Below are 133,038 nucleotides of genomic sequence, written 5' to 3' on the forward strand. Positions count from 1 at the left end.
AGCTGGCAAATACAGGGTCTCCCTTTCATACTTCCTGTTGCATAATTTTCCTGTTACATTAATCAAGTCATACTCTTACTACAGTGACATTTCACTAATTACAGAAAGATTCTAAATATGGATTTAAAACAATATAAGATACTGACAGACACAGATTGCATAAACAACCATCATACTGGTCCTTTTCTACATGGCACTGTCACCTCAGAGTCAGAACTCTTGTCACATTCTGTACACTGAGTGACAGCTTGCCTTCTGGATGTTCAAATCTCTGAATGTTAGTGAATTTTAGGTTAAATTCTCTAAAAATGGTTAATGATTACTCCAAGCAAAAACAATGTCTGCAATGTACAGATCTAGGTGGATTTAACAAAGCATATTACTGAGAGAACCTTATAATGACATTTTCTGATCATCAGTAGAGTTTTTTTTCTCTCTCTCTCTCTGAAAAGGGAAAAACTTATTTGATAGTTCCCTTCCATATTTCTCTTATTATGCAGGTGAATAAAGATTTAAATCACTTCAAGATCTCAGCTATTCAAAAGATCAAAACATAAGTATTTTCAGCACAAAATTTAAAGATAAACAATACTGCTTTCCATGGATTAGTAACACTTTACAACCAACTTCCATGGTGAATGCCTGACTTGGCAAGGAATTTGCTACACAACCTGAAACTCTTAACTGGATGAGAGAGAAAGCACCAGAATATTTTTTTTTTAAGTAAATATATTACCAAGGTTGAGAAAGTTGCCCACAGGACATCAAGTATGAAATTCCTATAATAGTGGAAAGCTAAATCACTATCATTATAATAAAATGAACCAAGTTTTAAAAATTCTTACAGAAAAAAATAATTTTAATGCATGCCCTTCAAGGTATGTGCTATATAACACCGCACCTGTGATTTTGCTACGACATGTTTTCCCTCTCTCCTTTCTGACAAGACTGGAGATGGAGGCTCTTCAACAGACATGAGCAGACAGAAACAAAGCATAAGGTCCCTGATATACAAACACCCCAAGAAACAATGGGCAAGCATCTTTGAAGTTAACACAGGAACAAGGTTTCCTTCCCTAAGATGGGAGATCTCACACACTGGATGAACTTTCTTATCTTTGTTTCAGGCTAATTATGGGAGAAATGTCCACAACACACCAAGAAAGCATTCCCATGAGGATCTCATCCCAGGAATCCTTGCGGCACGTGCTGCCCTCCTGGACCCTGAGAAGAACGCTACACAAAACACACGGTCATCACCCGGAGCTGTCAACAAGACTTCAGGTAAGGTCCAGAAACAACAGTCGGGGCACCCATGATGCTTAACCAAGGCGCATGAAAGCTTTCCTTTTTCTTCTTGAGTTTCACACACAGCTTGATTTTAACAAGAAAAACTGTCTTTTGAGTAACATTGAGATTTTCTTAGCAAGTCCATTTGCTTTTCATATACACACAGACAGGTTCTCACAGCAAAGCACCAAGGTTCTTAACTGAAAAAATACAAACACAGAAGCTGAGCCTCCAAGTCTTAAGGAAACACTGTTGTACTTTAAAGCATGTTATTTGAAAAAAAAAATAATAAGATGATCACCAATCCTGCCAATCACTCAATTTCTGCTATGTTAAATCATCAGAGAATCCAAAGGAAGGTCATTATTCCTCTCCTTCCCTGGCCTTCTCCAGCTCTGGTTGCTACTAGTGACGAGGGACTGGGATGGGAACAAAGGATGCCTCAGAGAAGGACCTGGTGCTATCAGCCCAGAAGCAACAACAAATGCAAAGCCAATGAAAAAGCATGTACTTCCAGACCCGAACCTAAAACCTTGAAGAGCACTGAAAAAATCTAAACTCCATAGCTGTCCCATATCAAAAAGATGAAAACAGATTTGTACACAACTGAATCAACCAAGTGATGAATACCTGATTTATACTTTGACGTGAACGGGTTAATACGAACTGTAGTGATACTAGCCCTGCAGAGGGCCCTTTCGAAGCATGGGGTACCTTTGGAGAGCAGTGTATCAACAGAAACGGTAAACATACACTGATTGTCCACTAGCTTTCTTAAATAGAATTTCTGAAGAATTTCTGTAGGAAATTATATATAAGAGTGTAATTGATCAGATAATTTCTATTACAACATATAAATTCTGTTGTGTGTGCAAAAATGTGGTAGAAATAGAAGCTACTATAGATGGTTTATATTTTTAAAGTAAGTGCTACATTGCAATCCATTAACAGTCCTTTAATCTTTTCGTGAAACTTCTCTCTATATAGGTTGAAATACATAATGCTTTCTGGTTCTTCTTCAAACCAAAACTTGTCAAATTCATAGACAAGATAACCTGCAATAAAAGAAAAAAAAAAACATATCACCCTTACTAACAAAATGATAAACCATCTCATTTTTAAAAGTAACCTACCCCTTAAATTCTATATTGGGATGCAATGATAAAAAAAATAATGTTGTGTTTTTCAATGACTTCCCTCGGCTAAAATGCAGGTGAAAGGGGAAGGGGGTGTCAGGTGGGGGGTGGGGGGGTGGTGACTTTACAAAACTGCAACTACGTAGTATCAGAAAAGAAAATAATAAAGGGAATTCCATTTCAGTAAGAAACAATGGTTAGAAACTAGCCCATTTCAAGACCATATGCTGCTTCACAAATTCAGTTTGAGAAAGACTTCAGATTAATCTTTTGGTATATACTAAACCAGGTTTTTTGACAACTAGGAAAAATAAGAAAAGCAAAGAATTCCATTTGCTTCTCGGGTCCTAAAGATAGGAGTAAATATAGTAATCCTGTTGTTTTTAAATACTGTTTTCTATGTTGGATGAAAAATGCATTTGGGGCATGGCTGGGCACTGGTAGCTCACACCTGTAATCCTAGCTACTCAGAAGGCTGACACCTGATGATCACAGTTCAAAGTCAGCTCAGGCAATAAGTCCATGAGACTCTTATTTCCTATTAACCACCAGAAGACTGGAAGTGGTGCTGTGGCTCAAAGGGGTAGTGCACTAGCCTTCAGCAAAAGAAGCTCAGGGACATTGCCCAGGCCCAGAGTCTAGTCCCAAGACTGGCAAAAACAAAACAAAACAACAACAACAACAAAAAAAACTAAAACCAAAAACCAAAACTTCCAATGTCTATACCTTTGGTTCCAGAGCATTTATTAACTAGGTTTAAAAAGGAAAAATTCATTTTGTAGCTAACAAGGAAATGAATGTCTACAGAAAATCCAAATGACTGCTCAATCTGTACTCACGGTACTTTCCTTATCCATTTTCTTTTTGTGAGAAAATATAGAAAGTGAAGTAAAATACTCTTAGAGACTCATGTGTTATGATTTTCTTAGCTTGCAAAGACCTTAAATATAGTACATGTAAGTATCAGCTTTCTCTGCTGTTAGAGATAGTAGAAGAAAGCCATTATACCCTTCCTATAGTTTGACAATTCTCTTAGTGAGATCTAGTCTTAGTTTGTGGTAATACTCACAGTAAAACTGATGGAAGTGCTCCATTGTTGGCATACCAGGAACAAAGTTGTAGAGATGAAACTTCAACGCTTCACTCTTCAGTAAGCTATAAGCCATTTCTGTAAGATTGATTCCAACTATTGCATAAGAATACCTATGTCAGAAACATTACCAGTTATACCAGCTAGCCAAATAGCTCACAAAATAAAGTTCAATCTAGACAAGGAATTCGGGGAAAAGTAAAAGGAGTTTAACGTGCACTTTACAATAACCTCTACATAGTTTGAAAAAATAAAGGATGGATCCAAAACATTTTTCCCTAATGCTGTTGATTTTTGGATAGAAACTAAGAAAAAAATGAATCTCTGCTTATATGACACATGAAAAAACAGCTACACTCACCAAATCTCAATGATATACTGGCATTTTTTTCCTCCACTGCCAAGATATTTATTGCTAATATCTAACATTATTGTGATTTTTCAAGGATTATACATCATCAACGCATACACATAAAATAATGACAAAGCTAATAATTTGACTTCAATTTTCATTTCACTTTATAATTCTGAAAGCTATTTCCTATTTTGCTGTTTCAAAACTATTTTTCGATTCCAATTATCAAGTGTATTCCTGAAAAAAAAAACTATTTTATTATCTCTTATGACAAAGGTATATATAAATGAACATGAAATTTACTTGTGACCATGTTTTACTTTAAAAATATGTCACACAACGATTAAAAGCATATCAATTAAAATAATCCACTTTAAGAAATATCCTGAAAGACTGTCTTAAATGCCAGGGATGAATTTCTTCAGTGCATGCGCAGCTTACCCTAATCTGGGGTGGTTTGCGCGGGAAAGAATCTGATGAGCCTCATTGGTGTACTTCTCGCTGAAATACCTACAAGTGTTCAGAGAAAACCATGAGCGGGGGCGCCCCCAGCTTCAGACACACAGCTCCTTATCTAAGGGAGAACTCCTCAGCAGGAAAACTCCTCTAAGTAGTCGCTCTGTGCTAGGTATGGGGGTGCACTCAGGAGATGGAGGCCAGCCTGAGCTACAGGAACCAAAGAAGAGATCAAGTCCATGAGGGTTCTGCAAGCTCGGGGTTTAGATTACTCATTATCACAGGTGGAGGAAAATAAAAAAAGAGACTTCCTCAGCGTAGCTGGTCAGATTTCTCCAAATGGAATCAGAGTCTAGAGAGAAGAGGACACAAAATTCTTTACACGGAGGCCAGAAAGAAAAGGAAACCTCTGTTTCTGTCTCTCTCATGCACACACCTATTTCCCATCTTCTCACATTGTGGTCCGCATGCCAGCCAACACTAGCCCTGCCGACAGTGTAACAGTGCTTTGGAGAACTTCTCTGGTCAGGAGGTGGCACAAGAAGAGAGTCTATTCCACTTACACCAGGTTGATCAAGCCCAGGATGCCCATGCCTCTGAAGTCAGTTTTGGGATCGTCACCCTGGAAACCAATGTCAGCCCACTGCTTGGAGATTCTTGACTTCAACTTACTCTTGGGCATCAGAAGATTCCAGAGCTGTAAGAATATGCTTGCCCATTACAAACAACAGTGGTGGTCTTAAATTGCCAAGATAATTTTCTTCTCATAACTCAGACCATTAACATACATCACTTTCAACTGAATGACTTTTGTAAATTCAACAAAGAATATAGCTTAAGAACCTTTCAATAATCCTAAGTACTGTAGCAGATTTATTCCAACTAAAATGGCTTATGGATTTAATTAGTCATAACGAATACCCGTACAGCAGAATTGCTAAGTTGTCTGCTTAAGAACACAGCACTTCATTGTAATGGTGGGTGACTAATCTCTAGACAAAAACAGAATACAGGTCTCAGGGAGAGGGCCATAAAGAAATGATACTGACAAACGTCCTAATTTATATAATCCCTGTTTTAGAAATGTTCAATTTTAAACAAATATGACTTGCTTTAAGTAAATACAACCAACTTCTCAACACTAAGGATTTAAAAACAGCTATGGAATATTAAACACCAACAACGTAATCCATGAAAAATAAGGTTTAAATTACTTAGTCATTTTCAAAATTCAGAGTTAAGTCAACGAACACAAGACACTGAGAAAAGTTACTAAAAAGTGAAAGTTTTCACAATGGAAGTACTGGTACATCTCCCTATCTACCCCCATTTCAGGCTGGTAAAGGACCCCTCATGGAAGAGCATCCTGTTACCAAGAACAAAATGTGAAGACTATGACCTTTTAAATCAGGGTCACTATGACTGACACTCTAGAGCCAAATCCAACCACTGACTGGGTTTTGTCTTGTTCCTACTGTTAATACTGAACCACATGATTTGCCCACGTCATGTCTCCTTGAATTCAGTGATGTGGCAGTTAATAAATGGATGGCAGAGGAAGTGCCGTCTTGTGCAACTATAAGGACTCAGAACTTAATGTGCACAAATCTGACTTTGGAAGAGGGCTTTCACGAGGGCAAGTAGAGGACCAGAATCTGCGATCACACAGCGATTATGTCTGGAGCTGACAGTCTGCAGACATGGCTCCCACCGCTCTTCTCTAAGGAAGGCAGCTGAGCAAGCGGCTAGGTGAGTCACTGCCAGAACCTGGCCGTCTGCTTATATAGATGAATTTCACATGAACCCCTAGAAAAATTCCCTGCTCTAGAAGTTTATGCGCCCTCCAACTGGACAAGTATTATATACAAATGGTCTGAAAGAAAGCAACAAGGAAGACAGAAATAATAACCAATCCTAAGTATCATCCTCTATTTAGAACACTTCAAATAACTCAAGTTATACACAGCTCTTTCAGATTTGTTTTCATTATTCTAATTTTATAAAAATCAAGATATATTTAAATTTTATAGTGAGGTGAAGTATACGTTTTATACTTTTTTTTAGGGGGAAAGGTTTTGTTGGTTTTAGACATGTATTTCTTTTACTTACATTGTATCAATGTTTCTTTCCATAATATTTGGTTAAAGCAATTTCTACCTTCAGGTACAATAATCTATTTAACCATTAAGACACTATTCAAATAGATGAAGGAAATGAGTAGGAAACGCAGACTTCACCAAAGCCTAACCATTCTAGTATGTGATCTTCATCCCCAGAATGAAGGGTCTACTGGGTAAAGTTTATGTAGATCTGTCTAATGTTGGTATCTCACTGGCCTTATCGATTATAATTTATGAATACAAAGTAAGAAAAAGTTCTGAGTGTTTCATTTATCACAGCATTGTTTGGCAAGGAGCATTCCATAAAACCCAAAAGATTTGAGAGCAGCAAGAAACAGCAAGCTCATAGTATAATTTATATAAAAACAGAAAAATCTGAGGCTTGCAGACTCATGTATTTTGTGGGAAAGAACTTTCTTTATGAATTTATAATTTACTTTAGGATTAAAAGATTTAAAGTGAAATTTATTTGAATATGCTCTAATGATATTTATCAATAAGTTATAAAAACTGGCTTAAAATTGTTCATATCCATGAACCCAAATACAACAAAAGTATCCAAGAAGTAAAAACCCATTGGAATGTTCAGACCACAAGGTGAGGTCAAAGGTAGGTTCTCCAGAGGTCAACCACTCACACACAGAGAACAGAAATTTACCTTGAGGAGCAGCTTTTCATGTTGTGCATTATCAGAGTCATACGGCCTTTTCCTCACATTTTCTACATCCAAATAGAGCTGTTTATACCCTGTTATCTGTAGCAAGCATGTTCTCATGCAGATTCTGAAGCTGAAACAGTGAAATTACGATTGTTATTTTAAAAATCATAACTTCTTATCATCGTCATGTCTTGCAGTTTGTGGTTCTTTTGTCTATTCAGAAAACATTTCCTGGCTTTTAGTTACTCAGGCATCAAGAGCCTTCTTAAACGGCAAATACTGTGCAACATAGTCCACAGAACATAAGATGGTCTACAAAGACGTCAAGATATGGCAGGAATGGCTTTGTCCTCTCCTCACCTCTCCTCTGGCAGTCCAAGCATTCTCAGACCTTTAGTGCCAGGTGATACCAACACATTTCACTTTCTGTGAATATATATAGGTCCATAGTTCTTTGCCTAACATCCTCTCCCTTCTGAGAAACTACGTTCTAAAGTGAGCCTCTAAATCTATTAACGACATCACAAGCCATTAGTTCCACAAGCCAGAGCACTCCCAATCAACGTAGACATATCAAAAGGTCCCTAAGCCACTCTCCAATCCCTAAATGTCCCTGAATGCAATTCTCAAGTCACTAATCACCTGCTTTATTCATGAGTTTGTCATTTCTTGCTTGAATGATTCACTTTTCCTCTATCAGTTTCCCTCTAATCTTCCTTATCTGATAATGGAGAAGACAGAAGACAACACCTAAGTCTATGAGAACAGCACACAGCTGGACAGTGCACCAACCTACAGTGCTCTTTGTCATCTCCTGTGGTTGGCTACGGACGCTTGCAGCACAGTGGGCTAAGGTAGGATCGAGAACTCAGAGAGGACTTAGCAAGGTCCACACTGGAGGAAGACATGAAAACTCAATTCTGAAAGCCAAAATCATTTAACCCTGGGAGAGAAACGGCCTGCTACCCTGAACACAAGGCAGAAAGCAAATTAGCAACAGTGACTTCAGCCCCGCTCACTGCTCCAACCTCACTCCCTGCAGCCAGGCCTTGATTGTTCACCTCCTGCAGTGAGAGGGTGAATGAACCACAGCAGCTCCTCACCCCTGAATGACAGCCCTGGAGTTCACACCTGTGTGTGAGCCCAGACCCTACAGGCTGCAAATGCTCAACCAAGAAGAAAAACAAGGGAGCAACACACCTTGTGTCCTTCTCAGGGTTAATATTCTTCTCCCTCATTATATCTTCAACACATCTGTCCACTTCACTCTCAACAACCTGAGTTGCTTTCTGTAAAACCTGTTTATATAGGAGAAAGCTGAGTGAGAAAAATCCTAGGATCTGGAAATAAAATAAGTGCATTTTACTTTTTAATTTTATACAATTTTATTTTCTGTAGTGGGCCTGAACTCAGGGCTTCTCACTCTTGCTTAGATAGCCTATCACTTGAGCCACACCTCCAATTATTCAAGTATCTTTGTGTATGAAACACACACAAGAACACATATACATTCACACATTGAGACCCACATGCACACACATTTAGAGAATTATTTCTAGAGAGGGAAAATTTCACTTAGTTTTCTTTAAGTCACTATCAGGACACTAAAAATAATTTTAAAATCAATTTTAATTTAAAACTTTAAGTTATGGAGAATTACTACCTTAATAAGGCCTTACCTTATTCTTAGAGTATGTCAAGGAATTTTCTGAAATAATAAAAAAAGAAAAAATGTTCCCGCTCATGTGCATTTTCCAAATCATTCCATGAACAGATAATAAAAACAGCAAAACATTACTAATAGATACAATTTCTACATGAATCACATGGCAAACAGTTTTAAATTTTATCTTATATAATATACAGAAGTGTATATTATTCACAACATCTCAAACATAACCCGCGGAACAGGTGACATCTACCTACTTTCCCCATAATCCTGTTTCGGTGCAGTCCCCAAAGTACCAAGAATAGCTCAGGTCCCAGATATTCCTTTGAAGACTGCAGTGAGTGCTGTTAGCTTTCAGTAGCGTTTAAATTTAAGGTACCAGCCATACACAAGAACAAAGGGACAAAGACTAGATTAACTCACTAACTATCCTCAAACCAAATAGGATAGCTTCTCCACTCTTGGCTCCCCTCCTTTCAAGAACAAGCACATTTTTGCTGGCCTATTAAGAATTTTGTCTGGCACCCATAATAATAAGCTCCTTTTTGCAGGCAATTTGAACAGTCCAAGAAGAATGCTATTGTACAAAGTAAAGCTTTAACATATGTTCTTTCCCCATATCACAATACACCAATTAAAGTGGCCTGAAGAGATTTCTTATCAAAAAGTACTTTGTTCTGAGCAGTTGAAAGGGCAAGTCGAAGAGTAGGGTGTAATTTAAGTCAGCCCTTGGTTGTAAGAATGACAGAGGTAAGGCATAGCCCAAGGCAGTCCTGTCATTCCACTAGTCTCACAGAATACCATCCCCTGTTTCTCATCTGAAGCACCTGATAAACACAATTCATAATTTCTACTTAACATAGTATGATGAGTTGTGGGAGTGGCTTCCAGGTTTTCTTTATCTGCCCCCACCCCAAAAAAAGATGCCCAACACATTTCTCACGCATCTGTGTTCTAATTTACAGAATAAGTTTTGAAAAATTGGCATATTTTAGAAGAGAGTAGCACTGTTGAACAAAACTAGAATGAAGGCCAAAATGTAAGCTACATCTATATTATAAACTCTACTGCTGCATTAAAAAGAAACACAAAAATTAATCTTAATAAACTTAACTCAATAGGTCCAAATATCATAATTTACTATTAGTAAGAACATGCAATGCACATAAACAACACTTTTTTTGGTGTATCAGGTTTTGAACTCAGGGCCCTAAATTTTCAGTTTTCTTTTCTGCTTATGGCTGAGGCTCTACAACTTGGGCTATATCTCCAACCCAACATTTTGCTGGTTAATTGGACAAGATAGGTTCTGAGATTTTTCTGTCTATGGTGCTTTGAACCTTAATCCTCAGATTATCAGTTTCTTGAGAAGCTAGGATTGCACGTGTGAACCATGGGAGCCAAGCTCATTTTTACATTCTCTTCTTATGGAAAGGCTCTGAACCTCAGTGTGTACCTTACAGGTACAGCACATCTCAGGCTAGTCACATTTCAAGACAGCAAAAGCCACACATGGCTACTGCAATGGGACTGAATGCAGACTTAGACTCTAAATCTTCACATGGGGCCCTAATCCCTTACTGACTATCCTTTAAGAAATGGGTATGAAAATAAAGGGTGAATGAATAATGCCAAATACAAAACTGAATCCTGACCATGGCACTCACGCCTTCCAGCATTTATTCGTATAAACTTTTCAAAGGAATACTGTAGTCTAAATTTTATTCTCTAGAAGTTTCATCTATTATCTAAAGAATTATTGATAAATTGAAGGACCCTGGCTAGATTCTCCTTTGCACAGATATGGACTTTGTAGTCAATTTTTTGTTCTTTTCTTATCTATCAAGAAATCCAGTTGGAGCTGCAAAGATTCAAAGGTTACAAAATTTATGAAATTCAGTTTAAGTGACATGACTAGAATATGAGTCCACAATGCCTATAGGAAGGGAGAAAAGATACTCATTCAGAACTAAATTTTCAGTCGTTTTAGGGATTTTCTATTGTAACATTACCTATCCTGTGTGTCCTTTGTGCACCTACACAGGTGTCAAGAATGCGCTGTAATTCACACTTTCCAGTCATCTGTCGTAAAAGCCATTTCATCCAAAATCGAAAAAAGTGGCCATAGAAGAACTCCCACAAAGAAATTAACATTCTTTCCTGGAAAAGGAAATATGTAAGATAAGCTTAAATATATATATGTATAAAAAGTTGGTTCAACTCACCAAATCTCAAATTATGTTCACCACCCACGGATTCCTTGTGGGTGGTGTGTGACTCAGACATCTAAGAAAACTGGGAAGCAAGGATGGGTGGCCCAAACGATCAATTCTTCACTTTAAACAAAAAAGGAGCGTAAAAGACAAACCAACAAACGAGACTTAGCCAAGTCACTTCAGGGCTTAAAAACAGGCTGCAGCGTTGGGGTCGTTCCAGGTCTGGCCCTCAGCGCCCTCCTCCGAGTTTTCGCTCTGAGAGGTGACACGGCACAGACGCCCGGGGAAGACACGCGGGACCTGAGCGCTGCTTCCGCGCGGGGCAGGCTCTTCTCGAGGAGCAGGGGCCGCCGGGGCCGCCCAGCAGGCCAGGCGGACGGCGCACAAAAGGGAGCGCGGCTGCCGGGCGAGCGCGCCGGGGAGCGCGGGCTGAGCACGCGGATCGCGTCGTGGAGAGCTGGGGTCTGCCATTCCATCGGCGAACGGCTTTTATAAATAATAAATCCCCGAAGAAGTGGAGACCCCGCCCCCCGCTCCCGGACCCCCGCGGGGGCCGGCCGCGCGCCGGGCCGGCTTCGCTCCGGGGAGCGCCAGGCCCCGGCTCCCGCCCCGCGGCCCGGCCCGGCCCGGCCCCCGCGGGGGCCCCGGGGCCTCACGCGCCCCGCCCCGCCCGCGCCCCGCCCCGCCCCGCGGCGGCGGCCCCGCCCGGCGGCGCCCCGGGCCTGGAGCGCGGGGTCCCGCACGAGCCCCGCGCGCGACCCGAGGGAACGGCTGGCACAAAGCCCCGCCGACCGCCGCCGCGCCCCGCGCAAGCAGCCGAGGGTGTGGGGAGAGAAACAGCAGCCACCTCACAGGCGCCGGAGGACTCGAGGGAAGCGGCAGCTGCCTCAGTTTCCCCAACTGCAAACAGCCGGCAACGGAAAGGACGCCGTTCGCCGACCGCTCCTCGGCGCGCACCGCGACCCGGAAGTGAGGGCGGGAGACCCCGGGACCGCCTTCCCCGGGCCCGGAGCCACGCCCCTTCAGCCTCTCCTGATTGGTCCTCGCTCTGCCTATTGCCGGCGGTGGAGGCGGGGCGCGCGCAGTACGCGTGCGCATTGCGCGTGTTCCTCGGACGCCTCCACGGTTTCCCTGGCGACGGGGGCGGGGCGCCACGCCCAGCGCCAGCGTGGACTGGGGACGCGCTCCGCAGGCCGGCGCTTCGCGGCGGCTTGAGACCCCCGGGCTGCTCTCGCTGGTGACCGGGGAGGCTGCGGTGGAGGTCTCCGGAGGGGAGGAGGCCCCGGCCCGAGCCCTGGGCGCCGCGTTCGTGAGGCTGCGGCGGAAAGGAAGCGCAGGAGGCGTGGAGTCCGGGTCATTAGCGGACCAAAACAAAGGGGCCGGGAGGCCGGCGCGGGCCGCTGGGCCGCTGGGGCGCCGGCGCGCGGGCGTTCGCGGCGACCCCGTGGGCGGGGGGCGCAGCGTCACCTTGGGCACATTTAAGCACCGTGTCAGTCGTCGGGACCGGAGATGTGAAGGCTGACCTGCCGTTGAACGCGAGCCGCCAAGACCCCAGGTGAGTGTGTGCAGTGCTTGTCTCTTCCTTCCGCAGTGTTTCCTCGCGGTGCCCTCTCAGATCCCAGAGGACACAGGCAGGGGCCGCCCGAGAGAACTACTGAGCTCCTAAGAAAAAATTAAATGCTGTGGCTTGTGTGTTCTTAACCAAGCTCGTCCTCACTCTGTGTCTGAACTCGTGCCTGCTGTCCCCCAGGCCTCATTTCCCCCATGGTTCCCAAGCCCAGAAGCAACTGTACTTTTGGACATTTCTTACTGTACCACGAAGGCTACAAAAGCGCTGTCACCTACATGCGACCTTTACTTTGTGCAGCAGTTATTAACCGCCACACTTTATGGATGACCAAAAAAAAAAAAAAAAAAAAAAAAAAAACAGCTTAGGACAGCCTCCATGTCCACGGCCAGCACATGTTGACAAAAGTTTGTACTTGTCCCCTGTCCCCGTAATAGTAAACCATTTATCAAACATTTCTTAAACTGTTCACTTGTTACTGAAAAGTAGTTTGTGCACATGGTTGTTCTTGAGAGAAACCTTAAAACCTACATAAGTACTTGATTGCCTGTTGTGCCTCTCCAAAAGGGAGTCCTGTATTATTAAACCAACAGCCCAATATTTAACATGCCAGCTGGGGCTAGCTATTTAAGTTATCTTTAAGGGTAACAGGTAAAATGGGTATTAGGGAGTGTGTCTGGTATTAATCAGCAAGATCTCAGTAATAATGTGACATGTGCATTAATGACTGAAGTAAGAAAGGCATCCCGAGGGCACCTGGAGGAAGAGGGTTGTGGGCATAGGACAGGCAGGTGCAAAGGCCTTGAATTGGGAGGCACAGGAAGAAAACGAGTGTAACTGGAAAAGAGAGCAAGGTGGAGAGAAGACAGTAAGGTGTTAAGGTGTGCACCTGTTTTCTCAGATACAGCCGGAAGCATAAATAAAAGGATTAATGTCCAAGCTGGGTAGATAAAAAGCAAGATCTTATCTTAAAAATAACTAAAGCAGCACCTGGGACTGGTGAAAAGGTGAAGACGACTTTCCTCAATTTAAACAAGTTTCTGTTGTGCTTGGCATTGTATAAGAAGTCGAACAAACTAATTGTGACTATTTTTGTGATAGATTTGGATAATATTACCTCCTTGGTCTCCCTCAGCAGCATATTCTGGGCAGGAGAAGACATATAATGCATGCTCTAGTGGCCTTTCATTACATACATCTGATTGCAGCTTCCTGCCACAAATTGGAGAGACTGGAATTAGATATAATCACTGTAAAGATCAAATTAATTATAAAGATGATGGCATCGTGACAGTTCCCCCTATTCAAGGAGAAGCTCAAATTTCAGGGTGGTAGAGGCAAATCTAGCTAAGCAAAGAGTGGATCACTCCAGCTAAGATTAAAACTACCCCAATCCAAAAAACTATCTGAAAATAATTTTAGATGTTCTGCAAAATAATTTGTTGCACTCCCTTATAACACTGGCAATAAAAGGAGGCACCCACTGAAGGGCTGTGTGCCAAGCAGCGAGAAATAATGTGTTGGTTAGTGACCCATGTATCAGGGGAGCCAGGATTCCAGCCCTACTCAAAGGTCTTAGAAATTCGACTAGAATCATGCAAATTATAGGCTTCGTGGGAGGCCTGCTACTGCCACCATGTGGCGTCCGCTGGGACTCCTCCCAGGACTGAAGTTTCTGCCAGCAGGCTGTTGGTCTCTCACTAAAAGAGTCCCCTTCGCTTGCCACATAAGACGGCGCTGGACACACAACGGACGTAAAACTCACTTTTTGATTTTACTCCGAATAACACTGGGGAACGGAGAGTCAAAGACAGTGAGTGGCGGCCTATGCGGTCAGGAGGCTGAGTGGCCGAGGAATCCCGGGGCGGGGGTGGGTGGGGAGGCACAGCGCGCCTGCAGCGAGGATGCCAAGCTCCTCTCTGGAGACCCTGTCCAAGTGGCGTACGAACATCAGCCTACTCTGTGCCTTCAACCGCGGAGGAGGGGAACCCAAGTCTTCCTAACAGTGCAATGGAATACCAGCCAGGGACCGGGAGGTAGGCCGTGGTCCAGAGCCGGGCAGTGAGCGGGCGCGTGCCCAGGCCTGAGGTTGAAAGCCGAGGAGAAGGGGATCACTGCATCTTGAGAAAGCCCCGGGGGGGGGGCGAAGGGGGGTAGGGAAGGGGCGGCCCCCACCCCCCCACCCCGCCCGGGCGCGCGCCCCCTCCAGCCCCGCGCCCCGCCGCCTCCCCACCGCCACGCTGGCCTCCCCCCGCCGCGGGAAGGGCGACATGAGGACCAAGCAGGTGAACCTGCTCATCGCGCTGGCCGCCTTCATGCTCTTCGGCTTCTCCTGCTTCTGCATCTCCAGGATGACGCAGACCAGTGAGTAGGCGGGGTTGGGCCGGGGGTCCAGCCGGGGTCCAGCCAGCCGGGGTCCACCTGGGATCCAGCCGGGGTCCAGCCAGCCGGGGTCCACCCGGGATCCAGCCGGGGTCCAGCCAGCCGGGGTCCACCCGGGATCCAGCCGGGGCCCAGCCAGCCGGGGTCCACCCGGGATCCAGCCGGGGCCCAGCCAGCCGGGGCCCAGCCAGCCGGGGTCCACCTGGGATCCAGCCGGGGCCCAGCCAGCCGGGGCCCAGCCAGCCGGGATCCAGCCGGGGATCCAGTTGGGGTCCAGCCGGGGTCCAGATCCAGCGGGGATCCAGCCGGGGCCCAGCCGGGGCTGCGGGCCGAATGGCCGGTGGGCCTGCGGCCGCGGGCCAGCCTCGAGTGGGCCCTCTGGGGGCTCCGGCACCCCGGGGCACCGCCGGCGGTTAGGGAGGCCGGTGCCCCTGCGCGTGCCAACCGACGACGCGCGGCCTGGTCTGGGGCCATCCTGAGCCCACCTTCCTCCCGCCTGTCGGTCCTTCCTCCCCAGCCTTCCCAGAAAGGTGACTTCCAGAGCCGGCCAGCAGGCGCCCCCCCCCCTCCCGGCCCCCTTCTCCCGGCCCCTGTCAAACGCTCCAAAGTGAAGTGGAAAATCACCCCAACCTGAGCTCAGAGAAAGCTGGTGCAACTGTGATAACACGGGAAAGCAAACTCCAAAATCTAGCACACACATTGAATGCAGAAGACATGTCATTAGCAAATAAGGAAATGCTACCATTTCCTGTCTTTGTCTTGTACCTCCAAAATCTAAATTCCAAGAAACTAGGAGTACATGCTCTAGCTACTGAGCCTCACTGTCGTTCTCACCTCCCACATAAGGAAACAGGGCTTCTGGTGTGGATGTAGTTTTAGGAATTCACACAATCTTTTCTGAAGCACCTGAATATTATACATCTTAATAATTCAAATTGCCAGTCAGGGGAGTAAGGCCAGCTTTTGTTCTCATTTACCTGGATATCCGGGTTGATAACTATTTTAAATACCATCCCTATCAACAAATATACCCACTCCCAAGTGAACTCTTGAATATGTTTATCAGGAGAATGTGTCCTCTTCCTCCTCCACCTTTCTCCATACTGGAATTTTGAACTCAGGGCCTCCATTTACTGTTGTTAAGTCACATCTCTAGCCCTGAAGTGCTAGTTAGTTTTGCCATTGAGCCTTGCATGGGTGGGACTTTAATCCACTTCTTTCAATCATCTTTACCCCTCTGTACTTGTGGCAGTTTGGAGCTAATTTCATTTTAACCATTATAATGAGCTGTTTGTTTAAATTCAGGCTCTTTCCCACAACCCTTACAGCCTGATGCTTGGTGAGTTACTCCAGCACCTGGCTTTATCCACTCTTCTTCCTGTGACATGACTCAGGGAAGGGCAAAGGGACTGGCACCATCTGCCTGTTCTTCTCAGCTGCACCTCCAGTCCTTCTCAGATCATCGTCTCTTGGAGTGCATTGAATGTTAGGCACAAGGCCCTGAGTTCAGACCAGTACTGCACCAGGATGCTCGGCTGACGCAAGGTGTCCAGTGATGATTTATCTCAAACCTTAGCTGGATGGTTTGAAATCAAGTTATCCTCAATCATGCATGCAATATAACTTATATATTTAGCTGATCACACAACAGTGCGTAAGAAGCAGAGCTGACAAATGAGAGGGTGTGGGGAAGAAAGCTGTCCTATTGTGCAATGTATATCCAATGAAACCGGGAACGTCGAGGGCCAGGAAGGATCAACGTGCAGTGTACTGCCAAGCAGGCATTTAGACTGATTACCTTGTACAACTACTTAAAGATAGATAGTTTTTTTTTAAAAAAGATCTAAGATTAGAAATGATGCCTTTTAACCTTTCTGTGAGTCTGTTTCTGTAAATATTGCCTCCTCTAGAGGCAGCTCTTTCTCAGCATACTCTACCTAAATTGATCTTCAGGGACCAACCTGCACGGTGGAAATGTAGTCGGGTTGCGTCACCCATGACCTATCACTGCAAACACCTGCATGGTGCTGCAAAGAGAACATTGCCCGGGAAACCTGGTCACAGAGGGCTTTCCTACAGAGGCCACACTGCACCCACAGTTAGCAGCCTGAGTTTCCACTATGTGAACAGGCCAGGGTGCTCCGGCTCTGTCCAGTCCTTTTGGGTAAACACGCTTCTGCTTAGGAACTGAAATGGGCTCTAGCGCTTGGCGAGTCCCAACACGTCACTTATCCAGCACCTGCTTGTGGAAGAGCCAGAGACGGCCCGGTGCCAGTGCAAGCATGGAGGATTCCATAGCTACCAAGTACAGGTCTTGCTTTCCTCCAGTTTACATCGTAGAGAACTCTGAGACAGACATTCGTGTAAGGGAAATCCTTGAGGGTTCAGAAGCAAGGAGCTAAACTTTATTCTTTTTTGCCACAGAAGTAGTCAATAATCAGTAATAATAAAAAAAGAAAAAGAAGATAAAGATGAGCCACTAACAATGATTGGCAGATTGTGCTTGTGTGGGGTCTTCAACTCAGGGCCTTCCATTCATTTGGCTTTTTCACTCAAGGCTTCTGCCATAGACTTTTTCACCTCATGAATTGGAAGGAAGAGGCCCATAAACTTTCCTGCCTGGGTTGGCTTCAAACCACAATCAGACTTCAGCCTTCTGAATAGCCGGACTGGTGAGAGTCACCTGCACCCACTCGGGATTTTGTGAGGACAGCTTCTTTTCAACCCATTTTGCTAAGGTTTGAGATAAACCATCGCCGGAAGCTTGAGCATCCTGATCCAGTACAGTTCACAACTCAGGGCCTTGTGCCCACATCCAGTGCACATCCAGATAGGATATCTGAGGAGGGGTGGAAATTTTAGAAAACATCCAAGTGCCGATTTACTAAGGCAAAAAGAAAAAGATAACCACACTTCCCATGTGTTACTATTTTTAATATTTAGTTCTTTCTAATCTATCTGTATACCATGTATGTATTTATATGTACATATACCATACACCACATAGTTTCATATGTGCAATCCTCATATATAGTACTATAAATACTAATGCTGAAGCATGTTATATTTTTATTACAGAAAAGCATGTGATACAAACGTGAATAAGTATGCATATATATATATTTTTTTTCTTCCCTACAGACAGTCAACTCATTAATTGTAGGAACCATGTTTTGGAGTTTAAGGAAAGTCTAATGCGTTTAAAAAACTCAAGTGAACATAATCGCAAAGATCTGATGAAAGCCCTGAGCCAGCTGAAGCGTGGAGTCACGCAGGGAGAAGGCTCCTCTCGAACCACAGGTGTGCTGGCTTCATGTGTGTGTGGTCATTCAGTCATTCGTTTCCTTTATGCTTTGTTTCTGACCACAGAGATTTAATGACTTCTCCTTTTAAGGCATTCCCCTTCAGTGAAGGTAAGCTGACCAGTGCCTCTTCTATTACGAAACATGCAGAAACGAGGTAACAGGAGCAGACACCACCCCTTCACTTGTGCATTTGTGCCTTCACAGGGTCCCCTGTGTTTTTCTGAGCTGCATCCCCTCCCCACAAGCCGTCTGCCAAACACCCAGAGACCAAGCTTCACCCAACCCTTCTTCTCCTGCCACCACACCTCTAAGCTAATCTAATCCCCTTAGCCATCTTGTAGCTTTCCCAGTGTACCCCTATCCAGCATTCTCATCTCTACGCTGCAGGCCACCTTCAGCTCTCATCAGAATGACTCCTTACACACCCCGGTCTTTTCCTCTGGGCTCTGCAGTTTTGCTTTCACTTAATTCACTTCAGCCCATCTTGAATATAAGCTTTCAATGGCTCCACATTTCAGGATTAAAAAAAATGCCTACTTTATTATCAAATCTTTCCCCCAACTTTGAACTCGTAGGAGCCATTGACCAGTTAGTCCCCTCTCCTTGTAAACTTGCTCCCTCCCCCACCAGGGTTCCGAACAAATGCAGTCATGAATGCAGTGCACACTCCTTGGAGACCGGTGCCTTGTTTACCGCTGAGTAGCTTCCCATCATGTGGCGGTACCAGGCATACAAGTTTATTGTTTCAGCCATTGAGGGACAGCTGGGTTGTTTGGAGTTTTTGTCAATGACAAGTTAATTTTTCTGTGGCATTCATGTGTATGTTTTTAGTATGAATAGTTTCAAACTATTTCAAAATATTTTTGGCTCATTTTCTTTCTGGCATTCTTCAGAGCACATATTTTAATGTTGGATGGAGTCTATCAACTTTCCTTTTATATGTTTTAATGTCTTGTTGTATATGTGACTATAGCTCAGGATTATGAAGACTTTGTTTTCAAGCTTTCATAGTCCTGCATCTTACAGTAGGGCTATGATTTTTTAGGCCCTGATTATTTTTGTTCCTTTATTTAAAAAAAAAAAGATTCCCCCAGATAGGCAAAAATGTACTTTTGCCTTCTCTGGTCTGAGCCAGTAGTGCATGGAGTGATTTCCAGGTAACACTACACGGTTCTGTATTATGTACTGAAAGTTTAAAGTGGGTGGTGTGAGCCCTGTGAGTTGATTTTTTGAAGGTAAGGAATGGCACAGATAGAGTTTACACAGAAGGTGCTGTACAGCAGCACTGTGAAGATAGAAGACGTCCTAATTGGTACTGCTCAGAGCAGCAGATGAAACAGCAGTGGCCTATCCTGCCGGACTTCCTCCCTCAGCCATGGCCTGTCCTCTGGGCTTCTGGCATGGACCACAGTGCTAAGCATAAATTGAACATGGCTTTCATTGCTGCGACATACATTAGTAGTTGCTAATCAGTCATCTTTGAGCTATATTTTGTAGGTCTAGAATCATGACAGTTCACATTTCCCATTACAGGTGTGGAAACCCCTTCAGACAGCCAATGTGTGCTAATAGGAGAGTACATTTCCCTTGAATAGCATCCTAATCTGTATCTAATTTGTTAAACTTCACTTTAAAAATTGTATCAGAGAGAAACTATCCCAGTCTTTCAGCTGAGGAGGAAGGAGACACATTGGGTGAGAATGTCACCACCATAGCTGATAGATTTGAAGACATGAAGTTCTTTCTCCCTCATCTCCGGAAATTTGGAAGACTGTACCCTAATGTCATCATTGGCAAAGGGAAAAAAGGAGGTAAGAATATTTCAAGTTTGGAAATCAAGTACAAGTATGTCTTTGGGGATATACTTTTATGTTGGAAAGTATCAGCTATTATTATCATACTCAGATAAGTGGACCACCAGCCTGTCTCCCATTGAATTACCAGAAATCAGAATATTGTCTGTAAGATAATAGCGTCCTCCTTTTTTAGTGAAGAACTCAAATTCAGTTTTATTCCAGTTGCTCTGAAAATAAGTCAAATATATACAAAGCATCTTCAAAGTGTGTGACAAATCCCTTCTCCTTGGGCTTGGAAAGAATTGTTCATCTTTTTTTTTTTTTTTTGTTAGTCCTGTGGCTTGAACTTAGGGCCTGAGCACTCCCCAAGATTGAGCCCTATATGTTCTTTTATTTCAAATAATCCCAGTACAGTGGGGCACAGTTCCATGTCTGTATCACCTGAGAAAGGTAAGCCTTAGAGAGACCAAGTCAAGGGACCTTTTGATCTCACACTTGAGGAGCCTCTGAGACACAACAGAAAAAGCACGTGGAAATGGTACGATTCTAGACAGCAAGAATAACAGTAGCCTTGAATAAGCTGATAGCTGCAGAGGCCCCAGAAGTGGAGGGAGAGAAAGGCAGGTGGGAGGTGATGGTGTTGGGGAGTTATCAGAGCTGTGATCTCTGGGTTCTCTGGGTATGTGCACCCATATCTTTCCCCTGAGGCCCTGTTGGTGACTTTTCTCAATCAGCAAAGACAACTGAAAGTCCAAGATCAATCCTGTGTAAGAATGTGGGTCTCCATCTGAAAAATAACTAACGGACATAGCTAAAGTGCTAGAACACCTGCTTTGCACAACACAAGGCCCTTCTTTCAAGCCCCAGGCCTGCCCCTGAGCAGGGGATCCGGGTTAGCGGGTGGCATCACCCATGCCTGCACCCCTCTCTCCCGCGCCACAGCTTCCTTTGCCCTGGGCATCCCCACGGTCAGCCGCGGAAACCATAGCTACCTGACCAGCACGCTGAACTACGTGATCTCCAGGATGACCAGCGAGGAGGCGGCCGAGGCTGTGGTCATTGTCGCCGTCCCAGAGGTAGGTATCCAGACTCCGCTCCCCCTCCTCTTCCCCCTCCTGTCTCCCCCACCCTATCCCCGGTCCTGAAGATGTTTTCTGAAAGGATGCTTCTTTGAAGTAGTTCATTCTCAGGTAACACTTTTTGGAGCAGAACACTTTCCCACAGGTAAGATTTTTGTTTAGTAGTTTTAAATATAATTGATACAAAGCAATATTTCATGCCATAGTAAGGTAACAGGTGTTCTACATTTAATGTCTGTATTTTAAATGCACATTTTAAATGCTCTCAAAGAAAGTGAAAATGATAAAAAGGTTAAGATGTAATGTCCCATACCTAAATATGTTGCAAAAATGTTTTAACAAAACTAGGAGACTTGCTCAGTTTCAACTTTTTTTCTCCTTTTTAGAATAATGAAGATTATTTAAATTCTGTTGTGAAAATGATTAAGAAAAAGTAAGTACCAAATGGTAAATTAAAAACCAGCCATCTGGGCCCGGAGTTTGGCCTAGTAGTAGAGTGCTTGCCTAGCATGCATGAAGACCTGGGTTCGATTCTTCAGTACCACATACAGAGAAAAAAGCTGGAAGTGGTGCTGTGACTCAAATGGTAGAGCTCTAGCCTTGAGAAAAGTCCAGGACAGTGCTCAGGCCCTGAGTTCAAGCCAGGACTGGCAAAAAAAACACCCCTCAAAACTAGCCATTCTTTCATTTCTCTCCTGCTTTCTAAAAACTAATTATGCTACAATTCATGACTGATCTCTTAATGAATATAGAGATGGAGAAGGAACATGTGTATCTTTCCAATCTCAATCCATCCCTTAGCAAACTTAAAAACCTGTCCATAAACTCTGGCAGGCATTATCACACAAGGCTAGAATCTTTCTTTTCATCAGTTATGGGAAGAAAAAATTGTCAATTAACATTTGTATCTTGAGGACCATGTTGGATGACTGCATGCCTGTAATTGATGATATTTTCATTTGCCTCTTCTGTTTTCAATTGCTGTACAATTCATATGGCTTAGATTTCCATTATTTCACATGCAATTGGGGCATATTTTGAACATTTCTTACCCTGAAAGGTGCATAATCACTTGAGTTTTTAAAAAACAAACTTTTTAATCCTTTTCATTGGCAGGTATTAATTTATACAAATTCAGAGGTTTTATCATGACATTTCCCCAATGCATACTAACATTCTTTGATCATATTCACCCTCAATTGCTATTTCTTTTCCTGCCTGTCTCTCCTCCTTCCTCTCCCTTTCCTCCTCCCTGTTGTCTCCCTTGTCCTTCCATGACCTTATTGTCTTTGTTGCCCCTTCGCCCAGCTTCCACAAATGAGAAGAAATGTGATATTTGTCTCTGTGGGACTTACTAAAAATGGTTATCTCTTGTTCCACCCATTTTCCAGAAAATAACAGAATTCTAATTCTTCTTAATGGGTGAAAACCCCATTTGTGTGTGTGTGTGTGTGTGTGTGTGTGTGTGTGTGTGTGTGTGTGTGTGTGTAGGCACATGTGATATTTTCTTTATATAGTCATCTCTTTAGGGGCAGCTAGACTGATTCTGTAATCTGGCTGTTGTGAATGGTACTATAAGAAATACAGATCTACAGGGGTCTCATCCTCTGCTGACCCCCCATCTTTGGAGTATGTATCAGAAGTTGTAAAGTCAATCAGAACAATACAATAAGAAGAGCGATTAGAGGAAGAGAAAGGAAGAAGACTAAGAAATGAAATGGAGGAAGGAAGGAAAGATAGGAAGCAATACTAGCAATCAAGGAGGGAAGTGTCATAATTCTTTTATACCTTTGAACATTGATCAGAATATCATTTTCTGTGAACTACAAATGTGTAGAAAAATACCGTGAAGCTCATTTATCACACTGCACATAGGGTTTCAAATTTTGTACATTGTTAAAGCCATTCATATGAATGTTTGTCCTGATTTAAAAAATTTTGTGCAGCAAAAAAATTAAACATTTTCTTGAGGATTTTGGATCATCATAATGCCTACATTTACACACTATTTAAAATCACAACATCTGTCTTTAAAGACCGATCAGGTGTAACATTCTACCTGGCCTCTCATTCTTGCCCTCGATGGTATGATATTTCTGTTATTTCTGGGGATATGACTGTGTTAGATTGCTTGCCTTGCACATACAAGGCCCCTGGGTTCAGTTTCCAGCCTTGAAAAAACAATTACAATACAACTTTTGTGAGAACTGTTATGTATATTTTAGTGGTCCCCATATTGATATACTGATATTAACTTAAAAAAAATAAACTCGCTCAAGATACATGATCCTTCCATGGGCTAACCCCAGCCTGTCATGTTTCAGAAGTCACATTCTTGTTTTTCTTAAGAGGAAATTAATTTTAGAGTGTGTAGTTTAATTTTTGATGTGCCTGTCTTTATAAAAATCAACCCTTTGGTATCATGTATCAGCGTGTGAACTAATTCAAAGCAAACGTTAGGTACTTGGCATTTTACTGCATTGAATGTTGACTCATCTGCCTCCATTGGCCCGTGTTTTCAGATTCAGTTGGCACGTGCAGATGGGGAACATAGAGCTCATTACAATACCCACCTTCTTTTATCCAAACCTGATGGTGACTGGGGACACCCAGCTGAAAAGGTAGGCCAGGCAGGGGACTTAGCAAAAGAGCAGCTGGCCTGCTGTACAGGATACTTCCTCAGGCACCACAGGGCTAGGGCGTGCAGACATGGCTCAGTGGGTAGAACGCCAATCAGTGAGCCATAGCTAGAGAAAGGGAGAGTGGACAAGAGAGGAGAGGAGCAAGGAGGGGAGGACAGGGAGGAGGGGAGGCGGGGGAGGGAGGGATCGAGGATGAGAATGCAGAGCCAGGTGGGCTGGCTGCAGAACCGCCACTGTGTGTGACCCATGGCCAGTGACAGCATGAGATCAGTCCCAGTAGGGTATTTACGCCATGAAAATGGGCAAAGCCACCTTCCCTCCCCAGTTAAGGGACAAACACTTGCTGGCCCGCTGCAGGTTATCTTTGCTCTGGTATGTAGACAGTGACAATTCAGTCTTAGTTTAGCAACAGGAGACAAATATGAACACACTCAACTTTATTGGTAGATTGATTTGTGCCAGTTCTGGAGCTTGAACTCAGGGCCTGCATGCTGTCCCTTAGCTTATTGGCTCAAGGTTGACACTCTACTACATGAGCCACAGCTCTACTTCTGGCTTTTGGGAGATTCATTGGAAATAAGGATCTTATGGATGTTCCTGCTTGGGCAGGCTTCAAACTGTAGTCCTCAGATCTCGTCCTCCCAAGTAGCTAGGATTACAGGTGGGAGCCACCAGAGCTAAACCTCAACTTGAATGTACATAGAGGTACATAGAGGTAACTATAAAAAGTTTCTCTTTAAAGTGACCAATTTTATTGTTTGTCTTTAGGTCCTACATGAAACAAGCCTTGGAGTTTTGTGTTTTGATGCTGTATGCCCAGCCCAAAGCCATGTATTACCTGCAGGTGAAAATTTGCCATATGTGTTATTTTCAGTGAAATCTAGTATTCCTTTCTCCCACTCCTGTAACCCCTTCCTTCCTCCTTGTAGTTGGTCCCCTGCCTTACTTTGTACCTCATTAATAGCAAATGCTCATTGTATGATAGTACCAAAGGGAAGCTTAAAATTGACTGTACCATCATCTTTCATGGGGTTCACTGTAAAGAGAAAAATTACAGCGGCCTTATGCACACCGAAAAGAAAGTCCAAGGCGTGGAAAGGTAGAAATATCACTGCATACGCTTTTCTACCCACCATTTACTAGACCAAGTCTGGTCTGTGACAGGGCGTCACTGTAGGGCCTCGGCTGAACTCGTGATCCTCCTGTGTGAGCCTCGTCGTGCTGGGATTACCAGCCTGCACCAGCGTATTTGTCTGTGCCTGGCACGGACCCCATATTGTGTGACACATTGACTTTTTTTTTGGTCATAGGGTTTGAACTCTGGGCTTGGGCACTGTCCCTGAGCTCTTCAGCTCGAGGCTGTTTCACATATTATGAGTAACGCAGTTCCACGGTGCCTTACTATATCTGTAAAGATAAATCAGCCAGGCATAATTTTTACATCTAAGTACTGGTGCTGTGGTGGGTGATATCAGGTAGTTATCTGATTTATCTGACTGCAGAGGCAGGGTGTATCTCTGAAAAGAGATTTTGGAAAAGCACTGGTAAGAGTTACAGAAAGGCAGAAGAAGCCTTTGTTCTTATTGGGCTAAAGATCCCTTTCTGCTCCTGGATGGAGGCAAGGTAAGGGACACATGAGATCCAGCCCTGTTCTCTCTCTGTTTGTCCTTGGCCATCTCCCTGAGCACTTCCATCCCCTCCCCCCCCCACAGGCGCATGCACACACACTCATTTAGGAGTCTCCTTCCTCTACTGATGACACAAAACACACATTACACTAAAAACAAGAGGTGCTTGTTTCCTCCTCGGGCCCCCCCCCCCGGCAGTCAGGTGCGGGCCTCACATCGCAGTGGGGGCCCCCATGTGTGATGGACCCTCAACTCCCAGCCATGAACCCCTTGGTCAGCAACAATGGCTGCCGTGTGCCCCAGCATCTCAGGCAGGAAATGAAGTTCGGTTCTGCCACGTAGTGGACTTTGAGGCTCTGCCCCAGATTCCTTTTTTATGGAACACTGACCTCCTAACCCCAGAGTGAGTGCACTCACCAGTGGAGTCCAGGAATGTGGCCGGCCAGCCCCCACCCGTGGACGTCCATCCGTGAGACCCGGTTGTGACACCAGCCCCCTGGGGGAGGGAGGAAGGTGTGGTGTGGATCTGGGACTTCCAGACTCCAGAGCCACAGGAAATGAAGGGTCACTGTTAGAAGCTGGTCTGTAGGGTTTTGTTACAATAACTCAGATGGACTGGAACTGGGCTAGTGTGGAGATGGAAACTCAGCCAGACAGAGGACTGGACTTGGAGGGGAGGATTTAGCAAACACATACTCTGCTCTAGTTAGTCTCAGCGCCAGAAAATGAAATTTGTCTGAACTGCAAAAGTCCTCAGGGAATTACACTAAAAATAATTTCCTCATTATAATCTTCTTTCTATGTGTCCTATTTTAAGTATTTTCTACTTTCAAGCTAACAATTGACTCAACAAGTGTCAAAGGACTAATTCCTTTTTTTGTGGTTTCTTTGGATTTTTTTTTCCAGCTAGAAGATGATATCATAGCAAAAAGGATGTTCTTTAAAGAAATGGCAAATTATGTGCATAATACTGCTCCAAATAATTGGTTTTTGATTGAGTTTACAGATGTTGGATTTATAGGTAAGCAGTAGACCTACCTGTGTTGCTAGGATCAAGCTTTTTAGCACATAACCACAGTTTATAATAACAGTTGCTTATTAGTTGCCAAAAAGAGAGAAGAAAAAGAAGGAGGAGGAGGAGGAGGAGAAAGGAATGAAATCTTATATTTCCATGACTGAATGCCATGATTGATCTGACTGACCGAGCAGGGACAGCTGAACTCCACCGAGTCTGAGCAGGAGAAGGGTGGCATGCTCCTGCATGGCTCTCACATGAGAGGTGGCATGTGAAGTTAGAAATGGCTTCCTGGATGCTGTGGTTAACTTCAGCTTGCTTACACCCTTTCTTTTCCATAATACTTAAGCAGATGATGAGGCTTTACTTGATCATATTCCAATATCAATAATTCTGTAAAATTTATTTCTGAAAAATTGGATATAATTATAAGTCATTTCTGGTCATCTTCATGCTGCTGATGGAAGGGAGAACTGTTTATAAGCCACTTGCATCTCATTTGCTTTTCTCCACAGGAAAACTATTTCGATCTGAGGACCTGCCTAGCTTTGTGCATTTTTTCTTAATGTTTTACCAAGTTAAACCCATAGATTTGCTCCTGGAAGATATTTTTGTGGTAAAACTATGTGAAACAAAAGAATCTTATGTGAGTATTTCATTATTTAATACATATGAAATATTTAGAGAACATTCTATCTTCCTACCTTCCTTACCTGCATTTTCTTAGCAAACAATCTGATGAGAACATCAAATTTCTTTAACTAAGATTTCCCTATATTGCATGATGTGATGAGAGGACAAATATGTGGAGAATTGATAACCAGAATAAAAAATAAGGAGTAACAAAAAATAATAGAATTCTAAGCCTACCATACTTAACATTAAATATAAATGGTCAAAAATATACTCAATTAATATGTGAATGAGTTTACTAAAATATAAGTATTGCTATTTATGCTTGGTTTAAATATAAGGTATAGATGAAAATAAATAAATGGGAAAAGTACAGACCATAAAAACAATAGTCAAGGAAATTTGTGGGCATTCATATAATAAAAATGGCCTTTAGATATACAAAACAATATAGGGATTTCAATATTTACTTAGGCTTTAAAGGCTAACCAGGGCACCCTAGAACCAATTCTAGTACATAAATACCACGAAAATGGAATTGACCATCAAAAATCACAAAGTGTCCACACCTATTGAAGTTGAAATAGGAAACCTGAATAACCTATGTGGTGCAAAGTCTAGAGAAAGACACTCTGCTAACAATGTCACCTCAGATGTACTTTTGTTTTAGTTTGATCTTATGTTGCTGGTGACTGAACCCAGTGCCTTGCACAGCCTGGACAGTGTGCTACGACTGAGCTACATGTCAGCCACAGATGTTTGCTTTTAATAAGATGGTGCTTCTGGACCGGGAGTTTGGCCTAGTGGTTAAAGTGCTTGCCTAGCATGCATGAAGACCTGGGTTCGATTCCTCGGTACCACATACATAGAAAAAAAGCTGGAAGTGGTGCTGAGGCTCAAGTGGTAGAGCTCTAGCCTTGAGAAAGTCCAAGGACAGTGCTCAGGCCCTGAGCTCAAGCCCAGGACTGGCAAAAAAAAAAAAAAAAAAAAAAAGAATGGTGCTTCGCCAGGCGCCAGCAGCTCATTCCTGTAATCTTAGCTACTCAGGAGGCTGAGCTCTGAGGATCTCGGTTCAAAGCCAGCCCAAGCAGCAAAGTCCATGAGACTATTATCTCCAGTTAACCTCTAGAAAATCAGAAGAGGCGCTGTGGCTCAAGGGGTAGAGCACTAGCCTTGAGTTGAAGAACTCAGGGTCAAAGCCCAGGCCCAGAGTTCAAGCCCCGTGACCAAAAAAAAAAGATTGGTGCTACAGGTCATTTAAAAATTTTATATTTTATCGATATCACAGTTCTTCCCTATTAATTATAGCTTCTTTCTTTAATCTTATGTTTATTGTTGATAATTATATGCTTATTGTTGAAGAAATTTCTGACATAATACAGGAAGAAAAGGGTAGAAATAATGTCACCTGGTAGAGAAAACATGTAGGCTTTTTTCCTGTTTATTTGTAAGTTGTTAGAAGAAAGAAAAATTAGCTGGTAGAAAAGTAGCTTGTTTTTCTAAGGCAGGAATCATGAAAATACAGGTTTAGAACAACGCCTTCTCTTACCCTTTCTCTTACTTCTCTTACTATTTCTCTGCTAGGAAGAAAAAGTTAATAAATTTTGGTTCAATTGAAAAAAAATAGATGAATGTAGTTCCCTAGCAAAAAGCCTATATAGTAAAAGAAATCTCCTAAGCTTTTTACAGAAGATTGTTGTTTGTCCTCTTTACCAGGAAGACTGTAAGCAACGACAGCATGAAATTCGCATTCAGTACAAGCCCTCTCTCTTCCAGCATGTGGGGATACATTCTTCATTCCCGGGAAGAAATCAGTTTCTCAAAGTAAGACATGAAAACAGAACTTCAGTGCCCCATCATGTCTCCGAAACATGTAAGCTCTTGGTTAGAAACGGAGTGAGGATGTGATGCTTTAGAATTCCTGACCACTCATCCATAGCAGAACTCTGTTGGCAGAGGATTTGCACAATTTGTGTCATTTCACACAATCAAAACAACTCTGTTGGCAGAGGATTTGCACAATTTGTGTCATCTCACACAATCAAAACAATCTGCCTTATAGGAATTCTTGTGCCTTACCATTTTCAATTGTGCAATTTAAACAGCAAGATTCCACAAGCATTTAGTGAATCGTAGTACTCAACTTACACTTCATCCCATCTACAGTAGAATCAGCAATAACTTAGTAATGAGTCAAGTGTGAATATACTGACATTATTTTTCAAAATTTTCTGACAGGATAACTTTTATTAGGAGTTTTGTGACTCGGCTTCTTTAAGAACTGGCATACTGGTTCTGTGAGAAAAAATGTCACGGCAAGAATTAAGACTCTTCACATTTTAAAGAATGGACAAGAGACTGCTGCATTGTTTTTAAAAAGTAAATCTTAATAATAAACTGGTAAGTATTAAAATCAGTATATCTGCACAATGATCAGATCTTCACTTCTTATAGTGCTTTAAATCATTGTGTTTTATATATGTTCAAGTTTTATTGGTATGTTTTCCTTAATATTTATTTCTAAGAAAAAGTTATTTAATATTTATTTCTAAGTACAACAAATTTTGTTCTCTAACCGATTAAATTATTTATTACACTTACTATAAAACCATAAATTTGTAAGGTACTTTTTCTGTACTATAATTTTATTAAGAAAAAAGCTCATACCTAATCATCTGGCTTATAGATTATTTTAGTTTTTGTTTTTATCGTATCACTTTATAACAATAAAACAAATTGTCTTTAAGTGATGTACCTTTTTATTTGTGAACTTTTTTGAAATTTGCCCCATTCTTCAGTTTCAAGAAACCTTGACCCCATCATGTTCTGTATTGCAATAAACAATTTTTGTGCTTTGGTGATGAACGAAAGCTTTTTGTAGTACTACAGTGGTACTTTTAGAGACATCAGATCCCATGTTGGAGGTGGGGAGGGGCTGGTGGGTGCTCGGTCTGTTCACTCTCATCTGCGTGGCTAAACTCCACTCCACAGGACAGCGCAGTGTGCATAGGCCAGAGACTGATGCGTGTTAGAAGCAGTGCTGCCACAGTCTGTACAGATCTGGCCCGGTAAGCTTTGAGTTTCAGCAGAGCCACTCCTGTAGCTCTGTGTGTGTGTCACACCCGTGGCCAGTGGGGCATGCCTGTTTGGAGGGGGTAAAAGAGTAGAGGGCACTCCAGCCTTCCCCCAGACGCCTTCGCTGGTCAGTGCTAGGCCCCCAGTGTGCAACGTGTCTGCCTTTTCCTAAGCATCATTATTTTACACTTTTCTCTTTTAGGCAGATACACACGTGGTGAGTTGATCTTAGAATTTGGGGCTGGAAGTCAAAAGAATGTTTTCTTTTTTTCCCCCCCTTTCATCCATTGCGAGCTCATTCCATTTATCCCACAGCAAATACAGCACTATTACTGTGTGAAATAAAAGGCACATGCTGTGTCATCCTGAGAGCAAAGTTCCTTCAGTCTATTCCACTGAGTCCCTGCCACATGTTATTATTCAACAGTCATCTGTATTTTTACTGTAAGTTACCTGAACTCATATTATATAGACATGCACATACATATGTACAAGGCCACACTCCTGGCCTTAATTCAAATATTTGCATCTAAAAAATGTTTAAAGGGTCGGAAGTGTGGCCTTGTGGTAGAGTGACTGCCTAGCATGCATGAAGCCCTGGGTTCAAGTCCTAGATACCACGTATACAGAAAAGGCCAAAAGTGGTGCTGTGGTTCAGATGGTGGAACACTAGCCACTAGCCTTGAGAAAGCCCAAAGACAGTGCCCAGGCCCTGAGTTCAAGCACCAGGACTGACAAAAAAAACTTTTTAGTTATTAGAAAAGTGATTACAGAGGAGTAACAGTTACATATCATGTGAAGAGCTCATTTCTTTTTGGACAGTGTCAGCCTTTGCGCTCTTTCTCTTTCTCTCTTTGACAGTAATGGTAATCTGAATATACAGATTCCCCACGTTAATACCATGCAGTGATGTTTTCGGCATTCAATAACAGCATATTACATGTCTCCTCCGTCATAGGGCTTGAACTCTGGGCCTGGGCCCTGTCCTTGAGCTCTTCAGCTCAGGGCTAGCACTTTACTACTTGGAGCCACAGCGTCACTTCCGATTTTCCGGTGGTCAGTTGGAGATGAGTCTCACAGACTTTAGTGCCCAGGCTGGCTTTGAACCAAGATCCTCAGATCTCAGCCTCCTGAGTAGCTAGAACTGCAGATGTGAGCCACTAGTGCCTGGCTAAAATGTATTTACTCTTTACTGAGTAGTTTCCTTACAACATTTTACTTTTAACTTCTTAATTTGTGAATTAAAATTAGATTTTAATTTTGTTGAAACCTTGTAAATCCTTGTATTTTTTAAATTTAAAAACAAAGAGGAAAGGGTGGCATCCCACCCCTCACCCACCCCAGCAAGGGTATGACCCCAGGGACCCCAGTGAGCTGATACCTCTCCTAGGCCCCACCCACTAGCCTCCCTACCACCCCGTATCTTCACTCAGCTGAGCACCAAGTCTAACAGGTGAGCGTTGGGTGGGGGATGAGGCACGTGCAGATATTGGATTCCTTTGTGCTCCCGCATGGGCCTTCTGCCCTGTGGAGGCAGGATGACAGTTTTTAACAAGAAATTTGATGTTAGCAGTCAATTGTAGAGGCTTATTTATGAGCTGTTTAGACATTTATTTTGCCATTACATTTCATTCTATAATCCCAGAGGACAAATACAACTTCAGCATATTGACAGTTTATCACTTGATGCCAGTAGGGACAGAAAGCTTAAACTAGCCAACTTTCACAGAAGTAAAGGTAAGAAATAATAATAAAAAAGAAACAATTGTATGTCTCTACATGGAAGACTACTTGAGAATAAAAAGACCATGGATACACAAGCACATGAATATATTTCAAATACTTATAAAGCCAGCCCCCCCCCCCAAATAGAACACGCTGCTATCTAGTTCCACCGTTATAAAATTCAGCACTGGTGATAGAAAACAGGGGTTGCTTGGAAATGGGTGACGGGGAACTCTTGAAGGTCATCTGCTACTTGTGTGGAGATATTAAGTCATGAGACTGCATTCCAAATATATTTCAATACACTGTAAAAAAGAAATAATGGGGTCCTGTTACAGGACAAGAGAGTTGGCTTATTCAGAACTGATCGCAGTTAGGGGGCAGGATACCTGGTTGAACAAAATAAGCTATGATTCCATATTAGAGAACGGGGAGATCCACAAAGGCCTGTGTCTGCGTGACCTAGCAGAAGAAGTGAGAAAAATCACACTAGCACCATCACAGAAGTGACCGATGCTTCCTAAATGCCAAGTGGAGGGAGACGCTGAGTGAAGACGGGGGGCCGCCTGGCTCCGGCCGCAGCCAAGTCCTCGAGACCCCGCCTCCCCTGACCACCCACCCGGGCCGGGACCCCACCTCCCCTGACCACCCACCCACGGGCCGGGACCCCGCCTCCCCTGACCACCCACCCGGGCCGGGACCCCACCTCCCCTGACCACCCACGGGCCGGGACCCCGCCTCCCCTGACCACCCACCCGGGCCGGGACCCCGCCTCCCCTGACCACCCACCCACGGGCCGGGACCCCGCCTCCCCTGACCACTCACGGGCCGGGACCCCACCTCCCCTGACCACCCACCCACGGGCGGGGACCCCGCCTCCCCTGACCACCCACCCACGGGCCGGGACCCCGCCTCCCCTGACCACCCACCCACGGGCCGGGACCCCGCCTCCCCTGACCACCCACCCGGGCCGGGACCCCACCTCCCCTGACCACCCACGGGCCGGGACCCCGCCTCCCCTGACCACCCACCCGGGCCGGGACCCCGCCTCCCCTGACCACCCACCCACGGGCGGGGACCCCGCCTCCCCTGACCACCCACCCACGGGCCGGGACCCCGCCTCCCCTGACCACTCACGGGCCGGGACCCCACCTCCCCTGACCACCCACCCACGGGCCGGGACCCCGCCTCCCCTGACCACCCACGGGCCGGGACCCCGCCTCCCCTGACCACTCACGGGCCGGGACCCCACCTCCCCTGACCACCCACCCACGGGCGGGGACCCCGCCTCCCCTGACCACCCACCCACGGGCCGGGACCCCGCCTCCCCTGACCACTCACGGGCCGGGACCCCACCTCCCCTGACCACCCACGGGCCGGGACCCCGCCTCCCCTGACCACCCACCCGGGCCGGGACCCCGCCTCCCCTGACCACCCACCCACGGGCGGGGACCCCGCCTCCCCTGACCACCCACCCACGGGCGGGGACCCCACCTCCCCTGACCACCCACCCACGGGCCGGGACCCCGCCTCCCCTGACCACCCACCCGGGCCGGGACCCCGCCTCCCCTGACCACCCACCCACGGGCGGGGACCCCGCCTCCCCTGACCACCCACCCACGGGCGGGGACCCCGCCTCCCCTGACCACCCACCCACGGGCCGGGACCCCGCCTCCCCTGACCACCCGCGGGCCGGGAGTGGAGCTGGGGCTCGCGGGGCGAGGGGCAGGGCTGCGGGGACGCTCGGGGACAGTGCCCCTCCCCCGCCACAGGCACCCACACCCGGGCTGTGTGCACAGGCTCCAGGTCAGGCAGATTCCTTACCGACGCCACGAGCCGCAGGAAGGAAAGCCGGCAGCGCTGGACGAGCGCGGGCGGGAGGAGAGCCCGCCGCCCGGCGTCTGCGGCACCTTCCCGCAGAAACCCAGAGCTCCGGCCTGGGGCGCCAGGCGACGCCACAGGGCGGGCTCGGGGAGGGGGCGCCAGACCTGGGCTTTCCGGGGCTGACTCCAGGCTGACGCCCCACGGCAGAAGCCTGCGGGGCGGGCGGGGCCGGGCGGGGCCGGCTCGGCCCCAGGCGGCTGAGGAAGCGACAGCAGGTGCACTGGGCTCTGCCCCGTCCCGGCCACGCCGGCCACGCCCCTCCAGCAGACGGAGCCCCGCCCACAATCAATGCCCCGCCCCGCCCCGCCCGACCACGCCCCGGCCACGCCCGGCCCGCGGGCGCTCGCGCAGGCGCAGTTGGCAGCCGCTGCTGGGCGGCGGCGGCGGGCGGGGTCGGGCCGGGGAGTCGCGGGGACCGGGTGGCCGCCAGTCCCTGCGCCTGAGCTGCCACCGCCGAGGACAGGCGCGCACGACACCTTCCCTCAGGCTTGGGGTGAGGACTCCAGGCTCTGCGGCCCCTGGGCGGGACGGGCGCCCGGGCTGCACCCCAGGGCCACCCGAAAGCCGAGCCGCGGGCCCGGCGCGGGCGGGCGAGGGTCGGGGTGGATGCGGAGCCGGGCCCGGGGGGCTCTGGGGGCGCCGGGCGGCCGGGGCGGGCTGCCGCCGGGCGCGGGGAGCCGGGTGCCGGGCCGGCCGGCCTCCGGGTGCCGCGGGGCCGCGTCCGTTACCCAGCGGTTGCCATTTCCGCGCCGTTCCACGCTCGAGCCGGGGCGCCGGGGCGTCGGGGCGTCGCGGCGCCCGCCCGGGGCCTCCCCTCCGCTCGGCCCGGGGACCCCGCCCGGGCGCGCGCGAGGCCCCCCGTGCGCGGCCTCAGGGTCTCCCGAAGCCGGTTCACTGCCAGCCGCGTCCTCCGCCGGCGCCGCGCAGCTTCCTCGGGGACTGAGAAGCGAATGTCACCAAAGCCGGAGACCTAGCTGTGAATCGGCTGTCTGTCCGTCCGCCCGTCCTTCCGTCCGTCTGTCTGTCCGTCCGTCCGTCGGTCCGTCCGTCCGTTCGTCTGTCGGTCCGTACTCCTGTCCGTCTGTCGGTCCGTCCGTCTGTCTGTCCGTCCGTCGGTCGGTCGGTCGGTCGGTCCGTCCGTCCGTCCGTCTGTCCGTCTGTCTGTCCGTCTGTCGGTCCGTACTCCTGTCCGTCCGTCCGTCCGTCTGTCCGTCTGTCGGTTGGTCCGTCCGTCCGTCCGTCTGTCTGTCTGTCTGTGTGGAGAACTCTCAGAATCCGAAGAGGGGTCGTTTCCATGGAACCTGTTGATTTCTGTATAAATATATACGTACATATTACGCATCATACATGTATGTACGCGTGTGCCTATGTCAATCTGCAGCCGGGCGTGGTGGCTCACGCCCGTCATCCCGGCTTCTCAGGAGGCTGAGATCCGAGGACCGAGGTTCAAAGCCAGGCCTGGCACGAAAGTCCATGAGACTCTTATCTCCAATCAACCACCAGAACACGGGAAGTGGGGCTTGGCTCAGGGACAGCGCCCAGGCCCCGAGTTCGAGCCCCATGACCCCCCCCACATAGATAAATAGATAGAGACATGCATTTCTATTTATACATGCCATCCAGGCTGCAGTGGACAGCTAGGGTTCTGCTTCTCTTCCGGGGAATTGCCGTTGTCACCCAGGCACATTTAAACTCTTAGGACAAGCTAGTCTACACTCCTGGCCTCGGTGACTGTACCGGAGGTCATCCACAGGGCTGTCAGAAGTCCGCCTTTACGGCTGGTGTTCAGTCGTGAGTGTTGGTTAGAGTTAGGAGAGCCATCACCCTTCACACAGGCCAGCACAGGCTGGGAGCTGTAGAAGTAGCCACTGGAGGTGACGCCCTGGGGGTGGGGGGGCCTTCTCCCGAGTTCTGAAGCAGTTCTCTTGGGAATATGTGTCGGCACATCATTAGACATTATTTAGCCTTGTCCAGTGTTTTCTAGTCCTGGAATGTCAATGCCATTTAATGAGAATTAAAGGGTTTTTTCCCTCCTTTGTGCCTTAATGAAAGAAAGGACTGTGCTCAATCTGAAGTCTTATCTTCCCTTTAGAGTCTTTGGAGTCCTTGACAGAATTACTTACCTCCCCTGCCCTCGCTTTTCCTGAATATAAGACACTCGGGATTGGGGCTGCAGCAGCAAGCATGCAAACTGGGCAATTCTTAGTCTTCTTGCTCTGCTCCTCCTCGTTCAGTTACTTGACGTGATGGTGTTTCCTTGTGAGGAATCAATCCTGCTTGTCCTCTGCCTCTCACTTTAAATACTGTGTTCTCAAAGATGCTAACCCTGCTCCAGTCATGGACGCTCAATTCCCAGTTGCCAACCATCACAACCAAGTTTACCTATTATGCTCGGGTTGTTTGCTCATTATGCACTTGGCATCCTAGACCATATACTCTTTGAGACCGGGGACCATGTCTGTAATTACTGGTAATTATCATAATTGCAATGTCTAATGAAAGGACCTGACACATTGCCAGTTGGAGAGAGGAGTTTTGTGCCCCAGGTAAAACGTTTGCCATCAACAAATAAATACGTCCTCGTGTCATTTCTTCCAAACGTGTTCATTTTTTTTGTGGGACTGGCTACATTTCAAAGCAGGTGTCCCAGCTGCAATACCTTCCTTCCCATCTCCCCTGTATGCCACATAGCTGACAAACCCCATGATTTTAGGGAGAATGGTCCACTGTTCTTTCATGATGTGGTAATTTAAATATGATGTTTCTTTATCACCTCTTCTTAAGAAAATTATGGTGACAGCTGTGGAAGTGAAACATATTTAAAGCAAAACTCTGCCACTGTTTCTTCATAGATGTGATGTTCCACTAATCACGTGATGAACCCTTTGGCCTTAAGTTAGATCGCAAAACTGTGGGTTTTCTGGGCCATAATTTTCCTTCTCTGCAGAAACTTGTTCCCTCTACTTTTAGTAATTCAATATTAAATACTGGTGGCCAGAAACACTGACATAACCAGGGCTTTCTTTTAAAAAAAATTTTTTTTTGCCAGTCCCGGGGCTTGAACTCAGAGCCTGGCCACTGTCCTTGGGCTTTCTCAAGGCTAGAGCTCTACCACTTGAGCCACACCACTTCAAGCTTTTTCTGTGTATGTGGTACTGAGGCATTGAGCCCTGGTCTTTGTGCATGCTAGGCAAGCACTTTTCCTACTAGGCCAAACTCCATAACCAGGGCTGTCTGACAAAAGCAAGAGACATCCATATGCAAGGATTAGTGCTGTGAATTTTCATGGAAGTTAATTGTAGAAAAGCACCCCCCACCCAAGGATTTTTAAAGCCTTGTATCAACTCATTTTATTTCTGGCTTCCTCTAATTGTATTTGATTTGCTGGTTCAAATACTTGCCTGTCCTACCCAATGGCTTGACCACACCTACTTCCCTCTAGCTAAGCTTTCTCTTTCCTGCCCTGCACTCTAAGCATTCACTTGCTCTTAGTTATCACGTACCAGCATGCTTTGCAGCTTCGGAATAGGAAAGAGTGTTCTAGGTCTGATGAGTTTGCTTTTTGTGCTAGTAGCATAAATCCTGAATTAGTGAATACATCAATATAATGTTTTTGTCAAGAGATCCTTTTGAATACGGTGCACTCAGTGTTTGATTTCCATTTCAGTGTGTGGCTATGGTTTTCAAATCCAGTGTAGAGATAGTTCTGTCTGTCTGTCATCAGTGTGCCTCAGTCCTACTCTTCAGGTTTTAGCTGGGCTACCTGACCACTGGTCTGACCTCAGAACTCTCTCCCTTGCTGGGCTGCTTTGTGGTGCTATGTTCTTCAACTAGCATTTCTGTTCTCAGGGTTCCTTGGGCACTTTCTGCTGTACTAGTCAAGGATTTTACATTTGGGGCACTCAGTTCCTCTGATTTTGAAAGCAGTAAATAGTGTTAATTAACAGTAAAAGCTCAAATAGAAAAGAATTAAATCTGAAAAGTCAACGTAGTGCCTGGTTCTTGGGTTTTCTAGGAAGTGGATGGCAATATGGCCAGTTTATATGTATCAGCTGCATGGACTGGGTCATGCGTAGCCAAGCGTTTGGTCAGGTATCATTTAGAACTGTGTCTTGTGAGGGTGTTTTCAGATGAGATTCAAGTGTCTGGATTGGTAGACTGAAGAAAGCACATTGTCCTAACAAGAATGACTAGGTGAAGATCTAAATAGAACAGAAAGTCTGTCTCCCCTAAGAGAATCAGTGCTGGCGGCTGATGGTGATGTCAGTCCTTTTCTTGTCCTTGAACCCAGCCTGCAAAGTATCAGTGTAGGAAGAGCAGCTCTTGTTGAGTTTCCAGCCTGCAGGATTTCCTGCTGGGACTTGCACCAGCTCTCTAGATTCTCCCCCTCACCCGCTTCATATCTTGGCATTATTCCTCAAGCTTTGTGTCACATGAAATTAATAATATGTGCATCACATCCTGCCTTTATAGAGAACCCTGACTTTCTTGAGACTTTCTTAACACCACATTAACACTGTAGGAGAAACAGAACTGCGTGGTCACCTCCACTGATACAGAAAAGCATGTTATGAGATCTTACATCCTTCAATGGTAGAAGAGACCTGTGTCTGTTCCAAGTAACAGTTGCACATTCTCTGTGGCTTTCATTGGTAGTCACTGTCTCTTTTCAGTTATGGAGAGTATGAGCTCATTGTGAATCCTGTCTGCCTTAGAGAAATCCATCTAAACCTACAGTTCTCTCTATCCTGAAGAGTTTGAGAATTCTAGGAATTTACTTTTCCCAGTCTTCCCATGTCGACAGTGACTCTGGAGGTAGGTGATGGTTACTCTCCAGTCTGGATGGATGGCTGACCCCTGAGATCTGGGTTACTTGAATGAGTGGCACTTTATAACCATTTCAGTGTCCACAGGAACTTGTTTGAAACTCTCTTAACGCCAAGAAACAGAACATGAATTTTATGCATATAATGAGAGTAGAAAAGGATGTAATTATGATGATGTAATTATGATGATGTGATTATGCAGGTGATGAACTTCTGCTAAGGCAGTGAACTGCATCTGGTTTGTACTTACCCAGTATCACAGGGAAAAGAAATTTTGCATGATTTGAGCAGATAGTTCAAGAAATGGCAGATGACCATGTAGACACAGACTTGGGGAGAGATGAATGCAACAAGAATTTCTCCACAACCATTGCCTAGGTTGTAGTAAGCCCCATATTTGATTCATCTTTGAGTTTGGTTTTGGCAAAAGATAACTCCATAAAAGATGTAATAAAAATTCTTTTCCTGGGGCCGGGAGTTTGGCCTAGTGGTAGCGTGCTTGCCTACCATGCATGAAGACCCGGGTTCGATTCCTCAGTACCACATACATAGAAAAAAGCCAGAAATGGTGCTGAGGCTCAAGTGGTAGAGCTCTAGCCTTGAGAAAGTCCAAGGACAGTGCTTAGGCCTTGAGCTCAAGCACAGGACTGGCAAAAAAAAAAATTCTTTTCCTTTATTTTTGGGGATGTAAGGAAATGTAAATAAACGTATTTTGGCTTTATAATTATATGCTTTCAGTTATACTTAAGAAACACTATACAAAAAAGTAAACATTCAAGAATCATCATGATCCTTTTATCTTTAAAAGGAGTCTACATATTATGTGAGTTTAATAATCATTTCTCTATCTTTAGATTTTGTTCCATTGGCTGCTTGGGTTTTGGGCAAAGGCCGGTGTTTGTAAAATCTATTTACTGAAAGATTTGAAGTTTGTGTTCTACTTATTCAAGGTATGATTACAGTCTTCCTGTTAATTATCTTTAAAATATGTCTAGAGTAAACAGGCATTGGGAGGAACTCCGGTTCTGTTACAGCATTGCAGTACATGTGCCTCTTACTCTTCCTTCCACAGACAGTATGCGTGTCCGAGGTCTTGGGTTGTGCTTGGGTCTTCTCTTCATCTCAGCAAATGCAGACTTTGCTGATGACAGTGTTGACGTGGAGGACTTCAGTGAGAACTCAGAAGAGATGGGTGCTGAGGAGGGCGGATCTGGACCCGAGGTGGGTGGCAAGGTGCTATCCCTCACAAGATACCCAGGAGCGCTGCGGGCATCCGGGCTGGTCCTCCCCAGAGGTGCTGCGGGCATCGGAGAGACTCAATCTCATTGCACCAGCAGCGGTGTCATCATCACCACGTCAGCATCACCTGGCACTCACACGTGCTTTGCTCGTAATTGTTTGCAGTGCTGTGTCCATTGAACACTGTCCTTTGGGTTCCTAATTCCTGGAAATGATTCATCTGACAGCAACATGTACGAGTTCACCTCGAAATCGCACAAACTGTTACTGAGCTTTGCATATTGTGCACTTTGCATTATACTATCTCCTTTATTGTAATTTTGGGAAGTGCTGGGACCTGAATTCAGGCCCTCTTCCATGTGCCTCTGCCCTTTTGTAGTCTTTATTTTTCAGATAGTATCTCAGAGTTTTGCTGGGGTCAGCCATGATCCTCCTATTTATACCTCCAACATAACTGGGATTAACAGGTACTTACCACTCTGAGAACTGTGCCCGGCTGGCCTTGAACCACCCCAGCTGTACCTGTGGAGTGGCTGAGACTGCAGTCGGGAGCCACCATGCCTGGCTTTCCCCTAATTACTTTTAATCCCTACATACCATTGTTTACTAGGATTCTAAGACTATGTTGAGTTTGTCCGGAGACCACTCATTGCTTCCTCCGGCTGCCCTCGTGTTTGTTTCACCATTGACATAACTGGGGCAGAGCTTAGGACTCGAGCTACCTCACATCTGTAACAGCTTGTGTGTGTGTGTGTGTGTGTGTGTGTGTGTGTGTGTGTGTGTGTGTGCGTGTGTGTGTGTGTGTTTCACTGCATTCTGCATTTGCAGGATTATTTTGTGAACATGCTTGTGAGACAAATAACTTTGAATTCTCAAAATCGTACTTTCTAGGTTTTTAAATATAAGACCCCTCAGCCTGTAGGAGAAGTATACTTCACAGAAACATTTGATAGTGGAAAGTTGGCTGGGTGAGTATTCATTTAAGAGACTGTTTTCCTTGCTTTGAGAACTTTCTTGGAAGTTATTTATTGCTCCATGAGAAGTAGTTCTACTACAGATGTACAAAAAGAAATGTTAAACACTTTGATAGGATACAAAAATACAACATATTTATGTTATAGATGAAACAAGGCTTACTTTGATTGGCTACTTATTATACAAGGAAAGATTCAAATACACTTTGCATTCCTTAGAAACAGATACTGAAATTCAGATGACAAATTTGGGCACTAAAAATGGTAAGAGAGTAAAGATTAATACTTGTGCTCGCCAGGTGCTGGGGCCACGCTGGGTGCCTTCCTGCCTTCCTCTTCTACACACAAATTTATTTTTATGTGAACGGTGACTGTATTGCAGGACATTTTGCTGTATTTCTAATATACAAAGCATCTAACCTTATTTCTAAATGCCAATGTGGTTTTTTTCAACTTTATTTATAGGTGGGTCTTATCAAAAGCAAAGAAAGATGATTTGGATTCAGACATTTCTATATATGATGGTAAAGTATCCGCTGTCAAGCAGTATAACCCAGAGTGCACTAGCTCCCTGTTGGCTTTGTGGTTCAGTGTCCAGTTTCTTAGTCTACTGTTCTTCAGTATCGGTGGACATCTTTTAGGCTGATACCCACGTGTCTAACTCAGTGCCAGATTTCACTCCATAGCAGCTAGTCCATATGTCTCCCAGGGCAATATGGATAGGCTCTGCTCTGCTGTGCAGGGGGACCTCCCACTGGACACACCTACACCAAGCAAACTTACCCATCATCATTACAATTTCTGACATGGGAAAAGAGAAAAGGAGAGCAAAGGAGTGGGGAGAAGAGGGTGGAGAGGAGAAGATGCAAACACAACATTTCAGACAGTTCCTGATTTATTATATGGTTTTATTTTTTCCATATTAGTCTTGTTAAAAAATACATAGTTAACTTCTGGTGAATGATGTTTCTACCTGCTTTAATTTATTTTGTTTTTCTTTATATTTAGGAAGATGGGAAATAGAAGAATTGAAAGTCAACCAGGTCCCTGGTGACCGGGGACTAGTGCTCAAGTCCAGAGCGAAGCACCATGCAGTATCAGCTGCCTTAGAAAGGCCTTTCATCTTCGCAGATAAACCTTTGATTGTCCAGTAAGTTTCCGCATGCTGTGAGTCCTTTCTCAGGAGTTGTATTCCTGTATCCTGTGACTGGCATCTGAAGATAGCTTGGATTTTAGTGCTGGGTATAAAAATCTTTTTTTTTTTAATTTCAGTTTTATTTAGTTAGATCTTGACATGTACACAAGGACAACCCTAGTTATTTATTGAAAAACCAGTTAGTGTTGAAATTAGATACATTCTGCCACCACAGCACATAGTCACTTTTTAAGTTTTAACCTTTTTGTTGAAAGTCACTTGCCATTAGATATTAGTACTCGAATATATTCAAGAGGACATCGTAATTACTGCCGATCTGCTGGTGGTGTGATTGACAAGCAGCAGGTGGATTCTGAAGGATGTGTGGATGTGGTCTTTGGAGAAGGGGCAGCTGTCAGGATACCCTTGCCCCTCCCACACTGGGCCTAGGCCGGAGGCCTGGCTGGCCGTGTGTCCTGCTGGAATGCACCTGCACAAGTAGTAAGAAAACTTTCCTCCTTTGGTCAGAAAGTGTGGCTCTCCAGCATTGCTGCAGCACCCAGAAACATCATTGCCTGAAATTATCCCCCAGAATCGCTGTAGGCCAGAGCCCGCTGCTCCTCCTGGCCCCCCGGTAGTCCGTCTTGTTGTAGAGACTTCCCAGAGCAAGTTAGCGGTGGTACTCGGTCTACTGTTTCTCATGGTGCTTCAAAGCTTTTGGTCTACAGTCATCTCAGTGAATTTTGAATACTAGCTCGTGTAATAAAGCACATGGCCACCATTTGAACAAATACAAAATGTTGTTATAGGTTGTTAGTGGAATAATGGTTGACCTTGTGTTGCATACTGATGAGGATGCTCCTTAGCATTTGTTCTTTTTGTCTTTTGTGTTAAAGCAATTTCAAATGGACTGAGAGGATGTTCATTGTGGTTTTGATTTGGATTTTGCTCAGGATTAATGACATTGCTGCATTTTGGTCTGTATTTATCTTCTTTTTGAGAAATGTCTATTTAGGTCTATTTCTCATTTAAAAAATTTTTTTGGCCAGTCATGGGGCTTGAACTCAGGACCACCTGAGCACTGTCCCTTGAGCTTTCTCAAGGCTAATTCTCTACCACTTGAGCGACTACACCACTTTCGGCTTTTTCTTTTTGTGTATAGGACTAAGGATTTGAACCACGAGCTTACTGTACCTAGCAAAGCACTTTACCACTAGGCTATATTCCCAGCCCTTGTTCTCATTTTTAAGAGAATTGTTTGCAGAGTGATTTTGCTCTTGAGGTGGGTTTTATTTTTGTGTCTTGGATTGTAATCCCTGGCAGATGGATTTTTGTCAATATTTTCCACCCTCCTCAGATTGCCCTTTACTGATGGCTGTCATCCTTTGTCAGCTTCATAATTTGATAATCCCATTTACTTACTGGTATTTTGTCTATGATGCTGTGGGTGTGGGGGGGTCTTCCTGTGTTTTAATCATCATTTATGATGATGTCTTGTAGTCTTTCATAATTTCTTTTAGTAGCTTCAGAGTTTCAGGTCTTATATTTGGGTCTTTGATGCATTCTGAGTTTAATATAAAAATGTAAAATATAAACATTTATATACAAAATATGAAATATTAAATCATAAAACAAAAAGCATGAAACATGAAAATGTTTGTATGAAAACACAGAAATAAAATAGAAAAATATGGGTAAAGACAGCCATGTAGTTTCTGTTTTCACAGCACCATTGATTGAAGAGACCGATCTTTCTACGGATTTCTTTGGTAACTTTGTTGGCTACAGATACAGGGATTTATTTGTGGGTTCTCTCTTCTGTTCCATTTGGATATGTGTCATTTTTTAAAATGTCAGTTCCATACCAGTTTTCTTTTAGTATGGTTTTGAGGAATGCTTTGAAAAGATCTACTATGGTGATGCATACAGCTTTACTCTGTTCAAAATTTCTTGGGGTCTTTGTGTTTCACATGAAGTTAAAGACTGTTGTAGCTACTTCTTTGTGGCTCTGGAATTTGAACTCAGTGCTTGCCAAGCAGCCACTCTTAACTGTTAAAACCACTTCCCTCACCCTTTTCACTTCACTTACTTTTTAAAGAGTCTTTTGTATTTTGCCTGGGTTGATTGACCCATCATAACAAGGATGAGACGTACATAGCACCACCTAAGTATTTTGGTTAATTCTGTCTAAGTTTTGACTAGACAAGCCTTGACCAGCAGTCCTTTGGATCTCGGTTGCTTGAAAAGCCAGGATTCCAGGCATGGGCTACCATCTAGGCATCTAGGATTTTAATGAAGTATTTTATTGGTATTTTGATTGGGATCGCTTTAATCTGTGTGTCATTCCAGGTAGAACGGGCAAGTTAGCAATGCAAGTCCTCCAATCCAAGAATTTAGGATGATTTGTTTTTCAGACTCTTTAATCTGTCTCACGGGTGTTTTATAATATTTGTTGTAGAGATCATTTACTTCTTAGACTACATTTATTATGAGGTGTGTGTGTATGTGTGTGTGTGTGTGTGTGTGTGTTATGGTTGTAAATGAAACTGATTTACAGTATGTTCATTTTTCATATATTAAAATGTATCAGATTTTTGTGTGCTTATTTCATAGCCTCCACCTTTTGTGACTTTTCCTTATTAGTTCTAATAGCTTTGTTAGCCGAGTTCAGAAAGTTACTTTCTGTGCCAGTACCTAGTACTTTCCTTCTTTTTTTCTTTTCGGTCGTTTCACCATTTCAGGTCTTGCGCTAAGGTCTTGGGTGTACTTTGCGTTCGTATTCATGCTGGTGAGTAGTAGGCGTTAGTCTTGTGCGTGTGGATGTTCCAGCATTATTCGTTCATGAGATCATTGTTTCTTCCGCATCTGTTTTTGGTTCTCACCTAGTTGTGGGACTGCAGATTCATTTCTGAGTCTTCCAGTCTGCTCTTGGGCAGCTGTGATGTGTTTGGGATGCTGTGACTCTGTGGTGTAATTACAAGTCTAGTTTTGTGATAGCTCCAGCATTGCTTTGTGCTCAGGATTGCCCAGGATACCCAGTCATGGGACTTGAACTCTTGGCCTGGGCGTTGTCCCTGAGCTCTTCAGCTCAAGGCTACTGTCCTACCCCTTGAGCCACAGTGCCACTCCCAGTTTTTTGGCGATTAATGGATATAAGAGTCTCACAGACTGTTTAGTGCCCGGGCTGGCTTTGAACTGCGATCCACAGATCTGAGCCTCCTGAGTAGCTAGGATGACAAGCGTGAGCCACTGCTCCTGGTCTGAGCTTTGGCATTTCTATAAATTTCAGGATTGATTTTTCTATTTCAATACACAATGACATTGGGACTTCGGTGGGTATTGCATTGAATCTATAGATAATCTTCGGCAGTCTGGTCACAATTGTAATGTTAATTATGCCACTTAATACAAACAGTTTTTTGATGCCATTGTGAATATTTCTTTCTAATTTTCCTCTCATTCTGTTCATTGTTGTACACAAAAGGTACTGAGGTTTGTGTGATTTACTTCATTTACTACTTTGGTTGTATTCTATTAGATTTTATAGTTTATGAAAGTCCTCTTTCATTTTTAACATTCTTATCATCATTCCTTTGACCTCATGTTATTTTGACCTTTTGTTGCATAATTATTGTTTTATAAGACATATATTGCTTTACTGTCTCATATTTCCTACATGTATTTGTTGGGATTTATTAAAAGACAATTTGTAGTATTGAATTTGTCAGCTGTAGTTAGTCTCTATAGTCTTACAATATTAGCTGCATGATGCACTGTTTCTCATGACTGGCATGAAATTGTATGTTGCCACTAACAAATTCACCACTTCAGTTCCCATCCGCATACTGACAAGTAGAAAGATGCCCTTGGTAACATTATCTGCATAACCAATAACATTATATATGCAAGAGACTTACAACTAGTCATTTGTTAAAAGTTATCATTTCTTCTTTTTTCTTTAATGTTCACCTTCTTGTTTTATTGCATTAAAAAATCTGAGGTTTTTAGTTTCATGGCCATTTCCACATTGAATTTCATGAGTCATAAATTTGAGTCATCTTAGTAAGACTATTACTTGCTTGTCCTAAAACTATTTCATTTAAAAAATAGAAAATTTTGCTGAGAATTGTACAGTCCTATAAATCCTGTTAAAGAGCTATAATTTCCCATATATCTGAGCTGGTTAAACACAAAATACCCCCACGTTCTTGACAGAGATTATGAAATTTCTTTGTTAGAGCTATTTATTGAAATATACAACTTACTAGACATGACTTATATATAGTTGACCTAAAAGATAAATTAGTAGTAAACTCAGAATATCAAAAATCATCAGCAATTTATTTGAACTCTGCTGTAGCCATTTTGGTTTTTGGTTTTGAGTTTATAAAGAATATAGGTAATATATACCTACTGAGAATTTGAAGTTTTCCTCTTATAGTTTTAGTTAGCTATTTGATCCTCAACAGTTTTATTAGAAAAAATATTTAAATGAATCAACTGACTTTGTATAATTGATGTAATCATCTTATTTATAATACTTTAAATGTAAGCCTTGAGATATAAAGTAGTAGAAAATCATTCTTGTTAAATTTCCTACAGGTTTTGCTTTGTACATATTAACTACTATTGAGTTTTATAAAACATTTCTGCTTAGATGAGTTGTGAGTGCTACATTAGATTTTAAAGAGTAATTAGCAATTTTTACTTATCAGCAGTATGGTTCTTTTTCCTTCATGTAGATATGAAGTGAATTTTCAAGAAGGTATTGATTGTGGAGGTGCATACATTAAACTACTAGCAGACACTGACGATTTGATTCTGGTATGATCTTTTAATACTTCAGAAAACCTTAATAAAGTTAGTAAGTATTTTTAAAGGATAAATGATACAATCGAAAACTTCATTTTCAACTAATATAAAAGGGAGCTTTGAATGTCTTTTTTCTATTGTTAGTTCATGTAGCTTTGACAGTTTGTCTTTGAATTTCATATGAAGCCGTTACATGAATGCATCAATTTTAGAAGATACAATTTGACCACATCTATAAATCCAAGATGACATGGTGCATATCAATAGCTGTTGAAATATCAATTTAAAACACTTTGTAAAGTAAGAATTACGTTTCTTTAGAAAAGCAAAATAGCACAGCAAAGCAGTAGAACTTTAGTAGGCAGAAAACTAAGTTAAAAGGCAAACCAAGTTAAGATCTGCAATGTGCAGAAAATAGCTAATTGAAACCTTTCCATATTGAAGTAGCTTTGGAATCTAAGACCTTATATTAAGCCCACCTGAGCTGGGCGACAGAGGCTCACACTTAAAATTCGCTTTATTCAGGAGGCTGAGATCTGAGGATCGAGGTTCAAAGCTAGCCTAGTCAGGAAAGTTTGTGAGACTCTTATCTCTAGTAAACTACTCAGACAAAGCCAGCCAGAAGTGGCACTGTGGCTCATGTGGTAGAGTGCTGGCTTTGAGGAAAAGAAGTCCAGGGACAGCACCCAAACCTAGAGTTCAAGCCCAAGACCAGCAAAAACAAAAGCAAAAAAAGACAACTGGAAGTATGAGGAATTTCTTACAGCATTCTCCCACAGTAGAAAAGGGTTACAATAGGAACTGTGCATGTAACAGGAATAAAATCAATGGGTCATCTTTGAGGTGCCTGTCCGACTCCACGCTGTGGATTAAAGGCTTCTTTGTGGCTGGCCCACTTGTAGGATATGTTGAAGCCCTTGTGCTCAATGTTTGAAGGTAAAATGACACAAATCTGATGGCAAACGTTGAGTGAATCTTATTCAACAAGGCTGCTTCAGCTAATTCTCAGAGAAAGTTTGTAAATTAGGTGCTGTTGCCTCTCTGCTTCATAGGTAATAACAGAGACTCAGAGGAGGGAAGCGTGCACTCTGGGCCTTGCACAGCTAACTCATGCAGCAGCATAATCCACGGACCTCAGTATCTGTACCCTAGACCTCTTAACCAGTGTGCCATGCCAGACAAATGTGGAGTGAGCTTTCACTTTCGGCTTAGATCGGTCATTTCCTTCCTGAATAGTTGTAGTGAGTAATCATTTTAGCCTTAAGGTTATAAATACACTATCTTCTAATGATTGTCCATGAAATAAATATTAATACAGATTAATATCAAGTAATTAAAGCTACTTTTAAAATGTTGCTTAATATAGTTTTTGTTATATTCTCAGGAAGTAGAAGCATTTTCAAGCAAACTTTGTCACATATCCATATCCTTTTGTCATTTACACAGATTCTATTGTTGTTTGTGTTAAATTAGCATATGGTGCTGATAGTAAGCTTTACCCATGGGACAGAATAAAGAAATTCATTAAAGTAATTCTGGACTAATTCCATCATTCATCTCTTTTTGAAGGAAAATTTTTATGATAAAACATCCTATACCATTATGTTTGGACCAGATAAGTGTGGAGAAGATTATAAACTTCATTTTATCTTCAGACACAAAAACCCCAAAACTGGAGTTTTTGAAGAAAAACATGCCAGACCTCCAGAAGTAGACCTTAAAGAGTTCTTTACAGACAGGAAGACTCATCTTTATACCCTTGGTATATCCTTTTAATTCACTGTTGATGTGAAAACATTTGCTAACTACAGATAAACTCCTGGTGGGAAAGAAGCCTGCACTCTCCTCCAGGCTTGTCTTCTGGGTAAATGGGCTGCACCATAGCACCATAGAAGATGCAGTGGTGGTGAGGCAGTTCAGAGCTCATGTGAAAACTGCTGAATTTGTCTTCCAGTAGATATGGGGTAGAGAAGAAAGGAGGGGACAGGGCATGTTAGGCGCTGTGACACCGATGCCAGAAAGGCAGGGGACTAGAAAGTAAAGGTTCCCAAGAGCCAAGGTCCTTGGTGCCAGAATAACAGGGTTGGGCTCCACTCTGGCTGCAGTTGTGATGGTTGTTAGGTCCTGGCCTCATGGCGCTGGTGGCACATAACCAATGTTGAAAGGAGAATCATTGAGCCATCACCACACATTAACATATGTAGCTTTACTTAAGTGGGAGTTCAACATAGCTATTGAGGAGAGAAGAGCACCATCTAAAGAGTCTGTTTTTTGTTGTTGTTGTTGTTTTTGGTCATGTGGCTTGAACTCGGTCTGGGCACTCTCCCCGAGCTCTTCAGCTCAAGGCTACCGCCCTACCCTTGAGCCAAGCTTCACTTCTGGTTTTCTAGAGGTTAATTGAGATAAGAGTCTCAGGTCCTTTTGTTCCCCAGCTGTCTTTGAATCTTGATCCTCAGATCTCAGCCTCCTGAGTAGCGAGGATTACAGGAGCCACCATGTGGCTAAGGAGTTTGTTTTTATTCCTAAGTATATGCAGTTACAGTGAATTACTTAAAACCAAAACATTAGCAGGACACTAGCAATGGCTCCAAGCAGTTTCCTTTCTCATTTCAACTCCATCCCAGATTAGACATTTAAGTTTCCTTTAAAATTCTGCAGTTGCAAAAATATTTGTGGTTTATTATTATTATTTTATGTCAAGTCAATGTGCAGTTTGGTAACCAACTAATACTAACTACACTATACATACAAATTTTATTTCCTTTGAAACCAAATTCCACTTTCAGAAATTTACCAAAAGAAAATAACACAGAAGAAAGACTATGTATGAGTATAAACTGATTGAGGCAACCTAAGTGTTACCTGGGGGGAATTTCTGTACAGAGATGATAAATACGATTGTGCAGCACTGATTGACAGATACCCCTTACCTGAATGAGCAAAATCTCAAATGCATGCCCCATTAAGATTTTGGAGCTTTTCACATTTCCAAATTAAGAAAGCTCAACCAGTGAAGTCCATGAAAATATTCCAAAAGCCACAAAACCAGGCACACTGAAATGTGCGACCTTTCTGGTCTTAGCATTTTGCCTAAGAGATCTTCAGCTTCCGGTGAGGAAGAACAATTCTAATCTTACTTCTTTCATGATGGCTCTGGGCAAAAATATGCAAGCAGATAGGAAAAGACCAGAAAGGAAGACATAGTTTTCATGATCACTTGATATGCTCCACTGTATGGTAGGTGCTTTGCGTGAGCTGAGCTGTGGTCTCTGATTTGTTTTAACTTTGTGATGTGGTCCTAGAGAGTAAGAAGAACGAGTAAGGCTGGAATCAAATTGCAAGTCTGACTTTTAAACATTTGCTTCTTTTAATCATGTACCCCAAAATGCTGATCTTTGTGTTTGAGTCATTGAATGCCATTTTAAAAATCTGTGGTGCTGGCTTAAAGGCATTATTCTGCAGGGGTTCTGGGGGAATGGCTTCTGAGCGGAGTAACAGTACGTGTCCACCCTCCTCTCCAGCCTCTGCCTCTGCCTCCCGAGTGCTGGGATTGTAGGTGTGCTTGATGCCTCCTGGGCAGGGCAGAGGATTTGGCCCAGGAATTTGTTTCTTTTTTAGATGCATAGTTGCAGTGTGCTTTTTGGTTTTAATTGTAATTTGATTATTTTTTTCAGCTGCCACTTGTGTTGAAGAACTTGTTTGAGAAATTGCTCTTTTTGGATTGGGAAGACCCAGTGCTTGTTTTTTGTTATCTTATGCTTAGCTATACTTGAGTCTTGCTTCTTTAGTTGTAGCAAAGTAGCTGTTATAATCTTAGCTAAAAGATGAGGAAATCATGGAGGACGAGGAAGAAGAAAATTCTGGGTTGGGGTTTGTACTGTGTTTGTGTGTCAGTTATTGGATTTGTTTTGATAGCAGTCCACCTCTGGCCTGGGACGCCTTCAGAATGGGGTCTTCAGCTACACAGTTCTCAGCTATGTAATTGGTTAAGTCAGGATCCTTTTGATGCTTGCTGGTAGCTTCCACTTTTTCAGGTTTTTCTTTTGGTTTTTCTATGTAATCAAGTCTGGGGCCTAGGTGTATGTATGTTCTAGGCTGGCCTTGAACTTGAGACCTTCCTCATCCTCCCACATGCTATGACTACAGATGTGCACGTAGCAATTTCCACTTACGAAAGAAAACAGTTATTTCTACCCATCATTCTTGCCAAAGATCTAAATTGTATCTCCAAGAAGGAAAAATTCTTTGATTTCATCATTATAAAGATAAGAACTTTATGAAAATTTGGCTCGAGGAATTTTAGATAGAATTTCTCTTGAAACAAGCGTGCTAGTAAGTGTGAACTTGAATGTTTCAAATTATCCAGAAGACATTTCATGTTAGAGTGCGCAAGCGATTACAGTGTGGAATTTACATTCCAGCGCAGGAGATGGGAGAGGCCTCCTCTCTCTGCACTTCTCGTATGATCTAAGGGAGTGGGCGGCAGGGTTGGGCTTTCTAGAAGGATGCCCTTGTTTGAAGGGCACCTTAGGGTGATGTGTAGAAGGCCAGGCCCTCACTTCAAGTGGTCAGGGGGAAGTGAGTTCTTCCTATTGTACTTGCAATTTTTTTAAGTTTGAGACTGGGTAAAATACCTTTTTTTAAGATCTGAAGAAGGTTAGAGGTTCTTTCTGTAACTATAAAATAACAAAACATAGAGATCCTGAGCATCAGAGTTAGCTATCAGATAAAAAAACAATACAAATTAAACATGATCTTTATTTTAGAAAGTATTGTTTCTAGTTATTACAGTGTATTTTGATTAGATGCATTGGAAGTTCTAGTTTTAGTTGGGACTGAGATTTTATCCACAAAAATATGTCATTTTAGTAATTAGAAGATTATCTTTAAAATGCCTTGCCATCATGATGACAATGAAACATTTAAATTATTCTTTAGTGTTGAGCCCGGACAACACATTTGAAATATTAATTGACCAAAAAGTAGTAAACAAAGGAAGCTTACTAGAAGACGTGATTCCTCCAGTCAACCCCCCCAGAAAGATCGATGACCCCAGTGACACGAAGCCTGAGGAGTGGGACGACAGAGTGAAAATCCCTGATTCCTCAGCTGTCAAGCCAGAAGACTGGTGAGCAGAGAGTTCCATGGCAAAGCATGAGGGGTGTCGCTAGGAGGACATAGAATGAATGTGTCAGTGATATAACCACTGAGGCATTCTTTCAACAGCTGGCAAGCCACTCACGTTTCACAATTTTATGTGAAGTATTTTCCTAAAATGGATTCATACTTCCTTGCTTTTTACTTTGTTGTTGTTGATAGTGGTGGTGGTGGTGGTGTGGGGTAGGGCTTGAACTCAGAACCTGGGCACTCTCCCTGAGCTGCTTTAGCTCAAGGCTAGCACTCTACCACTTTAAGCCACTGCGCCACTTCTGGTTTTCTTCAGTGGTTAATTGGAGATAAGAGTCTCATGGACTGGGGCTGGGCATGTGGCTTAGTGATAGAATGCCTGCATGTATGAAGCCTTGGGTCCAATTCCTCAGTACCATCTAAACAGAAAAAGCCAAAGTGGCGCTGTGGCTCAAGTACTCTAGCCTTGAGCAGAAAGCAGCTCAGGCCCTGAGTTCAACCCCCAGGACCCCCCCCACACCACAAAGAAAAAAGAGGAAGAAGAAAGTCTCGTGGACTTTATTTCCAAGTTGGCATTGAACCTTGATTCTCAGATCCCAGCATCCTGAGTAGCTCAGATTACTGGTGTGGGCTTTCAGCTCCTGGCTCCTTTTGCTTTTTTTCTTTTTTTAAATAATGATTTTATTTTGGTGGATTTTTGTGTTTATATTTTATAATTTCAGTGATGTGGGGGAAAAGTCATGTATCTAAAATACTAATATGCTTACATTTTTAGGTCTTCATGTGTGTGCTGTTTTATGTGGCTGTGGGTTAATTTTTTTCAGTAACTATAATTAGTCACATCCTCAACATACTGGGAAGCCATCCAGAATTCACTCAGACCAGTGTACTTAGTCACAGCCTTGTCCTTTATCCCTTGTCTTGTCCTATCCCTCCCTGCTTCGTGGCCCCTCCCTCCCCCCTCATCTCTTTCTCTCTTTCACCTTCTGATACTAAAACTGCGCATTTTGCCCTAATACTTTACAGGGACGAAAGTGAACCCGCACAGATAGAAGATGTGAATGCCGTTAAGCCAGAAGGCTGGCTTGATGATGAGCCAAAATTCATCCCGAATCCTAACGCCAAGAAACCTGATGACTGGTGAGCTCGCCCCACTCCGGCCCCGGGCTTTCTCCCCTCTTCTTGCTCTGGCCTGGGGGTGACGTGGCTTTGCTGTCCTGTCCTCAGGAACGAGGACCTGGACGGGCAGTGGGAGGCACCTCAGATGCCCAACCCGGCCTGTCACATTGGATGTGGTGAGTGGAAGCCGCCCATGATGGACAACCCCAAGTACAAGGGCATCTGGAGGCCGCCCATGGTCAGCAACCCCGACTACCAGGTATGCTTGCCTGGATTCATCTGCTCCCAGACACGCTGCCATCCCTCCCGCTCTGTTACAAGTTTGACATGTAACTTCACGAAGGTGAAGAAAGTAGATCTCTCTTTATCTAGGTTTATGCAGTCAAGCATTCTCTTTTTTTTTGGTCATTTGTGGGTCTTGAACTCTGGGCCTGGGCATCGTCCCTATCCCTTGAGCCACAGCACGACGTCTAGTTTTCTAGAGGTTAATTGGAGAGAGAGTCTCAGGTCCTTTTGTGCCCGGGCCAGCTTTGGACCGCGATCCTCAGATCTCAGCCTCCTGAGTAGCTAGGATTACAGGCGTGAGCCACCGTGCCCAGTCATTCTTTATGTCATTTTGAAGGCTAATTAAGAACTGAAGATAGATTACTTTATAGTATGTTCTTCCCCAGTACTCCGGCAAGCTCACCCTGGGGATACAGTTCTTATTTAGAAGTAAATAAATGATTGCTCATCAAGAAGACTCCTAGGGTGTCTTCATCCTTAGTGCTCATGATAAGGCCCCTTAGATTTTTGGGGGGGAGGGTGTTATTACAATTCCAAATTAAAAAAAATATTGGCTAGACTTTTTTTTTTTTTTCCAATCGTGGGGTCTGAACTCAAGGCCTGAGCACTGTCCCTGGACTTTCTCAAGGCTAGAGTTCTATCACTTGAGCCACAGCACCACTTCCAGGTTTTTTTCTATGTAGGTGGTACTGAGGAATCAAACCCGAGTCTTTGTGCATGCAAGGCAAGCCCTCTACCACTAGGCCAAACTCCCGGCCCCTAGACATCTTTTGATGACCCTTTTTTCCATATTAAACTTGTTAGTATTGTGGGTTGGACCAGTAGTTCCATCTCCTGGTCATCTCGGCTGGCACTTTCTCACATCTCCACTTCCCAGTCCTTGCTGTATGCGCAGCACTGCTTTCTTGCAGAGGCTAGTCTATCTGGACCACAACTGTACTGGCACCTGGCACACGGAAGAGGCCTCAGATGGCAGTGTGAACCACCACCTTGGTGAAAGGACCTGACCTGCTGAGCAGGACAGTGGCTTCAGAGCTGATGTCGATTCTGTGCTCAGTGGTGGTTCTGAAGTTTACCAAACTCTGAGCCATGTTTGTTGGGGCACAGGAGGGATACCTGCCTGCAGGAGCATTAAAGAACTTCATTCACCCTTTTAAAAACAGTCTAACATGGGTTGGGAGTTTGGCCTATTGGTAGAGTGCTTGCCTAGCATGCATGAAGACCCAGGTTTGATTCCTTAGTACCACTTACATAGAAAAAGCCAGAAGTGGTGCTGAGGCTCAAGTGGTAGAGCTCTAGCCTTGAGAAAGTCCAAGGACAGTGCTCAGGCCCTGAGCTCAAGCACCAGGACTGGCAAAAAAAAATTGTCTGACATAATGTGACTTGTGAAACGTAAATGTTATGTATGCTAGATTTTTACTTTGCCCTTTTTTTATTTTTATTTTTATTTTATTTATTTATTTATTTTTTTGCCAGTCCTGGGCTTGAGCTCAGGGCCTGAGCACTGTTCTTGGACTTTCTCAAGGCTAGAGCTCTACCATTTGAGTCTCAGCACCACTTCTGGCTTTTTTCTATGTATGTGGTACCGAGGAATCGAACCTGGGTCTTCATGCATGCTAGGCAAGCACTTTAACCACTAGGCCAAACTCCCGGCCCCCCTTTTTATTTTTTAAGCAGAGTTTACAGTATTATTTATAAAGAACATCATGAAAGGCATAAGAAATAAAATTTCATTCCCTCTAAATGACTAATGAATTGATAGCATTTATGGTTTTCTTTTTCCTCAACTTATTGTTAGTTTCATTCAACAGCAGCTGTTTCTTGAGAAGCATTCATTCATAATTATTTTATTAAATGTCTCTAATTATTGTTTCTTTCAGGGAATCTGGAGTCCTCAAAAAATTCCCAATCCAGATTATTTTCAAGATGATCACCCTTTTCTTTTGACTTCTTTCTGTGCTCTTGGCTTAGAGCTCTGGTCTATGACCCCCAACATTTACTTTGATAATTTTATCATCTGCTCTGAGAAGGAAACAGCAGATCAATGGGCCATGGAAGGCTGGGGAGTAAAAGTAATTGTAGAGAATGCGAACAAGGTATGGCATGATGGGTGTGTGTGCTGGTAATGGCTGGGCCGCTCTCCTGGGTGTGGGTTACACACGCAAACCCTTCCAAGGCAGCTAGTCATGGCTGAATCCTAAGGCAACAGACTATACTCTTGTTAACCACTTCTCACAGAAATAGGAATACTTTTTCAAAGTTAGCTTGATTAAATGCTATTTCATTTCACCTGTAAATCATAAAGACAGTACAGAAAAGGGTGAGCTAAATATTTCAACATAAAGCTCCCTGGAGATGTGGCTTTAAGGACCCAGTTACCCATAAAGAAATTTGTTTCTTCAGGGGCCGGGAGTTTGGTCTAGTGATAGAGTGATTGTCTAGCATGCATGAAGACTCGGGTTTGATTCCTCAGTACCACGAACATAGAAAGAAAAGCCGGAAGTGGTGCTGAGGCTCAAGTGGTAGAGCTCTAGCCTTGAGAAAGTCCAAGGACAGTGCTCAGGCCCTGAGCTCAAGCCCAGGACTGCCAAAAAAAAAAAAAAAAAAGAAATTTGTGTTTTCAGATATAAACAGTCATGAAGAAAGCAAGCCGGAAGGATGATCCTTTGATGAAGTTTTCTTATTTATTGAGGGTTATAGTGAGGTTTATACAAAAAAAGACAATTCTGAGTTCTGATTTTAAGTTTTTTTTTAATGTATTGCATTAGAGGTTGTATACTTTTAAATAAATAGCTCTATCCTGAGGTTTACGAAAGAAAGGGAGGAAGAAGGAAGGACGTCACTCTTCTTGTGGTAGAAGTTTCTTTGTATGTTGTATCACAGTTCCTACTTAAGTCTCACTAGGTGATATGCTAATTGTAATATTTAATGTAACAAAGTAGGAAAATGGTGGATTTTTTTTTTTGTCAGTCCTGGGGCTTGAACTCAGAGCCTGAGCACTGACCCTGGGCTTTTGTCAAGGCTAGCACTCTACTACTTGAGCCTCAGCACCACTTCCAGCGTTTCTATGTATGTGGTATGGAGGAATCGAACCCAGGTCTTCGTGCATGCTAGGCAAGCACTCTACCACTAGGCCAAATCCCTAACTGTAGGACTTGTTTTTGATTGACAGGTTTTTCAGTTCCTACCAAAAATGGCTATATAGAATACATGTTTTAAAGGTTGAATTTCCCAATGCAAGTTTGTAAAATCTTCATTTTTTTTCTTTGCTGGATTCTCCTCCTCTAGCCTGGTGTATTTCAACAGCTGATAGTAGCTGCCACAGAACGCCCGTGGCTTTGGCTCATTTACTTGGTAACAGCAGGATTGCCAATCGCATTGATTACTTTGTTTTGCTGGCCAAGGAAAGTAAAGGTAAAGAACATGAATTTCTCTTATTTTTTGTTTTCTTTCCAATTTGTTACTTTTTAAGTGTTCTATGCATTGAGCATTCTCAAATGTAACAACCTAAATTTCCTAAATCTTACTAATGTTTTACTGTGTGCAAAAAGAGAGAAGATTTTTAAATAGTGCTTTGCTTTGGGTAAAAATAGTTTATGTTTAACTATGACAGAAAAAATACGAAGTTGCAGAGTATCAAACATCGGATCTATGTAAGCCACAGACGAAGGGCGCTCTCGAGCAAGAAGTGCAGGAGGAGAAGGCCGCCCTGGAGCCACCAGCAGACCCAGAGGAGGAAAAAAAGCAAAGTGACGGTGAAATTCCTGAAAAGGGTAAGTCTGAGATGGTGCCTTACTTTCAAGGTTCTGACCTCGCTCACAAAAGCGGCCATGGTCTTTGAAATAAGCAGCTGGCGCGCTTGCCTGTACATCTGAACCGCCAGGGACAGGACTTACCCCGGGGGAAGCCACGGTCCACCGACCGGCCGCCCTGCCAACGCTCCCGATCATCCCAGAAAACAAGGCTGTGTTGCTGGCCAGCAGTTACCAGCCCCAACATGCCACAGCTTCTTGAGAGGACTTCCCATGCCTTTGAGAATGTAGACGAGGCACAGAGGCAGAGTGGCCTTTGTAGGTGAAACATAGGCGAAGGCAGATAATCACAGCAATGATAGTGACATCAGATTTCTTTGGAATGGTTGCTCTGGATCTGGTAGTCTTTCATGTGGAATAGTTTATTGCTGGAAGATACACACACTCACACACACACATGCACACACATAAAAATACCAATATTTAGATAAGTATCTATGTAGATGTATATTCCTTCCCCTTACACTGAACTACTGAAGGTGTTAGAACTGAATTGTCAAGACCTACTTTTACACATGTAGGTAGAAATAAAACAAGCCAAATATCAGCATGGCTTAAAAACTATTCTTTCCTTTCTTATTCCGGTAACTTAGCGCCTCACATACTCATTTGGCTTTCTTGCTCATGAGCTGGTATTCCACCACTTGAGCCAACCCCCAGCTCACAGACTTGGCTGGCCTGCAACTCAGTCCTCCAGATATCAGACTCCTGAGTGACTAGGACTATGGGTTAAGTCATTGGTATGCAGCCAAAAATACCCTTTCTAAAAGAAACTTATATGTTCACACACATGTAGATATACACACATGTGTATACAGGTAACCATTTTTTTTTAGTTCTCAGCACCTTTTCTTTGTAACTTGTCAGCACTTAGTACACGGATATTTCCACGGACTCGGGGGAATACCAGAGTATGACAGGGACTTGCTCTAGAAGCTCTGTCTCTACCCGGTCCAGCGTGTGCCTGTGGATACACACGTCCCTTCCCTACAACTCAGCTTCCATGGCTCCAGGGGCAGGCATTGTGCGCTCTGTGGTGAGGTGATGGGCGGCAAGGGCACAAAGCAAAAACCAAGTCAGTCAGTGCAGTGCAGAGCAGAAGACACCGCAGAGAAAACACCAGACAGTGTGCACATGGTGAGTGCAAGCCACCGGCATGGTAAGGATGAATGATCACTGATCATGAAGCAGAGAACTACTATTAATTACCATTACAATTACGATGCACAGGAATGATTTTGGTTCTTTGGTTTTCATGTGCAATTGCCCCTTGCCGCACAAAGGATCCTCATTACTTATAAAAATAGGCAGTAATTCCAATTTATTTTTTTAACTTTGAAAGGAAGAAACTGGTTTTAAATTTGGGAATTTAAATAAATCTCCTTACTGTATACTTTTCAATAGCAGGAACTCCAGCTCACTAAGTCTTTGCCTTTAATGACATGTGCATTATAGAGAAGGAAGATGAACCTGAGGAAAGAAGTCAGGAGGAAGTTGAAATCATAGAAGGGCAAGAAGAAGGGAATAAGTCCAATAAGTCCGGATCCGAGGATGAGGTAAGGACTTCTCCAGCAGTTCTAGATTTCGCTGTAACTCACAAAAGCACTATCTCAACCGAAACAGCATCTAGCTTGGGAAGAAAGTTTACTCTAATGCCTAAGGAGGCATTCTTGTGATTTACAAAATGGAAATCTCAGTGCTGACGATAGCTTTGTCATTAAAACATTTTATTGAAAAATAGAGCCAGGAGCCCATGGTTCACACCTGCAGTCCTCGTTACTTAGGGGCTGAAATGTGATTATTGCTGTCTGAAGCCAGCCAGGACAGAAAAGTCCACCAGACTCCTGGGTGTACAACAAACCAGCAAGAAGCCAAAAGTGGACATGAGGCCCACGTGGCCAAGTGCCAGGCTTGAGTTCAAGCCCCAGTACTGCCACCGGAAAAAAGAAAAAAAAAAAAAAAGACCATGTGGATATCTGAAACAGAAACTATTAATACAAGGCGACTCCATGGCTGTTATAGACACGTCTGTCTTGGCACACTTTTGAATACACCATCCCTTGGGTGGGTGAACAGCGCCTCCATGTTCTCCAGTCTTCAATGAATGCAGGTCTTTTCCAGTGAAGTTTAGGCTCACTCTTTGTGTAACCCGACAGAAGGTGGAACCGTCCACAGGGTCTTTCCACCTCCATCCAGACAGGGAATGGCGGAGGAGCACAGCCTTCTTTCACCCAGGAGCTGGGAGCCTGGGCTGTCTGCGTCTCCAGGCCTTCAGGGTCACTGTGGCCCAGCAGGGCCAGCACGGCGGCTGGGGCGAGGGCCCAGCCATACTCCCATGCTTGCTTTATGTGCTGAAGCTTGCTCAGCATACATGCCTGGTGAGAGGCTCAAGTGTCCTGGGGTTTGAGACTGCAGGAGGTATAGTCTGATAGAACTATCCAAATACAGGCGACTAGGGCTAGAACAGACTTTTAACATTGCTTCAGCCAAGCTGTTACATAAAATTATAAAGTATTTTCCTCCAGGTGTTTGCATATCGTACAATCATATTCCGAGGAAAGAAAAGGAAAGTCTATAAAGCATTACACTGGGTATTTCATTTCTTCCCTTTCTTCTAATTTGTCTGGAAGCACTGTGTACAAAATTCCCTGAAAATTCTCTGTACAAGCCAGCTCAGCAGTTGAGTCCTGTAGCAAAGAGCGCTGCTGAGCGTCCTCATGACCTGACCAGGACCAAGAGCGGCCTCCGGCCTGGGCAGCGCCAAGGCTGTTGTTTACCGCTCCCTCTATTGCTTCCTGCAGATGAAAGAAGCAGACGAGAGCACGGGCTCCGGGGACGGGCCCGTGAAGTCACTGCGCAAGCGGAGGGTCCGGAAGGACTGAGAGCACTCAGCCACCCTGAGGAGAACTAGGGGTGCCACCCGCAGGCCACCTGCCCGAACCTCCAAAGACCCACAATGCTGTTCTTGGAGATGTATTTTAGTCTTTCTTATGAGGGGGGGAAACAGTCTTTGTATTTAGAATAAAAGAGTGGCAAGTTACACATCAGATTTGAGATGGATGTCATTCCAAATTAGTTTTAATAGTTTGAAGGTAGTGTGGGTTTGTCTTACAGAACGAAGTACTGTGAAGCCACCTCTCTGCCTTTGGAAAAATCACGTAGTGGGCTTCCCACTTGCCTGGCAATCCCAGAAGGTCTATGGTGATTTTAGAATACAGTGGGTGTATCCTGCGGTAGAGAGCCGGTGCAGTGAAGCTGTGTGGCTGTCTGCATCCATCAGCCATTTACAGTACTCAAGGCCCACCTCCACCTCTTTGTGTTCAATTTTATAGTCAGTTCATGTACACAGGATTGATTCACTTTCAGAGGTGTTCTTTTCGGTAGCTGTAAAGAAAACAAATGTGGACGAACCACTGGGCAGTGTTGCAGCATATCTGACATTTGAATACACTGATAACCGGTTTATCAAGACCAAATGATGTGATTTTTTTTCCAAGTTTCGTATAGCTTATACCAGAGTGGTTTGTCCCATTCACAGAGCTGCTCACCCTTCACTCTAGAAGATGAATTTCAAATATTGTTTCTTCCTCAAGTATGCTCTGCTCTGCTGCATATGGATTTTTACCGAGAGATTCTAGTGGCTAACACTTGCACCTTACATGGCCTGGTGACTCACACGTAGGAACGCAGATGCCCAGGCCTGGAAAGCTGTGTACTGGGTACTCGCATTCCCCCGCTGCCTCTGACGCCAGGGAACTGGCACCACGTGTGCTCCTCCTTTACACTGGTCATCAACAATCCCAGAACCAACTTACAGAGGAACTGTTTTCCTACAAGAACTTCCCGTGCTTACTAGTAACTGAGGGGTGATTTAAATATGTGAGCCCACAGAACTGCTTTACTAAAAAGCCTATACCTGCCGGGTGAGATGTCCACTTCCCTGGTGGTAAGTTGTGTTGAGAAGTTTAATGACCATGTTCTGATTCAGAAGAGTTCTTGCTAAAACCTGACCAAAGATGAGGCCTATATAAAATGAAAAAAGCTTACAGCCACCAATATTCTGATCAAGATGTCTTACTTAGGAGCTAGACATGCTATTTGCCACCATATTGCCACGGGCTTTCACAGGACAGGCTTGTAGTGCATGGATTTCTGCTTTTCATCACCACTGTAACTGACGGCAGCAGGAGACGGCAGCCAGGAAAAGCAAGAGTGGGCTAGTTGCTCCATATGAGGGTTTTGGTGAAGTCACAAAAGAACTTACCCATGTCTAAGCAGATGGAAGTGAGGTTCAGTATGAGGAACATTACAGGATTAGAACAGCCAATTGCATCTCAACCTGGAATAGCAGTAAAGGTTCAAAATCAAGGGCGACATCCCTGCACATCACCTGACATCCCCAAATCCACAGCAGGGAGTGGAGCTGCTGTTGTGTCTGTCCCTGGGTGTACTACCACAGAACTTGAAGGCACACAGCCTCCTTTCTCCTCCCCACTGGTTTTAATGGGGTATCTGTCAGTACCCATGTCTCTTCTCTAATAGGATTATGTTACTTCTCCAACAGTAACCAGTTGCTGGAATAAGATACATTCATTCTAACACTGCATCACGCTGTCACACCCATACCCTTGCACATCCCAGTTTTTTAGGCAACTACTTAACACACCCACACATACACGATCTCTGAAACAACTTTTTATTAAACAGCAAAGCAGAAATGCAACACAATTTAAGTATTTGGAAAATTAGGTCACAAAAGGGATGCAAAATGTTTGCAGTATGACTAATACATCTTCATGTAGTTAAAGTCATTCATCAAATCTTACACTAACACATAAGATTATCCCATGATTAAAGTAGCTCAAATCTAATAACTATAAGCTATAGGGATCTCTTTCCCTAGTATAATATCTTAATATTACCTCTGATATCGATTCCTTTACCAAATGGAATCTGTGAACTAAATTTTTAAAAATCCTTAAAAGAATGCCTAAAATTCTACAAACCAATCAGTTGAATTTACAGAAAGGGTGAGATAAAAATACGGAGCTTACCAATTACACATATAAAACTCTCATTCATGATGCTGATACTAATACACTTGTCAAGGAATTTGGTAACAGTTGATTGACTGGGTAGGACAACTAAACCTTGCAACCAAACCCCTAGAGCTGGTACAGCATGTGGCTTCTGTAAGATCAATCAGACTTCATCCATGTTCATCTACAGATTCCCTGAAAGATCTACTCTGTGCCACAGATAATACGAGTCTGGACTGAGATCATGGAGTAGACTGCTACTTTTATCATGTTATTTTCTACCTATTTCTATTTATTCCTCCAAGATGTTCTACTTCTAATAAATACATAACCAAAATTCTCATCTTTTCAGATGCCAAGTGGGTTACTGGGTGCAAAAGCAAGTTGGTTTTCTTGTTTGTTTTTAAACCAATCTCAATTGAATACCAATTTGATAATTTTCAAATTTTTTAAATCCTCTGTATAGCCCCAATCTGTTTTCAGCTGATTAAAGAGAAACCAGCACTCCTCTCATTACTAGAAAGCACAACTGAGAAGCAAGGTTTTGATTAACTTCAGGAGTTACAGATCAGGTTACTGTTGGGGGGATTATTATTCCAAGTACGTGTATAAGTGGGAACTATCTTGACTTAGGAGAAGGGAAACGGGGAGGACGAGGCAGATGGACAGAGGCACACAATGGCAGACAGGTACATACATAAAGCTGTGCATTCAGTACATGATTTTGGTCACATTTTCACAACATGGTTATTTTCTTGTATATCTTACTAAGTAAGCGTGTAGTAAAAGACACTGCTAAGCCTATATATCAAAGCAAATTCAATAAAACATTCATCTTCAAGTTTCATAAATATATGCAATTCTAATTATAAAGTCTCTACAATACATCTGCACATTTTTTTAGACTAACATAATACACGGACTCATGGAAGTCTCCTGTTTAGTTAATTTTGCTAGATTTGACATTATCTTATAAATATTCAATGAAGCCACAAACAAAGGTACTGTAACTTTTGGAATCTACCCAAGTTTTAAAGTGGGGAGGGAGGGATGGAGAAGGGAAGAAAAGGAAAGAGAGAGGAAAAAGGAAGGGAGGAAAGGGGAAGGAGGGAGGGGGGAAGAGAGGGAGAGAGAGAAAGAGAAAGCAGCAATTCCATAAATGACAAGGGAACTCAATCCCTTACTTTCTTTTGCTTTTCGTGTCAGTTGTTTGGAAAACACTAGAAGCAGACATGAGGTTTTCTATATATTGTCCAAGAACTTGGTTTTCTGATTTTAGCTTCAGATTTTCTTCCTTAACTGCATCTACTCTTGCTGAGAGATCTACATAAAAAAAAGAATGTCAACATCAATAAAATGATGTTTATGATTTATTCAGAGAGATCACAATTCTTACGTTTTCTGTTTTTAGTTTCAGATTAGAAAGGCTATGGCAGGCAGAGGAAGCAATGTGAATCAGTAGACACTGATAACTTAAAAGATGTACCATTCAGGCTATGTAGCTAACTCTTAAAAATGAGTAAAGAAAACAGATTTCTTAAAGAATGTAAATGCCTAAGCAACAAGAGCTGTGAAGTCTTTATAACAATAAAATGTGTATAAAATATGTAGTTATAAGTGAACTCATGTACTAGATATAGGCAAAAATGAGTCCAAGCAATGAGTCATTTGTATTTTTACTTTAGTAGAAACTTAAAAGGCACAGGTCCTAATGATCAAATTTTTAAAAATTACCTCCAGGAATGTATACTGGCAATGAAGGCCAGGCAGTGTCCTGGAGAATAAGTAAAAGGCAGGCATGGGCCTGAGTGCATGCTAGGGGGCGTGGCGTGGGGGTCAGTGTGTCAACAGTGGAGAACTGGCCTCAGGAAGAAAATGCTAGGTGAGGTTGAGAGTGCTAAGAGACACAGCACTGCACTATCACAGCCGCTTTGATGAGGGGAATGCGAGGGGAGAGGGCAGGAAACACAAGCAGGGGAGACACGAATGCCCAGAGCTGCTCCGGAAAGGCAGCAGGCAAGGTGAGCGGACAGCAAGTGGGACTTGGTCTGAGGGGGAGGCGTGAGGCAGGCCTTCCGTCTGGGAGGCCCCTGGAAGGGTATCATAACAGAACGTCTCACTTGCAGGTGGGGCCAAAAACTGCAACCTTTTAAGTTTCATTAAGCACCCACAGCATTTCGGTTGTAACATTAAATGTGAGGCATTTAGAAAGGGAAGAAAAGTCCAGAGCACCTCAGGTTAAGTCCCTGTAATCTCTGAGGTTACTATGTTCTTTGCAGTCTCATACGCGTCTAGTCAATGCCCAGGTCCTATGGTTCACATGTGGGAAGGAGGACGCAGTGAGGGGAAATCTACTGAAGTTGAGGGTTTTAAGAAATACACAGATCGACAAAATTGAGCATCATACATATTTACAGTTTCAGTTAGCTGGATGTCATTCGTGAAAACTACGAAAGGCACGCTGACCTTCAAGCGTGTGTTGGAGTTCCAACACTTGGTTGATAAGTCGTGTTTTTTCCTCCAGTTCCACCTGATTCTCAGCATCAACCGCTGCAATGAAAAGGCTCACATTTACTATGAAGTAACGTTAGATATCATTTGTGGAGTGCAGCGCTTAAAATCTGCATTTTATATTATCTTCATTGACTTGTTGCACAAGATGCCTGTGAAGTTATACTGGCACATGGTTAATTCTAGCCACTTGAGAGGCAGAGAACAGAAGGATCATAGTTCAAGGACAGCTTGGGCAGGAGAGTTAACAAGACTCCCCTCATGCCCAAACCATAGCTGGGGGCAGAGGGGCATGCCTGTCAATCCAAGATAGAAGGGAGAATGGACAAGACCAATGAGTGTCCACAGAAGGGAAGCTGCACGAGGTCGTGCATGCCTCTGATCACGTCAAAGGTAGGAAGCCTACAAAAAGGTGGATCGAGACACAGGCATAAACTCAGGCAGAACTGAGGCCCTAGCCTAGAAATAACCAGTGAAACAAGGTATGAAGCTCCTGTACCAGCCTAGAAGGCCCAAGGCCCTGACAGACAGCAGCGGAGGTCTGGAAGGTGCATTGGTGCCTTTCTAAAACCAGATGGGATGTTATACAGACGCCAGCCAGGACCTCACCTCTCAAGACTGTGTCTGTGCCTTTGGCACTGTATATGGAGGCAGGAGGAGGGAACTCACCATCCATGTCAGCGTTTATCAGCCTGGGCACCGAACTGCACCTCGGACAAACAGCCCCTGATGAGTGGTCTGCAACAAGACAAAGCAACACATTACAACGGAAGCTTCACGAACAAAAGATGACTTTAGTCTTCCACATGCTTTAGGGGGAAATGTGGTTAAAGGATCATGACTGGTACAGTTTACAAAAGCAGCACGAAGGGATCAGTGTCTCATGGCTCAGTTCCTGCTTCCTTCTGGTGATGTCACTGTGACAGACAGCCGACACAACGCCCAGTGTGGAAGCCTAAGAACAACCCCTAAGTAGGACATCTTTCGTCTTCACAAAGCATTAGTGAAGAACGAAATACGAATGGTATACAAGTTATCTCAACAGTGCATATAATAAATCTGTGCAGTCTTCTGGAAGCTTTCCCCTTTTCCACGAAGCACCAAAAGCTACTTTATCTCCACCTGGTTTTCACAAGGTTTTAATTCTCTGCTTCTCTGCACTTCAGCAAAGTATATGTTAGGCTGGATGTTGGTGGCTCATGCCTGCGATTCCTGCTACTCAGGAGACTGAGCTCTGGGGATCACAGTTCAAAGCCAGCCCAGGTAGGAAGCCTGTGAGACCTTTATCTCCAATTAGGCACCAAAAAACCCCAGCAGGAGCAGGACTCAAGTGGTAGAGTGCTAATCTTGAGCAAAAAAGGGACAGTGCCCAGGCCCTAAATTCCCAATCAGAAAATGTAGGAAGTGCTAGGGCAAGATGCACTTAAATTATCTTTTCCATGTCTACACTCTCCTCAAATGTGCCTCTACTTTAGTATTGCCTCTTCTCTTAGTTCAGTGACTGGTTCAAATGGACACAGGTGACTTGGGTTCAAATCCCAAGCCCAGCTACTCATACACAAGATAAAGATATCAGCTATCTAATGGGAGCCATAATGCCATGTATCTGGTAGAGAAATTGATGGATTTGCCATGTGATACCTTTATAGGCTTCGTTCTCCCTAAGTGTTAGCTATTCTCTTACCTTTTCATTTTAATTGAACCACAGAAAGAACTGAAGAACCAGGGACCAGGAGTTTGGCCTAGTGGTTAAAGTGCTTGCCTAGCATGCACGAAGACCCGGGTTCGATTCCTCAGTACCACATACATAGAAAAAAGCCAGAAGTGGTGCCGAGGCTCAAGTGTTAGAGCTCTAGCTTTGAGCTCAGGACCCAGGCTCTGGGTTCAAGCCCAGGACTGGCCTAAATAGATCAACAACCAGGGCCCGAGGTGAGCACGGCCCATTCCAGATCACAGGGGACCCCCTCAGGGCCCAGGCGGCGCCCGCCCCAGGCCCTCCGCCCCAGCCCCACCCAGGCCTGCAGCTTCTTCCACTAACCCTCCCGGGCCTCGCCTCGGCTGCCCCCACCCCCCAATCGCCCCGCTTGTGTTTTTCTACTACGCAACCGAAGGGGAAGGTCAGTGCACGAGCGGCGCGGCCCTGCCCAGGGTTCAGGGTTCAGACTCCGCGGGGTCCACGAGGATCGCGGCTCAGGCTCGACTCCCCGGGCGGCCGGCGGCTCCGTGGGGCTTCATCCGTGCGGGGTGCGGGCCCAGGCCGGCCGGGCGTCGCCGGGGTTTCCGGGCGCAGGGGCGCGGAGCGAGGCCCCGGGGCGCGGGGAGCCCCGACACTGTTACATCACAGTCTGGGGGACACACGCGGGGCGCCGCCAGCCGCCGCCCGCCGGGGCCCCCGCGGGCTCCAGAGGAGGCCCGGCCCCCCGCCCGGCATCCGGGCTCCGCAGGGGCGGCCCCCGGGCCCCCCGAGGCCGAGAGGACGGCGGGGTCTGCAGGGAGCAGGCCGCGGCCGACCACCCGACGCCAGGCCTCAGGCCGCGGCGCCGGGCCCCACCACCCGCCGCGCCCTCGGGGCTGCTGGCGGGACCCAGGTCAGCTCCGGCGTCACCGCCCGGGCCGGGCCTCCCGGCCGAGGGCCATCCTCACCCAGCACCCTCACCTACCTCCGAGGCGCCGGAGGGGCGGGATCCCGAGATCACGCCTCCGGCCGGGACTCCTGGACCGACTGACACCGGCAGCGCCGCCCTCCTCACCCACCGGGCATGCGCGGGGGAAGCCCCGCCCCTCCGCCCCGCCCCAGGAGCCGCCAATCCGGACTCCGGGATTCACGCCTGCGCACTAACTAGCCAACCCCTCCCCCTCCAGCATCCTTTTCCCCCTCTGGGCACTGGGATTCACCTTTGCCTTAACAACAGGACACCGGCGCCCAATCAGGCTCGAGGGTCTTGTGGGCGGGTCCTGCAAAGGCAGCCAATAACCGCACCGGAGCGGGCCGCGGGGGCGGGAGCTGGTCGGGCGGCTGGGACCTCGGCGCCCGGGGCCGGGCGGTCATTGCCCAGCCGGGCAGGCGGGCCGGCGGGCGGCCCCGGGCACGGCCAGACCCCGGCAGGGCCGCCCGCACGCCGGACGCCGCCCGACTGTGCACGGAGACCACGCGAGCGTCGAGCGGCCGTGGGAGGACCGGAAGGCAGCGCCCGAGGCCCAGAGAGTGGGGAGGGGAAATCCCGGGAAAAAAGGGCCGGAGCGGCCCGGCGGAGGCCCCGAGCTCCAGGAGGACCTAGCCTGCTGCAGGGTGCAGCCCTTTGCTGCCGAGATTCTGCCGCTGGAACCGCGCTGCCAAGACTCAGTTAGCTTGTGCCCGGGCCGCAGCGCCCCTCCTGGCCCCCTCTCGGGGTTTTAGGCCAGGCCAGGCCGAGCACCCCACGCCCAGCCGCCTCCCCAGCCTCCTTCCCCAGGGGAATCTCCGCCCCCAGGCCGCGGCAGTCCTCAAACAGGGATGATAGGCTTCATTTAAAGTTAATTTTTGTTTTCTTTCTAGACCCTGGGAGGCTTCGGAATTGAGATCATCCCCTGGCTGTGCTGAGGAGCGTAGAAAAATAGATATAGCTATATTTTTGATGAGCCTGTGCTAGCCATTTGCATTTTTGAATTTGTATTTTCTTTAACTCGCCTTTCTGCTTCTGTATACTTGCGTGCTATCACCTTGAGGAAGGTAACAGCACTTCTCCTGACTAATCTACAACCACCCACTCGCCCTTGGGCCCCGGACACTCCCAGATCTGGAGCCTGAGTCACCCTCTGGCAGGGAGTATACACCTTCCAGACCCTCCACCTAGGCCTGGAGCTAGAGATAGTGGCCATCTGGCACCTGCAAGGTCGGACTTGCGGGTGCCAGCAAACTAGGGCAAATATCAATCAATCGCAAGCCCGTTACCATGGAGATAAAACCATCCTCCTAGAATCACCATAGGGGCTCGGTCCAATCAGTTCAAAGCACGACAGCCCGCTAGCCCCACCAATGATTAGCCTCGGCCCCTTTCCCGCTTTGTGTTGCGCCAATCGTTGCTAGAAGTTTGGTATGAATTTTCCCACGTGGTGGATCCATTCGTTACTAATGCCTCCTGGGGCCTTCCCCCACCAAAGAATGTATAAAAGGTGCTGTAATTTTGTGCTGGGGGCCTCTGGTCTGCACTCCACTATCAGTGCGCAGAGACCCATGCTCCAGATCGTCAATAAACGACTCATTGCAATTTGCATTGATCTTCGGTCTCTGGTGATCCTTCCGGAGGGCTTCAAGTTTCTAGGCATTACAGTGCCTTGTGTCAGGAAGGGAGGACAGAGAGAGGCTCCAGGATTGCTCTGAGGCCTCCAGCCAGTGCAGTCTCTTCGGTGAAGGGAAAACCTCCTATCTTGTCCTAAGTAATCAAGAGGGTTCCACACGCGCTGTGAATGGTGTAAGATGAAATATGCTAAAGGAAGATGTTTTGGCAACTTTCAAGTGTAACCAGGTGCTTTCTCATACTTGAAGCTCATTAACTTGGCAATTTGCACTGATTCGTCTCATTACTGCTGCCTTTTCTTTTTATTTAATTTTTCCTTGAAAAGCTCCAGATGAGACTGTAAATGTAGTTGCATCACCTTTATAATAATAACTAAATTTTTTTTTAAAAAATAGTTGCAAAGTCAGACCCCAGTCTGACAGGGAAAAGACCTGGAAAATGCCCCAGAGGGCAGTAGATAGGGATCTGTTAATACATGATCAGATATGGTATAATGGTGACCTCTAGTGGTCAGATTGCTTCAAAAATCAACTTTAATCTTTCAGTAGCCTGTTCAGTAATAATAACAATGACAATAATAATGGCCACCATGAAAAACTAAAGAGTCCTAAAGGGGGCCCATGTAGGCACTCTGAGAGATGCAGCTCAGCTTCCAGGCAATAGGAGAGGGTGAGCACCTTTGCTCTGCCACACTCCCCTCTATGTGCTGTGACACTTCTGTCCTGCCACACACCTAAGAGCAATGGAGCCAGCTGACCACGCAATGAGAGACCTGAAAGCACACCAGAGCCACCCTCACCTCCACATTGCTCTCTGTCAGGTATTTATCAGAGCAACACACCCATGAGATGGTGTTGAGGCGAGTCCTATCTCCTGATAACATGGGACAAGAGAGGCATGCACAGCCCCATCTACTCTCTAATCCACCGTCAAAGGAGGAGCCAGCCTGAGACTCAGAGACCTTAAACTTGCAAAGTGACCCCAGCTTGCCTCAGCACCTGGTGCAAAGGAGACACAGATTAAATCATCGTTAGAGGACTGAATACAAGGAGTAGTCAACTTTCTTCAATTGATCACTGTGCCTTACCGCGGACAGACACCAAATATGGAGGCTGATCTAGTTGGAGAAGAAATAGGAAATAAACTAAATGAGAATTTGAATAATTCAAGGCGGCAGGAATAGAATCTGTGCACGCTAGATTAAAATATTGTATCATAAACTATTTTAGAAATTAAAATTATGTGTCAAAAATCTGAAGACACCATATAGCCCTTCCTCATCTCCAAAAATAAGTAATATACAAAATAACTTGGAATCGCATGTGTCCATGCTGATATAAACAAGTAGACCAATCACTTGACACAAAAGAGAATATTAGAGCCTCAAGATCTTTCCCCTCACCCTCCCCCCAAAATCCTTACTAGTTACTGAAGGAAAAATAAGCACTGACTAATCAAGGGATCAAAGCTGTCTGTGGATCAGTGGAAGTTCTATAGCATCTGCTAGCACACTGAGAACGCAGTGTCAGACAGTTTCTTGCCAAACTCCTGGATCACAAGGAGACACCAGCCAAACACAAGTACAAGAACACTTAACAAAGTAATGACTGCAATCTTCCAAAGTACCAACGCACTTGACTTATGAAGGTCTAGTAAAAGTTGAGGCTTTATGCCCAGCAGGAGACTAAAGTGACATGACCACCAAATGCAGAGGATTTCAATGGTAAGGTATATTTCCAAGACAATGGAGGAAGCTGGCAAGGGCTTTGAGTGTAAGGTGAGGCTTGTTAAACAGATAGTGGTCAGGAGAAAGTCCCTGAGCATGGAGAATCTAAGGGCACTCTTAAATTATTCAGTATAAAGGAGGATTCTTTTGGGGGCAATTTCAATTTTTGCTTCTGAGATTGTTTTATATAATAAATAGATATAAATAAAAATAATGAAATGGTGGCATGTATGGTTATTGCGTCTTTCCTTGGCTGTCTCCATGCCTTTTCTGCCTTACAAGTCCTACGGCTAAATTTTTCACTATTATTTTATATTCTCTAAGACAATTTTTCTGCACATGTCACTAAAATGCAGAATCTGTGCGCTGATGGCTGTGAATGATGCAAGGTCTGGTAATCTCAAAATCAACCCCTGACTCCCATATGCATTGTTTGAGAAAATCTCTAGAGGTGACTGCCTTTTTTAAAATCACATAAATATAACACCTTTGAAATCTAACAACCTGTACTCTTCTCATACAAATGCACACATTTTTCCAGAAGTTTTTTCCATCCAAGTCCATATACATACATTAATTTTACATGCGTGCAATCTCAACACAGACACCATTTTTGACTGGACTTTTCCTGTCTGAGCACGTCCTAGATTGTTTCAGCATCTCTGGGGCTCTTCTTGCCCTCTGGTTCTGTGATTACATTTTTGAAGCACTGACTCCATAATGGTAGCCACAGAACCATATTTCATTATTCAATACCTGCAGTGCAGGCACCCTTATTGCTTCTGCGTAGTCAGAATAAAGTGGCCGTGCTATCTATCTAGTGGCTTTTATTCTGATGCTTTGTCACCGATCAAGGCTTTGAAGTTACCAAGACCTGGGCTAAAATCCAACACCTGCTTCGAAAAATTCACAAAGCCATCTGAGCCTGTTTTCAATCTGAGAAATAGAGAAAATCATGCTCTTACATGCTGCTGGTGAGGGTTTGATAGCAGGTAGAAGATTGGTTCTTAGCCCACCACCTAGCATGCTCCATGTTCTTAGCAAATTCTGTTTGATTATCACGCCTCTAAGACATCTATGACTAGATAATTAGTATGGCCATACTTAAAACAACTCCCTTAGTTGGACTTTTTATGATGTTTTCTTTTTTTTTTCCAGTCCTGGGCTTGGGCTCAGGGCCTAAGCACTGTCCTTGGGCTTTCTCAAGGCTAAAGCTCTACCACTTGAGCCATAGAACCACTTTTGGCTTTTTTTTTCTATGTATGTGGTACTGAGGAATCGAACCTGGGTCTTTGTGCATGCTAGGCAAACACTCTACCACTAGGCCAAACTCCCAGCCCTTCTTTTTCTTTCTTTTTTAAAGGCTGGTAACCAGGCACAGGTGGCATGCACCTGTAATCTTAGCTATTCAGGAAGTTGAGATCTGAGGATCATAGTTCAAAGCCAGCCAGGACAGAACTGTCTCTTGAGACATTTTTGTGGGTTGTGGGGCTTGAACTCTGGGTCTGGGCACTGTCCCTGAGCCCTTCATCTCAAGACTACTGCCCTACCCCTTGAACCACAGCCCCATTTCTGGTTTTCTAGTGGTTAATTGGAGATAAGAGTCTCACGGACTTTAGTGACTGGGCTGGCTTTGAACCATGATCCTCAGATCTCAGTCTCATGAGTAGCTAGTGTTACTGGCATGAGCCTGGGCCCCTTGAGACTCCAAATTAATTACCAAAAAGCTAGAAGTAGAGATTTGGCCCAAGTGGTAGCAGGCCAGCCTTGAACTAAAAAGCTAAAGGCAAGCCCAGTAGTAGTACACACACACACACACACACACACACACACACACACACACACACACACATCACACATACCATGCTAACAAGGATCCAAACAACTATATAGGTTCCGAAGACACTGACAGACTCCTGATGGTAACTACAGACCTAGAATGACACGGGATAAAATCTCTGCCTGCAACACCTGCCATCTTTTCTGCCTGTCTCAAAATAACATCTAAAAACCCTGAAACATATTACCATTGGAACCTTCCAGGTAAGTTAGCTATGAATTTCCTTAATTCCTCTCACAATCAAAAGAAAGGGATGTTTAACCTTACAAAATGGACTGATAAAGGACTTAATATTTGTGCTAGCAAAAATATGCCGCAAAAATGTTCTTGGAGAAATTCCTTGAATTATGTGCTTTATGGGGGGAATGCGTGCTGGGTGATCACTGAGTACTGCATAGAGATGCATTGGCTGAGAAATTTAGTGTTTCAGGATCATTTCCCTGCACACTGTAGAGTCCCTCAAAACTTATAGAAATCTCATTCGTATACTCTTTTAAGGGGGCCCAAGCAGAAGAGACCGAAATCCACCATCAAAGCTGAAGATGATTGTAATATCAGGAAACAAATAATTTACAATTTCACAATCCTATAGAGAAACATTTTTTAGATCTAAATATTTTCACAAATGGAGCTTACTAAATAGGCCTTAGAAAAACCCACTGTCCTTGTAAGCAAGAATGAAAATGGAAGCAAATTAAGAACAAATAATCAGAGCCCTTTGTCAGCTAGGAAAAGGTTAGCATAGATTCTGAGGAGGGGAAAATAAGCTATTTTAACATACAAGCTTCCTCACACAGCAACGAGAAGCACGCATGCTCATGGCAAATGCTCCGAGATAGTCATTAAGTGTGTGTGTGTGTGTGTGTGTGTGTGTGTGTGTGTGTGAACAGAAACAAGGGAACAATGGTTAAATGGAAGAGAAGTCAGGAAGAGCTGAAAAGAGCCAGCTATGGACTGTGAGCAAAGCAAGAAAACTGGTGGGAAGGAGCCAGGCCACTGTGACAAAAGACACAAGAAGGCATGCTGCCACAGGGCCCTTTCACAGAGGCCCCTGGGCCCTTCATGCTTTCGGTGCTGAGAATTCAAAACGACTATAAAACCAGTCTTGGAAAGCAAAGCCTGCCTCCTTGAAACAATTTTTCTGCTAACTTGGCTCTGAGATGACAGCGTGTTTTCTCTAGGATAGCCACACCTGCCTCGGGCATCATTGACATTTTATTTCTAAGGTTGGAGAGCCCAACACAAGCTGCTTCATTTAGTCTGTCTGGGGAAGGGGGGGTTGATTTACTCCTCTCTATAGCACAAACTATCTAAGGGTCTCTGTGGACATCAGTCTCTGAACTTCAAGTTCAGAGCAAGGCAGACAGGCTGGCAGAAGGGGAAATGGGCCCAAAGAGCCAACCCAGCCAGAGCCTTTGGGAAACAGAAGTCCAGCCACTTTGCTGTCTTCTCTGGCTGCCTTCTCGGGAACCAGACCCAAGAGGACGCAGCATTGCTTGGGCTCAGTAGCCCAGATAAATCACACTCATGCCACCTGTAATGTTGGGGGTGCCAGCTGCGAAACTAATTCTAAACACAATTATGAATGTTCCATGTGACATTAAGATGAATTCTGACGTTTATGGGTTTTGTTCCATGGTGTTAATCTATTGAAAAAGAAAAAGCCATTGCTGACAACTGACAGACGTGTTTGTCTGTTTCAGGAAGAGTCACAATATTCATACTTTTCCTATGATGAGAAAATTAGAGCATTGTCTAGCTTAAGCAAACTTTTAGAGAGCCCTCGTGCTCCGTTTCCTAAGCTTGTTTATTCAGACTAGCTTCTTTGATTTTGCTAGATGACTGATTGCAGCTGACTGGATTTCTTCTGAAGGAAATGTTAAGTGTTCTTTAGGAAGAACACTTGAAGTTTCTAGTAACACATTGGGCATCTAGCACTGAACTGTCTGGAACTTCTAGAAGCTGCTCCCCACCTCTACCTCTACCTCCTCCTCCTCCTCCTCTTCCTTCTCTTCCTCCTCCCACATGAAAAGTCTACGGTGTTTTTCTGGGCCAAGGCGGCTGTTCCTAGTAACACCATGTAAATGCTCTGCAGCGTCCAGGGACAGGTATTCCATGATGCCAGTGCCGTACTCACATGGATCCCAATGCCAATTTGATATCTGTTGAAATTTCCACTGTAGATCATTTCCCACCATCCTAGAGAACCATCAAGTCGACTCTGAATAAAGCATACATGTATACACACATATATATGTATATAATATATGCATATGTATATGTCCATGGATGCATATGTACACATGTATGTGGATACATTAGGTAAGTATATGTAAATATACATGTACATATATGTATATATATATGTGTGTGTGTGCTGGTACAGGAGGCTTGAAATCAGGGCCTCACACTCACTTGGCTTTTTAGCTCCAGGTTGGTGTTTTACCACTTCCAAACCAGTTTAAACTTCTGGCTTATTGCTGGTCAATTGGAAATAAGGGTCTCTCAGATTTGTCTGCCCAGGCTGGCTTCTCTGGTGCCTGTACTGGGGCCTGAACTCAGAATCTGATAGACTCTTTTGGCTTGCATGCTCTGGGCTGTTGGTGCTTGACTACTCGGGCCATACCTTCACTTCTGGCTTTTGTTGCTTCATTCGAGATCAAAGTCTCACCAGCTTTTCTGTCTGGGCTGGCTTTGAACATTGGCTCTCAGATTGATCTCTGCCTCCTGCATAGCTAGGACGACAGGTGTGAGCCCCTGGCATCCACTGAATGATCTTTGAAATTCATGTTCTTGGCCAAATTCACTACAAGAAGACAGACCATCCACAGACATGGGTGGCCTGGTTCATTGGGTGCGGCACCACAGCGAAGCATCCACGCCACACCCCCCAAAGGCAAGGCTACCCAGAGGCCACAGCTGACGTGTGGAAGCGGGGTGCGGCCTGTAAACTGGTTCTGTTTGTTCTTGTCCCGGACAAGACTCCTGCAGGAGCTCAGCATCTTCTCTGCCATGGCACACATTGGCTTCCCTCCTAATCTAGCCCAGATTCTACAAGTGGATGAGATGAAAAGGAGCCCTGGGCCTCTCCCGAAGGCAGGGCCTGCTTTGATCTGCTGGGTCGAGGCTGTGCAGGTGGCTCTCTGAAGGCTTCCAGACCCAGGCTGCTTCCGCAGGCGCGAGAGGGCATTGTTATAGTTTCTGCACTGTGCTAGAGCGCGGCGGTGAATAAAAGCACACAATCATGGTGCCACTTGTCTGGGAAACATATTATGGCCTGACAATGGAGGCTAATTGGCTGATGCCAAAAGCAGCCGGGCACGGTCCTGAATATTATTGAAGAGCGATTTTCCAAAGCGGAGTCAGGATGCTGGCAGAGTCACAAAGGAGGGCAGCAGGAAGGCGACAGGAGGGACAGTGCAGAGGGCCTAGCTGAGGAGGGGCTGAGTGGCTTTGCTGTATTGAGCAGAAGACAGCCACGCTCCTCAGGAGAGAGCTGGCCTCTATCCACCCCCACCGCCTGCCCACGCCCCCCCACCCTCCGTCAGTCCCAGCTCAGAGGACAATGTCCATAGGACACTGTTGTGGCTCAGAGGACAATGTCCACAGGGCCCCGCCGTTTCCATGGGGACAGATGGATGCACACCTCGGAGCCTTTCAGGAAACTTTCGTCTGAGCTCCTTGAACTAGGTAGCAGAGGAAATAATGTACCTCATGCTTCCTGTTTGCAGGGCTGGCTCACAAAACCTCCCTCACTATCTCAGCCTTCAAAGGGATTCTGAGACCCATTCTTGGGATCATTCTACAACGGAGAACACTGAGGCTCAGGGATATTAAACAACAGGTTAGCTATTGTAACAAATTTGAATCCTGGCATTTCCTAGCTCAAGCCCAGCCTGCCACACTGCCCTGTGCCAACTCTCCCAGTAAGCAGACCCTGTCGACACCTAACCTATGTGAGTAGTTGCTCAATCACTGCTCTCTGGAAACAGAACGAAACTGACCCAAGAGTGGAGACAGAAAAGAAGCTCGAACAAGGTAGAGCTCCAGGAGAGGGGCCAGCTGGGGCTCGTCTTACACCCAGATGCAGTCAGAGTCCTTTGGCAAAAACAGTTGAGGAACTGGGCACTGCCTATAATCTAGCTCCTAAGGAAGCCGAGATGTGAGGATCACAGGACAAAGAGCAAAGCAATTCAGGAGACACTGGTCTCCAACGGACCAGCCTGAGTTACAAGTGGTAGAGCACAAACTTTGAGCAGCATCAGACACTGAGTTCAAGCCCCAGTATAAAAAAGCTCACATATGGGGCCGGGAGTTTGGCCTAGTGGTAGGGTGCTTGCCTAGCATGCATGAAGACCCAGGTTCAATTCCTCGGTACCATATATATAGAAAAAAGCTGGAAGTGGTGCTGAGGCTCAAGTGGTAGAGCTCTAGCCTTGAGAAAGTCCAAGGACAGTGCTCAGGCCCTGAATTCAAGGCCCAGGAGCAGCACCGGAACCAGTGGTGGGAGGGAGAGACAAAGGCAGATTGGAGTGACATTTTCAGGATCAAGTCCGCAAGAATCAGTGGCTGATCAGGCTGTGAGAGAGAAGCAAGATGATCACACAGACAGAATACAGAAAAACGTCAGAATGCTTTGGAACAGGGAATAAAATGGGGACGGCCAGCCATTGGGGGTAGAAGATTGGGGGAGATGTGGAAAGGATGTCAGATTTCAGGCAGGAAGAGTAAATGCAAGACATCTATTAGATATATGTGACTACAGCTATAAAGGCATATTCCATGCTTAGAATTTCTAAGGGTAGATTGTATACGTGTTCTCATCACAAAAGATAGCAAGTTTGAAATCTAAAAGGTGAGGTACAGGGTAGATAAAGATAATTTTAGAAGGGCTCAACGCCGCCCAAGGTTTTCCCACCATCTCTGCCCATGAGCAGAAAAGCTGAGCTGTGTTCCCAGCGAACAAGCACTCAGTGACGCCCTCTTTGTCCACAGTGTATGGGGCTCCGAGGTGCGAGAGGTTGTTAAGGTGCCTTCTCGGAGGTAAGTGTAACAAGCTGTCACATGGAGCCTTAACCTGCTCTACCACCTGCGTGTGATTATTGGCTGTGGGCCTCATACGGTGACGTCATATGGTGACAACCACCTGCATGTGAGCCCCATGGAAGCTCGGGGGGGGGGTGGCTCTCTGCCAGCTCGAAGGTGGGGAGCAGTCTCTGCACAGCTGTTCATGGAGTGCTGGTGTCTTCATTGTGACAAGTTCGAATCCCACCTGAGTGACTGGGATACAACACTAAGAAGCAAGTTTCCCTCTTTGTTTTCTTCCCTGTCTTCAGCAGCTCTGTCATTTTCTGCAACACCCTGGTGAGCGCCTGTAAAGACAACAGCGCTCCATATCCTCACCAGCCCCAGTACCTGTACCTCGCCTCTCCTCTCGTTAGGAAAGCTCTTTCTCAAGGCCCCAGCCTGCTGAGCTCCGGCGTGGACCCTGGGAACTGGCTGGCTGGCTGCGTGTTAGAAAGACACGTTTTGGAACTTGAGCACTTATGGAGGAAGTGGAGAAGCATGGCTGCAGGAAAGAGCGACTGTTGTTAAATATTCATGCTCTGCTCTCTGTTAATCAAAATTGCTAACCCCTGTGGCTTAGTTGCAGCCTTGCTGGCTTCTTGCTGTTATTGTACGGAAGGAACCTGTGCATGCCCAAACACACACACAGGTACTAAGCTTTGGGGGCTTTAGGACTGAATGGCTTCTACTTAACATCACACAGTTCAGCACTATTTTCTCTGAAATGTTGAATGAGCTGCACTTACTCCTCCCATTCGAATTCTAGAAAAGAGAAACCTTTTTCCCTCTTCCTTTGTTAAATTCAGCAGACTTTGCCCTTATTTTCAAAAAGAATTCTTCAAGTTCCTTATGGAATATTCTATATCATTTTTTCACAAATGATAGTATTTTTTTTGATAAAGTAGGAAAGAATTGGACTACAACAGAATAAAGTATGGTAATACAATCATAGGATTAGCAGTAACTTTTTGAGGCTGTTTTTCCTGAACTTATAGGAAATGAACATTTCAAGTTTTTTTTGTTTGTTGATTAAATTCAAAAAGCCCACATAATAAACCCCACAGGAATCTTAAAAATTATCACTTAATTTTGAAGGAAGAATAACAGCTCTTAATTAAAAACTGTTTTCTGTAGCTCTGTTTTCCATATTTTCTATGATGAGTATGTTTACTGTTGTAATAAAGATAACAAAGGCTCCATTTTCTTAAAATGTGGAGAACATGTCCGGTTCTTCCTTACCTGTGTCGTCTGCTAGGGAAATGGTGGTAAATGTACTCTCCTCCTCCGCCGCCTCCTCTTTGCTGGAACTGTCCATCTTGTTGAGTCCTCAGGGCTGTTGGTGAGGAAAACGGCCAAGAAATGCTGCAGTTGTCTTGTGTGGGTGCCCTTGTTAAATCATTAAGTGAGCGATCTAGCCTTGCCACCCTCTTCCTGCTTTCCACCTGCACAGATCTTGCCAGAGAGGTGTATTCACAACCGGAAGAGCTGGTTAAAGAGTTACAGCGCTTTACCTAAGGCTGAGCTGGCCTGCTGTCAGTCTTGGGCACTCAAACCCCAACTTCAGTTTTCTATGATGCCTGGATTGCTTCACGAAACTGCTCCCCACAAAAGCAGCAGGAGGAGGTTGAGGAGAAGAAACTGATCTATATGATGAGCGTATCCAATATCAGATGCCCAGTTGCAAACTGCTCGAGGATTTGATCTAGCAGCCAGCATGACTTGGGGACATGTTGCCTGGCTTTTGTGTAATTTGAGAATACATCCATTGTAAAGGAATTGATTAAAGATGCCTGACACCTAAGGTGAAATTGATGAATGCTGACTGCAATGATCATCACCGATGAGCAAAGACAGCTGAGGAAACAAAACCCTCCCTGCACCCAGCTCGCCTGTACCCACTCACCATTCTGTACCAACACATCTCCAGCAACCTAGGAAAAGAACAGAACCTCCCTCTCTGTGTCTGTAGTTGGGCCCAAAGGGAGGGATGTGGATCTCACTTTTCCTCCTTGCTGGAAGACAAAGAACTCTGTGCAGCTGTGCTCTTTTCATGCCTCTCTCAGCTCTCCTTGCACACATACAAGCCCACTATTTTAGAAACGTCAAATCCTCACTCCGTTAGAGAGGAGAGGATATCTCCCAAATTTGTTGGAACATTTTAAATAATTATTAAAATCAAGTTACTACATGCTACGTTCTGCAATTAAGTGCTTTGATAGGTGAGATTATTTTATTCACCCCAGTGCATTGTTGCTCTATCAAGCAAAATGGACATGAGCTGTTGGAAAGCCTGTGTGTTAAAAAATTAAGTTCACTAGAATAAAAAATTGCCCTAATTTTTCAGTTATATTCTACAAATACTGTCTATCTGGCCTCCACAAATGGGGCACTTAAAAGATATCAGAGTAAGAGATTTTATTTATTGTCATTAATAAACCTGTTTTGTTTTGTTTTTTTTAAAAAATCCAGGGCCAGGAGTGTGGCCTAGTAGTAGAGTGTTTGCCTAGTGTGCCCTAAGCCACGGGTTTGATTCCTCAGTACCAAATACACAGAAAAAGCCAGAAGTGATGTTGTAGAAAGCTCCAGGACAGTGCCCCAGCCCTGAGTTCAAGCCCTAGAGGCTTAGAAAAGAGTGTGGCTGATGGGAAGGAGAAAAGCATAAAGTGTTAGTTTTTATCACTGAGATAAAATGCCCCAGAAACCAGTTGAAAAGAAAAATGCAATTTATGTAAGCTGTGTGCAAAAGGCTTAGGCCTGTAACTCTAGTTCCTGAGGCGGCTAAGACACAAATGGTTCTCCAGCCATCTGGACAAACACACAAACACCTTCTTGGCCAAAATCTGGGCCTAACACACTGGGCCTAGCATCCTCGAGATCACAGACCCTCAACTCAAGTGCTGGTACTGCCAAATAAAGAAACGGAAAATAAAATATCAAAGCCACAACAAGAGGCAGATACCCCTCATTACCTAGTAAGTAAATACCTACTAGGTAATGTGAAAGTAAGTGTTGGTGAGGATCCGGAGACGTGGTGGAGCCCTGTACAATTCGGAAAGGAGTATGAAATAACGTTGCCACCAGGAAAAATAGTCAGATGCTTCCTGAAAAAGTTAAACAGAATTGCCATAGGACCCAGAAATTCTACACTTAGGTATATACCCAAGAAAATGAAAACTCATCCCCACAGAAACATACACATAGCATTTGTCTTAGCAAGGCACGAAGTGTCCAGAAATACATGCCCAGCAGTGGATGGATGGAGATGGAAACGGTGATAAATTCAAGGGGATATTATTCAGAAATGTATGAACAAAGTATTACTACAACGACAACCTGGATGAACCACTGAAACACATTGAATATATTCAATAAAGCATATTAAATAAATCCTTTTCCTATTACATGTTCAGAAGGGGCATGTCTGCAGAGACAAACAAACTGGTAAATGGCCAAAGGACAAGATCCTTTCTTGTCATACATGACATCGTATGAGTGATGGAAAAGGTTTGAAACTTGGGAAAAGTGGTGGTTATACCGTATTAAGAATACATATTATGTAAGGATATTATGAGCTTCAACTTAAAAAGAAAATCTAAAGACAAAAACGTTAGCTCTCGTGTGTTTTCCTCTCCACTGGTGTGTGTGTGTGTGTGTGTGTGTGTGTGTGTGTGTGTATGAACTTCTTATAACTATCCTAACTCATAATGTATCTGCAGTTTCAAATTTGATGTAAGATTAGTCTGCCATCTGTATAGAATTAAGAGTCAATCATGCCTGTTTCAGAGGCCACTAACCTTTTAAGAAGCCAAATAATACTCCATCACTTGTACATCAAACAGTGCAAGGCTTCACTTATACAAGAGGCATAAAAGAGTCAAATTCATAGAATCAGAGTTCAAATGATGTTGGGGCCAGAGCAATGGGCTATAGAAATGGTTATAGGGTATCTGTTCTGCAAGACAAATAACTTCTAGCACTGTGCCATGCATAATTCAGACTATAGTTTGCAAGGCTGTCTGTCACACTTAGAGATTTTCAAGAAGCTCAAGAAATTTGTCTTAATCTCATGTTAAGAGCTCTTACACAATGAATGAAAATTAGGGAAAAAACAATTTAGCTAAGAGTGCCATTTTAACTTTTCCCCCCTTAATTACACTGTTTTCAAAGAATTCATGTTTGAATTTTCATGGATATTTAAATTATATGTCTTTCAAATCATGGATTCAATTTCAGCAAATATACTTTAATATGCTAATAGCCCATATCAAGGCAGACTCTGTACATAAACAGTTAGCTTTAGCAGTAGGGTGATAAATAAGAACACAATTCCAGCTTCACTGATGGTGGATGCCTTCTGAGGTGTTACACAGAAGCAAACAGACAACAACAGAAACAAACAATAAACAAATGAGCCAGTTGATGGTGGCTCACACCTATAATCCTAGCTCCTCACCATGCTAAGATCTGAAGATACTAGTTCAAATTTGTAAGATTCTTTATCTCCAACTGATCAGCAAAAATACTGGAAGTGGTAAAAACATTAGCTTTGATCAGAAAAAAAAAGCCAAGAGAGCAAAGTACAGAAATTTTTCTCAAATAAATTTACAATATAACATTTATAATATATTCATTTAGAGGGGCTTGTAACATGAGTGCAAATCTAGTTTAACAGAATTCCATAGCAATCAGTAAAGCAAAAATGTAGTAAATGCAATGTTTTATGATTCAACGCCACAAGCTGGGTTTCAATAATGTTGACTTCTGGCTTTCTTTTTTATATGGGTAGTGGATACAAGCAGAGAAGGGTAATATCATCCACCTTCCACCCGTGCACATCATACTTCCCCTGGGCTTCACGAGGAAACACTGGCTTTCTTTACAGGCTTCCTGCTTGAGCAACACAGAACGCTTTAAGGCAATGTTTAGCACATTGTTTTACACATTGTATGAAGCTTAGACTGGATGTGTACAATCGCCTATCTAAATGTAAAATTGCACATCTATTTCTATAAATGACAAAGAACGCGTTCCAGCCCAAAGCTCAGGCCGTGCACCTCAACACTCTGCATGGGATGGAGAGAAGTCCTAGCAAGAAAATCAACACAGGACAAGGTCTACAGATAGCCGTGAGGTGTGGGCGCTATTTAACACATCACAGGAAGGAGGCCTGACGGAAGGGTTGATGCTGGAGAGATGAGGAGCATCTTAAGAGGATCATTGGCAGGAAGCCGCAGGCACACCAGCCTGAGGCTGGGAGCTGGTTTGGCGTACCTGGAGAATGGGTTAGAACTATGGGCTTGCACTAGACCCAGAAACAGGGCAGCAGAGGGAGGGAGGGGAGCCTTGCCAGCCCTCTGAAGTTGGTGGGTATCACTCTGCCATGCAGGACATGTCACACAGAGAGGAGAGTGACATGAATGGGGCACAGATGTCTCCCTGGCAGAGCTGCCTGAGAGAAGACGTGGGATCTGATATCCACCCCATGGCTCTGCTCACCAAGCCATACCTGAGCCCCACAGGTGAGCCTTTCACTGTCTTTTCTGTATGGAGACAGTGAAAACTTTTTTTATTCATTTCTAAGTTATTTGTAATTGTCAGTGTTCATTTCCTCCCTAGACTTTTGTTTGTGCTAACACCGTCAGTCAGTTGCCCCTAATTATTAAAACATGTCTTTATGCTTTATGGTTAAGAGAGATGAAGTCCAGACGCTGGTGGTTCTTATCTGTGATCCTGGGTGGATGGGAGACTAAAGAGGCACAGTGGTGTGAGCCTGTCGTCCCAGCTGACAGGAGCCTAAGGGCAGACTGTGGCTCAGACACACTCTCAAGAGTGTGCAAGAAGCAGAACTCTAGCTTAAAAGATGGAAAATGGCTTTGCTGTAGCAAAGCATCCTGCCTAGCAAGCGTCCTGAGTTCAAACCTGGGTGCTGAAATGAAAGAACCATCAAGCTGTGAATTTCACCCGACTGCCGTGAGATCTCACTGTCTGCCCTTGGAGCCACGAAATGGGTCCTTGTTTGTGGTGTGAAGTCTGCATCCTGGGCCTTGTCTTTGGCATGAGCCTGGCTAAGGCCAGCAAGGCCCTGTTCTTCTGACTTTCTTGCGCCCTCTGGTGGATAGATTGTATGAACATTAATTTGGGGTGCTCTTGTAAAAACTCCAGCATTTCAAAGTCTGGAGGGCTTTGCCTATTACACGCTTGTACTGGGAAACGTCTGTGGGTAAAGGCTAAGGGGATGGGGGCGGCTTGGGTTTGGAGGTGAGGGGAAGGGACTGTCAGGTATCAGAAGTGAAACTGTAATCATGTATCAGATGTAGTCACTGCTGACCAGGGAAGGATTTTTGAAAATTTGGACTGTGAATATAACACGCATAAGGTAAAATGTACAAACGATGAGATTAAAGATCCACATTAGACACCCAACACCCAGATCAAACACACTCCCAGCACCCTGGGGTAAGATGTTTGGGAAAATGGCTTCACTTTTTAGCACTCAGGTCTATTTTCCAGCAAACAACCCATAGTTACAGAATTGCTGCCTGAGTCTGCCCAGAGGAACTGCAAGGAATGATTTGTTAAATGCACTGGATGAAAACACGGTGGGTGCACAGGTAGATCTAAGGAGGCCCACGAGGCCCCATCTTCCACTCCAAAGGGAAAATGACATGCTTTCATCCCTCTGCTCAGCTGCCTTCATCACTTCGCTCTCCATCCAACCATTTTCCAATTATTTTTCCTCTCTTCAGTTCAAAACACAGAGGCTGGAAGCTGTGTAGTCAGAGCTGTCGGTGCACAGAGGCCTTGGTGGCAGTGCAAGAGCACGCAGGCCAGCTGCTTTGACGGCAGACATAGGGAACGGGTGACTGGAAGCTGAGGGAAATGTGTGGGATGAACAGACATTGTCAGGCTGGGAATGTGGCTTCATGGTAGAGTGCTTGCCTAGCCTGCATGAAGCCCTAGGATGGATTCCTCAGTAAACAGAAAAAGCTGGAAATGGTGCTGTGGCTCAAGTGGTAAAGCGCTAGCCTTGAGCAAAAAGCAGCTTAGGGACAGTGCTCAGGCTCTGAGTTCAAGCCCCAGGACTGGCACAAAGAACAAACACTGTCAATCATATCCTCCTACATGCTAATATGTTCCTTCAGTGTAGGTTACCTGTGTAAAAGTGAAAACTGGCTTCCTTCCACCCTTCTCCACCTTCTGGCTGAGCTACAGGTTCAAGTGAGAAGTTGATACTTGCATATGTACAAAGCCCCACACAAAAATCAAGGCTGGAAGGAAGGCAGGTTGATTCTGGAAGTCGGGAAGACGTGGGGTACAGAAAGGGATTATGTGAGCAGAGGGAATGCATGGTGACAAAGCTTACCTTGGTAGGTAAATAAGGGTCCCTCTGGAAACAAAAGTTGTATGGAGCAGAGCTGAGCAGAATGACAGCTTGCCTTGGCTGACGTCCTTTTGTGATTCTAGTGATTCTGCCTTGGTTGAAACGATTTCCATGGAAGATTCTTGACAACTGACTTCCTTTTGGAGGATCCATCTTTAGGCGAGGGAGGAGAGATCAGAGAAAATGTCTGTCAGGTTGATTCCCAAATGTTCTCAGTGTACAGAAATCAGCATATCAAAACACCAAATTTCCTGAATTCCTTCACCTGCTTTCTCCCTGGATGAAAAAAAAGCAGAGACCAAGCATAGTCCCAGGTGTACAGAGATGGCACATGCTCCAGCTACCGTCAGGCTCCCACCCCTGCTCCAGGGAGGCCGCTCCAGGACTGTAAAGCAGCACAGGCCTTCAGAGATCTTGTCTGTCCAGACAGCAGCAACACAGCTCCACTGGGGGGAAAATGCCTCGCAGTGTCTTTCTCCCACTCACCTCTCATCCAGACCCCAACTTGTTACCTGGGACACTCAAGCAAGACCAATCACACCACCCTGATAACTCAAAGGCGTGTTCTATTTTCATATGCAAGGCTATAAAATGTTGTGATAGTTGACTATCAATTATTTGACAAGCATGTTTAAAAAAACTTGCATTTAAATTGCTGGTTGAACCACCTGCTAAGAAGTCATTTTTCCTCAATAGCCCAGTGTGTGATGCTGGCTTTGGGCGCCGTTCTCTACAAGCCAGGACAATGGCGGCGGTGCCACCCCACACACTCAATGGCAGGAATTGTGTCCAGCATAGTATTGTGAAATCTCACACTCGGGCACCTGAGTCGCCAAGGCCAAATTGAACTACAGTCGCATTTTCCTTGCCACAGTTCTTGTGCCAATGGAAAGAGAAGAATTCTACGCCGGCGTGATGCCGGTTAAGACAGGTGCTAAGGTGAGAGATAAGTGGGGAGGTCGGCATGCTGTCATTTATGTCATCAGAATACAGGCGCATGCTTTTGAAGCAGGAAAGGCCTTGAGACGCTTAGCTCTAACTGCCAAAAAAAAAAAAAAGCCAGATGTGTAGCTCTGGCTCATAAAGTAGAACAACACTGTCAAGCTCAGGGACAGCGTTGAGCTCTGAGTTCAAGCCCCAGAATTAGCACAAAAATAAACAAGCTTTATGTGGTTGACAGAAGAGAGATTACAGGTGACAGCATTGAGGCCAACATTTATCACGCCTGCTCACCTCTGCAGCTCAGACTCCGACGACAGGGACTGTCCTCTTGTCCGCAGGGCAGTTTTGCTAATAGAGGGTCCTTTGTGGAGCTTCACCAGGATTGGCGCCTCCCTTGTGTCCAATTTAGTTTTGTTACGGTTGCCTAGCTATCAGGAACTATATTTTCCTGTTTAAGGATAGGTTATGAGGTCAAACAGTGACTGTGGGAATTTTCTATTTGAAAAGGAGGTGGGGCGGAGGGGGTGTGCATTTGGCTGGCTTGCGAATCACTGCACTGTCCCCTGGGGCCCACAGAGGGCGACAAACACAGGCCTTGCGTTTCAGAGCACAGCCTTCACCCCAGTGGAAAAAACAGCGGAGCTTGCACTTATGTGGGAGCTTGTTTGAAGCCGTAACACTGACGATATTGCTGTGTGCTCTTTTTTTTTTTCCTTTTAATTCATGGACATGCTCCTTTAACATTGCTGTTGAGCAAAGAGGGTTTTTATTATTATCATTATTAATTATTAGTTCCTATTGAATTGCCCAGGGTATCTGAGTTGCATCCCCCCCCCCCCCCCCGCTATATTCATTAGTAACATTGAGTCTTTGTTCTATGAGGCTTGACAAATGCATGTGCCAGGTTAGTGACACTCGGAACATCCTGTCATGGGACAGATGACAGCCCCACCGCGCACGTCTCTGCCCTAAAGCCTGGTAACAGCTCGAGCTCCATCTCCCCTTCCCCACACACTTCTTTCTTTTCCTTCCTTCCTTCCCTTCCTCTAGTAATGGAGCTTGAACTCAGGGCCTCACGCGCTTGGCTCTGCTGCTCAGGGTTGGTGCTGCACCACTTGAGTCACAGCTCCACCTGTCATGTTTGGTAGCTCATTGGGAATAGGAGTGTCACAGACTTTTTCCACCAGGGCTGGCCTTGAACCACGATCCTCAGATCTCAGTGTTCTGAGTAGCTAGGGTACAAGTGTCCAGCTCATTCATCACTCTCCTCCCTCCCTCCCTCCTCCCTTCCCTTCTTTCTTGCTTGCTCTGTGGGTGTGTATATGTGCTAACACTGGGTCATAAACTCGTGGCTGGCTCAGGACTCACTCTTGCTTGGCTCTTTTGCTCCAGCCTGGCACTCTATTACTTAAGCCTCACCTCCAGTTCCTCCTTCCTCCCTCTTCCGTTCTGTCCTCTCTAAGTCCTAGGTGGGGGATTTCTGTGGGCCAAGTCCCAGCAGCCCTGTACCAAGATGCTCTCCCCCCCCTCCCGCTCCCCTTCACTCCAGGTTTCCAATGTGCTGCTTCACACTGTGGTCTAATGCATTATCCGAATATCCTTCACTCTCCATATGTCCATCCGGTCCTGAGCTGGGGTACGTTTGATCCCCTTCGCGCTGCACATGGTTTTTGAAGTAGAGGAGACCAGGCGGGGTATCTGTCCCCTTTCCCCAGGGAAGGCTGCAGAGAGAGCTATCTTGGGTGTCCCCTGACTCCCCTGCGTGGCCGAGCTTCTCGGACGGACGGAGAGCCTGGAGTGGCAGCCATGGGGCTCGCACTCGCTCTGGCCCTCAGTGAGCCGGCAAACATCTCTGGCCTTGTCTTCTGGTCAGCCTTTACGGCATCTGGCAGCATCTGTGCGAGGGAAGCCAAGGCTGGAATCCCGCTTTCCCCCGTGGGCCTTCTTTTTCTTGGCTTTCATTATTTGTCTGAACTGTCAGTTCCCTGCTAGATTCAAGAAAGCTTCCTAATTTTCTTTCTTATTCTGAGTAGTAGCAAGACGCCCCCCAGTTCGTAAATCATCAAGCTCTCACCAGCTTCAGTCTTTATATTTTAAATATCCCTGGTACTTGATTTTGGAAGCTTTGAAGGATTTTCACATCGATCCTCAATCTTTTTCTAGGTTATTTGGGAAACTAGGACTAGGAATTACTTAGCGAAAAGAGCATGAAGAGGGAAGAAAGTAGTACTACGTTACCACTGGTTTTCTTCTTCACTTTTGTATGTTTCCTTCACCTCACCGTGAGTGCATTCTGTCTCATTGTCTCAAGGGAGTTATGGCGGTAGGATAAAAAGAATGAATAACCTCCATAAATTCCAGGGTTTGTTTCCAGAAACCTGAGCCTGTGCTTCAACTTAGAAGGCTTGCAGAGGGAGAAGAAATAAATGTAAGGGTTGGTTTGTTTATGCTTCGTTTTGTTCTTAGAAGAAACAAAGAAGTTACAGGAGGAAAAGAACCTTGTTAGACTAGACAATAGCTGCTGGACCAGGCCTGGGACCCAGGCAGCTCTGACAGTAAGGCAGGAGGATCAGACCAGAAAGGACAGGCTGCTTGCCGTAGCTAGCCAGATGATTCCCCTTCTACAGAGGGGCTAGGGAGCGCCTAGAGGGCCTTCAGACCGAGGACGGGGCGGTCTAGGCAGCCAGGAGACTCGAAGGACAAACATCAACATCTGAAGATACCATCGTGTTGTAGACGGTGCGAGAGCAGTGGATGCACATGGATTACCTAGGTCAGGCCCTTTCGGGAGCATGGACAGACTTGAATCTACTCTCAGAGGCCTGGTCATTCTCTGCTCGTTGGAAAGGTCGGACTGTATCTACTTTGGATTTTCCTCCACTCTACTATCTCCGGGGGACTTGGTTCTCTCAGCTGTGGTGAAGTCCCCTGGAGTCCAGTGGGTGGCAGAGACAGCAAGGGAAGGCACTTGAATACACCTCCCCAGGGATTCTGAAAACCATGGCTCACACCAGCTAATTCCCTCTTCCCATCCTGCCTTGAGAATCCCATTCTCCCTCCTCAGTGTGGGTGTGGCGCTCCACCCTGGACGCTAACACGGCTTGACTCTTGCACGTGGAAGACGCATTCCTACAAACATGTGGGTAGGGTGTGGACACATAACACACACATGCCCGTGGAAACACACGGCGCCATGTGCATAGCTTGAATAATTACTGTTCTTGGCATGGCAGACAGCTAATGAGGACGTGTAGCTGCAAATCTGTGTCCTGGAGGAAAAAAAGAAAAAGCACCCCTGGATCTCCCTCCTGGGAACATGTTACTGATTTGGTAACTGGCTTCCTTGGACTCAATCTCCCTCCAGGGCTGTAAGAAGGAGCAAGCGAGACACTCCCAGCTGCGGAATGAACTGTCCCCAGACTGAACCGGGAACGAAGACTGCCTTTCTCCCCTTCTCCTGTGGAGCTGGGTGCTGGGTGCTGGGTACCGGGGAGGGGGATCGATGGACTCCCTCCTGTAGCTGGTGGTTCTGATTCTGAGCCCCAGCCTAGTGGGGAAGACATGTTGAAAGCTTGCGACTCCCTAGGTTTCACCTGTCTCCACAGCGTCTGTCTGATGCTATTGTGGATGGCCCTTGATTACTGTCACAAACGTCACACCACCACAAAAGGCCACCGCAGTCAGACATCTTAAGTAGAGCTGCACGTATGGGGTCCCGATCATGGGAGATTCAGGGCGGGTCCCAACTTGCTAGGGGCATGCTGCGTTGCCAGCCAGTTCTCAGGAAGGGTGACTTGGTGTGAGACTGTTGGGTTCAAGGGACTCAGACCCATTTGGTGAGAGGAGATGAGAATCACCAGGAACGTAGGGGTCAGGGGCTGAGCCGTGGCCCCAGCCAGGCAGGCTAGCCCACCCAGGATGGAGGCGGGAAGAAGCTTTCCAGCGACACAGTCACAGCACTTCCTTTGCAGCGGCTGCCACATGACTCCATGAGGCCAACTTCTCATTCTCACAGGTCAGCCTCGCCCTTGCACCCGGCCAGCTTTCTTTCAGTATCTCCCTCTGTAGTTCTGGAGACCCATCTCATGGGAAATAATGCACAAGAGAATGGGCCTGAGGTGTTGCGTTATTTTCCAGGATGAGCTCGAGTTCCTGGAAAGAACTGTAATTCATAAAGCAACACCCAGCTCTTCCGTGAAAGGATGATTTTCACTGTCTTTGGGCTTTCCCGCATAGACCCATAAGAGGGTCTTGAATTTGGTCTAGCTTAGGCTCCTGGGGCTTAAGGTCCCTGTCTCTTAGGTGCAGGTAGGAAATTTGCAATAAAACAGGATTTGCTTCCTACATTTGCTCATGTGCTAAATTTAAAACATATGCTTCTGGTGTGCTAAATCTTTGTAGGCAGGGTCAACATGAGGTTAGCCTCTGAAAGTTTGTTTGTTCTGTTCAAGTGCAACAGATTGGGAGAGATACAATGGATGGCTTGGACCTGTGGTCTGAAAAGGTGAGGGACCAATGTGGCCAGAGCTGCTGTAAGGGCCTCTCATCTGGGCATCCCACGGGAGGATGGGAATGGAAGCTAAATGACAGTTATTTATCATGTCACCTTGACTTAGTTAATGTGTAAAATCACACCTTAGTTTTATATAGAAGGCAAGTGAAGTCTGATACGACCTTCAAACACATTTCTGCAGGTGCAGTGGATGAAGCCTATAATTCTAACTACTTGGGAGGTGGAAATAAGAGGTGGAGATTGATGTCATACCAGGGATAAAAGTTCACAAGTCCCCCATCTCGACCAGTGGTGGGGTGGGTGGTACACACCTGCCATCTTGGATGCTGGGGAAGAAACACAGTGCCTGGGCTCAGAGGCAAGCACCTGTCATTCCCTGGGACACAGCAAAGCACAAGGAAGAAGAACTGCAACCCATGCTGGCTCACAAAAAGGCAAGATCCTGTCTCTAAAATAATAATTTAAAAAGGGACTGGAAGTGTGGCTCAAATGGTAGGGCACCAACAATTAAGACAAATACTTTTTGTTGAGTCAATAGATAACAAAATTCTTAGATGGTATAGTGATCAGTGCATTGAATTAAAACATATTTATCATCAAGAAATTACACAATCCCATATGAAAACCTGGGTCTCCTCTTTGCCTCCAGTGTCTAGAGTTCAAACACAAAGGTGTTTTTAGTTCCTGCCTTTCCTTTACACCAAGCTTGATCAGCAAGCAAGAAAATTGTATCCATCAAGTACATGCTGCAAAACATGGCATTTTGGAACTGCACTGCTCATTTTAAAATTAGAAATGCCTCCGTTTGGGTGCCCTTGGTGAGCTTTTTGGGAATCAGTTGACATTAGATCTTGAGTCTAACATGCATCTTAGGTCAAAAGCAATGGAGAAATGTTCCTTGAGATGGTATGAGGACAGCATGCAACAGAAATAGTGTTTCTCTTTTTTAGCAAGCAAGTCCCAATTTATATAAGCCAGAAACCTATATTGAAGTGTTCTTCCTAAAATGTTCGCAACTCAAGATTATTTTAAAAGCAGTCTACGTTTCCATTGACATAGTCTAGTTACATCCTCAAGGAAACACTTGGTAGCAGAAAGGTGTTTTCTTACTATCACGGCTATGACTCACCCAGAAATTGCCGTGGTCCTGTTACTTGCCAGGCGCTGTGCAAAGATCTTTACAGAATTCTTTCATTTCAGTCACCACAATAATCCTGAGAGATGGTGCCTCAGTTTTCCAAGTAAGAAACAGAAAGGGGAAGAGCTCTAGTCACGAGCCCACAGCCTTAGAATTAGAGTGGGGGAAGAATGAACTCAACCACCTCTCAAGCATGAGACGACACTGCAGCTCACCCATAGCTCCGAGGTCAGCGGGGGCAGTGGTTGGTTCCTGGTCTGTCAGGCACTGAGAGAAAAATGCCCCGGAGGGTGGCCTAACGTCACCGCAGCCCTTGATTTCATCCCAAGAACTCACCTAGAATGATGCTACCACGTTTGTGGTCGTCAGATCTGCTCTGTGGTCAGGGATGTCAGTGCATTCACTTCTGCATTACTGTGTGCCCAACACAGGGGCATTCACAGAGCTGCGACTGGTAGGAGAATCTTAGTGTGATTGACTTGAATGTTGATATTGTGTTGCCACGAATGCTACCGAGAAACAGATAAATCAGATGAAAAGTTTAAAAAGTCTGCTTTATGAAGGTTAAAACTGGGGTAAGATGGGGCTGCATTGTGGCCACAGACAGACTTCCTAATGACTTCCCCTCCGTAGAGGCAGGCTGGCTCTGTGAACACTCCACAGGAAGGCAGCCCCAGCGCCTGCAGCGGCTGCATCCCCACCCGGGCTGGGTGTCTCACCCCCGGTCAGCTCTGTTGTCCTCATGTCACAGGCCTCAGGTCAGCCCACTGGGAGCGAGCAAGGAGCAGTGGAGTGGGGCTGGGGAAACGCGGCCGCTGTTCTGCCCAGTGTCAAAAGCCAGTGGTACTGGTGGTGCTCCCATTGTACCTGTGATCCCAGCTACTCAGGAGGCTGGGAGCGGAGGATCAGAGGGCAAAGCCAGACTGAGCAGGAACGACTGTGAAAGACTCGCATCTGGAATTAACCAGCAAAAAGTCACACGTGGTGCTACGGCTCAATTAAACTAAGGGACAGTGCTTAGACCCCAAGGGAAAGAAAAGAAATAACAGAGGGAAGGAAGGAAGGAAGGAAGGAAGGAAGGAAGGAAGGAAGGAAGGAAGGAAGGAAGGAAGGAAGGGAAGGAGGGAAGAAGGGAGGGAGGGAGGGAGGGAGAAAGGGAGGGAAGGCAGGCGGGAAGGCAGGCAGGCCTGCCAATGCTGTCTTGGAGATGGGGGCACAGGCTGTCTACTCTGGAACTGCACATCACAGGTTGTCCACGGGAGGGAAGGGGTGTCACACAAGTGACAAGATTTGCCATGCACACGCCCTCCCCATTACACACACTAGATGAGCGCAGACCGCTTGCATAGCAGGAAGAGGCAGCTTTGTTTGTCTCCAGACTCTTCTCTGAGCCTCTGAAACAGCCAGTGGATAAATATAGGTGGATGACGCACCAACTGGGAGTGGATGTGTGTGTGTGAGCGTGCTTGCACCGACAAGCCTGCGAGCTGTGGTCTGCCACGTGGCTCTCAACCTCCAGGAGCTGACAGTCAGGCTCCCAGAGGCAGAAGAGCTGAACAAGTCAGGTGGGAGGCTGAACAAGCCTGGCAGGAGGGTGAGCTGGGAGCCTCCTCAGCGCCGCCCCCTGGTTGCACATTGCCCTGTCTGCTCCAGGGCCCATGCAGTCTTCTGAAGGAAATACCACAAATCTTCCAGCTCAGTAAAAGCACCAGCAAAGTGGCATTGGAAGGTCTTGGGAAATGAGGGCGGGAGACAGAGCAGGTGTTGTGCTCATTGTGAAAGACAATAGAGATCTGGATGGTTCTGAGACAGGGAACCTGGGCTCAACTAAGCACTGACAGGTTTTAATCACCAGCACAATTAGCAGCCTGGCCTCACAACAAGTCTGTTTTGTGAAGCTCTGTTTAAGAACCAGCGAACTGTGGCCATAGCACCCAACAAGACAAGCGGCCCACCGCCCTTTCTGGCTCTGAAAGGCCGGTCTGCCCGCCCACCCTGACATCGTTTGTAGCCCTGGTTAAGTTGGCTTTGGATTGGCATCAGACATTTAATAAGGCCAGTTGCCCTGGAGCGGATCAAGTCATACCCAGTGAATTATACTAAATCAAGGCATGCAGCCATATCAATGACCTCTTATTTCCACTCTTCATTTTAAGACCATCCTTTGAAGTACTTTGAACTATTTGAGATAACCATTCCCGAAGTTTCTATGTAGTATCTCCTTGGGGACAGGTTTCTGGAGAAAGCAGTCCCTACAAGGATGCATCCTCTGGCAGGTCTGCCAGGGGATCTTCCTGACTCCTGAAACCTAGGGAATGCTCTTCCCAGGGAGCGAGGTCTCTCAAAGGGTCGAGGGGCAACTTCAGGAGGAAAGGAGAGCACAGATGCCTCAGAACCCCGAAACGGTGTCTCCATACCACAGAAGGCAGCAAAGGCCCTAGGCTTCTGGCCTGCAGCTCACAATTTCACTGGGTCTGCAGCTATCTCATTGCTGAGTCAAGACAGGTGTGACTGAGTCGTCACTGTGCGTCATGCAGAGCAATCTGAGTCCTCTACAGAAATGGATCCAGGAAACTCTGCACACACAGACCCTTCTAGCATGCCCCATGCTGTGTGCAGGCAGAGCACTCTGCGTAGTGCTGGTTGGGGAGTCATAGGACCCACTGGGGCTGCTCTCAGAAAGACCTTCCTTGGACTGGGTAGTTTGCAAGCAACAGAAATGTTGTTCACAGTTCTGGAGGCTGAGGAAAATCGAAGATCAAGACTCTGGTAGGCTCCATGCAGTTCCAGGAAGTGGCCAAGAGCCCGCTTTCTGCCTCACAGATGGCAGCTTCTTGCTGTGTTCTCAGATATGGCAGGAGAGGTGGACAAGGCCGACTCCTGACCTCACTCTAAGGACACAGATAATGCTCACATAATTGTCTCCCAAGGCCTGGCTTCTTAATGCCACCATACTGGGGGCACCATACTGAAGACTTTGTCCCAGAACATGCCTTACTTGGTACCCGATTCCACCACTGTACATCTGTTTGCCAGAGACAAGAATTCAGGTCCTTCCAGAGTTATGTTCGAATGCTCTCTCCTTCATCCAACACATTCCACTCTCTGGAAGGCCTCAGTCAGCTCAGGTCGAGGGAAGGCTGAGCAGAGGTTAGGGGCAGGGAGGACGGAGGTGGGATATCCTGCTCCCTCTCCTTGCTTTGAGTGATGGCTGGGAGGGCGTCAGGGTCCTCATACGGTCTTACTGCAGACGCCATGTGGTGTTGTTTGGGGCCCGGGCATCTCTCGCCTGTACTGCCAGTGTGAGTGGATGCTCCTCTCTGCCTCATCTTGGCCTGTGGGTTCCTCAGCACTTCATCGGCTCTCCACTCTGTTCCCTGTCTGGGGAGCCCGTTTCTGAGTTTGATCCTGACTTATTTGAAGGGTTAGCATATAAACAAGTCATATGTTTGCTTGATGGTTGTTTGTTTGCTCTCTGCACAGTCACAGGAATGACCCTGGTGGCGTGTGACAGCTCCCATAAACCACCTCCTTTCACGAGGCTTACTGCTACTCTCTGGTTTTATAGCAGGGGATCTCTGTCCTGACTGACACACATTTGCTGGCATCCATGAATCACGAGCTCCCAGGTGCACACTTTTACACACCCATCCCACTTCCCTAGAATTACACACCTCCCCTATCCCCCCTCTGTCCATAGGGCTCTCCCCATTTTTGCCAGTTTGCCTAAAGCCAGTAATCCAAGCCCTGGGACTGCAAGTTATTGATATAACCTCAGGTCAAATGCTCTTCCACTCTTTCTGTTTTGGTTTAATTTCATTTTATTGCCAGAGATCTTATAATCGTAATTACATATGCCTTCCTTGTTGGCCAACACGTTTTCAAGATCTGCACAGATAAGACACCTACTGGATCCTGTTTCTATCGCTGCCTGATCCCGTCTCTCCAGCCACAGGCAATGAGAACATCTAGGACTACTCTAAGTGTATTTTCAGCAAATATTGGTATGTTGCCTGAACAAACTCCCCAAGCTAGCAAGACCAAGCTGCTAGCTATTGGTTAGGATAGCGTGCCTTCTGTGGGGGAAAACGCTGCTCTGAAAGCCCTCAGATCTTTCCTCTCTCTGACAGAGCATCCCCAGAGTCAAGTGCAATCACCAGGCACAGGGTTTGCTTCTGCTGTTATTTTTATGTCTCCCCGGGCCTTGCGTGTTTAATCTGCATCTGCAATGCGGTTGTTTTTCCTCCAGCACAGACCTCCTGAATGGAATTCTTGCTGATGGCATCAGTGGCAGAGACAAGCTCATGCCTGGAGAGATAAATTATGTATGGTGAATGGTGCCCTAATGGATCGTGTGATCAATACTGCTTATAATAGCCCAGCACTGGGCAAATCATAGAATTGCCAGGTTACCTCTCTACATCATTCTAAGAAGATGGGGTTCACCGGACAGCAAGAGGAAAGGGGGTGCTAGTGATGTCCCTTTTAAAACATGTGCATAAAGAGAAAAGTACAGTATTCCTTTGTGGGGGAAATGCCTTGGGGAATACTTCACTGAAATGCCTCCAGCGTCAGGCAGTCCATTACTAAAAACCCACGCTGTTCATTCTCTAGTCAGGAGAAGCGCGCCATGTTTCCCAGTGTTCCCAGAAGCTGTGTGGAGAGAAAGCAGAAAGCTGAAGATTGCCCTGTGTGCTGGTGTAGGGCCTGCCTGCACATAATGCGGACATTGGTGTCTATTAGTGGCATAAATGGCTTCACTGCACCACTTAGCTCAGTTCCCATCGCCACCTCACCAAGCCTCTAGTGCCGAGTGGATGTGAGGTCTCCTGCTAGACTGTCCCGAGATCTGGGCCTTGGTGTCTGTTCGACATCTCCACCTACCCGGAAGTTCAAACTCAATATGCCCAGGACCAGAACCTGATCTCCACATCCCTTCTCCACCTCCTCCCTGCCACCTTATTCCCCAGAGAGGCTCACACAACACCACAGCCTGCTTTCAAATAGTTTGTTGGATGACAGCTCTACACGCACCACAGTTGTGACACAGCCTCACTTTGCGTGGTCACTCAAGTCCCGAAAGTGGGCAAGGCTTTGGTCACCTAACTTTATATGAACCATTCTTAAATCTGTGTCGCCAGACTAAGCTCCAAGTTGCTTTGCCTCGGTTCCTTAGGCTTGTCAGCAAGAAGGTAAGAATTCCCAGCATTGTTCCCAAAGCTGCAGTGGTACTGATGAACGTGGGGCATTCTCAAGAAAAGAGCAAGGAACCAGGGCTCTTCTAGAATGGTTTGGTTTGGAGAAGCTGTGCCAGTCCGTCTGAAAGACAGTGGTGAGTAACATCCATGAGACAGGCTGGTCCACCTTGGAAAGTACCAAGAGTCACCACAGTTGAAGAGTTCCCAGTCACTGGCAGGTGACTATAACTAAGACTGGTCAAGGGGCCTGGAACTAGAGGCTACACCTTCTCCATCACTATACACTCATAAAGGCTGTGTGTGTGTGTGTGTGTGTGTGTGTGTGTGTGTGTGTGTGTGTGTGTATTTGCATGCATGCATGCATGTGCCAGTACCGGGGCTAGAACTCAAAGTCTGTCCCTTAACTTTCTTGCTCAGGACTGTGGCACTCTACCACTTGATCCACAGCTTCACTTTCAGGGTTTTGCTCATTTATTGGAAATAACTGTATCACAGACTTTCCTACCCAGCTGGTTTTAAATCCCGATTCTCAGACCTTCGACTCCTGAGGAGGGAGAATTACCCAGGGCCCCCATCTCATGAAGGCTTTGTCTTATTCCTTTGAATGGGTAGGATTGCCCTGGGAGATCCTGGGTAGGGAGAAAAGAAAGGTGAGTTGTTTTTTTCATGTAAAATCGGTGCAAGTGTCTTGCCAGTAGTAGGACACTTGTACATGGCATTTCTTTTTCTCAACACTTCAGTTGGTGCCATCCAGATGTGTCCTTGAGTGGCACTCAGACAAAGGCTCTATGCATAAATTTGAGGAGGAAGGTAGAAATAGAGTTGCAGGCCTCTCCCCAGTGGAGGCTCTAGTCCTGAACAGGCAGTACAGACATTCATAGCAAAATCTCTCCTTGTTACTAGGCTCCAGTGTGGTTGCAGTGAGAACTTTAATTTTGTATTTTCTCACTTGGGTGCAATTAAGTTTTCAAACATAAAATTGAGCTAATGTCATCATTGAACATTTTCATTTACTTTTTTTTCTTATAAAGGAAGCCGCCCTTGAATATCTTTGGCTGTGTGATTGCATAGTCAAATAAGGACACATTTAAATATTAAACTGAGTAACTGTCTCTACAATCTACTCTCATTACTGGCTTTCAGCGCTCTGTGTGGATAGGAACACCTACCTGGTCTCTTGTGAATGACATAGTATGATTTGGCCGATTTATTTCCTTTCTAATCTTAGCAAATCACCTGATTGTCACTGAGGATGATATCCATTCTGGAGCTACTTTCAGGATGACTTCAGGACTAGAAATAGTTCCTGCTTTATTTTTAGTACATTTTACCTACTGATTTTACATATGTATGAATGGGGGAATGAAGACCTAGCCTAGTCAACTACTCTGTAATCTTAGAGCAGGTTTAGGGCTCATGCAAAAAAACCAAAAAAACAAAACAAAAAAAACCCCAAAACAAAAAACAAACAAAATAACCAAATGTGTAATTCTTTTCATTCCCCAATACCTCCCGTTCTTGGTGGGGGAAAGAGCCTTGAAATGCAGTATCTTAGTACTTGGTTGTTGCAATTAGAAGCAATACTATTTTCCTGTATGGTTTTCCTCTTGGTTCATTGGATCTTCAACAATCAGTCATTGGTGAGTGCAGAAAAGAACAGGAGAAAGTAAAAGCATGCAGACCAGCTGGGTGAGGTGGCTCACACCTGTAATCCTAGCTACTCAGGAGGCTGAGATCTGAGGCTCAAGATTCAATGCCAGACCAGGTACAACAGGACCTGAGACTCTTATCTCCTATTAACCTCTAGAAAACCAGAAGTGGGGCTTGGTGCAAGGGTAGGGTGGTAGGTAGCCTTGAGCTGAAGAGCTTAGGGACAGCACCCAGGACCCAGGCCGAGTTCAAGCCTCATGACCCACCCCCCCAAAAAAAATCTATTCAGACCTCTTGGCTTGACCCAATGACCTTGTCATATGCAGTTCTGTAATATACGGAAAACAGTTCATCCAAACCATTACTTGAGAAATAAAAAACAGCCAGGCATTGCTCATGCTTATAATCCTAATCACTCAGGAGACTGAGATCTGAGAATCATGGTTCAAAGCCAGCCCAGGGCTGAAAAGTCTGTGACACTCCTATTTCCAATTACCCAACAAAACCCTGAAGCAGAGCAATGGCTGGAGTGGTGGAGAACAAGTCTTGAAGAAAAAAATGTTAAGCGAGGACACAAAGCCCTGAGTTCAAGTCATAGTCCTGGCATGTGTGTGCATGTACATGCACACACACATGCATACACGCACACACAGTTCTCCCTGTGCTTTTTAAAAGTTGTTTTTGTCAATTAGGCCTCTATTTTAAAGAAAAAGTGACTGTGGGATCCCTGGGCAGGGAGAGAATGGGTGGGGAGATGTGAACTCAGTTTCTCCATCCCAATTGTGCTGCTTCAGAACCAAGACACAGGCGCTCACTTGACCTTCCAACGAGCTTGCAGATTAGGACCAGCATTCCACTGCTCTGGACCCCAACCCAAGTCTGGTGAAATGGTTAAGGATTCAGCGCTGGAGATACCGCCCTTGGATCTTTCTGGAATCTGCATTTAGTACAATTGCCACCCCAAGTGCAAGCTACGGTTGCCAGCTCCTTCCTCCTTACTGAATAACAGGATCATGGGGCCAGGCCTGGTGCTCATCCGATTATCCCAGCGTGGGAAGGCAGAGTCGGGAGGAATAGGAGAACCAGGTCTGCCTGGGCTGTGTAAGAAGCCCAACTCAGGAAAAAAGAGGACATCTCACACACGCCATTTCCCTTAACTCTGTGGAGATAAATTGAAGGCTGATTCGTTTTTCACCTGATGGACCCTAGGAAGGAAAATTCTATACCTTACTGATATAAAACTTATTAGAAGTAACTATCAAGGAAGGACAGTTTGGGGCCGGGAGTTTTGCCTAGTGGTTAAAGTGCTTGCCTAGCATGCATGAAGACCCGGGTTCGATTCCTCGGTACCACATACATAGGAAAAAGCCAGAAGTGGTGCTGAGGCTCAAGTGGTAGAGCTCTAGCCTTGAGAAAGTCCAAGGACAGTGCTCAGGCCCTGAGCTCAAGCCAAGGATTGGCCAAAAAAAAAGGACAGCTTTGTTTTTCGCTGTGTGGGTCTCATCAAATGTCTTCATTCTACTTGTTCCCATGGAGACCCTAGGTCAGATCAGTTCGCCTTCCTTCTCTACCCCAAATTCCCGCTCTTGAACTGGACCTAAACACCCTCCTGTGAAGCCTGGGACCAAGACCTCTGCCTCAGGCCCTGGGTTTTCTGGCCCCGGGAATCCACACCTGTGTCAGAACGGCGGCTCCCTCCAAGAGAAGGCTACTTGACCGGTACAGACATGCTGCGGAAGACAGGAAGTAAAGAATATTTCACAGGAAGCCACCGGCTTCATCCATTTCCCTAAAACCACTCAGATATTACAGAGTAAACCCTGAACTCCCCCTGGTGCTGTGGACATTTTCTGCCTCAGACAACCCCTTTCAGTCTACACAGTGAGCACTTGACGGGCTCTGCTTTTGGCAAGAACAATGTAAGACAGACCAAAAGACCTTCCAATCAGAACCCTCCTGGCACCGGGCCCGTGGGCTTCGCTCCTTCCCTCCTTCCCCCCTCCCGTCTGCTAGAGACCATCTTTCATTTCAATCCAGTGCTGTTCTGGGCAGCTGCAATCGCCAGCCACGAGGCCAGTCTCCATCAGTGCGGAGTATCTGGCTGTGCTTTCTGAGCTCCCAGGCTCGGGGGGCTCAGGGGAGGGGGACCAGCCCAGAGCTGATTGCCGTGGCTTGCTCTGGAAGGGACTTGCAGGGCTGCCAGTGAGTGGATAGAGGCAGACTGTCCGCGTGACAGACGCAGGAAGGAAAGAAGCCAGAGGGAAGTGCCTTCCTCCCTGACACACCAGCTCCCCGTTTTACATGATACAATCTGGGGGTTGACTCACCACCCGGAGCCCAAAGAAGTTAGGGAATTTTGCTCACACACATGGCAGACAGTCTGCCGCATTCTCACCACACCTGTTGACTTTGCCCCCTGGACTCAAGTGTCAGGGCATTTCTGAGCTCCTTTCAATAAGATGGGCCTTCAAGCCAGGCCTGTAAGACCTGAGTGAGAAGAAGACAGCTTCCTAGTTAGTACGGGAACAAAGGATTGTGACCTGAGTGAGAAATGACCGTCTCAGGTGGCTAGAGGTTGGCTTAGCGGTTGGGGAAAACCTAGCACATGCATCCATTGGTTCCATCCACGGCCTTGCAAAGGTAAAAATAAAACAACTGTATTTTGTTAAGGCACTGAGACTTCAGGGTTTGTTGTTATAGAAGCTAGCCTTACTTACCCTGATTAGCACAGCCATTTTCTTCCCTAGTCACCTTCAAATTGAATAACTGCTATTCACACTATTGCATATCAGAAACAAAGGCTTATAGTTTGTAAGAAGGCAGGGGACAATTACTTGGCACTTACCCAATCGTCCAGAAACAAGGACATACTAAATCCACTAGCACAACCATGTTCATTGCAGCACTATTTACCATAGCAAAGATATGGAACCAACCTAGATGTCCCTCAGTTGATGAGTGGATCAACAAGTTGTGGTATTTGTACACAATGGAATTCTATGCTGCTGTCAGAAAGAATGACATCACCCCATTTGTTAGGATATGGAAAGACTTAGAAAAAATCATATTAAGTGAAGTAAACCAGACTCAAAGGAACATAGCCTCCATGGTTTCCCTCATTTGTCATAATCAGTAGAAACCTTGGGCTCTCCTAGCAGAGATTCACAATAGAATAAAATCTAGATACATAAGGCCATATAGGATGACACTAAATTTAAGGACCTCCAGAATATAGAAACAAAAGCCATGTAATGAGTGATTGTTGTCCTTAATGTACTATGTTATCTCTCATCTCTTTTGCTGTCCCTTGGTTATCTCATATTGTTACAATATTTCACCTTGTTATCTGATATATTGTATATATGCTTATTTGGTTATTTGAAATAGGAGAGGGAAGGGGGGAAATCAAGATGAGTGGGGGGAAGGGGGAGGGAAATGGGGACCATGATAGGAGAAAGGGTATCAATGTTTGTGAAGTAATGCACCTTCTATCTGGTGAATATAATGTAACCCTTCTATTACTTACAATAAAAAATATATGAAAAAAAAAGAGAAAGAAGGCAGGGGACATTCCAGTCCCAAGGGCAGAGGAAGGTTGCACAAATCCTGCTCAAAGAAAGTAAATTCCATGGTGAAGTTTGGATACTTCTGGTTTAATCACAGATTTGTACAGTAGTCATATTTGTAGCTAGCCACTCTGGCCAATCTTCTGTTTAGTTTCTAACTTTAAGGAATTCTCACTGGCTAAGCTGAAGTCCTAATTCCTTGAAAGGGAAAAAGAAAAAATGAGTAGAGGGGTGGTGGTGATTCAAGAGCCGATTTCTTTGCCTCATGAACCTATATGAGTTTGTATTTAGCATCATGTTCACACGCTTCTCATGGCGCAGAGGGTGTACTAGTCATGTTGCTTGTGGCTCTGACCAATTAGATAAATGGCAGCAACATCTTAAGAACGGGGGTTATTCCACTCACTGGTTTCAGAGGCCCTGTGCCTGCTCACACTGGGGAAGGCAGGAAGGAGGAAGAGGAGGAGGAGGACGGAAAGAGGGAGGAAGCCTGGGCATGCATAACCTTGACCGTCAAGTGAACACCCCCTACTTCCTCCAGCTAGCAGGCCTCTTCCTCCTCATGGTTCCATGGCCTCCAGAAAGAGCTCTCTGCCAGCTGGAGACCCAGTGTTCAAATACCTGAGCTTGGAAGGGACATTTCCTGTTGGAACCAGAATGGAAGCCCATCCATCTCTGTCATTTATGCTCCTCAGCACGACTAGTATAGTACAATGAATAAGAACAGGTCCCTTTCTTGCATCCCTTTTATTCAGTCAATTTGCACGTTTGGCCTCAAGGAAAAGGTGGCATAGCAGAAATTAGGAAACAAAACAAAACAAAACAAAACAGCAGTAACTGACAGATCACCAGGAGGAAGTGGACCAGAAGAAGAACTTCCAAGACCCGAAGCCTCCTGGGTCCCTGAATCCTGTTCCCAGGCCACCTTCCTGTCCCTATTTAGCCTGGCACAGTCGCCACGAAGAGAGACACCCCCCTCCTGAGCCATCTTGGTTGGTTCTTCATACAGGACCCACATACTAGAGCCCAGCTAGAGCCCAGGAAAGCAACAGGCTTCTACAGGATGATAGGGAGCTAATGGTGCTCATATCCAGTGTGTTCGTGCCCTGGGCACTGCGTGCTTTACAGCCAGTTGCAAAGAAGTAGGGAAAAATTTTTTTGGCAGTCCTGGGCTTGAGCTCAGGGCCTGAGCACTGTCCTTGGACTTTCTCAAGGCTGGAGCTCTACCACTTGAGCTCAGCACCACTTCGGCTTTTTTTCTATGTATGTGGTACCGAGGAATTGAACCCAGGTCTTCGTGCATGCTAGGCAGGCATTCTACCACTAGGCCAGACTCCCGGCCCAAGATTTTAAACAGTCTCTTGGAGAGATCTGAGGACTCAAATTGTATAGCAGAGAAAGGTAGCACATTTTTAGTAAAGACAGTCACATAGGAGAAAGATGGGGGGAGGAGAGAAGAGAAACAAGGAGAGGAGAGAATGAAAGAGAGAGAGAGAGAAAGAGAGAGAGGGAGAGAGAGAGAGAGAGAGAGAGAGAGAGAGAGAGAGAGAGAGAGAGAGAGAGAGAGAGAGAGAGAGAGAGAGGGCGAGAGGGCACACATGTGCAAATTGGGCATGTGATGGTTTGGAAGAATGACTCAGTAGCTACCTGGTGGACCAAAAGCCAGATGGGAGGTGACAGCTCCACAGAGGCCAGCACGGTGGGAAACAATGCTGAGGACCACGTGTCCCCCCAAGACCTAGCACCGGCCGAGACTTCACCATATAGACACAAACCAAGAAAATGAGGGAAGGGAGAAGCTAAACGAGCTGGAATTAAATTTCCATAACCCTGGAGGAATGGAGCCTGAAAGAAAAAAAAAAAGGAAAAATTCAAAGACCATATTCTTGATACATCTGTCTATGTGGAATGACAGGCAATCTGAGAAACGGTTTTCTGCAAGCTTGGAGAAAAGGCAAGAAGAATGCTCAGTTAAGCATATTGTGATTTCTAGAACAATGAGAACTCTCCTTCCCCCCATCCCCGTTCCCTCCCTCACCTCTGCACCGCTGTACACATTTATACCGTCATAACAGGATTCTTCACCCTTTGATTTAGAATTTCCTCTTACAATATGTATGCTATTGTGGGATATCAGCCTTCTTAGTCATTTATTGCCAGATGTGAATCAATTTAGCCGCTATTTTTTTTCTGACAGCAGATTGCAAAAGAAGAAATATTTCCTAAGAGAAAAAAGGAGAGCGGGTAAGAGACGGCAATTGGTGAAGGGGTTGTGAGGAGCAGGATAGAAGAAATGAATGAAATAGAGAAGATTTTTTCAAAGGAGAGTGCTACCCTGAACACAAACTTTGCCTACCTTGTAATTTTGCTAGAAGCAGCCACAAAGCTAGCTGAGCTATTAAATATGGCCTTCTCTCCTTCCCAGGGAGATACAACGACCTGCAAGACGCATCTCCAAGTGCTGTGTGAAGAATGACAGTGGCAGGTACTCATGGCAATGACCATACGTGCACACCTCTCCCCTCGGTGGCATGTTTCTGTTCTCAGATCACAAAAAGCCTTGCCAACAGTACAGAATTCATTAAACTCAACTGCACACCTGCAAGGCAGGTGCCTATTAAATCAAGTAAGCACCGATGAACATGATTTCAGTACAGAAATGGTGCTCATAGAGAGATAGATAGATAGATGGATAGATGGATGGATAGCTACCTGAAAAGGCTTGGGAGATAATAGCTTTCTCTCAAGGAGTTAAATCAGCCTTCTGTGCCATGTGCTTGATAAAAGGACAGAGCATATAAAGCAGGTGTTCTCTGTGACATGAATCTGAAAAGTTAAGCCAGGGGAGAAACAGGTAAATAAAAGCCAGTGTAAGACCTAAATCCCACAGCCAGGGCAGTGACAGGAAGAGTCGCCACGCAGGCACAGGACGATACTACTAAGAAGCACGAGATAACAATGGCCTGTCCTTTGTGTACAAGGATAGTGAATTATTAGTTTGTGATTTTTTTTCCTTCTGCTCATGACCTTGTGGTATTGAGTAGCCTCCCTTCAGACAATTGGTGTTGACATCTGCTGCTCGCTCAGATCAATAGTCATTGCAGGGGATGCGGAGAAGCTGTAATCTCAGAGGTAACCCAGCACCTGCGCCATGCCACCTGCCTTGTGGATTCCAGTGGGGCAGCTTCCTTCAGTCCTTTGGGGCGAGGGCTGGGGAGGCTTTTCGACTGCACCTCAAGGATGAGGCAGTCTGTGTGTTATTTTTCACGAACCCAGACACATGGCCATTCATTAAAAAATCTGGAAATAAAAATCGTGCACAGGGTGTGGGGACAGAATTTGTTCTTGCCTTGTCCTAATTCAGCACATCCTGCTGGAAAAGACGGTCTTTCCCCTCAGTTCAGTTCTGAGAAAAGAAACTGTGGCTTCATTTCAGCCTCTCTGCCTCCGGAGATTGCCTGTTGCCAGTGTGGGATTTCCCAGGAGCACTTCTCGAAAAGAACACACTGGTGAAATCCATTTTGGACTGGATCCTGGTGGACACAGATGCCGGGGGTGCAGAGGCAGCCCCGAGACACACCTGCTGCGGCCAGACGCCGCCTCCCACTTAGCCGTGTACAGCAGGGGCTTCTCCCAGCAGGGAACTGATACGCAGCCTTGAGACTCACTCCCAGAGACCCCGATGGAGCCGGCGTGTCCCTGCGCCCAGGGCGCCCGCCCAGGGCTCCCAATCGTATAAGCCTCTCAGTGATTTTCACAGGGATGGAAGGAACTGTCCTGAGCCCAGGACTCCAATCCCGTGGTCTCTCCCTGTCCTTGTTACCAGTGCCCACTCCTTGCCCTTCAGAACCGGGGTTTCTTCTTACTCCATTGCCAGATCCTGATCGGTCAGCCCCTCGGGGAAAGATGGTCTCTGTGTGGCACGGTGGTACATTCGCCCAGGGAAATGAATTAGAGCTCCGGTCCTCAGGGCACCATGCTTACTTTTCCCTGTCAAATGGAGGCATCAGACCAGAGCTCCTAGAAGCCCAAGGGAAGGGTTCCCATCACTGCCTTGCTAGCAACTCCTTTGAGGATGGAAATCTACTAAGTTCTCCCCATCATCTGTATTAATGAAGGAAGCCATGGCACAGATAATCCAATGATTGTTTTTTAACCTCCAAATTAATTGTGTCCTTCCTTGCCAGGCTTGCTAGCGATGTCTTGTTTTTACCATGTGTGGCTGACCCTCCCTGAGCCATGTGCCAGTGGATCTCCTGGTGAGACGGAAGTCTGTGGCAGGATGGCAGGGAGTTGGTACAGGGCTTAGGCCAAAGTTATCAGGATAGCTGACTGCACTGTGTACAGACCAATCCCACTCCAGGCATGGGGCCTAGATATTTGGACACAAACCCTAGGACAAAAATTTTATGCTAGCCAGGCACTGGTGGCTCACACCTGCCATCCTAGCCAGTCGGGAGACTGAGATCTGGGGATCCAGACTCTTATCGCCAAGGAACCACCAGGAACTCCTGCCACGATTGCACGGAGATCGGCAGGAGAAACACGGTCAGAGACAGAGAGCCTCACTCTCCTGCCCGCCAGCGTGAGTAGGAACACCCGTGCTTTCTTTCAACGGTTCTCTGAGCTCCAGTTTCTCCAGGCAATCCAAATCATGCCAGGTGAGTCCTGCACATGCAGTGGGTGGCATTACGTGAGAGAAACCCTGAGCTTAAGGAGCCCAAGTTTACGCAGGGCAGTAAGCCTACGCGCTGCGCTCTCTAGAGCGGGGAATGTTCAAATAAGCTGAGTGTGGGAGGTTGGAAAAGAAGGTGGGCAGCCAGGAGTCTCTGGCTCGTCCTCCTTACCATTTAAACAGGGGACCGTGTATGCCGAGCCTGCTGGTCTCAGGGTTCTGAGACCGAGGAGCTGCAGTTTCTTTCCCCATAGCTGTCATGACAGAGGCTATGCTGAATGAGTGCTTCAAGCAGCTCATGAAATTTCGAACAGCCCCATGGACTTCTGTACCATTTCTCTTGCCCTTTTCATAAACCAACAGACAAAAGGTTCAGGCCAGACCCACCTACAAAACAGCTAGGGGGCCGGGAGTGTGGCCTAGTGGTTAAAGTGCTTGCCTAGCATGCACGAAGACCCGGGTTCGATTCCTCGGTACCACACATATAGAAAAAGCCGGAAGTGGTGCTGAGGCTCAAGTGGTAGAGCTCTAACCTTGAGAAAGTCCAAGGACAGTGCTCAGGCCCTGAGCTCAAGCCCAGGACTGGCAAAAACAAAAAAACCCAAAACAACATAAAAAAAACCAGCTAGGCTTTTTGTCCCCACAGGAGAAAGCAAGACCAGCTCCCTGTCCTGGCAGCCCCAGCGTCAGTGGGGGGAAGCTAAGGCCCCCATCAAGAAAGAACACAGCCTCCATTTTAGCCATCCCCAGGGCTTCGTGGAGACCCGAGGTGCTCGGCCACATTGTCCTCCTGTCACCAGAGTGCCTCCTCTTTCTTTCAGCTCCCTAACAGAAACCTGGGCCTGTTAACAAGAATGTGCTTGCTCACTGGTGCAGAAAAGCAGGGGACAAAACAGGACACACTGGCGATAAACACATGCTGGAATAAAACGTCAGAGAGTCTAATCCCATGTGCGCGACGTGTGAACCTGGTGGGCCTCAGTTTCCCCATCTGTCCCTGTGAGCATACATCCTGCCAACACCTGTCAGCACAGTGTCTGGCTCAGGACGGACGTTTAGGATAATGCCTGCTCTCATTAGTGCGTTTAACTGAGATGAGCCAGAGGCTGCTAAATTTGCATGATTGTACTTTTACAGTAAACCATTAATGATGCATTCATTTACTCTTCTACTCCAAAAGAACATAGATTTGATTAATTATAATACAAATTTAAAGTATTTCCATTATGCAGAAATAACCTACAGAGTCTAAACCTGTCCCTTCCTTCTTGCTCAACCTTAGGGGTGGGGGAAGGAAAGAAAGAAAAGAAAGAAATGCAATTATGTAGTCCAGCCACAACCTCATGCTCTCAGTGTGTTGTAACAGACTGCCTGAACCTTGATTAGTTAGCACTGCATAGAATCCAAGTTCCCTACGCCTTTCCACTCAGCTTTTGGGGGCACAGCCACCCTCCCCAACCCTGCCGAGAACCAGCAAGTGGCCAGGTGAGAAGCTTTTAAACTCATGTCTAGAGACTTCTACTTTTCTCTTTCTCTCCCAGTGAAAAATGAGGCCATTTTATCCACGCTGCAGACCTCTGCCTCTCAGAGCCTGCTTGGTTGGGCTCATGAAGTTGCTCTGAAATGCATTGAAGAAGCAGAATCCCAAACCCAGACCAGTGTTTGCAAACTTCTCAGCCAGTCACACTTGGGGTAGAAAAAGTTCTCACTTGTACATCTTAAGAGAACAAGAAAGACAAATGCTACAGCCAGGTAGGACAATGGGTGGCTTTGGGGCATTTCTTGTACCTTAACTAGAGCATATTTCCAGATTGTAAAGCTCAGAGACTGAAGGGAGACAGAGACAATAATCAGGCCTGGGTGACAAAATTTGAACAGTGACAAAAGAATTACTTTCATTCACTCCTGTATTCTCTCTCTCATTCATGCATGTGCACACACATTCTTGTATGGATACAGCAAGGTAAAGGTAGGCTGAAGGTACCTATTTAAAGGTACTTATTTCTTGCAGATCATACTCACATTGATCTCATCCACCCATAATCCAGATTAAATGAGGGCATCAGAGAGCCAGACATTCTTGTTCAGAAAGCTTTAAGCGCCACAGGAAAATAATCTTCCTCATTTGTGTCTAAACCTCCTCACCAACAGAATGGCTCTCCCTGGTGATGGGTGAGGATAAACGTGGAACTCTTAACTAGTGTAGGCTTTAACGACTTTCAATCTATAATCTAACTTACTATATGATACATGCACTGGTTCCTTACTTTGATTAAAAATGATATAAATCAGTGTCAGAGTCCTGTCATCCAAGTCCAAGGTCATCTTCATGAAGGTCATGTATGTGATAATTTGGCGAACTATAAATCATCTTTCTTTCCACCCTCAGGTTTAGACTCTGACCTATTTTGTGTGCAGAAACCACAGGGAATCTGGTCCCTGTCATCAAAGGTGGCTTAATTCACATCATAGGATGACATTAAAGGCAATTCTAAAATTAAGGAATGGAAAGTTCAGTGGGGCTTTTTTTTTAAAAAAAAAAAAAAAGACTTATAGTGTTGTAGGAAAAATTAATCAGAACTTTGACTCCCTTTGCTTTCTTGTACCATAAACATTTTGAGGGCAGGAGCCACATGAGTCTTACCTGCCATGGGGGAGGTGATATGAAAAAAGTTCTGTCATGTTCCTTCATAGAGAAGTGAAGTCTCCTTTCCACAAGGGTTTAGTATGGGCTTATACCTATAATCCCAGCTACTCAGGAGACTAACATCTAAGGACCATGGTTCAAAGCCAGCCTGAGTAGGAAAGTTCACGAGACTCTTATCGCCAATTAACCCCCAGAAACTGTGGTAGAGTGCTAGCCTTGAATGAAAGCAGCTCAGGGTCAGGCCAAGCCCCAGGAAGATATAAAAACTGAGAGGAAGGGTACAGGGGAGAAAGGAGGAGGAGGAGAAGAGAGAGGGTGAGAGGGAGAGAAGAAGAGAGGGAGAGAGAGAGAAAGGGAGAGAGGGAGGGAGGGAGAGAGGAAGGGAGGGAGAGAGAAAGAGCAAGAGAGAGGAAGGAGAGAGGAAGTGAGAGAGGGAGGAGAGAGATACAAAGTGTTCACCTGTTCAGTGGCAAAGGGGGTAGATCTCTTATATTGTTTTCCCATTAAATATTTATTTTGAAGATGTCAAGAAAAACTGTGCTATGATAGTGTTCATTCCCAGACCCCAGCTTCTAAACTTGAAGAGCAAATGGGCCTGCATTCAGCGAGAGACAGTACCCAAGACTCCCGAACACTGGATTCGTGTGCACAAGATATGGGGTCCTCAGCCTTTCATCCCCCCAAAATAAGGCCAGCTGTCCCATTAAATGTGGATTCCAGGCAGCAAATAATTTTCAGAGGAAATATGTCACCACCGTGGCCTGTAGCTGGTTGGTTTTGCTAGTGCTGCCGGCGCCGCCCCTCAAGGCCTGGGCACAAAGTTCCATCACTCTTCTTGGAGTTAGGACCTGAGACTGATCACCCCACAGAGTCCAGGGCTGTGAGGAAGCACAACGTCATGAAATCAGCCTTTCATTTTACAGATGATCCAACACAGGTCAAAGAGATGAAAGCAGCCTCTAAGAGCGGCTAGCTAGCTAACGAAGATCCGGGGCCTGTCTGAGGTCCCACCACCTCCCCCGCCCTGCCCTGGGCCTGCCCGACCCCCACCAGCACTGAGAGAGTTCCACTGAGACTTCAGAATGAGTGGGGACCAGAGCAGGCTGGTGCCCCTGTGTCTCTGAAATAAAGCAAGGGGAACCCACTACTTTCCTGGAGAGGGTTGGGCAGGAAGAGCAGGCAAATTACAGAGAACAAAGCCCAGATTAGCAGCTCGATAACTGATCCTGCCACAGAGCTCTTCCATGGCAGATTTTCTTCTTAAAGTAGGGCACACCGGTGTTACAGAATCACCGTGACTGGTTCAGAAACCTTCCCCAGAGACCTTTCAGACTCAGATCGAAAACTATTTGTCTTTGTTAGCCGGGTTGCCGTCCTGTCAAGACACCTGCAGGAGGATGAATTTAATTGACTTCCCCAGAACTCTGAGGAACCTTGGACTCCATGAAAATTTAAACAACTAATATTATAATGTGGGTAGCAAAGACTGGAAAACACGCAAAAGCAGCTCAGTGTTACTACAAGCCTTCCATGTTACTCAAGGCTCTGTGGGGTCAAGAGAATCCCCTAGAGGCCTCAGGACATCCTGGCCCATCACGACTGAGAAAGCCAATCAATCACACGTACTCATCGTGCCCAAAGGAATCCATCACCGACAACCCAGGGAAGAGACCAAGGGACGGGGAGTCCCGAGGGTCCCACCACTCTCTAGTGGCTCCAGTGGCTCCAGTGGCTCCATTGCTTTCTCTCCGGGCTGTCCGGCTTTCCCTAAATAAGCTAGGGGAGGGGCCAGGGAAGAAGCCACATGGCCGTACCCCAAACATCCTGAGACGCAGGTTTGAGGTAAGGTCACTGCTCTCCAGTCCTGGCCAGCGGGATAAGAGACTTGAAAGGCAGAGTTCATTCTCTGGGACTCCAATGTGGAGGTTACAAAGCAAGAAAAACATACCAGGTGCCGATGGCTCACACCTAGAAGCCCTAGCTACTCAGGAGGCTGAGATCTGGGATCGTGGTTCGAAGCCAGCCCTGGTGGAAAAGTCTTATCTCCAACTAACTGTCAAAAAGCTGGATGTGGAGGTGTAAAGTGGTAGTATACCAGCCTTGAGCAAAATAGCAAAGTGTGAAACCCTGACTTCAAGCCCCACTGCATGCACTCGTGTACGCATGCATGAACACACACATACACACACACACACACACACACACCAGAAAAGCACTATCTTTAATGCTTCCAAAATATGTTTTCCATATAGCAAACGCAATAAGAAAATGTCATCCATGAATAATATGAGTCCATTGTCTCACACATGTGAGCTGGAAAAGATTTGGGACTCTTTTTCTGGCCTGGAATTGAAATCCTCCAGACCTCTGCCTTTCAAGTAGTCAGAATGAGAAGCTAAACTACTCTGCCCAGCTCCCAGAGAAGGATTTAACTGAAGAAAGGGACGAGAGAAAGATCTGATTAGGTATCCAAGCAGAGCACTGCCTGTGTTGTGAAGAACAGAGAGCTTGAAGAATGAGGGGAAAGCACTGCCACTGCCCAGGCAAGAAATTACAATCATTAGCAGCTGAGCTATGTCAGGGAGTGGGGATGGTTGTTAGCTAGAGGTCAGTCTCCTGGCAGAAAAGAGAACTTCCACCTGAGTTGGTTTGAGTGGATGTGGCCCTCCAGATTTCCTTGGTTGAAATCTAACCAGCCAGGTCATGGTATTAGAAGGCCGGGCCTCTCTGTGGAGATTAGGTCATCAGGGCTTTGCCATCCTAAGGAGATTAGTGTCGTTATAAAAGTGGCTTAAAAGAGCCGCCTCTCTCCTCCTCTCCCTGCCCTTCGAAGGCTCAACATGGCAGTGCCATCATGGAAGCAGGGCCCAACTCTTTCCAAACACCAAATCTGCTGATGACCTGACCCTAAACTTCTGAATCTCCAGAACTGGGAGAGAATAATTTCTCGAGGAAAGCAAAGCTAAAATCACAGAGCTGGACGAACTGCCTATGCACAGCCCCAGAATCCACCAGGATAGCGTTTGTTTCCCCTACATGTCTTGATCACCGGGTTTGTATCTTGCTTGTGTTGTTTGTGTTTCTGTTTGCTCTTCCTCCCCTCCGTAGAGGGGTAGAGCTAATAAATCTCTAATCAAGCGAAGTTGCATCCAAGATAATTCCTAGTTGGGTCTTTCCCAAGAAACAAAGAACATCCTCTTGTGTACAATACTTGCTAAGAGACTGATGCAGAAATCAATGTCCATTATATTCTCCAGAGAAGTCTCCACCATTATGTTTTGTTTCAGACATTGTTTTTATGCTGCTTTTCTAGAAAAAAAAAGTGAGGGGAGAAGTAATAATCTCTTGGTCTGTCTAAAAATATCTCTTTGTAAATATTCTTCAAAAGCTCATAAGCTATGTCAGTGAAACTATTTCTCTCCCTTTGCTACCAAAAGCACAGAAAAGATAGGTTGTTCCTTGATGAAATTATTGACTATACATCTCCCATGGCTTCCTTCAACAGCAAGTAAATATCTTTCAGATCACAATGAATGTAGGGTGGGGTAAAAATGGAATAGTACCGAGAACATGAAAATGTGTAGAGATTTAATACCAGGTTTCTATCAGATCCAAGGAGGCTGGTCTGACACGAAATGAGCTGTAGCCATTCACAACTATTACTCTACCCCTAAGTCACAGAGTAGGTGGGGTCTGCAGCCTAGTGAGTGGGGCCTCTACCTTAGGAATCCATTCAGCTTATTCTTGTTGGGCCAGAAAGTGCCAGAGCATTACTCAGTAAGATGTGAAGATGAGGGCCGGGAGTTTGGCCTCGTGGTAGAGTGCTTGCCTAGCATGCACGAAGACCTGGGTTTGATTCCTTGGTACCACATACTTAGAAAAAGCCAGAAGTGGTGCTGAAGCTCATGTGGTAGATTCCAACCTTGAGAAAAATCCAAGGACAGTGCTCAGGCCCTGAGTTCAAGCCCAGGACTGGCAAAAAAAAAAGATGTGAAGATGAATGGAGAGACTGAGTCTAGCTTCAAGGAACTGACATGGGGCGGGGGAATAGAGACAAAATACACCACAATTTGGTACAAAAGGTAATACCACAGATGTCTCAGAAAATACCGGCTATACAGCACATTCCCAGAACAAATAACTGATATGAACACACAGTGATGGCACCAGAGATGTTTGTCCATGTGGTGGCCGAGAGGCTAGCTATAAATACTGTAGAGTGAGAGGATATGCATGAGGGAAGGCCTTACTGAAATGAGAAAACTTAAGGCAGACTTAGAAAAAACATCAACATATATGAGTAAATACACAGAAAATTCTTCCATGGACCCATCATGCTAATATGCTACAAAGCAGAGATGATGTTTTATCCAACTTACAGCCCATGTTTTTAATACTAACCAGCCACCGCCACGAAAGACTCACAGGTAGAGAAGGTGGAGATAAAATGCCAAGCTCTATGCTAAAGGCAAGAAGATGAGGAGCAATGATTAGGATAGGATTTAACAAAGAAGAGTTTCATGTAGGAGGAAAGATTGAGAAAAAGAAGGTTACTGTCAGATTGTGCAGGACCAGGAATTCATGTAAAGCTCAGAAATCCATCTATGCATTGAGGACCCACTCAGGGAAGGCTTCCCCCATAGCGCCCCATCCCGGTCTTTAAAATATAAATAGGGGGACTGGGAGTTTGGCCTAGTGGTAGAGTGCTTGCCTAGCATGCACAAAGACATGGGTTCAATTCCTCAATACCACATACATAGAAAAAAGCCAGAAGTGGTGCTGAGGCTCAAGTGGTAGAGCTCTAGCCTTGAGAAAACCCAAGGACAGTGCTCAGGCCCTGAGCTCAAGGCCCAGGATTGGCAAAGACAATTTTATACATACATACATACATACATACATACATACATATATATATATATATATATATAATCTCATAGTAGTTGTACAAATGGGTTTCTGTTCAACATAACAACTGACGAGCACACTGCATCTTGACTGATTGATATCCCACTGAAGGCTTTGAGATGTGTGCCCTGGAGGAAGTTACATTTAGAAAACTTTCCTGTTCACTTAGGTGCTACATAAACTGGGGAAGATTCTGCCTTGGTGAATTGAGACAGAGGCAGTGGTTGCCGGAAGTGGGAGAGAATCATCAAGACCGTTCTGCTTTGTTCCCACAGATTGCAGCTGTTGGCTGGCGGGGGCGGGGCACACTCTTGGCATCTCCCTAGGAGGGCTGGGGAGCAGATGCACCTGCAGGGAGAGAAGCTGCCATCTCTCAGCCTCGAGAGCCTGTCAGCCATGAACGAACCTTGTCCCTCCACTCAGAGCCATCTTGGCTTTGGGGAAGGTCACCTACAAGGGGAAATCAAGGAGAAAAGCTCTTCCAGCTACAACTTCAAAATAAAAATCCGCCAGCAAGACAGTTGTGCCTCTGTACGTCTAGACTGAAATGAAACAAAAGGGAGGAGAGGGGGTCTCGTACCGTTCCACCTCACAGACTCGTTCAAATTCCTTTCTCATAAGCGATTTCCATTTCTAATTCTACCTGCACAAAATATAATCATGCCTGCTTGCAATTACTTATGCATACATGCATACTAGTAAGTTAAACTTGTTCATCTATTTACAAAGACGGTGCAATATGGAGTAGCTTAGGAATTGCTTCTTGTGCCTGTGATTTTAAATGTGCAACGAGTTTCTTTCTAAAACACATATTTGCAGATGTCACTTTAAACACTATTTTCTGAGATTATATTTTCCATAGAAAACAGATGTCTGCAATTATCCCTTTTTTGACCTCTGAGACTTATCAAAGTCAAATAGGTAATCATCCAATCAGACGGGCTATCATTATCAGAAGAAAAGTAATTATAATCTGAATATGTTTGAACATGATTATTATAAGCTTTAAACTGTTACACTTTTGATTGGGGCAGAATTGGAAGACATTATCACTTCATAATTCAAATGATGTAACTTCACTTGTTTTTGTCACTTAGAATCTGGAGAGCTAAATTTATTTAACAATATAATTCTTTAAACATGAACAAATTATGCAATAATCTCTTTTAAACTATGAGAATGCTTCTCAAAATCTTGACAGTGAAATTAGGGGAATTTTTTTTTTAAACTAGAGAAAATCGGAGAGGGAAGTTCCAATCAGATGTGTTCATTTGAGAATTTTCTGATCAGCTTGGTTCTTTTAAAGAGACCAGATGCCATGCTGGCTTACCTGGTGGGGCTGATCCACCACGGGCCCAAAGTAAAAGCAAAACTAGCTGAGAATTGTAAAAGCATAGAAAATGGGTAGAGACCAAAAAAAAAAAATCAAACTTTCTAAAGATCTATAAAATAAAAAAAGGCAATTAGATTCAAAATCAAACCATAAGCATTTAAATTTAGGAGGGAAAAACATACTATACGGTAGATATTGCATACACATCTGATGGAAAATAATTTTACAGCAATCTGATTCCACAAATCCTCTGTCAAGATGTTTGGTGAGGCAATTTTTTTTGAGGGTGGTAGGTTTTTTTTTTCTTCCCTTTGTTTTTGTGACAATAGGAGGGCTTGAACTCAGAGTGTTACGCTCTTGCTTAGCTGTTTTGTTCAAGCCTGGTGACCTACTGCTTGAGCCACAGCTCCACTTCTGGCTTGTCTTGGTAGTTAATTGGAAACAAGAGTCCCCGAGACTTTCCTGCCCGAGCTGGCTTCAAATCCTCAGATGTCAGCCCCTTGGGTGAAATCACAGGTGTGAACCCAGTACCCAGCTACCTTCCCCTAATGCCACACGCAGGAACGAGCATCTCTGATTGAGTGGGCGATGGGGTCTAACCCTAGCCATACATTATAAGGGAGGCCGTCCCTGCCCTAGCGGAAGGGCCCTCCTCCAGAGACACACAGACCTGAAGGCTGAACTACAAGAAGATTGACCCTGTGCAGCTGTGGATACTTGCCAGGCTCTCCTGGGATCTCACCCCACGGTGCCAGTTCATGACATCACACTCCCAGAGATACCGTCCCAGATAGCATGTCTCTCTTCTGTTGTCACCTTCAGTGCTTGTGGCACAGCTGTGCTCATGCTCCAGTCCCCAGCGTGAAGAATGAATCCATCTCTCCCAGGCGCCAGTGCAATGCCCTGCGGTGCCTGAGGTGGCTCTCCAGTCAGAAGGACTTTTCTCCACCTCCCCAGGCCCCCCGACCCCTGGGGGGGGACTCAGCCCCTTTGGGAGCCCTGGGCGGAGATCACTCAGCCTGTCCTGGAGCTCTGGAAGACGAATGTCACCTGTGCAGCTGCCTCTGCTCCTCCAGCCCAACAGATTTGAGAAACCAGCTAGGATGGCACTGCCCGTCACCTCATGCGTTCTTACCCAGGGTCCCCGCCCTGTCCCCAGGACCCTCTGCCCTAGAGGAACACTCTGACAGACTCGGGAAGCACAGCCATTCCCACGCAGAGGCTCCTGGATCTCCTGGATCCTAATTCACAGTTCTTCTCCGAGACTTCCTTACTTCTTCCTGCTCCTTCTTTTCTCCCCTCATAGAACCCAGCAGCATCAAACTTAACCTTGTGGGGTTTTGCCACACCACATAGGCAAACGTGTTCACAGAACAAAACAAACCTCAGGACCAAGTCCTTTCCTGGACACCACGTTGATGTCCCATTGAGATGTGTTTGCTGAAGTTCAGTACGATCGCTTCCTTGCTCCACATGATGAAGAAACTGAGGCATACAACAATGACCTCCTCAGCGTGGCAGAGCCAGGCTACCCATGCAGGGAGGCGCCCAAAGTGAGCAGTTCAGGACCCGCGTCAGCCAGAGCCACTTTGTTTTGCTTCTGTTTGGGAGACTTTTCAACCTGTCTGCTACTGATGGGTCTAGATTCTGACAACATGAAAAAGGTTTCCAGAAGGGGGGAAAAAAAACCCACACAGAAATCCTGTTTATTTATTCTGCCCCGTTTCTCTTTGCAAGCAGGAAGATCTAAAGTGCCCTCAGAAATTGGCTCTCAGCTTGGCTCTCAGCAGCCTTCTTGACCCTTTCTGAGTTGGCTTTTCATCGGGGGTTGCTGACCTGTTTCATCCACTCTTGTGATATGATAACTAAGGCAAGTAGAAGAGGCATGATTTACTGCCTTCCCTTGCGTGTCCAATTATCCCCCTTGAGCCTCGCTCATCCTTTCCGCACCTCTCCTCACCTCGCCCAGCATTCGTTTGCTCTATCAGACCACTGGGCACCGTGATGATAACCTGCTTTCCCTTCCAGTGTCATCTCAAATTTCAGGCCAGCAAATGGAGGGTCTGACAAGGGCTCCGCTCACCTCTCTCCCACACAGGAACAGGCTATCCCTAGGAGAGTTTTGGGGGTGGTTCTGGGGGGCAGAGGCCCTCTTTCAACTCTGTTAGCCGGGTCTACCTGGCTCTCCGTGCAGGACGCTGCGATGGTCCCAACCAAAGATGTGGAGCTTGAGGGCTCAGGCTGCTTCGGGGAGCATCATGGTCGAGGGAGTGCACATAAGTCACCAGGCCTTTGACCTCAGCTCCTCACAGGAGCCAGGAGCTCTCGGCAGCGCTTCTCCAAGGGCCACAGCAGCTCTCCGTGACGTTCCAGGGGTCGCATAGGGTTGGGCACAGGAGACTTTAATTCGTGTGCGCCTGAGTTTATTCTACGGGAATGTGCAAATCACCAGGTTATTGCTCTCTGCCTGGCACTCTCCTCTTTCCTCCCTTTCTCTGCTCCTTTTCAAGTAGCCACTATTATTCAACTCAACACAGGGTATCAGAAACATGGAGAGAGGACCAAAGGAAAAGATTAGTAAGTCTGTCCTATAGGTGTAGAGATGAAAGGGTTAATGCAATAGGCCAAAAATAGGAGATACTCTAAATCAAGCTATTTGGAGTCCTGAGAGCTAAGCCAGCCTTCCAGAGAGCGCGTTTAATGCCAATCAAATCAGAGTCCACGAGGCTTCCTTCAGACATCTGCAAATACAGACACTGTTGTGAGGAGACCGAGTTCGCCTCTTTCCTTTCTGCCTTCCCTCATTCTTTTCATTTACTCTTGAATGAAACCAACACAGAGGCATTGCTCTGATTCAAAATGTCTAGAGCAAACGACCGCCATGCTACGTGGATTTATTTGGAATCTATCTCCATCCTAAGGAAAACAAGGGGAAATGAAAGGCACTTTATTAATTTTATCAGTAAGTAAACTATTTAATTCATCTTTCAGATGTTACACATTCAACCTCTCACTGACTAAATTCCTATCTAATAAGAAAATATGACACATCTGAGTTGCTTGCTCTTTATCAGAAGTCCCTTTCGCATGCATGTTGGACCCATCTGACAATAGAGGTCACTTTTGTAGCTTCACATAACACCCGTATCTCTTGCCTTTATGTCTGTCCCGGCTCTGACCACCTGCTCTTTATCCACTGTCTGGCCAGCTTCCCCAAGATGTCCGGCCTTCAACATGTCCACATCTGAGCTCGGTTTCCCCCGACACAACCCCCTTCAGTCTCTATGCCTCTTATTTCCCAACCTCTTTAATCCCACCCCTAGCTGGAAGTAACTCATTAGTATATCACTTATATTCCACTTGACAATAGGGCACGTTCACACATGACATCGGTCAACATGGACTAAAGCTTCTTAAGCATAGGACTCATGGGTGATTCCTGTCTACATTCAGCCCGTCATATACCAAATTGGCTGTACGCCCAGTATTTACCAAGTAGCCTTTAGTGCTGGTGGCAGGGAAATGAATGAAAGGAAGACAGAGGCATTATTGTGGAAATGGCTAGCTTTATGCAAACGAGAAGGAACATCCAATCCAAATGGTTTGCAATGTGCCAGTCCATCCACATGTCTGATACAGTACAGGTGATCCACGCCTGTTGCTTTTGGAAAGCTGCTGGACTGGGTGATACCATTAATATTTCACAAGTCCTAGTGCATAAAGAATCAGAGTAGAAAAAGGTATTAAATATACTTACTATATAGTGTGCAAGCTCTAGGCACTAAGTCCCTGCTCTGTAACCACGAGGGAGAGGGCTGTCATAGGAAAATCTGATGAAACTGTACAACTTACTTATGTGAAAGGCCCAAGAATTCTGCTTCTGGGTTATGAAAGCATACGATAGGTACCTTGTTGGTTGCCTTAGAAAAAAACTTCACATCAGGGGACTGGACAAGGCGTCCTGGCAGGATTCTTTCTGGATGTGTATGTAATCCATTGAAAACCCCATTCAACATCCGCCTCCAGCTGCACTCACACAGGAAGAAAACCTGGGCCTGTCGCTTTGTGCGCTTGAGGAAAGTGTCTTGATTTCTTTGTTCACTTTCTCAGTTTCTGTTCCTCCTGTGAGTGAAACCCAATGTCCTTATATGATGACTCAGTCCGAGACTTGAGATGCGAACCACCCGCACAGAACCGCCACAGGGACGTGTGAAGGGGGCAAGGAGAGAAAGCTAGGGAGAAATGCCACATCTTGGAGTAGAAGCCCAGTGTCATGAGTGATGATGTGTTTGAGATTATCCCTATAAACAAAAATGTCTCGAGGTTCCCCCAGGAAGCCATCATTTCAGTCTGTGAGTGGAGTTTGAGTCCCATATCCGAGAGCAGGGCAAGAGTTGGGAAGCCAGAAAGGAACAGAAAAGGCTAGCCCAGGAAGTAGAGTGGCATAAAAAACTTCAGATGAAGACAGATAAAAGCACTAGAAAACAATGCATTAGAGAATCAAGAGTGGGGTGGGATGCTTGAGCAACTGAAATCTAAGAGACTACCACATCTTCTTTATGGAGAAATTGGGGGACTATACATCAATATATCTGGAAAAAATTGTATTTTTTTGTTGTTCATGGGACTTGAACTCTGGGCCTGGGAGTTGTCCCTGAGAGTTTCAGCTCAAGGATACCACCCTACCCTTTGAACCACAGCACCACTTCTGGTTTTCTGGTGGTTATCTTGGAGATAAGAGCCTCATGGACTTTAGTGCACCGGCTGGCTTTGAACCGAGATCCTCAGATCTCAGCCTCCTGAGTAGCTAGGATTACAGGCATGAGCTACTGCATCTGGCAAAAAGTTGTATTTTAACAAGATTAATCCTATGGCAGTTTTAAAGAGAAAAAAGAATGGACATCCAGCAGACCTGGCTACTGCCATGGACCACACAGCAGGCCAAAAGACTAACCAGGGTTACAGAACAGCTGGGATGCACTAAAAGAAACAGAAGAGATACTACCTCACGGAGACTTGCCAGCTGACGCTGGTGACCAGTGGAGATGAGGCTGCAAAAGAAAGGAATCAAAGTGGGCCTCCTTTTTAATGCTGTAAGTATTGATTATTGGTCAGATGCATCCTATTTTGAGGTGGAGTTGCTCCCTCTGTGTCTGGGCTTGGACAAGGTATTCACCCACTGACTTCAGTAATTGCCTGGTCTGTGTGCATCCCCAGGCACTTCTCTAACCAAAGAGGTATCCGATTTCACTTGTCGAGAACACAAAGAAATCTTGCAAAACCCAGGCCAGTGTAACCGTGGTAAGTCATAGCTGGCATGGCAGTCCTTCAGGAAAAATGCTCTGGATGAGATGTAAGTGTGCAGCCAACAAAATGACACAGTGCGACCATAAATGACAGTTATCTACATAGGTAAACAGATGATGGATGGATGGATGGACAGCTGGGCAGATGAATCATGATTAGGAGAAAATGGTTTGGCTCATGTGATCGACCATCATACCCCTCCCCCCAAAAAAGGAATCTACTTTCTACACCAGTTCCGAGGAGAGGAAAATGTGAGCTATTCTTGGAGCTTGCTCAAGGACTCAGGAAGAAGAGAAAAAGCCCAACGGGAAGCTCTGGAGGAGATGATTCTCCTTGCTCCGGTGCCATCTAAAGCAGATCCTCGGCTTCTCCAAAGAATGAGTGCAGCAGCATAAAGCTTGAAGATGAGGAAGCTGAAATAAATGAGGCTGAGTGACAGAGGGTGTGGATGGCCAGGACCCCATACCTCCTCCACGCAGAGAACAGGGCAAAAGCTTCCACGAAGGACGACCTGAGTCCCGGCAGCTAGCTCCGTCTACAAGATGGAGCCCATCTTCCCAAGAGGGGCAGCACCTGTCTCGAGGGGCAACAAGAGGGTGTGTGGACATGGGGACATCTGAACCCTGGGACCCAGCAGCAGAGCACCACCGAGCAAAGGGATCAGATGAAATCTCCGTGCAGATAGGAGCAGAAGCAGAGGAACAACTTGTTAGTAAATGCATTCTATCACGGCCTGAAAACAGGGTTAACTCCCACACCCAGGTCAGGGCTGTCCTCAGCTGTGTGGAAGGAGAGATTGGCTGAAGTGCTGGTACTTAGCAGAGAGAGAGCGCTCCCGCAACCGGCCTTGGGGACAGACCCTTGTGTGGTGGAGCTGTGGCCAGCTGAGGGCCAGGACCGCAGGGGACGCCAGCCAGGATCAGCAGTGGAGAGGAGAGGCAGGGAGACCCCCAGGCATGCCTGGCTGAGGGACGGAGGCCCCTTGGCCCGTGGGCAGAGGACTGGAGACAGTATGGTGCAGGCTGCTCCCGTGGGTCCACCCAGAACATTCACTGGGCCGCAGGAAGGAGGTAAGCTCTGGATATGGTCTGCTGCTTTGGGTCTGCAGCGTGGAAGAAGCAGGGAGCTGGGAGGTTCAGGAATATATTTACACAGCCGGGGACTCTCCCTGCTGGAGAGGCTTCCCAGCGTTCTCCCACTCTCGAGTTTGCAAACGGAACGGGGGAGGAAGAGAAGCACAGACGAGCAACTTCCCTAGGTTTGCTAGACGAGCGGCCTCTCCTATAAACACTGCCACTCACAGAGCCCTCCAACAAAGCCTGCACACAGCCCCATGGAAAGCCTTCCCTGACCTGCTGCAGAGACAACAAAATATATGTGCTAAGCTTCAGAAGAAACCATGGCTGCATGCGAGGGCCACGCTGCCATGAGGAGAGCACTAAAATTTCAACCTCGTTACTGGGCAAGGCACCATTTATGCCAGTGGTGAAAAGAGAAGGGAAGAGATTTATGAGATGTGTGATAGAAAGATACTCTTGTCCCTTAGTGGCTATTAGAAACATTGCCAAAATACCGTAAATGTGTGAAAGATGACATCTTATTTTGCATTTCCACTGGGCATTTCCTACATTGCAAGAATTTACAGGAGCAGATGTCCAGGACGGAGGAAGTACAGGTAGCTACACACTCAGCCCTCAGAGAGGAGGCACCAGGAGCAAGCCCGGGACTGGAACAGAGGCAGGCAGAGGGCAGATACCCAGAAAGGGACATCATCCTCGCATGCCACCGAGAAGTGCAGCCACAGGAAGTCAGCCATGGCTTCGGGGCCGCGTCAGGCGCAGACCTGGGGAGCCAGAGGACAGGGGGGACAGAGCTCTCAGGCCAGCAGCCAGGCTCCAGCAGGAGGCAACTCTGGCTCTGACTCTGGAGAAGCTTGAAGTTTACTTTTATTAGGATTCATTCATCTCTGGGGGACTGCCATCTTTACAGAAACCAGCCAGCTTACTTCTGTGAGGACACCGAGCTCTCCAACACGAACGTTACGAGAGATCATTCTAGAACATCCACACAAACCACTTGAGGAGCCCTACAAGGAAAGGCTCTCAAAGCAGGTTACTTGAAAATAGCTCCCGAGTCTTGTGAAGACCCAGACTGGCTGAGATGCAGAGTCCTGAAATGGATAGAGATGGGGTCCCCTGTCAGAAGTCCCACATTCCATTATCGTGACTCCACGGTCCAACCACGACCATCCTGTCATTGCTATAATTCCATATTTAAATTCAAGCTGCAAAGGAAAGGGGATAAAAAAAGCAGCTTTTACAACTCGAAAATACACTTTCTACTACAGAGAATGGTGACTGAAGCAGACGTAAAAATAGCTGCTCGCATCACGGTTTGAGAGACTCTAAATCTGAAAATGATCTCTTTTTTTTATTTGCCTGCTACCAAATAAGGGCACAAGGGGAGCCATGAGTCACGGGATTCTTGCAGTTGGCAGATTCCAGTGGGAGGCAGAGGCCATGTCTAAGATGCAAGTTGGAAGCGCTAACAATGACCTTGAGCTTGACCCCTGCTGGGTAGTCCAGGTACGGCTCTGTGAAATGGGCCAATCACATCACAGAATAGTTCCAGCTGGGTTCCAATTCGCCAGCCTCCTGTCCAGACTCTACAACACACGGTAATACCACCTCACATGTGAGAGATACCTTAGGCTTTTAAACATACTTTCACCCACATTCGATCATTTCATCACCTTTGATTGTCTCAAAATCCTCCTGGCAGGGGGTTTGCAGGTGTTTGGTTGTCATATTCGAGTTTCATTGAACTACAGGTCTTTTGTAGACATGAGATGAATCACTCACTACCCAGTAGAGTGGGAGGGGGCGGGGAGGATGAAAGGAACATATAAAGGAAAACAAAGATTTGGAGATTTAAGCACCCTGACGAGGCACATCACAAACTAGAGCTCTTAAAGTGCCCCCAACCCTGCGGCAAGGTTTGGGGACACAGTACAACCCAAGTATTTTCTTCGAGGTACTGTTAGAAGGCAGTTGAAAGAGAATTTGGGAAACGTTCTGGCCTTTTGTTTTGAAATTTTCCTCTGCTTGTTGTCTACTTGTCTGCAGACTGTGAGATTGGTCTATTTGCTTTAAACAGACTGAACAGCCTTTAAAACAAGCAAGCTGCTATGACGGGTTGACTTATTTTAGATGTGCAAAGATGTTTATGGAGCCGCTCACCCAAGGCTGGGAAATGCTTCTGTCTCCGTTAAAGTGACGTGCTCGGAGTTTAAAGGGGAGTGTCACCTCTTGTAGGATGTTGCGGGAGTATGGCATAGATGGGGGGGGGGTGTCTCTCTTCTATACCACCATCAGCCAGCTGCAGACCCCACCCCCACCCCAAGGATTCTTCACAAGCTTGGTGAGGAAATCTGACCTACCCCGCCCCCCTGGGGCAAACAAATGAACCTTGACAAAGACACCACTGCAGGAGAACTAGCAGAGATGGAGCCCATGACTTACACTTTTGTCCCTTTGATCCATGTTTGGCCTGAATCAAAGGGGGTGCCCAAGCCTGGCACCCCAGGAAATCTGGATTCTGGAGAGTTAAATGGAATTACAACTGTCTATTTTTTCCTGCATATTAACTTATCCTAACAAAGTAAGGAGAGAAATCACTGCAAATGACATCCACAGTGTCTTTCTATCACAAAGAAGAGTGAGGCCAGAGAGGGAAGAAAGAAATTGCCACCAGGCCTTCCCCCGAGGGCACCCATCTTTGTGCCACGCACCCCACTGGAAATTGAGGTCACCTCCCAGTGCAAGTACAGGAGTGCTGGATCCAGGACACCAGGCCCGCAGGCCACGGGGGGGGGGGGGGGGGGTCCCCTCTCCAGAGGGCCTCCCCCTCTCCTGTCCCCTCTCCAGAGGGCCTCCCCCTCTCCTGTCCTCTCCAGAGGGCCTCCCCCTCTCCTGTCCTCCTCCAGAGGGCCTCCCCCTCTCCTGTCCTCCTCCAGAGGGCCTCCCCCTCTCCTGTCCTCCTCCAGAGGGCCTCCCCCTCTCCTGTCCTCTCCAGAGGGCCTCCCCCTCTCCTGTCCTCCTCCAGAGGGCCTCCCCCTCTCCTGTCCTCTCCAGAGGGCCTCCCCCTCTCCTGTCCCCTCTCCAGAGGGCCTCCCCCTCTCCTGTCCTCCCTCCAGAGGGCCTTGCCCGATCTCTGCTGTCCCGCTCCACCCCCAGGCTCTCCCCACCCCCAGCTCCAGGGAGGGGCACACCGAGGCGGATCCTCTCGGGAGGGTGTGCCGTGGGCAGCAGGAGGGCAGGCTGGGGAGTGGTCCTCGGGTCGGGCTGGGGCCCGGGTGGAAGGCGGTCTGCGAGAGGGGCTGCGTGGATGGGTCTGGAGGAGGCCGCAGGGCTCCCGTCCTGGAGCAGAGCCCGGCCCGCGGACCCGCGCAGGCGCTGCCCGGGACACGTCGGGGGTCGGCGCGAAGGACGCCCCGCGGACACCCCGAGGACGCCTCAGGACACCCAGCGGACACCCCGAGGACGCCCCAGGACACCCCGAGGACGCCCCAAGGACGCCCCGAGGACGCCCCGAGCCTGAGGACGCCCCGCGGACGCCCCGAGGATGCCCCAGGACACCCAGCGGACACCCCGAGGACGCCCCAGGACACCCCGAGGACGCCCCGAGGACGCCCCGAGGACATCCCGAGGACATCCCGCGGACACCTCAGGACGCCCCGAGGACGCCCCGAGGACATCCCGAGGACATCCCGCGGACACCCAGCGGACACCCCGAGGACGCCCCGAGGACGCCCCGAGGACATCCCGAGAACACCTCAGGACACCCCAAGGACGCTCCGAGGACACCCCGAGGACGCCCCAGGACGCCCCGAGGACATCCCGAGGACGCCCCGAGGACATCCCGAGGACATCCCTAGGACGCCCCAGGACACCCGAGGACGCCCCAGGACACCCCGCGGACGCCCCAGGACACCCCGCGGACGCCCCAGGACTCCCAGCGGACACCCCGAGGATGCCCCAGGACACCCAGCGGACACCCCGAGGACGCCCCAGGACACCCAGCGGACACCCCGAGGACGCCCGAGGACGCCCCAGGACACCCAGCGGACACCTCGAGGACGCCCCGAGGACACCCAGCGGACACCCCGCGGACGCCCCGAGGACACCCCAGGACACCCCGCGGACGCCCCGAGGACACCCCGAGGACACCCCAGGACACCCCGCGGACACCTCAGGACACCCCGAGGACGCCCCAGGACACCCCGAGGACGCCCCGAGGACATCCCGAGGACACCCCGAGGACGCCCCGAGGACGCCCCAGGACACCCCGAGGACACCCCAGGACACCCCGAGGACACCCCGAGGACGCCCCAGGACACCCCGAGGACGCCCCAGGACACCCCGAGGACACCCCGAGGACGCCCCGAGTACATCCCGAGGACACCCCGAGGACGCCCCGAGGACGCCCCAGGACACCCCGAGGACGCCCCAGGACACCCCGAGGACACCCCGAGGACGCCCCGAGTACATCCCGAGGACTCCCCGAGGACGCCCCGAGGACGCCCCGAGGACACCCCAGGACACCCCGCGGACGCCCCGCGGCGGGCCCGCAGAGCCTCTCCTTTGTCCTCACGGAATGGAGATGGAGCCGAGATCTTTTTCTAAGGTGATGACGAATGCGCTGCGGCTTCCCCTCCCCCCCCCCTCCCCTCCCCCGCCTCCCCACTCCTCATCCCCCCCCCCCAATGAATCATTGTTCAAAAAAAAAAAAATCCCATTGTCTATTGTCCAAGGAGAAGAAGCGGCTCAGCCCGAGGGCGCGGGCGGCGCCGTGCAGGCGCGCGGGCGGCAGGGGGCGCGCGAAGGCCGCGCGGGGGAGCGCGGGCGGGCGGGGGGGGGGGAACGAGGGGGGCCGGGCGGGGAGGGGGAGCGCGGGCGGGAGGGGGGCCGGGCGGGGAGGGGTGAGCGCGGGCGGGAGGGGGGGCCGGCCGGGGGGGGAAGCGCGGGCGGGAGGGGGGCAGGCCGGGGAGGGGGAGCCGGCCCCTGCCCCCCCGCCGCGGCCCCGCCGCCCCCGGCCCACCGCCCCCGCCCCCGCCGCCCCTCTCCGGGGCTAATTGCTGCTTTCTCCGCCGGGACTTGGCTGCCGGGTGGGAGGGAGAGAAAGCGGGAAGGCGGCGGGAGGGGAGGCGGGGAATCCGCTCCAAAGGCACAAAGCCTCCAGGGCCTGCCCGCCCAGGGCGGGCGCCCTCCCCGTCCCCCGCCCTCCCTAGACCCCTCCCCCGCCCCCACCCCGCCCGTCCGCCCTCCCCACGCCCTCGGGGGGGATGGCTGCGTGACCCCGCCCTGCGCAGGGCGCCCCCTCGGCTCCTCTCCCCACCTCGTCGGGACGCTGGGACCCCCTCTCCGCCGGGGTGGCTGGACGCCGCCACCCCGTGCTGCCCAGGCTCGAGATTGGGCTCCCGGCCTGCGCCCCGTCCACGGCCCGCCCGCCCCGCCGCGCCTGGGCGTCCACGGGTTCCCCGAGGGGGCCGGGGTCCGGGGGTCTGATCCGGTGTCCGGGGCCGGGGGCCGGGAGCCGGGGGCCGGGGTCCGGGGGTCTGATCCGGTGTCCGGGGCCGGGGGCCGGGGCCGGGGGGCGGGGGCCGGGCACCCCACTCTCAGGCCGCCTGAGTTTCCTGGTGACAGCCCAGCGGGCGGGCCAGGCCCTGGGGACGAGGACTGGAGAGGGGCTCACCTGCCTGCCTTCCACCCCACCCTCCCAGGCAGGGGCCGAGCCTGGCCCCCCGCCCCCGTCATCCTCCCTGGGATCTGTGCCGCCTGTGTGGGACCAGAGCGCAGAGTGCCCGGATGGAGGGGGCGGCTTTGGGGTCTCTGTCTCCATCTGCGGCTGTCACCTCCCAAGCTTCCAGGTTCCCTTTCACGTCTATAAAATGTTTCTAGTGCCTTCACAAAGTCCACGTGCGCGCGCGCGCACGTATTTGCGCGCGTGTGTGTGCGCGTGTGCGCGCGCGCGTTTGAGTGTGTGCGCACGTGTGCACGTGTGCGTGTGTGTGCGCGGGCGTGCGTGTGTGCGTGTGTGCGTGCGCGCATGTGTACGTGTGTGCGCTTGCATGTGTGCGCTCGCGTGTGTGAGCGTGTGCGTGCGTGTGCACGTGTGCGTGCGTGTGCGCGTGCGCGTGTGTGCGCGCGCGTGTGCGCGTGTGTGCTTGCATGTGTGTGCGCCTGTGTGTTCCAGTACTACAGCCTGGACTCAGGGCTTTGCACTTTTATCTGGCTTTTTCTGCTTGAAGCGGGTGCTCTACCACTTGAACCTTCCACAGGCTTTTTCCCACCCTGGGTGACTGTAAACCATCCTTCCCATAGCTCAGACCACCAGCCGCCCCTCCGATGGGGTCAGCGAGCCGCGCTCTGGCAGGAAGGTTCTGTGGGGTAAGGGTGGGGCTGGCTTCTAAGCAGTGGCATGAGCAAATGGGATGGGTGACTCCTTCCTACCCGCACTGCCACCTCCAAAAAGGTGCAGTCCCTGACCGCAGCAGACAGAACAAGGTCAGGAGCTCCTGCCCTTTCTCTAGAAGAATCCTCAAGCCTTTCCACAAGCATCTAATGAGTAGCCCTCTTGGGACTTGGCACATTAAGCACTGGGATTCCCATGAGTGCCTGGCAGGCAGCTAAGGCATTCCCTCCCCTTCTGTGCCAGGCCCTAAACTCTCCTCTCCTGTTAGATTGGGCTAGCACATGTGACCAAACAGGCTAGCACATAGGAGATGTTGTCCATCCAATCTTGCACTCTCTCGAACCCCTTATTCTAGGGAGAACAGGGAGTGAGTCATGAAGGCACCCAGTCACTGAGATGGAGTTCACATGGAAGAAACCAAGACCACCTGCTGTCACCATACCTCAACAGCCGTGTTTGTGAGCCGTCTGGGAAGCAGATTCTCTCACTAGTCAACCAAGGACTATTGTAGCCCTGGCTCACATCCTGCATCATGAGAGACCCTGAGCCAAACCCAGGCAATTAAACCAGCCCTGAGTTTCTGACCCACAGGAAAGCTGTATGAGATTAAGAAAAAAACAATAATACTTGGGTGGGTTTGAATAATATAAAACACTCAAAGTATCCATGAAACACCTCCTGGCCTCTGAGGGGCTGGCAGTGAGTGTCCTGGTCCATCTCTGTTCATCCCCTGTATGCCAGTGGGCTGGAAATCCTCCCGCGCGGGTGGAGGGGTGCTCCATCCAGACCCACAGCAGTAAGCACAGCCTTAATGTGGGGTTTCAAAGAGACCTGGTCTCCTTGGCCGTACCACCAGAGGCAGTCATGGCACTTGGCCTTAGGAGCAGGTTTGCTCTGATACACTGGTTTCAGTACATCAAAAGAAGCTGTGAGGAAAAGGAGGCTGTGTCCGATTCCTCCCTCTTCGATCTAGAAAAACAGGTAGGTGGATGGCAGGAGACTGATTTCTATGGCCCAGAGGGTGTAGAGCCAGTCTGCCCCATACGTTGTGTGTGGATGCTTAAGGAGGCAAGTCATGTGGTTTTTTTCAAAAGCATCCCATTATTTCACCAGAGGCGGAAACTTGTCACTGAACCCACATCCTACAACTGGTGAATTCATTCTTGAACACCAAGAATAAAGGATCAAATAATAATCTCAGACCAACCCAATGCTCACTAGAAATCCTGCTCCCACAGAATATATGCCGATTTGGATAGCGAATAGATTATTTTTAAGGCTAATTAAATCTAAATATCTGGGAGCGTCTACTCTGAGCTAAAGATCCGGGGTTTGTACTGTGAGCTCCACCCAAACTCCCTGCCAGATCTAGGGCTGCAATGCAGTTAGCTTATCAGGAAGACGCCACTTCCTATAGAACATGCCAGTTCCCTAAAATCCAGGTCCTGTTTTTGATGTGATACCATGTCACAACTTTTTATTTTTTTCAGAAAGTTTTATTTCTGCTATATTTTAAAAATCCCAACATATTTATTTAAGGTGAACACGTGAAACCGCACACCCCACTACTAGAACTGCTTTTTAACCGAGAATAAAAAGGAAATGTCTAGGCCGAGAGCACACAGCATTGTTTTTGGTGGGTTTTCATTAGTTTTTTTTTATCTTATTAATATGATAACCCAGAAATCCTTGAAACACGAGAATAACACTTGTGTTGAAGAAAAGTCTGGAACAAGAGTGGAGAGCGGGAATAACCACAGCCCACTAGGCTGTCTTTGGGATAAATCTCCTAAAGAAAAACCAACTTCCACTTCTCAGAAGAGCATGCCCCCTTTATAGTGGCAGAGTATTCCAGAACAAAGGCCTGAAGGCATTATCAGCTCATCATCTATTTCTTGATGTGATTCCTACTTTCAGGCCTGGCCTCCCTCCTTCTCTTCTGGCTGCACAGCTGAGGGTGCCTTCTGCTTTGGTCCTGTTATTATCAGCGTGACCAGCAATGAGGTGGGGCAGCCCCTACCAGGACCACAACACAGACAGAGTGGGTCATTTTCCACCCACAGGGCCAGAGGGAGACCTCGGCATGCTCGCTTCCCGCCCTCCCCCGCCCCCAGACAGACAGGCTAGAGATGGATGCAGTCTGAGAGAAGATGAGGTTATTCCAGATGATCTGGAAAGAATGTGAGAAACTCAGCTTACAGTCAAGCACTGGATATTGTTTAAAGAGAAAATAAAACAAGGGGAGGAGAAGAGGTTAGGATTTCTGATGGCACAGGACACAACTCCCAGTATGTGATCTAAGCAAAAATAGTCATAGAGGGCTTAGACATGTACTTACTAAAGAATGGATCCATTTGTCCCTGAATATGTCTCCCCATTAGAAATTCTGTAGCCCATAGCCTAGGAAAGATTTTAACTGGACATTAATCTTGATTCATCCTACCAGACATTTAAAAATAATTTAAGTACCTACAGATGTACATTCATAGATAGAATAGATACATGTGAAAATGCATACTTTGGGAAAAGTTAGAGACTAATGCACTGTGCATACATTGCCAGTGGAATGAGAAATGGTCTAAGAAAACATCCAAATCCATTCTGACCTGTCATATTGAAAGTCAGTTCTTGCCATGCATGAGAAAGGAAAGTGTTCATATGTGGGGGGGTAGCCCGGGGTGGGGGTGGGAACTAAGACCAGAGAACATACGGGCAAAGACTTTGAGAAGGAAAAGAGAGTTCTGTGGGAAAGGTAGCAGATTATGAATGAAGACCTTTGCAGAGGAGAGGGAAAAAGCCAGATTTGACATCCGAGTTCGAATGGTCCAATCACCCAACCAGTTCTTAAATCACCCACACAAAGCTCCTCTCAAGGGCCAGCCTGCACATGGGGGGCTCTTGCACATGAAGTCCTCCGAGGTGGAAGTGTGCAGCAGCCAGTTCCAGTTGAAAGGAAGAACGCGCTCGCACAAGAGGAATGAGAGTCATGGTCACAGCCCTGGATGACAATTCAAAGGGAAATGGAAGGAGCTACGTTCATCTTGGTATTTCTCAGTCTTGGGTGCGTTCCAAGGACAAACAGCAAGATCCAGGCTCATCACCCTCACCAAGGAAAGCCAACGGAAAATGATGAGAGTCATACACACCTACCAGTTTTCCTCCACACCAGAAATCAGATGTCTACCCTGGCTACCCAGCCACTACACAGTGAGGCCCACTGTGCTTTTGCGAGACAGCCTGGGCTTGGGCGTGAGCAGGGAGGGACTTTCCTGTGATGTTTGTGGTATATCGCAAAGGGGAAGTACATTGCATCCAATTTAACCAGAGTCATTGATAATGCCAGTTGGTGCCCATAACTGTTTATTGACCCCACTAAAGCTCTATGGGAATTCCAAAAGAACCAGCCAACTCTTTTCTGATATTCTCCACATTTCTTACACACTATGAATTGTCTGAGGCTGGCTCAAGTGTTTGTCACCAAGTCTGTAGGCAACCCAAATTCCCCGACCTAAAGGAGGTTCTTCCAACTTCACAACCCACAGACAAAGTCAGACTTCAAGTCATCTGTGACTTCTCCTGCGGTGCCTGGGGAGCCAGTCACCTGACTTGAAGCAGCCTTAGAGGGAAGGACCCATCGGTCATAGCTGTCACTCTGCTCAGGGCAGACAAACACTGGCCAAGACTAGATGCTTAACCCCCTGGATCATAATCTTCCTGGCAGCCAACGAATTTCACCACGGAAACACAAGATAAATGGCCCCATTAACTCTGACTTCAAGATATATCAGTTCTCTAGGAATATCAAATCAATGGAACTATAAGGCAGGAGAAAACAGAGTATCTTGATAATGCTGGCAGGTACTCACATGGCCCCTCTTTCTAGACTATACTAAGTAGAAATCTACAAACCAGCACCACAGACATCACAGCCAACTTCCTGAAGCAGTCCATAGATTGCCTACTAGACCTGCTTTGCCCTGAAGGATACGTTTGCCAGTGTGTCCTAGAGCATGGCCGGCTCGCCGGGACTGAGCCAGTGTCCCCAGCGTCTCCCCTGTGTCAAGAGGGAACATCAAGAACCACGCTGTAGTGGCTGAGGCAGGATAACTCCAAGGAAGAGGCCCAAGGACCCCTTCCATCATATACCCACGCAACACTTCTTAGGGTGACTTCCATTTGTAGCAGTTTGGCAAGTCAGCCATAGGGCCTGCAGCCAGCCGCAAGGACAGATGAGACATACCTGTCTGTCCCGAGGCATGGCCTGGCTGGGCGTCAGGAAGAATCGCATCTGGACAGGGAACAGCCCCGTGGACAAGAGGTGAATCATTACCAAGGGCTGGCCCTTGTCACATCTGTACCATAAAAGCAACTGCTGTGGGCGCCAGCAGCTCACGCCACAATGCTAGCAACTCAAGAAGCTGAGACTTGAAGAACCGTGGTGCAAACCAGTTGGGGTACGTGCGCGTCTCCATCTCCATTTCACTAGCAAAATGGCAGGGCTCAAGTGACAGAGCAGCAGCCTCCAAGCAGGCCAAAGGAATGCACAAGTCCCTGAGTTCAAGCCCAACTACCGGCACCCATACACAAGATAATTGACATAAGGCATCAATGACAGGACTTTAGACGCTGTTGGAACTCGTAACTAGCATGATTAGATCCTGGCTGGCCTAGCAGTTCCAAGTCTCCTGCTGTGACCGCCGTGACCCTTATCTGTGTTGTGCAACATGGCAGCCACTGGCTCCCAATGGGAACAGAGCACTGGGAAGAGGGATAGTTGTTGGGAAGGTAAACTTGGAATGT

At 46.5% G+C, this 133,038-nt stretch overlaps 4 protein-coding genes and 1 long non-coding RNA gene across 9 annotated transcripts; 2 read left to right on the forward strand and 3 right to left on the reverse strand.

Moving 5' to 3' along the window:
• Positions 1 to 1,124: 1,124 nt before the first annotated feature.
• Positions 1,125 to 14,955, reverse strand: Elmod2 (ELMO domain containing 2). 4 transcript variants are annotated; one of them, XM_090356921.1, is made up of 12 exons: positions 14,849 to 14,955; positions 14,323 to 14,485; positions 13,675 to 13,769; positions 12,514 to 12,652; positions 10,787 to 10,934; positions 8,785 to 8,813; positions 8,306 to 8,403; positions 7,106 to 7,235; positions 4,891 to 5,024; positions 4,313 to 4,381; positions 3,496 to 3,629; positions 1,125 to 2,345 (listed from the first exon to the last, which is right to left on the reverse strand). In XM_090356921.1, the coding sequence occupies exons 5-12, from the start codon at positions 10,926 to 10,928 to the stop codon at positions 2,200 to 2,202; spliced, it is 882 nt and encodes a 293-aa protein (XP_090213047.1). In that variant the 5' UTR covers positions 10,929 to 10,934; positions 12,514 to 12,652; positions 13,675 to 13,769; positions 14,323 to 14,485; positions 14,849 to 14,955; the 3' UTR covers positions 1,125 to 2,199. The 4 variants fall into 4 exon arrangements, with proteins under 4 accessions (XP_090213047.1, XP_090213048.1, XP_090213046.1 ...); XM_090356922.1 differs by lacking the exons at positions 12,514 to 12,652; positions 13,675 to 13,769; positions 14,323 to 14,485; positions 14,849 to 14,955 and adding an exon at positions 11,843 to 11,979; XM_090356920.1 differs by lacking the exons at positions 12,514 to 12,652; positions 13,675 to 13,769; positions 14,323 to 14,485; positions 14,849 to 14,955 and adding an exon at positions 11,838 to 11,978.
• Mgat4d (MGAT4 family member D) lies at positions 14,784 to 29,470 on the forward strand. 2 transcript variants are annotated; one of them, XM_090356918.1, is made up of 11 exons: positions 14,784 to 14,921; positions 18,081 to 18,239; positions 19,891 to 20,055; positions 20,983 to 21,116; positions 21,506 to 21,552; positions 23,642 to 23,740; positions 24,530 to 24,605; positions 26,296 to 26,410; positions 26,920 to 27,050; positions 28,754 to 28,910; positions 29,276 to 29,470. In XM_090356918.1, coding segments are annotated over exons 1-11 (1,179 nt in total). In that variant the 5' UTR covers positions 14,784 to 14,827; the 3' UTR covers positions 29,278 to 29,470. The 2 variants fall into 2 exon arrangements, with proteins under 2 accessions (XP_090213044.1, XP_090213045.1); XM_090356919.1 differs by having other exon boundaries at positions 28,754 to 28,861.
• Positions 29,471 to 32,042: 2,572 nt separating this feature from the next.
• On the reverse strand, positions 32,043 to 33,853 carry LOC150047494 (uncharacterized). Its single transcript, XR_016539406.1, has 3 exons — positions 33,662 to 33,853; positions 32,227 to 32,299; positions 32,043 to 32,142 (listed from the first exon to the last, which is right to left on the reverse strand). It is a non-coding gene; the product is annotated as an uncharacterized LOC150047494 (long non-coding RNA).
• Positions 33,854 to 34,111: 258 nt separating this feature from the next.
• On the forward strand, positions 34,112 to 60,092 carry Clgn (calmegin). The gene is made up of 16 exons (XM_090356917.1): positions 34,112 to 34,214; positions 39,402 to 39,497; positions 39,620 to 39,768; positions 40,678 to 40,754; positions 41,226 to 41,284; positions 41,769 to 41,910; positions 46,638 to 46,719; positions 48,277 to 48,469; positions 51,646 to 51,835; positions 52,861 to 52,974; positions 53,062 to 53,212; positions 55,119 to 55,334; positions 56,527 to 56,652; positions 56,852 to 57,011; positions 58,506 to 58,606; positions 59,852 to 60,092. Exons 3-16 carry the CDS (start codon positions 39,625 to 39,627, stop codon positions 59,930 to 59,932), a joined length of 1,836 nt encoding a protein of 611 aa, XP_090213043.1. The 5' UTR covers positions 34,112 to 34,214; positions 39,402 to 39,497; positions 39,620 to 39,624; the 3' UTR covers positions 59,933 to 60,092.
• Positions 60,093 to 63,091: 2,999 nt separating this feature from the next.
• On the reverse strand, positions 63,092 to 78,853 carry Scoc (short coiled-coil protein). Its single transcript, XM_090356925.1, has 4 exons — positions 78,750 to 78,853; positions 65,270 to 65,338; positions 64,556 to 64,639; positions 63,092 to 63,412 (listed from the first exon to the last, which is right to left on the reverse strand). Exons 1-4 carry the CDS (start codon positions 78,823 to 78,825, stop codon positions 63,270 to 63,272), a joined length of 372 nt encoding a protein of 123 aa, XP_090213051.1. The 5' UTR covers positions 78,826 to 78,853; the 3' UTR covers positions 63,092 to 63,269.
• Positions 78,854 to 133,038: the final 54,185 nt, after the last annotated feature.

This window comes from Megascapheus bottae, chromosome 23 (genome assembly GCF_031878675.1).
Source record: "Megascapheus bottae isolate mThoBot1 chromosome 23, mThoBot2.hap1, whole genome shotgun sequence".
Classification (NCBI taxonomy): Eukaryota; Metazoa; Chordata; class Mammalia; order Rodentia; family Geomyidae; genus Megascapheus; species Megascapheus bottae.

Bases quoted from the DNA above. Each gene is read 5' to 3' on its own strand.
- Scoc (XM_090356925.1), bottom strand. From the start codon at position 78,825: ATGGACAGTTCCAGCAAAGAGGAGGCGGCGGAGGAGGAGAGTACATTT. The intron at 65,339-78,749 runs GTAAGGAAGAAC...GTCTTGTTGCAG, and splicing joins TTCCCTAGCAGACGACACAG to ACCACTCATCAGGGGCTGTT. The intron at 64,640-65,269 runs GTGAGTTCCCTC...TTTTCATTGCAG, and splicing joins GATAAACGCTGACATGGATG to CGGTTGATGCTGAGAATCAG.
- Elmod2 (XM_090356921.1), bottom strand. From the start codon at position 10,928: ATGTTAATTTCTTTGTGGGAGTTCTTCTATGGCCACTTTTTTCGATTT. The intron at 7,236-8,305 runs GTGTGTTGCTCC...TCACTGTTTCAG, and splicing joins AACCCTGAGAAGGACACAAG to CTTCAGAATCTGCATGAGAA. The intron at 3,630-4,312 runs GTAAGCTGCGCA...TTTCTGACATAG, and splicing joins GCAAACCACCCCAGATTAGG to GTATTCTTATGCAATAGTTG.
- Clgn (XM_090356917.1), top strand. From the start codon at position 39,625: ATGCGTGTCCGAGGTCTTGGGTTGTGCTTGGGTCTTCTCTTCATCTCA. The intron at 40,755-41,225 runs GTGAGTATTCAT...CTTTATTTATAG, and splicing joins GATAGTGGAAAGTTGGCTGG to GTGGGTCTTATCAAAAGCAA. The intron at 41,285-41,768 runs GTAAAGTATCCG...CTTTATATTTAG, and splicing joins AGACATTTCTATATATGATG to GAAGATGGGAAATAGAAGAA.
- Mgat4d (XM_090356918.1), top strand. From the start codon at position 14,828: ATGAGGACCAAGCAGGTGAACCTGCTCATCGCGCTGGCCGCCTTCATG. The intron at 21,553-23,641 runs GTAAGTACCAAA...CCGTGTTTTCAG, and splicing joins GTGAAAATGATTAAGAAAAA to ATTCAGTTGGCACGTGCAGA. The intron at 24,606-26,295 runs GTGAAAATTTGC...TTTTTTTTCCAG, and splicing joins AAGCCATGTATTACCTGCAG to CTAGAAGATGATATCATAGC.